Below are 137,459 nucleotides of genomic sequence, written 5' to 3' on the forward strand. Positions count from 1 at the left end.
AATTTACCTGAAAATTTGGGAATCATAATTACAAGACTTATATTCTTTTGGCAGCACATGACGCAGTGTATGAATCATAGAGTCCTAGAGAATTCGAGCAAGCTTGGAATTCAATGATTGAGCAATATGCACTGCGTGACAACGATTGGTCATATGGACTTTACAGAGAAAGAGGCTGATGGATCCCATGTTTCTTGAAAAATAGTTTTTGGGTAGGGATGTCAACAATGCAACGAAGTGAGAGTATGAATGCATTCTTCGATGGATATGTACACTCGAAAACCTCATTGAAGCAATTTGTTGAACAATATAAGCGGGCAATGAGATGTAAGGTAGAAAATGAGTTTTAGGCCGACGTTAGGTCATTTTCTCAGATGGGGCCCATGTGCATTGAAGTATCCCATAGAGAAACAATTTCAAGAAGTTTACACAATCACAAAATTCAAGGAGTTTTAAGAATAGTTTACTAGGAAGATGTATTATGCAATTGTGTTTACCGAAAAGGGACCACTAGGTACGACGTATGAGGTATAAGAAGATATCATATTTGACAATAGAGTAAAGGAAAAAAAATTATTCAGTTGTGTTTTGAGAAAGTGAAATGTGATATTGTTTGCAGTTGTTACATGTTCGAGTCTGAGGAAATAATTTACAGACATGCTGTGACAATATTGATTCAAAATGGTATCAGGTTAATTACTGAGAGGTATATCTTATGGCGATGGAGGAGAGATGTTAGTAAATCCTACATGAGAGTTAAAATCAATTATAATGGTTTGATTAGTATGCCTAGTCAGTTAAGATACAATAAACTGTGCAATAAGTTTAACAAGGTAGCCAACTTGGTAGCAAATGATGAAGAATGAACCCGAGCAACTATAGAGTGGATTCAATGTCAAATGAATGCATTGAGCATACCCAATGCAAAGCCAAGCTATGGCAGTAACATATATGCTGAACACAATGTACAAGAACAACTCCATGATTGTAGAAATAGAGTAACAACTTCTAGTGGGCAAATAATAGATCCGAGATATTTCCAGACAAAAGAAGCCCCTAAAAAGCTTCGTAAGAAGGATCCATTGAAAACAAGTACCCAGAAAGCGAATGTATGTTTTTTTATATTTTTTACTTACCTCAAATTAATTTTATGCTCAAATTCTCGATTGTAATGGTTGTTGCTTTCGTTTGATATTTATATGGGATCTCCAAAATTTAGCAAAGGCAAGACCTTGAGGCAAAATATTGATCAAGATGCTTAAGCATTCAATCAAGTTTTTCCACAAGATACACAATATCACACGTTTCCACCAATCTTTTACTCACAACAATTGATGGTAAATAATAGGATAAGATAAGATTAGATTAATAATATAACTTGAATATCTTCCAACATTGTGATCAAAGCTAGTTTTCAAAATTTTAAATTTGGAATTTTGAATATGAAAACATTCAAATGTGTGATAGAGATTGATAAGAGTTAAGGTTTGGTGAAGATAAAAAAATAGAAGCTTCATGGCATAAATGACAATGAAATTGGAGACAAAGAGAGAGAGAAAAACAAGATACTTAAAAAAATTTAACAATGATATATTAATGATGGGGTAATTGTAACGTGATAATAAAATTTAAAGATAATTTTTGTGTTTTCTCAAATGTTACAGATATCAGGGTACTTAGTGTATTTTTTCGTTTAAAATTTGTATACATTTTAATAGTTTCATTTGAAATTCTTACATTTAAAATTCAATTATTTGGATAAATATGATAAATGAAAATTTTTCAAAATCATTCATTCCAAATTTAAATTATGCTAACATTTCATATCGGTAAATATAATAAATATATGTCGTATATTTATATAAATAATTTACTAGATGTTTAGCACATAATATGCACACGTGAGTAACAACATCGAAAATTTTAAATGAAAATAGTGTCGCTTAGTCCGTATTAAGATGGACGATTTAGAAAGGAACAATACAAGATAGGAAAAAATATTACTCCTCTTAGGTAATATTTGTTAACCAAAATATATACTGAAAAATGTGAGATATGAAAAATATTTTGAATAAAAATATTTTCTATTGTATTTGTTAAATTTTTTAAAAAAATATCACATAATTTCTTATTTTAAATTTTTAAGATAAATTTATCTTTTCTTTTTTTAAATAATTTATTTTAAATTTTATAAACAAATTATCTTAAATCTTATTTTACTCATTTTAAATGAAGATTTCATAATAAAACAGAATAGGAAGAGAGGATACATGATGTATCCCCCTCATGCCTCCCTTTTTTGTCGCGTCGTAAGTAGCTTATGTTATGTTGTCTTACTACTGAGTGGTAAAAGCCTTGATTGGTGGTTGACCCTGAGCTTGCTAGTGCTCACGTGTCGCCCAATCCACCTCCCGCACACAGCCGCTTGTTGTTGTTCAGCCGTGATGGCTCAGCGATCGACGGGCGACGATTGAGTTTTCTAACTTCTATTTTTATTTTTTTTAGAGTATAATATATTTATATGTTGGTTTTATACTTTTATTTATGTATTATTATGTGTTTATTTCGTTATTTATGTTGTGTTTTATGAGTGATTATTAATTAGTGTGTATTTATTTGCATAAATCAAACAATAAATAAATTTTTATTAATAATTTGTAATTTTTTATTAACTGAATTGGTAATTTAGCATAAATCGTAAATTATTTGCAATAATCATTGTTTATTAATTGAATGCAAATTGTAATTAATTTGAATTTATTTGTTGTTTGAGTTTATTAATTGCATACATCTCAAAATATTTGCAACACATAATTTTTAATTAATTATTTTGCAATAATTTGGTTTTATTAATTGCATAGACCCACAATTATTTACAATAATTTTAAGTTATTAATTGTTTTCAAATTGTAATAATTTTGTAAAACTTGTTTATTAATTACTATAGATTTATTAATAATTAATTTGAATAGAAATGAATAAATTAATTTAATTGTACCTTTCCATGAAAGAATGTCTTAATGATTCTTTTATTTATAAGTATTTGGTGTTTTCAAGTTATATTCTTAATTATAAGTAGCTACGAATTTATTAATATTTTTATCTACAATGTAAGTATTAATTTTTCATGTACCATGATTATGTTAATAAATTTTAAATTATATAAATAATAATTATTTCTAATGAATTAGCTAGATGGTAGATCCTTAAAAAAAAAAAAGAAAAGGAGCAAATACATCTCCATATACCATTAATGGCGGCAAAAGCATGGAAGATATGTCAATAGAAGTTGAACCTCCTCACTCCACTCTATTTGAATCTCAACTTCCAACTCAAATTTCCTAGAACAAAGAAGAGATCAACAACAAATTAAAGGCTTGGAATTGTTTTACTAAATATGGAATTGAAGATGGACTATCAAGGCATTTTGTAAGTTTTACGAGGGCAATTATGCTACCAACACTAATAAAAATGACATCAAAATTTTGTTGTCACGCATATTAAGATGTCAAGCAAATCTAACCAATCAATAAGAACTCAAAATAACAAAAAATGAAGTTAAATTTTCAATCGATGAGAGATAAAGACTACGAGGGGAATATATCCTATCATGCTGGAAATTGATAGTCTCCGATAGATAGAAATTGCCCTCGATATACATTAATAAGTTTATTGGTCTTCTACTACCGATCAGTCTTTAGGAAATCATAAGTCTCCTAATCTCTTGATAATTGAGAGATCTTTTACGATCTCCCATCTAATCGATTTTTGAGAAATTGTGAGGATCTCTTAATTAGAAATTTAATTTTTAGGAGACTATTAGGGTTTCCTGAATTTCATTCCTCGGGAGACTGTTTCGGTCTCCCCGTGTTTGGTTTTCGATAAACCATTGTATTTTTCGCTTATTTTCAAGTTTTTTTTTTTTTTTTTTACATTTTTGCCCCATTAATTATTTTGGGTCTTTGGGTTTTTTTAGGCTTTTGCCTATGACATATTACATAGTATAAATTGTCAACCCTAATGTAATGAGTTGGTGGATGCAAAATGATAAAACTTAACAACAAAAACCATATATATAGAATAAAAGTATCTTATTTTCAAACAAAAGATATTCTTTTTATGAGAAAAAAAATCTTTTTTTAAATTGACGATGATTTGGGAGTCTTCAGAAGCTAATTGTTAACTAATACCTAGAAAAGATCAAGAACTAAAAGAGAGGTAGCTAGTCACCTTCTTTACTTGAGCCAAAAAGAACACCAAAACCGGCGACGAAATTAAGCATCAGACCACACATCCCATCCCAATGGCGCCCAGCTTCACACATAAAACAAACAACAATATTAATTTCATCGATATCTATCTCAAACGGATTAATTCACAGACAGCTTCAACATGATCAAGAAGAAGAAGAAGATCATTCTCATCATCCTCATCCTCGCTGCATCATTCACATTAATGCTGGTTTCAGCTGAAGCGAGGGTCCGTGTCAGCGTGATCAACAGGCTGGGAGACGGCAGGAAAATGCAGATACACTGCCGGTCGAGCGACGACGATCTGGGGCTCCAGAAAGTCGACGACGGCTGCGGTACCGCGTGGAGCTTCGCCGTCAACTTCTGGGGGACGACGCTATTCTACTGCGACGTGAAGTGGGAAGATCATCGGGGGTCGGAATCCGGCGGTGGCTGGAAGCACTTTGATGCCTATGATGCGCAGAAAGATTTCAGGAGGTGTAGCTCCGAGTGCAAATGGATGATCTCCAGCGATGGCTCTTTGTATGGCTTTGATCAGGAATGGGGGACTTGGGATCGGTACCCCTTCGCGGGATCAGATAATATTTAAACTCTATATTTCACGTAGCTAATCTCTTTCAAAGGACTTCATAATTTATGTTACCCTTGATGGGAAACAGTGAACTTTATATAATTTTAGCGAATTAATTTTTAATTTTATTTTTGAAATAAAATAATTACATAATTCAATTATATTAACATAAATTTCAAAATTTGCATTTTTATCTCACCAAGTAAAATTAAATTATATTAAGAATTGATTAGATGAATTAATTTTTAATTTATTTGGTATCATTTTTTCATTAGTCTCAAACATAGTATTAACTTAGGAATTAGGAATACTACCAATTAATACTCCCACCAAACAAAGACCATGTTGTTAAAATACATTTTAATTCTTCTTCTTAATTAAATAAATCAGTAGTTTTAAAAAAAAATATCAAACGAAACCCTAATGAAACGAGACTATGAGTGTGAGAGGAGTCTTGCTCTTCCACGTCAAACACGGCTGGTCAACTCAACGATTCGACTCAGCGCCGTATTCGGTTTTGTTGCGTCGGACCACATGTTTGGCCTCTTCGCTAAACAACGTTACAAATTTAAAACCCTCAAACGCAAACTCCTCTGCACCGCCATACCGAAATCGCACGGCAAGCATTGACACAGATTCTTGGGTTCTACTCGCACAGAGAGAGAAAGAGCATACGAGTATCCAAGCTCTCTAGGGTTTTTGGCCTTGTAGAATACCTAAAGATGGGGAAGAACGAGAAAACGGGGCTAGGAAGGGCCCTCGTGAAGCACCACAACCAGATGATCCAACAGTCCAAAGATAAGGGCCGCTTCTACAACAGCCAGCACAAGAAGGTCCTCGAATCCGTCACTGAAGTCAACGACATTGAAGCTGTTATCGAGCAGGCCGACGAGGCCGCCCGCCTCTTCTCTGCCGACAACCCTATCCCCAACCTCCTCGTTGACCCGTACGCTTGCTTTTATTAATTTTCTATGCATTGGTCCATTGTTTATGATCAATTGGATATAGCCTTAGTGCCTATGGTCAGTTTTATCTAGCCGGACGGTTGCGTTCTGAACAATTGAATATAACATTTCCTTACCTGCTCTCTGAAGAAGTTGAAACTTGGATGGAAAACGTTTCAATTATTTTTCTTTTCCATTTTGCATCTTTCGTTTTTCGATCGCAGTGTAACGTAAATACGGAGGATGTGCTTAAAATTTTCATGATGTTGGATTGGTACATAATCTGATTACGGGGCTTTATGTATTTACGGGAGTATTTAGAACAAAAATTGCTTGTGGTGCCATTAATGAAGTTAATGCCATCCTACTTTATCCCCATATTGACATTATAGTAAGTCGAAAATGTCTTTTTATATAATAAAGGTCGTAGAATCTGAGAGCATTGGTTTTAAAGGCTCTAAGTGCAAAGGCCTTGTAGAGCTTAAGTGCAAAGTGCAAGCGCATACTCAATAGAAATGAAGTGCAGACTTCAGAAAAAATAAAGAGGTATATAATAACTACAACTAAATTACTAAATAATAGTGTCAAGACAAAAATTCATGCTAAAATAAAACAGAACGGGTTATTTTAATTCATTTAAAATTATTTAGTTTAGATTAAGAAAGTCATCTTCATCATTGGAGTCAGTGTTCTAAAAGGCGGCCGCCTAGGTGGTAGAGAGGCGCTAGGCGGCCCTTGGCCGCCGCGAGTTCCTCCAAATCGGCCCCTTAGGCGCCGACCCAATTAATCGGGCTCGAGCGGCTCCTAGGTGGTTGATGCGACCAAGGTGGCGAGGCGTCGCCTTGGCCACCCAGACATGGTTTGGGCTCGAGACTTCTCGCCCGACTCTATCAGTGATGATCATCGCAATCGTCGCCGTTGCATCGGTCTGGGTCGCCCGACTCCGTTGTCACCGTTGCCGCCGCCATCGCTAGACAGGGACTGGAACAACCTTCGGATTTACCTGTGGTAACACAATGACGGTCCGATTGGCATTGGCGGGGGGCAACGATGTGATCGAAGGAGGCAAACAATCCGATTGGCAATGGCGGGGGGCAGCGATGTGCTTGGAGGAGGCAAGTTTGAGAGAGAGAGAGTGCTGTGAAATTTTTGGGTAGGGGGGTGAGAACGCGCTGAAATTTGAGGGGGTGGGGGAAAGAAAGAATATATTAAGAAAAAAATATTAAAAAATATTAAATTTTCTAGGCGATGCTTAGGCTGCGCCTAGGCGCTAGGCGACAGCTTGCCGCCGGACTAGCTCCTAACGCCTTTTAGAACACTGATTGGAGTCATAGCTCTCATCATCTTCCTCTTTAATGCCATCTATTTGACTTATTCAACCAAAACTAGCCGTGAACTAGAAGTTCAAGATGGTGTTCCTGTTGTTGCATTGCCTCCTTTGCTTCTAATATTAAATTTAGATTCTTCAATTTTAGCTATATTAGCAACAACACCCCATGCCAACAAACCATGACCAAATACTAAATCATTCTCTTCTAAAACACTCAAAGATATTTATATAATGGATGGGTGTGTTCTTGTGTATTAGGATATACAGCAACAACTCTTTTTTACTGTAAAACAGTAAAAGAAAGACAAAAAAAGTGAGCCCTGTGCTTAACAAAAAAGTGTTTTAAGTCATTTGTCTTAGATTAGTTAAAAGGCTCGGGAGGATATTTGTCAGGGATGTTTTCGGTATTTCATTAGTTAGTTTTCTGTCAGGTTGGTTAGTATTGTAATGGTTTTATTGGGTTGTTATCTTGTAATGTCCACCCCTTATGTATTATAAATAGGGGGTCGGGAGGGTCTCATTTGAGAGAATTGGTTTTTACTATCTTGAGTGAGAAAGAGGTCGAGAATGTGCTGTGTGTGAGAGAAAAGTAGATTGCTTTGTAATCTCAAGATTATGTATATTATGTGTGTGAATAGGACTGTGAAAGATCAGAAAGCAGTGCGTGTAATCGTCTGTTGTGATTTCAAGATAGTGGAGAAAGGCTAAAGGCAGTCTGGATGTAGGTTCTTCATTACAAGAACTAAACTAGGATAAAATCCCGGCTTCGTATGTGTGTGTTCATCTGTTTCTATTTGTTTCTATATTATGTTTTCTTCTTTAGTGTGTGGAGAGTTTCCTATTGTTCGTGAGGATTGAGGGTTTGATTGTGTGAGGCGGAAGACTGGGATTACAATATGGTTTCAAAGCAGGTGTCGTCACCTTTCAAGAAATCAAGAAACTTGTGAAAAGGGAATTGATAAGGGCAGTTCATCATGGCTTCTTCATAATCCATCTCAAGGCATGACATTGAGAAGTTTGATGGGCAAAACGACTTTGCCCTCTAGAAGATGAAGCTGAGTGCTCTCCTCGACAATCTTGGCCTTGAGGAGCTACTGGAAGGAGAATCGAAAATGCCCAAATCCTACACGGAAGAACGAAGGATATCCTCAAGAAGGCCAACAACATGTTGATTCTAAGCCTTGGTGTTAAGGTTTTAAGGGAGGTATCCAAAATGAAGTCTTTACATGACAAAGTCCCTTTCCAGCTGTCTCTACCTAAAGGCTAGGTTCTTTACTTTTAAAATGCATGATAATTAAAGACTTCAAGATCACATAGATGAGTTTAATAAACTCTGTTTAGATCTTGAAAACATAGATGTGAAGTACAATGATGAGGACGAGGCTTTAGTCTTGCTCCATTCTTTACCTTGGTCTTATGAGACTTTTGTTGATATCTTGAAACACGATAGAGACACCTTAACACTAGAGGATGTGATAAGTGCCCTAAACTCTTAAGGATTTAAGGACAAAGGTGGAGGGAAAATCCTCCACTAGGGATGTCTTGACTATAAGATCTAGAAGCCTTAAGAGAGACCCTAAAGGTAAGGGAAAATCTAGGTCAAAGTCTAGGACAAGAAAGAACCCTATAAAATGTTACCATTGTCATGAAGAAGGCCACATTAAGAGAAATTGCCCAAGAAAAAGAAGGATTTTCTTGATAAGGAGAATGCTGATAGGGGTGTAAATGTGTGTGAATTTGGTTATGACAGTTCTAATGCACTGATGGTTTCAGAAAGAGTCGAGTCTAATGATTGGGTTATAGACTTTGGCTGCTCTTACCACATGACCCCTAAGAAGCATTGGTTGCTTAATTATCAAGAAATAAATGGGGGTAAAGTCTTGCTAGGCAATGACCATGAGTGTAAAGTATTAGGGATTGGTGATGTAAGGTTGAAAATGCATGATGGATCATATAGAACCCTCTCTGCAGTGAGGCACATTCCAAAACTCAAGAGAAACCTAATTTCTCTTGGTGAGTTGGATAGGAATGGCCTTAAATTTAAGAGCGAGGGTGCAATATTGAAATTATCAAAGGGATCTCTGGTATGCATGAAGGCAAGTGCTGCAGAATGGCATATACCTTCTGCAAGCAACCACCTTGGGTGGTGAAGCTGTAGTGGCAAGCAACAATGTCCAAAAGCAGGCAAGGCTGTGGCATCTACGGATGTTATGCATAAGTGAGCAAGGGCTCAAGGAACTTGCCAAACAAGGTATTTTAGGGCATGGTCAAGTTATTGGACTAAGTAAATGTGAGTCTTGTATCTATGGCAAAGCTGCAAAAGTAAAGTTTAGCAAGACAACCATTCATTCATCTAAATCACCACTAGATTATATTCACTCAGATTTGTGGGGGTCAACTCAAACCCTATCCCATGGTGGCTGTTGGTATTTCCTATAAATCATTGATGACTACTCTAGAATGTTATGGGTTTATGTCTTAAAAACAGAGGATCATACCTTTAAGGCTTTTAGGATATGGAAAAAGATGGTAGAGAACTAAAAGGTCAGGTCTATCAAAACCATAAGAACTGATAATGGGCTTGAATTCTGCAATAGGGAGTTCAACCAAATGTGTAAGGATAGTGGGATTGTTAGACACTTGACTATCCCGGGTAACCCTAAACAAAATGGGTTGGCTGAAAGAATGAATAGGACCCTATTGAAAAGGGTAAGATGCATGCTTTTTCATTCCAATATGCCCAAGTCATTATGGGGAGAGGCAGTTTCAACAACAACCCATGCTATAAACAAGTCACCATCAGCTACTATTGATTTTCAAACTCCCTATGAAAGATGGATAGGGCATAAGCCAAGTCTAAGCCACCTTAGAGTATTTGGATGCTTAGCCTATGCTCATGTGAAGCAAGGCAAGCTAGAACCTAGGCCAAGAAATGCTTATTCATAGAATACCCCACTGGTGTAAAAGGCTACAAATTATGGAATCTTGAACCAGAAGGGATGAGAACAATAGTCACAAGAGATGTGACGTTTGATGAAGGTTCTACCATGAAAACAAGAAATAAGGAAACCCAACCAAACATAGGGAAAAATGCTAAGTCCATAGATGTGGAAATTAAAGGAGTAGTGTCTGAAAACACCCAAGAAATATTTAAAAATGATCAGGATCTAGATGATCAAGTCCAGGAAGAGAATCGAGATCAGGACTCAACTCAATATGAGGAGAGTGAAGAGGGTAGTGATGCAAACTCCAGCCTAGGAGATCAGCCAGATGCATCTAGGTACAGTGTGGCTAGGGACAGGTAGTAGAGGAGCCGAAGGCCTCCTTAGCAATATGGTTTCTAAGACCTAGTGGCATATGCCCTAATAAGTGCATCAGAAAGTGTAGGAGATGAACCCCTCACCTATGAAGAGGCAGTGGTCTCTAAAGAATCAGGAAAATGGATAGAAGCCATGAAGTCAGAAATTGCATCCTTAAGAAAAAACCAAACTTGGGATCTGGTTTATAAGCCAAGAGGACAACGTATAGTGGGCTGTAAATGGCTTTACAAAATAAAGGAAGGTGATGGAGATAACTCTAAACCTAGGTATAAGGCTAGGTTGGTTGCTAAGGGCTTTACCCAAGTTCAAGGAATAGATTTCAATGAAGTTTTCTCACCTGTTGTGGGGCATACCTCAATCAGAGTGTTGTTGGCCATCACTGCTCATTTAAACCTAAAATTGGAGCAAATGGATGTAACAACAACTTTCCTTCATGGAGACTTAGATGAGAGAATTCTAATGGATCAAGCTATAGGCTTTGAGTCTAGAGGAGAGGTGGAGAAAGTGTGTTTACTTAAGAAATCCCTTTATGGGCTTAAACAGTCTCCAAGACAATGGTATAGGAAATTTGATATTGCTATGTTGAAACAAGAGTATCTTAGAAGTTCTTATGACTGTTGTGTTTACTTTAAACATATCTCACATAACATCTCAATTTACTTGTTTCTCTATATGGATGGCATGCTCATAGCAAGTCAATTCGAGAAAGAGATTCAGCAACTAAAGCTGAGACTAAAATCTGAATTTGAGATGAAGGAACTAGGTGAAGTAAAGAAAATTCTAAGGATAGAAATCTCTAGAAGCAAACAACAAAGGAAAATTTGCCTATCTCAAAAATCCTATCTAGAAAAGCTGATATCTAGGTTTGGAATGGCAAATTCTAAGGTAGTGAATGTGCCATTTGCCTCTCATTTTAAGTTGTCCTTGGATCAATCTCTCAAGGATGAAAAGAGTATGAAGGAAATGGATAATATACCATTCTCGAGTGTTGTGGGAAGCTTAATGTATGGTATGGTGTGCACTCGGCTTGACTTAGCTCATGCTATAAGTGTTGTGAGACGGTTTATGGCAAACCCAAGTAAAACCCATTGGAATGCTATAAAATGGGTATTTAGGTATCTAAAGGGCTCATATAATACTGTTTTGTCTTATGGTGGAGTAAACATAGGAGAACCAGCTAGCATCATAGGATTCTCGAATGCAGACTATGTTGCCGATTTAGACAAGAAGAGATCCACAACCGAGTATGTATTTAAGTTGTGGAACTCAACAATCAATTGGAAATCAAGCCTCCAACATGTGGTGGCTTTATCTACAACCAAAGCTGAATACATAGCTGTATCGGAAGCTATAAAAGAAGCTATGTGGCTTAAGGGTCTAGTTAGCGAGCTCCTAGGGTCAGATGTGAAAGCCACTTTGATGTGTGATAGTCAAAGTGCCATACATTTGTCAAAGAACTAGGCTCACCATGAGAGGACTAAGCATATAGACGTTAGGCACCACTTCATTAGAGAAATAATTGAAAAACAAGATGTTATACTAACCAAAGTTTCAGGAAAAGAGAATGCGGTTGACATGTTTACTAAAGTTGTACCTATCACAAAGCTAAAGCATTGCATGAAGATAGTGCAGGTTATTCCAAATGCTGAGTAAAGAAGAGCATGGCAGTATGGGAGGGTGTAGGTAGAAGTCTTGAGGAAGTATAATCTAACTCAAATGGGTGGAGAATTTGTTAAATTATTTGTCTTAGATTAGTTAAAAGGCCCAGGAGGATATTTGTCAGGGATGTATTTGGTATTTCATTAGTTAGTTTTCTGTTAGGTTGGTTAGTATTGTAACGGTTTTATTGGGTTTTTATCTTGTCCTCCCCTTATGTATTATAAATAGGGGGTCGGGGGAGTCTCATTTGAGAGAATTGGTTTTTCCTATCTTGAGTGAGAAAAAGGTCGAGAATGTGCTGTGTGTGAGAGAAAAGTAGATTGCTTTGTAATCTCAAGATTCTATATAGCCTGTGTGTGTATAGGGCTGTGAGAGATTAGAGAGCAGTGCGTGTAATCGTCTGTTGTGATTCCAAGATAGTGGAGAAAGGCCAAAGGCAATCTGGACGTAGGTTCTTCATTAGAAGAACTGAACCAAGATAAAATCCCGGCTTTGTATATGTGTTCATCTGTTTCTATTTGTTTCTATATTCTGTTTTCTTCTTTAGTGTGTGGAGAGTTTCCTATTGTTCATGAGGATTGAGGGTTTGATTGTGTGAGGCAAAAGACTAGGATTACAGTGCGCTCTTAAGATGCGGTTTCTCTTTCATGTTTTGCTTGGACAAGAAAAAGTGCTAGAACTGTGCTAGCTTAAGCGCACTTTTAACAATATGGGTGATGATTCCTTGATAATTGAGTTTTGATTCTAGGGTTCTCAAATGATATAGAAGTTGTCAAGAGGGAGAGGAAGACTAAAGAGAACTTGGTAACTTTTAAGCATGGCATTGCATATAATGGCCTTACAGAGGATATTGGGTCATAGTAGAAATGAATAGAAGTCTAGAATTCATTTCTTGACCTCTCCTAGTGGGATTAAGGCATGTGTTTTCGTTTCCTTTGCTTTTTTGCTTGTGATGTAAAATGGATGGCTTGAACTCATGGTACGACTTATATCAACTTTATTTCTGGTCTTGCTTTCTGTTCACTCGGTCCTCTTTCTTTAATTCTTATCATATTTTCTGGGATTTCCAATTGGTAGTTGTTTCTTGTTTTGTATCTGCCTTTGTCAGTATGTTATCTTGCAAGTGTCACAGCAGAGTTTTGTGCTCCCTATATTATTTTTTTTTCTTCCTCAAGGTTTGCAATTTTTGTGTTTGTCATGGTTAGTTATGTGTTGTTGTCTTCTTTCTAGCCTTTTAAAAATTTAAAATCATCTATGCATGTGAGAATGTTTGGGCATGTGTCTCTGAATGGCATAGGGTGTGTGTGTATTCCCAATTGATGTCTATACCTTGATTGCAGAGACTCAAGCTCTAGCATCAGTCAAATGACACCTAAAGAAAGGAGAGATCAACAAAAGAAAGAGGAGGCATTGCATGCCAGCAGTCTTCGTGTTCCACGCAGGCATGTATTTTCTTGTCTACAGTAAAATTGCCTATATTTTTGTGTTCCACTTAGGCAAAAGTCTTGAGTTTTGTTACCTTCCTTCAGGCCACCATGGAACGCTAAAATGTCTGCGGAAGAGCTAGATGCAAATGAAAGACGAGCCTTTTTAGTTTGGCGTCGCAGCCTTGTGAGGTGTGTTTATGACATGGAACTATGTGATGTTTTATTTAGGCACATGAGCAAGCATTTTGATAATTGACACTTTTATATTGTACAAGAACATAGAAATGGTCTGGACTCTTCATCTTTGCAAGTACGTTTACATGCATACATATTGTGTGTGAAGGACAGAACAGTACTTATTATTTTGCATGTTACTGTTGAATTATCACTTTCACCTGAGTGTTTTTCTTCTTCTTCTTCTTCTTCTTCTCTACATCATGGAGAAGTTAGGATAATTTTACAAGGATATTAGCTGAAGCAAGATATGGAGAATGTGCAGACATCCAATATTAATTTGGACAAGTAAAACTGGTTCTTTTTTATTTTTTGTTGGGGGAAATTTATCAAGACTTATCTTTTAAAGTGGGAAACTCATCAAAATAGATGAACAAATGGAATTATTCATCCAAAGGATATTGAATTATTTAAACATTTTTCAACAATTAAGACGATTTTTGGGAGGTTTTTGTTGGTTCAATCATCACATCCACTTATTCATCATCTGGACCAATTTGTTATTCATCACCTGATGGAAAGAAATTGCATGGGTTGAGTTGTACTGTGCTAACAGATTGGGTCTTTTTTACTAGATTAATTGGTTTTACCCTGATAAAGAAATGCTTGTCCAACAACTAATTTCTGTTTGCAATTTCTTGTGCAGTTTTGTGTATTTCAGTAGCATTATACATGTTCTCCAAGTTCCAGTTATAGAAAATTGACCATAGTTCCTTTTCTTGTGGACCTGAACTGGGAGGAAGGGAGGGCTTTCTTCAAGTATTTATCAGAAAAAAGAAAGCGCCCTCTTCAGTTTTTGAGTTTTAACTCTACATGCCAATTGAAAACTTTACACTTTTTCTTTTATTTTCCCACCGTGTGATCCAATTCCAAACTATCATTTTGTACATGAGTATTGGTTCGAAATCCTTGTCCTATATTATTGGTTATTGTAATTTTTTATGTGCTTGTACTTAATATTCTGATGGTATTTTTCATGTAGACTTGAGGAGAATGAGAAGCTTGTTCTTACTCCATTTGAGAAGAACCTAGATATTTGGAGACAGCTTTGGCGGGTGCTTGAGCGCAGTGATCTGGTGAAGTACTGTTATCTCTTTGGTGAAGTTTCCTTTTATTCCAGCAAGTACTGTTATCTCTTTGGTGAAGTTTCCTTTTATTCCAGCTTTTTGCCCTTTTTCTGGCAGTCCAACAATGAATTGGAAAATGATAAACAAATTTGTCTGCTAGCTTGGGTGTGCTGTTTTTTGTTTCACTAAGTCTCAGCAATATGTGTATAATTGGGAAGAGAACTTGGATGTGGAACATTTCTAGATTTTTAGGAAAACTCTTATACTGAAAGAGGTTCTACAGGAGGTTTCATTTTGTTAAAGGGTAAATCATAGTATTATAACGAACAAGAAGTCATTGTTATCCCTTGAACATGTTTGGTACCATATGCTATAGTTGAGGTTGCCTTCCCTGTCCTTCCTGGAAAAATTATAATGCACAAATCAATTTCTTTTTCTTTGTGCCCATTTCCTGTGCTATTGAGTTAAAGTTTTAAAGGTTAATGCGTTTTATATTCTGTGATGTAATGGACCTTAAGTAAAAGCTGAACCTTTAATCTCTCCAGCTCGTGATGGTGGTTGATGCAAGGGACCCACTTTTCTATCGTTGCCCTGATCTTGAGGTAAAGAACTTTCTTTGTTTGGCTAACACTGCTTTCATGAAGATGTAACATGATTTATTTCTTATGTAATTTTTCCTTTAAAGAGCTGCATGATACAATGTGCTATTGTTTTATGATAGACCATATGAGGTTGTAACATTTACTTCTTTTGTTTCCTTCCTGGAAATACTTATGATCTATATGCTATCTAGAATATTGTGAATGCATTATTGTTGTTCCTACGCTGCACCTTGTAAACAAACTTAGCTTTTACAACTTTGATGTTCATGAATTTTGTCTCACCATATTGTTTTCTTCTTTAAACAAGTTGCAATAGACAAAATTTTGTTAACGCACTAAAATAAAGTAATACCTGTGTTGCAATTGTGTTAGTATTTGCAGCTCACCTAATGTGTTTCTTAACCATTGGATTTTTAAGTGGCTATGCTATGATGCCCCTTGCTTGCTAAAGTAAGAGCATTGGGCGCCAAAACTAAAAATTACACTTGGAGCTTGACACCTTTTTAAATTGAGCAGGAAATTGAGTTTACAATAGGTTCTTTTGACATTTTCTGTTCTCACTGATAGAATTGAAATGATATGGCACACACCAACAGGGGGGGTGAATTGGTATATTAAAAATAATTTTGAAAAACAGAGAAGTCGTCTGTTAAGACCACGAATTCGTTAAACCTCAAGACCTTGAAATGGCACGATGAGATATCAACCGTGTAAAGACAATCTCGTTTTGAAGAATAAAAATGAGATCTTATGAATAAACAAATTAAATAAGAATAAAAATGCCAACTGAGACAAACAAAAACAAAGAGCACATGAGACAAATATTTATAGTGGTTCGGCTTTCCAAGCGTAGTCCACTACCTTAGCTATCCACTAAGGATTTTGAAATAACTTCACTATCAACCCCCTACTCAATACGAGCAGGTCCTCTAGTCCTTGACTAGGAAATATACAACCCTCCCAATTTAATGGGCCCTCTAGCTTATGTTAGGAAAATTACAGAAATCGTGAAATTGAGAGTCTAAGAGTACAACTCTTAGTTATAAGCTCTCTCTCTAAATGAATAATCGAGGCTTAAAATGAATGGAACAGTGAGATATCAAAGCCTCAAAATTGAAAATACAGAGAGAAAAATTAAACGCTTGATGTAACAGTGAAAGCTCGGTAGTTGAATAAATACAATGTGTTCAGCAGCCATCAATGCATCTTCAACCACCTATTTATAGTTGATGAGGATAAGTTTAAATTTTGGATCGTTGTGGGTGGTTGAACGAGCATTAATTGTGCCAAAAACTAGCCGTTACAAGTTTCTGAGAAACAAACAGTCGACAGACAAAATAGGTTAATTGACTATATTTTCAAATAAAACAAGACATAGTCGACAGACAAGAAAACATAGTCGACTATTGTTCAACACAGACTACTGATAGTAGACAGATACATCCACATAGTCGACAGATTAAAAAATGCAAAGAAATTTTGTAACATCATGCACAAACATAGTCGACAGAACAAAAGTCATAGTCGACTATCATTGCATAATAGTCGACAGAAGCCATACATAATCGACAGAACATCAAGCATAGTCGACTGCACTAACACACATAGACGACTATCCATTTGAAAATTTGAAAACTTACATATCCTCATTTTGATTCTTTTGAAAGTAAGTTCAAAAACATTTATTTTGAATTTAAAACACACTCAACCATACTCAATCATTTCTCCTACATAGATTTACATAACCTTGCTTCAAGGAGATTTAAAGATTGATTTTCTCATTAATTCAAGAGCAACCTTATCCATATAGATTTAATTTACTCATTTAGAGAGATTGATTTTCAAATAGTCATTATCAAAACAATTTTATATTCCAAGAGTAAAATATCAATCTCCCCCTTTTTGATGATGACAAAACAAATATGAAAATCAATTCATTCATTTTATCTCCCCCTTTTTGTCAATATCAAAAAGATTAAAGACTCCCCCTTTTTGAAACACACTGAGGCTTCCCTTTAAACCAAGCAACACATAGAGATTATTCAACTATTGAAGCATGCAGTTAGATTTAAGCATGATGCATTAACAAGAGTAAAATGCCAAAACTTAAACACTCATTCATAAAGTGGTAATGTAGTTCAACAAAACACGTGATAAAAGCAACATTTAACATTGTCAAGATAAGCATACATATATCAAAAAGTAAAGTAGAATGTATGATGAGGGCGGCATCTAAACATCAGGAGAAATGTACGAGGGAGAAGACTGAGCTGATGAAGGAGAAGAAGCTGATGGTATAGATGGAGATGCAACAAGAGGAGGGAACTGAGAAGAGAGCATCTGAATAAGGTGTCCCATCTGAGATGAAAGCTCTGCTTGATGCCTATGGAGACTTTGTAAATCTGATCTGACTTCATCTCTAAACTCTGTTAAACTTGCTTCGACCCTTGATATATCCAATTTTAAATCTGCCATCCCTTGAACTACTAACTCATCGTGAGACTCAGGTTGTGATGAAGATGGTCCTTCTGATCTTCTCTTCTTCCTAGGATTTTCAAGTTTGTCAACCTTAACCCATTCACCATCCTTACATGCATAGCCAATCCTTATGGCTGTTTTATCATTAATATGCTGAGAAGAGCTAAGATAAACTTTCCTGGCACTTTCCATTTGACCTACTAAATTATCCAATAGTTCACTGATTGTCATACTATAGGGAAGTGACCTAGTCTTGGTTGAGAAGGAGTCAATCATCAAGTTGATCATCAGTAGACATAGATTTAGCCTTCTCTTAGCCTTAATGCATTGGAGTAGCCACAAATCAACTCTAGTAACAAGAGAAAAACTGTCACTCCTAAGGTAAATCATCTGAAAACAAATGAAATGAAGTATCCTAGTGTTCAAGTCCATACTTGTTGTGTCAGTGATTTTAGATGTAAGAGAGTCATCTCCTATGACTTCTTTACTAGCCTAAACATAATCCTCACCATCTAATGGAATTCCAAATCGATTATGGATCAGTGTCAAAGTAACTTCTATATGAGAATCCCCAATGTTAGTCTTAAACTTTTTATCCGATTTTCTCTTATGATAAGTATTATCTGCATTTGAATAAAAAGCCCTAACAACATCTTCATATATGCATCGATGAAGCGTTAGGAAATCCCACCAGGCAAAGTTCTTAAACGTTTGAATATAGGGAAAACCAATTGATTCTAGAAACATTAAGTCCAAATAACGACCTTCTAGGACTTCTCGAGACTCAAAGTGTATGGAGTACCTTTCTTGTTGACCCTTAGAATTGAAAAGTTGGATTTGAGGTCTTGGTTGAGACGGTGGACGACTTGAAGAGGCCGGTTCCTTTCCTTTTCCTTTTCCCTTGTCTGAATTCTTCGTTCGAGCCGTTGAGAATGATGAAACACGATGCAATCGAGAGAGAGAGAGAGAGAGCAAGAGAAGCCGCGGGATATGGCTGAGAAAGCGAGCAAAGGATAGAGTCAAGAGAGATCAAAGGAACAATTTGGATAGGTCGGCACTTAGAGAACACAAAAAAAATTTAGTGCTTGGATGAAATTGCAAACGAACTGAATGCAAGATGATAGAGAGAGAGAAGGGTTCGGTACACAAGGAGAGCAATCCGGCCACACAAGGAGAAGTTAGGGTTTTAAGAAAACTGATGGCCGCGCATTCTTTAAATAGACAGGACCCACATAGTCGACAGACTCAAGAGGCATAGTCGACAGACACTTCGTGGTAGCCGACAAATCTTAATTTTGAAAGAGTGCATAGTCGACTATGGTCGGACCCTTATCTTAGCACATTAGTCAACAACAGCATTATTGCTGTCGACTATGCTTAAAAGATTTAAATTTACAGAGATGTGCCCAACATCACTTATAAATTTTGGCCGAAATGCATTCTGTCAATAGATTATTTCAATTATTTGACAGATTTACAAGCTTGGCCTTACAATAGGAAAATCACAAAGAAAACACAAAAAAAATGTTTAATAAACCAGTGATAATATCTAGGCAAATAATATCCCACGGCTTCTCTTGCTCTCTCTTTCTCTCTCGATTGCATCGTGTTTCATCATTCTCAATGGCTCGAACGAAGAATTCAGACAAGGGCAAAGGAAAAGAAAAGGAACCGGCCTCTTCAAGCCGTCCACTGTCTCAACTAAGACCTCAAATTCAACTTTTCAATTTTGAGGGTTAACAAGAAAGGTATTCCATACACTTTGAGTCTCGAGAAGTCCTAGAAGGTCGTTATTTGGAATTAGCGTTTCTAGAATCCATTGATTTTCCCTATATTCAAATATTTAAGGACTTTAGCTGGTGGGATTTCCTAACGCTTCATCGATGCATATATGAAGATGTTGTTAGGGCTTTTTATTCAAATGCAAACAATACTTATTATAAGAGAAAGTCGGATAAAAAGTTTAAGACCAACATTGGGGATTCTCATATAGAAGTTACTTTGACACTGATCCGTAATTGATTTGGAATTCCATTAGATGGTGAGGATTATGCCTCTTGGACTCAAGATTATGTTCAGGCTAGTAAAGAAGTCATAGGAGATGACTCTCTTACATCTAAAATCACTGACACAACAAGTATGGATTTGAACACTATGATACTTCATCTCATTTGTTATTAGATGATTTACCCTAGGAGTGGCAGTTTTTCTCTTGTTAAAACGCTAAAATCACGTTTTGGTTGTTTTCAACCAAAACACTCTTTGAATCCAAAGTGCGGAAAATGCTCTCCATCCTCCCGAAGATTGGAATCTAGGTTCGACTCTTCATTCTCTCTTCTCTTCAAGGCTCGGTTGTTGACCGCGCCCTCCATCGCCATTGCCATCATCACCACGAGCTGTTGTCGTTCAACCGCTGAACGACCGAGCATCGCAACTAAGAACCCAAATCCGTCGAACTAGTGTCGTCGACCACCACCTGTCGCTCCCATTGCATCGCAATCGACAACCCAGATCCCCTTTGTCATCTGCCTCCAGCCACTACTGTCGTTAGAATCACGGCCTCACCCTTACTTTCGCTGGTTGTTTCTTCCTTATGTGATTTCTTCCTCCTACGGCTCCTCTTTTTCAGGTTTCAGATTTGGGGTTTGGTTTCAATTTTGGAATTAGGGTTTAATTCGATGGTTTATAAGCTTGATGTGGTTGTAATAATCTTGTGCCATAACAATGAAGGGGAATCAAAATATGCATGCAAGTTTTTTTGTTTTGTTTGGTTTGAATACTAAACTAAATATTGTAATATGACTTTTCTCCATTGATTTTCCTTCCCAATGACATTTCCAGGATTCTGTAATTTCAATGGTTTATAAGCACTTTGCAATTTCAATGCATTATATACATACGGTTAGATTATCAGTTATCTCTTGTATTATAGTTTAAAACCTTTGAATCAAATTTACAATTTACTAATAAATGTTTACAATTTACTTTGAATCAAAATGCATTGAATAAAACATCATAAAATAATTTCTCTTAAAATTCCAAAGTAAATGTCTTTTCTAGTTTTTTGTTTTGAGAAACAATTTTAAATGACAAAAAGAATGTGTTTTCCGCAATCTCAAAACAAATACTCAAAATACAAAATTAAAAATAAATTCAAAACTCAAAACTAAAATACGAAAAGAACATCAGAATCTAGATATGTTAAGTTTAGCATATTGAAAACCAAATATAAGTTTCATAAAAATGCATGTGCAAGTGATGTATGATAAAACTGGAAGATTAAGTCATACCAAGAAAATATCAATTCAAATATCTTGGATCAAACATCCAAAGAGACAGAGAGATTAATGAGAATGTTACCCATAGAATTAAGGCATGATGATTAAAATAAAAAAGTGCATCAGGAGTTTAATGTTATAAGATTTTCGTTAAACTAAAAAGAAAATTTTGTAAGACAACTATAAGACCAGCTTTATTATATAGCACAAAATGTTGGAAAGTAAAGCACAAATATGAGTGTAATGGAGATGAGGATGTTAAGATGGATGTGCAATTATAAAAGGAAAAAAAAAAATTAGAAATCATGTTATTTGTAATAGGGTTGAAGTGGCTCTCATGGAAGATCAAATGCGTGAAACACGGTTAAAGTGGTTTAGTCTTTTGGGAGAAGAAGACTAATAAGGGCCCTTGCAGGAGAGTGGGTGGAATGAAACAAGTATTTAACAAAAGAGGTAGAAGAAGAGTAAGAAAAACTTGGTAGGAAATCTTTAGGTACAACATGAATTATAAGGGTCTTACAGAAGATAAGACTATAAATAGAAATGACTGAAGAGTTAGAATTTATGTAGCTAGTCCCACATAGTGGAATTAAAGTTTACTATGTTGTTGACATGTTGTATTTGTTATTTGAATGTGTTAGAAACTACACAAGATACCTTGTCCATATTCTTGGACTTGATATGCTTGATTGATATTGATTTCTGTAGCTGTGTGATACATCTTCTAGAAGATTATGCTTGTTCTTGGTTGTATCCTAAAATGTATATATTTCCAAATCTAGATTAGGAAATTGCCTAATCTAGATTTGGAAGCTGCCTATTGTGATAGACTATCTTGCATATATATTCATTGGAACCCTTCTAGGGGGAATAAGATGGAATATCTTTTCAGCCATTTTTGACATGGTATCAGAGCCTTAGAACGTCGATCACTAGTCTTTGTGATTTTCGATTGTCGTGGCCTTCATCAATATTCAATCTTCTTACATAACTGTCAACATCCCACAACACCATGATGGATTCAGCTGATTCTAGTAGTACAACAGATGTCTCCTTTGTTGGAAGTAATGGTGTAATCTCCGGAGGAGAGCTACAAAATGTTCAAGCGGCCTATAAGTTGAATGGAAGGAATTACTTGAAGTGGTCTCAGTTGATTTGAACATTTTTGAAGGGTAAAGGAAAGCTAAGTCACCTACTTGGAACTGGGCTAAAGGGGAGTGATGCTATGTACGCAGCCTAGGTTGAAAAGGATTCTTTAGTCATGTCCTGGCTTTGGAACTCTATGATGCCAGAGATTAGTGACACAATCATGTTCCTAAAGATTGCCAAGGAGATTTGGGACGCTTAGAAGCTTACCTACGCCAAAGTGTATGATGCTGCCCATTTATGAGATCAGGACCAAAGTAACAGCCACCAAACAAGGCTCTCGATCCGTCACTGAGTATGCAAATCTATTGTAGATCCTATGGCAGGAGTTAGACTACTACCAATGCATTCAGATGAAATGCAGTGAAGATGCAGCTATACAAAAGAGGTTTGTTGAAAAAGAAAGAACTTATGACTCTCTTGCAGGCCTAAACATGGAGTTTGATGCAGTAAGAGTACAAATCCTCGGCAAGGAGGATCTGCCCTCTCTAAATGAGATGATCTCCATTCTGCGTGCAGAGGAAGGACGAAGAGGAGTAATGCTTGATGGTTCTCCTGCAGATAGTTTCGCCCTTGTAACCTTAAAAGATTCTAACTAGAGCAAGGGATCTAGAGAGGAAAAGAAAGTGTCAGATTCATACAAGATGACAAACAAAAACTCATTGTGATGCACCTACTACAAAAAACCTTGGCACACCATAGAGAAGTGCTGGAAACTCCTGGGTGGCTATCCAAGGGATGACAACCAAAGGGCCAAGGGCAAGTCTTTGTAGCCAATGGCCTTTAGCAAACTGAAAGGAAAGTTCCAGATTAGATAGATGCAATGGAACTTAACAAGGAAGAGATTGAAAAACTGAGGAGTTTGTGGGGATCTCTAGAAAAGAAAACTGAGATAGATACCTGCTTTCTAGCCCTAGCAAGTATCTCTTCTTCTTCTCTTACCTTTCATGCTTCAGATATATCTCATCCTAATACCTGGATTCTCGACTCTAGAGCCACATACCACATGACACGTTCCTCACATCAATTCACCTCTTATACACCATGTTCAAGTTCTAGGAAAATAACAATGGTTGATGGATCATTAACCACTGTGGCTAGCCAAGGGGATGTTTTTATAAACATCCATCTCACCCTCAAGAATGTTCTTCATGTTCCTAAACTCTTTATTGACGTTGTCTCTATTTAAAAACTCATCTCAAATGCTAATTGTCGTGTCATTTTCTATCCAATTTTTTGTGAATTTTAGGAATAGGACACGAAGAAGATGATTGGGTGTGCTAGGGAAAGGGTTGGACTCTACTACCTTAAAGAACCAAGTGAAGTAGGCTAATAAGAGAGTTTCCCCTATATCATTCCTTGCTCATTCCAATAAAGATAAGCTATGGCTTCATTACTTCCGTCTTGGTCATCCCTTTTTTATGGTCCTTAAAATGTTATTTCCTTATTCAAGGGTCTAGATGTTAGGGAATTCCACTGTGATGTGTGTGAATTTGCAAAACACAAGAGAGTATCATTTTCTCTTTTTGACAAAAGAAGTAGTTTTTCATTTACACTAATTCACAATGATGTATGGGGTCCTACTATTCCTAACATCTCAGGGGCACGTTGGTTCATTTCTTTTGTTGATGATTGCACTTGGGTAGTCTAGTTGTATTTACTAAAGGCTAAATCTGAAGATTGCACTTGGGTGGTATGAGGTCCTTCTACTATTCCATTTTCTCTTTCTAACACCTTAAGTGTTCGGTTGTCTCACTTTTGTTCATGTCCATACTCTTAATAAAGGCAAACTTGATCCTCGTGTCCTCAAGTGTGTGTTTGGGTATTCCTCCACTCAAAAAGGTTATAAGTGCTATCATCCTCCTACCAAGACATTTTTTATTTCAGCTGATGTTACATTTGTGGAGAATAAACCTTACTTTGCTCAGATTTATCCTTAGGGGGAGACTATAGTACCAGAGGATAGGGATAGGGATTTATTCCTCCTTGACCTACTCTCTTCCTCTCCCTCTCTCCCTTCCGCCACCTCAAAGGACTCATCAAGTATGATACAAGGGAAGCCTCAACTACTTACTTCTTGTCCACTGCAGGTCTACTCAAGGAGAAAAGCATCTTCCTCCACCTATCTAGGTTACAACATCTAATTCAAGTCCTGTTACTAATGTTTCTCCTCTTATTGACATTTCTCCAGGTATTTCTCCTACTAAACCTGAAACATCATCTATGATATATGATGCTGAACCTGATTTGAGTGAGCATGATCTACCTCCTAATTGTGATCTTGACCTTCTTATTGCCCTTAGAAAGAGAACAAGGACTTGTACCAAACATCCCCCACATTTATTCATGACCTATTCAAAATTGTCTCCTAGACATAAAGCCTTACTTACTAGCCCGAATACAATTCCTATTCCCAAAACCTTTTTTGAAGCAATAGGTAATGAGAATTTGAAGAATGCCATGGGAGGTAGAGATGGCAACTCTAGAAAAGAATCAAACCTGGGAATTGGTCAGTTTGCCTAGAGGGAAACATCTAATGGGATGTAAGTGAGTATGCATTGTACAGTACAGGTCAAATGGATCCTTGGATAGGTACAAAGCAAGATTGGTGGCTAATGGATATACACAGATTAATAGAGTAGACTATCTAGATACGTTTGCTCTAGTTGCAAAACTAAATACAGTAAGGGTGTTTTTGTCCTTAGTTGCTAATTTAGGCTAGCCATTGTAACAATTTGATGTAAAAAATGCTTTCCTGCATGGTGACCTAGAGGAAGAGATTTACATAGAGTTGCCACTGGGTTTTGGGCCAAAGACTAAGGAAAAAGTGGTATGTAGCTTAAAGAAGGCTTTGTATGGACTGAAATAGTCACCAAGAGCCTGGTTTGGCCGCTTTACCAAGGTTATGCTTGGTATGGGATACAAACAAAGTCAAAGAGATCATACTTTGTTTGTACATCACTTAGCTACAAGGGGAGTGACAACATTATTGGTATATGTGGATGATATAGAGGGCATGGAAACATTGAGAAAATGTCTAGTTTTGGAGTTTGAAATCAATGAGCTGGGCATTAAAGTATTTCTTGAGAATAGAAGTGGCTCATTCTAAGAAAGGGATTTTTATCTGACAATAGAAATACATACATGATCTACTAACAAAAATAGGAATGTTAGGAAGCAAGTTTGTTGACACCCCCAATTGAGCCCAATCACCGGTTAGGAGAGGGCTTAAAAGATAGTGTGGTAGACAAAGGATCCTATTAAAGATTAGTAGGGAGGTTCATTTATCTAACACACACTCGATCGGATATCGCTTATGCAGTAAGTGTGGTCAGTTAATTCATGCACAATTCAAATGGGACTCACCTAAAAACAGTATATAGGATTTTGCACTGTTACAATTGGGAGCACTAGTAGTCTATTAATTCACCCAAGAAGCCAACAAATATAACAATCTTTACATTCTCACTCACCGGCACAATCACACAACATAAATAGAAAGTAAAGAATTCTAAAGAATAGAGTTAGAACAATCGAACCACATGAGGAACACCAAGAATTTATCCTGATTCGAACTAATAGAATCACTCTTATATCTAGCAGTACTAAGAGCAATCCAATATGAATGAAATCAGATACAAGAGTTCTCACACTTCCTCTCTCACACGGTTCTCTCTTGAGATTACAAAGAACTTTTCTTGACACAAAGCCTTTCCTCTCAACACATAGCACTCTACTCATTTACAACAGAGAGCTTTCTGAAAAAATGAATGATACCCTAAGTGCTAACTCGAGCCCCCTATATATAGGCAATAGGATGGTTACATCAAGGGAATTAAAAAATATAACAATACCTAAAATACCCTTAAGTAACAGTTGCCGTTAAAAGCACTAAACAATCACTAACGGCCTACCGCAAGGGATCCAACTGGGATCTCTCTATCTCTTCCTTCTAGATCCTTAATACTCAATGCAAAACATCACAATCTACTTAAGGGGACCCCCGAAAAAAGTATCCTACTAAAAAAGGGAGAAACCATGTTTCTTGAAGCATATAGATATTTGTTGATTATCCAGGGTCCATGGTGGGTAGAAGGTTTACATCCGAATATTGCACATACTTAGGGGGGAATCTTGTGACTTGGAGAAGTAAGTAAAATGTTGTGACTCAATCAAGTGCTGAAGCAATCAATGGCCCTAGGGATTTGTGAATTATTGTGGCTTAAGATACTATTGGATGACCTCAAGATCAATTGGACAACCCCCTATGAGACTTTATTGTGACAATAAATTGGCTATAAGCATTGCCCACAATCCAATTCAACATGACCGAACAAGCATGTTGAAGTGGATAGACATCTTATTAAAGAGAAATTAGACAGTGGACTGATTTGCGTCCCATTTGTACCTTCAAGTGATCAATTGACAGATATTTTGACAAAAGGTCTACTGGGAGCTGTGTGTCAAAGACTACTAAGTAAGATTGGAATGTATGACATTCACTCACAATCTTGAGGGGGAGTGTTAAAAACTACACGAGATACCTTGTCCATATTCTTGGACTTGATATGCTTGATTGATATTGTTTTCTATAGCTGTGTGATACATCTTCTTGAAGATTATGTTTGTTTTTGGTTGTATCCTAAATTGTATATATTTCCAAATCTAGATTAGGAAACTGCCTAATCTAGATTTGGAAGCTGCCTATTGTGGTAGACTATCTTGTATATATATTCATTGGAATCCCTGAAACGGGGAATAAGATGGAATATCTTTTCAGCCATTTTTGACAGAATGTTCATGATGTATCCTTATATGTATTCAACCATTGTATACATGTTCCAATAAAAAGGGGTGTTCCCCAGTGCATGAGGCTTCTTGTTTTATACATATTTCAATACCTTATAAAAAATAATAATAACAAAATCTGATACACTAAGTTTGTGGGCCTCATTATCCTAATCAATATGACGTAGCACAAGGTTTCGTTTCTAGTGGATGATGCATCCATGGCATCTTGTTTGATCCATATGCATCTGTAGTCCAAAAATAAATAAAATTAAAAGGAGTTGTGTTGTCCACGTTACATATAATGTAATTCTCTTTTTCAATTTTGCCCTTAACTCTGATGATACCCCCACTTTAACTACTGCAATATTGAACACTAATAGATCATACCTCCACCACCAAGTAAAAAATGGCAAGATAAATCTCAGTTTTGAAAATAGGGACTGCCCTTAATAAGTAGTTTCATCCTTATTCGTTTTCCTATCGAGCCTGAGGACATGAGCAACTCTTTTGGTACTTTTCATGTTAGCACTATCAACTTCAAGTTTCTTAAAATCGCTTTCTATGTTCATCAAACTATCTTTGTTGCTTTTTTCATGCTAAATAAAAGAACCCAGTTGCTTCTTATAGTTTATGAAAGAAAAAGATCATGGCATCTGTGTATGCCTAAAGACAATGGGCAGAACCATTGTTTTATTTTTTGGACAGTGATGTTTCTTTCAATTGGGTGCATAGTGCATATGCTGAGGCGAATAAATTCCAATTTCTCCCCTGCTTACTTTTGGTGCACCGTGCACCCATTCGAAAGAAAAATTATTATCCTTATTTTTTATTGTAAAATTTATTTGTATTAATTTCTCATAACTGGCTAGTTTTCAAAAGTTTGAAGGTAAAAGTGTGGATGAGAAAACCCACACCAAGTAGTCAACCCCACCTAGTAGGTCTAAGGCTTACGTATATATTTGTATGTGTGTGAGTTGCTCTCTGAAAGGTAATTGAAATGTTGTTATTGTAACAAGAATAGCCTCATTTGGAAGGTTTTTCGTCTGAAGAAAATGGAATCCTGGCAATGAATGTTCCTATTTGATGACATTTATTGGCATTAGCTTTTAATAGCTTTTAATTGTCACATTTATGTTAATGGATTTGTAGACCTCCCACAAGTCCAATGGGTGCTTGTGTATATGAATTCTTAGTTTGTCTCCAAATTTTAACTTGTATGTCCACATTATTTCCTTGTTCCTTGGAATTCCAATATCTCCAATTATACTAGGATAAGGAATTACAAGGTCTGTTTTGCATGATTTTGTTCTGCTTCAGGAATATGCACGAGAAATTGATGAGCACAAAAGAACTTTACTTCTTATTAACAAAGCAGATCTTTTGCCATCTTCTATCAGGTTGCCTCTCAATCACAAAGTTGCTTCTGCTGCGACTTACTGAGAACATTTTTTTAATACTTAAAAGCATTCTTTCTTCACATTATTGCAGAGACAAGTGGGCAAAATATTTTCGCCTTCATGGGATTCTTTTTGTATTCTGGTCAGCTAGGGCTGCTTCTGCCGCTCTTGAAGGAAAAAAACATAGATTTCCATTGGAGATGCAGAATGACCTGCAAGAGTTTGATGATGCTCATACGAAGATATACAGCAGGGACGAGCTGTTGGCCCGTTTACAGTCTGAAGCAGAGGAGATAGCAATGACAAGGAGGAAATCATTCTCCAATCATGTTCATTCACCTGGTGAAAATGCCGCACCAAATACAGCATCTGGAAGTGTGATTGTGGGATTTGTGGGGTACCCTAATGTGGGGAAAAGCTCAACAATCAACGCTTTGGTTGCAGAGAAGCGTACAGGCGTCACCTCAACTCCAGGGAAGACAAAGCATTTTCAGACGTTGATAATATCTGATGAACTAACGCTTTGTGACTGTCCTGGATTAGTATTCCCATCCTTCACAAGCTCAAGATATGAGATGATTGCTTCTGGTGTTTTACCAATTGATCGAATGACTGAGCACAGGGAGGCTGTGCAGGTTGTGGCAAACCGAATTCCTAGGCATATATTTGAGAATGTTTATAAAATCACTCTTCAAAAACCCAAGCCATATGAACCACAATCTCGGCCCCCTTTGGCATCGGAATTATTGAGATCATATTGTGCCTCTCGTGGCTATGTTGCCTCCAGCGGACTGCCTGATGAAACAAGAGCCGCTCGGCAAATTTTGAAGGATTACATCGATGGCAAGTTGCCTCACTTTGAAATGCCTCCCGGAATGTCAAATGATGATAATACTGGATTGGAGGTTGCAGCCGTACCTAGCTCGTCCCACGCCCATGAATCAGATTCATCCGATACTGAAAACCCTACAGACAGTGAAGATGAGAGTGCACCTAATCTAGAGCATGTACTGAATGATTTGAATTCTTTTGATATGGCAAATGGACTAGCTTCCAGGAAGGATACTGTTAAGAAAAAACCTGCAAATGCTTCCCATAAACAGCATAAGAAGCCTCAGAAGAAAAAGGACCGCTCGTGGAGGGTCCGGAATGATGATGCTGACGGAATGCCAGTTGTGAAAGTCTTTCATAAACCAGTGAATACAGGTCCTTTGAAGGTTGGCTAGGTCCGTCCCACGTTGAGCACTATCTTCTCCAGATGGTTCCTTGGGTGGATCCTGCAAATTCTCTACTTGGCTGCTGCTGTTGTCTGGTTTGGCTATTGGTATGCCTGCATCTACCTCTCTACTTGTTTCGCAGTGAATGGATGCATTTATGTATTCTTTTCCCCTTCTTGTTGCCTAGGGGCTTAATGGCATAAACTTATCATGGTTCATAGTTTTGCATACAACTGATTTGTCGTATCTCACCTATACATGGAATCTGCTACACGTTCATGTGACAATAGCATGTGTAGCCTCCCTCGTTAATGTTGCATGCCCTTTTTATACCAAACATCTAGGAAACAACCTTTATGCGGATTATTTTGTCCCTAGTGCACCATGCTCTGCGAGTATCGGGAAGGGTTTTAAGACTTTGCCTCTAAAATTGATTGTAAATAGTCCTTGTCTTGGCTAGTTATGGTTGAAAATTGAGGCAATATGTTACTTTTGCTGGAGGGCTGACTGAAATTGTTTTATGCAAACAATCAATTGCTGCCATTTGTGATTTGTTTTTCTTTCTTTTCTTTTTCGGCCCGCGAAATGCTTGTTTCTTTCTTCTTCTATTTTAAATTTTATTCTATTTCGTTTTAACAGTCACTGTCTCAGATACACCGTTACTTGTTGAGGTCCAATTTGCCTGATATTTTGTTCTGCGAATTTATTTTGTTTCAAGAGTTTTGCTGCCTTTTTCCTCCACCCTGCTTTAGGCTTTAGAGGCATTGGCTCTTGGGGAGTCTCCCTGCAATGGTCACGGGTCTGGGCCTGAATCAGGACTCAGATTTGAAATGAAGGCATGAAAGATTGAAATGGAAATGGTTGCCTATTCGGCCTGGATTTGGGTCAAACATCGGTGTCCAAACAAGATTTGTTTGGCGGATCGGATATGTGGTTGGAGTCTGGATCCGATCCGGACTAACAGGGTGGTCGGTAGTGGGGTTGGATCCCGTGGGATTTAATGGATCGGATTTACGAGTTAAAATCTATTTGTTATTGACAAGCATGGTTAAAGGTGAAACAAGTACAACTCCAACTTCAGTTGTACCATTGAGCGTTGTCCATTCTTAGTACTTTAGGCAATTCAAAGTGAAAAACCAATTGGCTGCTCCATAAAGCAAGCGCGCGCACGCACACACACACATATATATATATATATCACAATTCTCTACGATCTATCTAAAATTGAGGAGTAAGTTTGTAAAATTTTTAAGAACTTAAGGAATTAAACAATAAAACACAGTGGTTTTTCAAAATAATGATTATAAAACTAAAAAAAAAAAATTGAAAATCAAAAAGCCTACCAAACTTGGCCACATACACGTAAATTTAAAAATATAATTATATGTAATTTATGAGAAAACAACAAATAACAACTAGTGGATGGTTGAACGACCTACAAAAATGTTATTGGTTGTAGTAGCAATTGGAGATAGCTTATGTTGCAATTATAAATATCAATGATGATGGTGCAGAGTTATAGCTATCGTGGCATGATAAGTGAAAACAACGGTGGTCTGACACTGATAGTGTGTCAACTAAAAAATTGAGAGAACAACCATTCGAATTGGGGAAAGAGGGATGAAATTTATTGATTTTGTGGGTTATAATAGTATTTTTCTCAATTAATTATCATGTTTTTTTATAATTTAAATGCCAATAAAATAAAAAAATATCCCCTCATAATGTTTTATATGACGTTTAACCTCTTTAATGTATCCAAATATATATTTTTAAAAAGCTAACCGAGTTCAAATGCGATCAAACCATGCTTTAAATGTAATTGCCAAAACACAATCTATCAATTCATTTTAAATCACTTGGGTTTATTTCCTTAATTAGGCCGGTTCTTTTTTATTGCTTTTAGATCATTTTTCGTTTTCAATTTTTCCAAACACTCAAAATGTGTTTACTTACCCATTTTCAAAAATACATATTCCAAAGCACACACACACAAAAAAAATGTATACACAAAACTTAAAACGTTGAAATTACATTTTCGTTGTTTTTAGCCAAAAACATCTTTGAATCGAAAATGTGGAAAACATCTCTAGTCTTTCTCTTTATTCTATTCGCTTATCTCTCTCTTATCTCTTCTCTTTCCTTCAAGGCTCGGTTGCCACAGCCATCCATACTTGCCATCGCCATCTCTGCCTCTCATCGTTCGACCGCCAAATGGCCAAGCATCACGCCCATCACCGCCAACTGTTGTCAACCACTCCCTATCGCCTCCCTTGCATCGCGATCGACAATCCCAGCCACTGTCGCCGTTCGAATTGCGGCTCGCCTCACCTTTGCCGGTCGTTTCTATCCCCTGGGATTTGATTTCTTCCTCTTGCAACTCCTCCTCTTTAGGTTTCAGATTTGGGGGTTTCAATTTTGGAATTAGAGTTTAATTTGACGATTTATAAACTTGGTGTGGTTGTAATAATTTTGTGTAATTACAATTACGGAGAATTAGAATATGTACGTAAGTTGTTTTGTTTGAATATGTACAATAGCAATGAATATGTTGGCTTTTCTGTATTGATTTTCTTTTTCGACAATATTTCTAATATTTTTTATTCTATCTATGATTAACTAATGTTCTGTTATTTTGTGATTTATAATTTCTTTTTTCAGTATTTCATGTTGTGGGTAATCTAAATCTCAAAATTAACCTCATATTTCAATTTGGAAGCAAAAATAAATTTATTAGATGAAACTAATAGTTGAGCGAAATCGAAAATTGCTTTAGAAGATACTTTGCAATTTTAATGCATTATATACGGTTAGGTTATCAGTTATCTCTTGTATTATAATTTAAACTCTTTGAATCAAAATTACAATTTACTTTGAATCCAATTTATTGAATAAAATATCATAAAGTAATTTTTTTAAAAAATTCAAAATAAACTCGTTTTTTAATTTTCTATTTTAAGAAATAATTTTTCAGAATAACAAAAATAACGTGTTTTTAATAATTTCAAAACAAACATTTAAAACATAAAAATAAAAATAAATTCAAAATTCAAAACTGAAAATTAAAATACGAAAAAAACATCACTTAATATCTGAGACAACTTGTACAAATAAGAAAATATCGTGATCATAAGTTTGAATTCTATAATAATGATAATCACAATAAGGAGACAATCATTTTGACAGTATTTGATCTATCTAAACATTAAAAATTTCATGATGAATAATATTAATTGAATTCACACCATTTATCATACTTTTAAAATAAAATTACTATGATAAAAAAGTTGATCACTATAACTCCGAAGGGAGAAAATATTTAATTTAATCACCTGGTATCATTATATTAAGGTAATGTGATTGTTCAAACGTATTTTAATATGCATAGATCGTAAATGCATGTTAGTGGATAAAAATTTAAGTAAATTAACAAAATAATAACATATTATCACATTAAATATGTTCTAGACGATAACCTACGAATCATCTTAAAATTTTATATAAAGTCTCGGAATATTTAAAATATGCATTTTAACTTTGTGCCATAATTTTGTTTAATAGAAAAATTAAATAATGTCATTTATACATATAAGATTTTTACATGGGCTTGAATAATTATTTTGTCAATTTCTCTCATTTCTCATCTTTCTTCCCTTTTCCATCTAGTAAGTGTCTCCTGTCGCCTTCCTCTCGTCATCGCCATCACCTCGCTATTGCATCATCACACAACCGACTCACTTCTTATCGTTGCATTGAGTTTTATTCGTGAGTTTCACTTGTAAATCCACCTGAAGCAAGAACTCCCCATCCAAAAATCAAAATTTTATCTCCCATTATTGTCGGTGACAAGAGAGAGAATACAGCAACAAGATGCGAGAAAGGAGGTAATGAGAGACGAAGAACGACAACGAGAGAGTCGTTGGCGAAGTGTCAATTGTTGAAATAAGACTGCGTTTGATAGTTAACTTTTTCCAATAAAAAGATAAAATTTTCACCCAATTTTCAACTTGTACATTGTTTGACAGACAATTTTTTTCATGGAATTCATTTTTTCACTAATGGTCACGTGAGGGGATTTTTCTTTAAATCGTGGAAACCAAATTCCTTGAGGGGAGGAGATGAAATTTTCTTGGCAATTGAAAACAACAACTTATTTGACTGTTTGGCATTTTTCTTGCTTTTCTTGACTGTTTGGTTCAAGAAAAACAATTTTAATTTTGTAGTTTTATTTATTTGATAAAATAATTTAATTAATTTAAAATACGTTATTATTTTAATTTTTTTTACAAGATTTAATATTTTTCAATACATTTTCATTATTGAATTTCATGAAAAATGTGTCATTTTCTTTGAAAAATAATGTCTATTAAACACGAAATGTTAGAAAAATGACCAAAATTTATGAAAAATATTACTAATCAAACACCAAAAAATAGAAAATAACATCATTTTTTAAGTAGAAAATTATATCAATCAAACAGTTTAAATTTTCAATTTCCAAGAATTCATTTTCCTTGTAATTCAATTCTCTGGAATTCATTTTTTTTCCACTCAAATTTTACCATTATAATCAAACGCACCCTAAAAGAAAATAGAGAGAAAAAAGATCAACAAAAAATTATAATATATTATAATATTTTAATATCAAAGTATCACAATTCAAACTCTCATGGCCAAATAGCATAACTCAGGAAAACTTGTTTATGAAAAATTCTAGAAAGCCCGATGGGCTTACCGACCGGGTTACCGAAAGGAAGCAAAAATACGATTTTACCCCCACGCCCTGCTACTTTCGTCTCCCCTGCAATGGCAACTGTCGTCGCCTTGCCGCTGCACCTCGCTTTGCTATGCCACCTCACCTCGTCTTCGTCGCCTCTCTGCCATCACCACCTCGCCTTGTTGACAGTTGTTGCATCAATAATCGGCGAGACGACGATGGCAGAGAGGTGACGAGACGATAGTGAGATGCGGCGACAGGCATGGCAGGTGAGACAAGAGCAATAGGGGCGGGGACAGTGGTCCGCTTTACAAATATACAAAGTGAACAAGGATAAAATTATCTTTTTATCTCCTTTCTGTGAGCTGTTCGGTAGGCCGTCGCCCGTAGACTCGTCCATTGTTTATTAACCGTTAAAAGTGACTTGATTGGGATAGTCCGCGTTCATTTTCCACGTGGCCAGAGATAACTGGCTGAAATCAGCTGACAAAGTATGGAATCGTAGGTAGCAGACGCTTGGTCTCAGTGGGTCCCACTGCCTCCTAGGCCACAAAACAAAATCCCTTTGCCTTCTGCCAATTATTAATAAATAAATCTCCAAATACAAAAAGCAAATAGAGAATGCTTGTTTGTTACCGAATAAGACAATTTGTTGTTTTATTAATATCAAATTAAATAATATAATTAATATCTCAATTTTATGCTTTCTGATTAAATAGCTCTTGTATTTTAAATTACCTTATAATAACCATTAAACCTTCAATCTTATTCCAATTTAATTCCTCTTAAAAATTAATAAAACTTTATCATATAAATAAAAAATAATAAAAAAAACAATTATTGCAACGACTCTTGCTTAATATTTTAAATATTTTGTACACATATATATATAATTTTATGATAGACCCCCCCCAATAAAATTTGATTTTTTTCCCTATAAATAACTCTAACCCAATGTTTTGGTAATTAAGGTGCCTATAATCCCAACAGTAACCAAAATGCATGGTTGTATTAATCATATTTTTAGGGTTTTCTTTCTCCTAGGAAGATAAGTTAAATTTTAACCCAAAGTAGAGGTATTACGTAATTGCATAGGCAGTCTACACTTGTGATGTGACAGTTACATAAGTTGTCTCTCTCGTCACTTAAGAATAAAATTAAAATGCAGTTAAGGGTGAGTTTAATTTTTTAAATATTTTAAGTCAGTTTTGCAAAATTAATCGGTAATATAGATTATTATTTAATTGAAAAAGGTAAGGTATAGAAAATATTTTAAATTATTATTATTTTTAAAATGTTTGTTAAATTTCTCTATCAGTGTTTTCTCCCTCTCTCTCTCTCTCTCTCTCTCTCTCTATATTAAACTAAACAGGTCCCAAACAGAGCCTTAATATGTCCCCGATTAAGAGTTAAAAGTGATTTCGGAATCCGCCGTTTGTGGTTCCCGTCGGACAATTGGAAGCGAGAGAGAGAGGAGCAGAAGTTGGGGGGCCCACCGACGGGAGGGAGAAAAATTTCCGCCAGAGAGAGAGAGGGAGAGAGATTTGGGGCTGGGTTGTGCATTCCGGCTTTGAGATTTTCTCCTCTAAATTCTATAATTCGAACCCTAATAAGCATTTTCCCCCGCAACCCCCATCATTTTCCCGGAAAATTCTCCCTGTTTGAAGGCTGTGCCACAACGTACGCCCTAGCGTTTCGCTTTTCCGAGGGATTTTGAGCTCGAAAGGGATTGGATTCGATATGTTCATCAGAGATGCGAATTGGTGATAATTGGAGCTCCGATCTCGACTGTAAGGTAGAATTTGGAGGGGTGAAGAGATGGATGTTGATTCGTCGATGGGGTCGGAGGCCGATCACGATTCCGCCGGCCCCAATCAGAACGGCCTGACTTCCGAACAGCACGAACAGCCTCCGGCAGCCGGCTCTGGATCTCCTCCGCAGACGCAGACGCAGCCGCAGCCGCAGTCGCCGCCGTCGTCTCAGCAACAGCAGCAGAGCCCCGTGGTCGGGCCCCGTACTGCGCCCACGTACTCGGTGGTGAATGCCATCTTAGAGAAGAAAGAGGACGGTCCGGGCCCTAGGTGCGGCCACACGTTGACGGCTGTCGCTGCTGTTGGAGAGGAAGGGACGCCGGGTTATATTGGGCCACGGCTGATTCTCTTCGGCGGTGCTACATCTCTAGAGGGCAATTCTGCCGCTTCAGGCACTCCGTCATCAGCTGGAAGTGCTGGAATAAGTATGTGGTTTAATTATCTTCACGGTTTTTTTTTTTTTTTTTAATTTCCGATTTTTGCATCTTTAAAAAAAAAAAAAAAATTTTGGCCTTCTTTTTGTGTATGATCCATATGTTTAAGCTCAAGTAGTTCAGGCGATTTTGTGGTTTTATTACATGCTTATTGTCTGGGATGCTATGGGAACTCCTGTATTGTTGACATTCTAGAATCTAGACCTATTGTGTGGTTGCTATTACATTATATATGTTTTGAAGTCCAACTGAATCAAGTGGCATTTAAATCTTTGTTCTGTTGAACCCTTGTAAGTGAGGCTGCATCGTGCGCTGGTTTTCTGCATGTCATGTGGAAGATGCTTGAAGTGAAGTTTTCTATTTTACTATCTGTATGGTCTAATCAACCCTAGTTTGTTGAGAAAGTTCTCCTTTAGTTGCACCTTTGATATTGTACAAAACATTCAGGTATTCCCACCAATTAAGGAACACTACCCACATTGATACAAGTACGCCCACATATTTTGGTTGGTAATTCCTGTAGTATTCTGCTAACCAAGATGAATGAATCTCTGTGAAAATGTGAATAGTACTATTGCTATTACATAAAAGAATCTGTGTGTAATTATAGAATGAAATTTTTATGCCTTAAACCTTTTCAATCCTAATAGCTGTTTTAATATCAGGGTTAGCAGGGGCCACTGCTGATGTACACTGTTATGATGTATTGACAAATAAATGGTCTAGGTAAGCCAAGTCTGGCAATCACCTACCAACTAGAAATAATTCTTCTTTTTTTAATCCTTTTCAAGTCTGCCTGCCTTTCTTTGGTTTACTTGTTATGCAGGATTACACCCTTGGGGGATCCCCCTACGCCTAGGGCAGCACATGTGGCCACTGCTGTTGGTACTATGGTGGTTATCCAGGTTGGAAGACAGATCAATATTTCGAAGTTTATCCTTTTTAGTCCTTTGGATGCTCTCTCTTTTTTCTTTGATTTAGTTAGTACATGGTAATTACTTTTGGGATCTTTCAATTGAACAGGGTGGAATTGATCCAGCTGGTTTGTCTGCTGAGGACCTTCATGTTCTTGATCTAACACAACAACGGCCACGATGGCATAGGTTTAGATTCCTAGAGCTTATGCATGCCAAACGCTATATGGAAAGACCTACATTACATGTTAACGTTGCCATGCTTTTGTGTGTGTTCAAGTATGTACTTTTGTAATAAACTAATTCAGCCAATGTCAACATCATTGTAGGGTTGTTGTGCAAGGTCCTGGACCAGGGCCACGTTATGGGCATGTTATGGCTCTTGTAGGGCAAAGGTACCTGATGGCAATTGGTGGAAATGATGGTGAGCCTCTGCATAGATGCTTCCTCTCATTTGCTTGAGTATCTTTCTCAATTTTGATCATCAAGCAATAATTTAATGCATGGTTTCAGGCAAGCGACCTTTGGCTGATGTGTGGGCACTTGACACAGCTGCCAAGCCATATGAATGGCGGAGATTGGAACCGGAAGGAGAAGGTCCACCTCCATGCATGTAATTTTCTACTTGCTCTGCATTATCTAATCTTATGCTTCCTCCCTTTTCCTTATCATTATGCTGTTTTAGTTGTGTCATTTCTTGTAGAAGTTTAACAATCATAGCTATGAATGTTTTTGTTGCTTGCCCCACACACGCACAAAAAGTACAAGTCAAAAGACTTTTGCACTTCACCTCTCTTGCATTGACAAACTTTAGCAGCCATTTACATGTATCCTTTTACAAATTGAGTCTTTATTCATTTGTCATCGTGCTTACACAATTAGTGGTCGTTCGCGAGCTCAAAATTGCCATGCCTTGATTACTTGGTCTGAAGATTCTTGATCATGTGGCCGTATTATTACTTATTAGTCATACTGTTGCATTATTTTGTTATTTGAAGTTGTAAGATACAATACCTATTGGCTTCTTGTTTGGAAAGCTATGTGTGCACTATTTGTGTGTGGTTGTCCATTATGTCAAATTGCTAGCTTCAGGAAATATTAGGCATGAAATCAATTATTTGGGAACCCTTTTCATTCTTTGCAAGATCTACAAGCTCATAAATACTATTCAAAATGTTTTTCATTCTTTGGATTATAGACTTAGGAAGTTCAAACTTTATTTTAGGTGTTGTCAGGATACTTGTTGGACATGTGAAATGACATGTCCTAATATTTTACAGTTTACTTTTGTGATGGACACGTTCAGAACATGCTAAAAACATGCATGAACATGAATTGGACATGCCATGGACATGATGGCACTTTCGCTATAGTTTTTATTACTTTTTTCCAGTAAGTATTTTTTTTTACTTTGTTTTGGGGATAAATTACAAATATAACACATTTTGGGAAGGTATAAAAACACACTGATCCTAGTTTGCCTCTAATATAATTGTTCTTTTATGTTTACGGATTTAGTGTTGCTTTTATGTTGGACTAACATTCTTTTTAGTAGTTTGTACATTATCATTATTATATATAAAGTGCCATGTTCATATTAGATTGGTGGGGTTATTTCAATATTTTCATTACTTTTTGGTTATTATATTTATGAACACTATAAATAAGATGAATAGTATTATTTTTTTCATTGTATCCATATCTCTATTTATTGTTACTTTTTTTCAAATAATCATATTTCATGTTCATTGGCCTATTCATTTCTGTACTTCTATCATATTGCTGTCTCGGTGCTTTTAATTTTATACCGATGTTGGGTCTTGCCTCCCCTTCTCAAGCAACTATCAAGGTTATTTTGTTTTGTCAAAACACCAAACTGGGGCAAATTGATTCACAAAAAACAGAAAGAAAAAGAAACTTTGCTCTTTGCTCTGCTCTCTCTCTCTCTCATGGTAAACTGAATTCATGTGTTTGCTTATTACAAGATATGGTTTTTATACTATTATCTTTTATTTTTTTGAGGATATTTTAAATCGAATGAGCTTAATTAAGGGAAAAAATGAGAAATAAGGCTACGTGACATATGATGTAGGCTAAAAATAGTAGAACTAAGGAGCTGTGAGGAAACTAGAAGGACTATTTCTTAGTAACAGCTCTGGGGCAGTTAGTCAATGTCTTTTTGTTTAGTCATGTTAGCACCAAATGCATATATGGAAACGGGCATCACCAGATTATATGACTTCTCACTTGAATGCGTTTTGTATTGTACAACTCTGATATTTGGGGAACAAATTGAATAAAGTACCTCCCTTTCTAATAACAAAAGTTTCTTATTGCATTGTGTTTCGACACCTACCCATATTGCTTAGTGGGATCTTTTCTTCTGGTTGAGAAGCCTGTCTTTTCATTTCTTGGTGCCATCCCTTAATTTGGCCATCATAAAATGGCGTGACATGGTGGTGGAAGATTGTGGTGGCCTATTCATGTCAGGTTTTCTAAGTTTTGCTTCTTCATTTGTTGTAATTTTGAAAGATTAGGGAAATTTTTCTTACAATGGAACACTCAATTTGATTTATTCATGCATTGACTGGTTTGATTGTGCAGTCTGCAGAGAACTTCACATAGATAATACTTGGTTCTCCTGTGCTGAGAGAATTTTGCCTAATTGCTCAAAAATGTATCAGGTGTCTATTTTGTGAATATAAATATGTATATTGAGTTCAGCGTAATCTGTGATGATTTTAAACTATTATTCAGTCTTGACTTCTTTTCTTGTGTGCCTGGAACCCACACACTGATCATCAAAATGTTATGCTTTTTGTTTTGGCTTTTCCTGTTAAGATGATTTCATGCTCTTAGTAGAAGTTTGCGTTCAAGTTACTATAGATTAAATTTATAGCATCGCTTCATTTTATGCAATAGGTCACTTGAGTATCCTCTGTTCTGGGGCTTTATTTTCTCTCAATTGATGTTACATTGACTGAGGATTTTTCAGTTAATTAATCAGTTTTTTTTTCTTCATTTTGATAGGTATGCAACTGCAAGTGCACGGTCAGATGGTCTTCTTCTGCTTTGTGGAGGGAGGGATGCTAGCAGTGCGGTAAGTAATTTGCTATTCCTTTCAGCTTTTGGTTTTAAACACTTCAGATTTTATTAGCTATATTCCTTTAAGCTCGTTGTCACTAATAAGTAGTTTACTTCTCTTCTAACCATTTGTGAACTTGTTTGAATTATCTTCTCTGCCTCTGTCTCTGTCTCTTTAAGTTGGCTGTTTGTTTAGGAGAGCAAGAGTTCTGGTTGTTGAAAAATCTAGCTTTTCCTGTTGTTTGTTCCTTGGTCCTTTGAGAGAAAAGAAGGTTTTTGTTAGTTTGTGAATACAGCTCTGCTCATTCAAAACATGGTTTTCCTGTCTTTTTGGTCCTTTGGGAGAAAAGAAACTTTTCTGTTTGTGGATGGTCAATTTGGCATTATTAAATAACTGCTTTGATATTCTCTCCTTATTGAACTTGTAGGAATCTTGGGAGAGAGTTGTAGTACAACTCTTGTCATAAGTGGTCATGCTCTTCTGATTTAATCAATCATTACACTGAATTAATGTGGGACACTTAGTTCTTGTGAGCTATGGAAACAAACAGTTTTTCCGTGTCATACCTCCATATTCTATCATTTTTTCTCCCCTTTTCATGGTCAAATCAGGTAAAATTTAAACAGTGTAACACACTCTATTTGGGTTGAAATGGGTTCTAATCCATTTACCTTGTGCCATGTCTTTTTCCATGGTTTAGACCAGGTGAGCTTTGATTAGGACGAATATGTAAAAATGGTCAACAACAACACCACCATTTACAAGCCTTAACACTAGATTATGTAATTTGTTTGTTGAAATTTAATTGAAATTCATCTAACGCGTTAATCATTGTGCATTAGCTAATTGGGTGATTTTTGTGGTAGACTCCGAGCTAAGATGGTGTTCCAGGTGTTGAATCTGTTGGGTTACAATTTGTTCCACATTGCATGATTATTAGTTTTTGGGATTTTTATTTTTCAGGGATGTGATTCTTGATTATTTTTTTCTTTCCTTCTTGGTTAAGTTTTATGATCTGCTTCTTAATTTCATCTTTTAATTGATTTTTGTAGCCACTAGCAAGTGCATATGGACTTGCAAAACACAGAGATGGACGATGGGAATGGGCAATTGCTCCTGGTGTTTCACCGTCTCCTAGATACCAACATGCAGCAGTGAGTGTTTTTTTTTTTTTTCTTCTTTTTGTTGAAAGTTCAAGTTCCCTTCTCCCCGTGAGTGGTGGGTTAATTAATTTCTTGTGTATCTGAAAGCCAATCACTGAAATGTAGTTTGTACCTCTAGGTTTTTGTTAATGCACGACTTCATGTTTCTGGAGGTGCTCTTGGTGGTGGGCGGATGGTGGAGGACTCATCCAGTGTTGCTGGTATTTCTCTCTCCTATTTCCTGCTCCTCAAGGAAATTCTTCAAATGTATGGAATTATTGGTGTATAGATGGTATGTTTAGACCATAGAACAATTTTCATACAAACAAGGCAGGATCCTCAAAAAGAAAAAAAAAAAAAAACTACTTGCCTGGGAAATTCAAATGGATAGATTGGGTAGACTGACTTTCCGATGCCACTTGTTTCTGAAGAGATAATCTTTTCTCATTATACCAAATGGCAGTTCTTCCTTTTACAGAGGATAACTTTGTGTGTGTTGGGGGGGAGAGCCTGGGAGCAAATGAATGACAGAGATGAAAGAGAAGCCTATCATTATATAGGAACATAAAAATCATCTAGAAAATGCGCTGAAAAGAAGCAGTAACATGGAATGTCCTTCCTCATCCACAAAAAGTCAAGAAGTGAAAGCAAGGATGATTCACTTCAAAAGAGCCGAAGAATGCTCAATGATCTCAAAAGCTTTGCTGTCACATTTATGCCAAAAAGACTGTTTCACATAGAATGGAGAAGCTTCCAAGCACATAGGTGTCCATGCCTTGGGCAACCTTCACACAAGAATGCATGATCCATCAGTGTATCTAGCCAGTGAAAATAGGACTTGACAAACATCTTGGGCCCAGGGTGATGAAGACAAGTGATCTGTGTCTAGCCAGTTGCCACGCTTCTTAGACATAAAACATCAATCTATACTGTTTGTCTTGACTACCTCAAGTCATCTGAGGGGATAATAGACCCTAGGAAAGTAGTCTTGATGGTAAAAGATCACCCTAGGAGGCGTTCTAATCTCCAATGATGTTCCAGGAGAAGCACTTTCCTTAATCACATGGGCCCCCTTAAATGACTGAATGGATAATGTTTCTACTATTGACAGGTGTTAAACCCATGATCCCCCAAACTGGTTAAGATTGAGAGATTGATTTCATGACAGCTTTTCATTTCCTACCCCTTAGGCCCATCCATTGAAGAAAATCACATCACAAAAAGAACTTGTTCCATGCACTAAAGGTTTCTCTCCATAAATATTGGAAGTTCTCCAATCTCCCTTTTGGTGCCAATACTTACCTACCACAGCCTTTTTTGATAAATAAGCCAATATGTCGAAAGCAAGGGCCAATCCTGCACAAAAGGAAGGACATGAAACTAGAGGTTTTGACTATCCTAAACAAGAAACATGACATCATCTATGAACTGGGCAAAGGAGGGTAGGCTAAAAGGAGACCTTTAACCTCAAAAAGATAGAGAAAAGAAGAGATACTAGATCCTTCAGAACAAAAATGGATCAGCCCCTTACCCACCAAAACCTTCTTCTGCAAACAAGCTTTGAATTAGGCACCCCTCTTGTACTGTTCAGAGCATCTGACACTTTCTCCTCTAAAAGAGGCCTCTTGGTCTCTATGGCCTACTCTCCACAAAGGTCAAACTTGGTATGCCCGAGTATTCTAGTGTCAAACAAGTAATCTACCAACATGTTTGTTCATCCTTTCAGCACTTTCTGTCTTATTAAAGAAATTGGTATCCTGTCTCTTTCGTTAATGCACATCCAGTCTATCCAAATAACTTTTTTCACCTCAAAAGCTTTCCCTGATTCTTCTGTCTACATTGTGAATATCTAGCAGTGTCTCTATCTTTTATTTTTTGTTTGTTTTCCTATCCAACACCTTAATATCATCAAAAAGCCTATCAATCTTCACACCCACGTTATCAAACACTTCCCTGGATCTGCTTCCTCAAGTCTTCTGTAAGAGCTTCAATTTTCTAGCATGGTGAGCGTCAGAAATCCACTCACCAGATACCACACCCGCCCACCAATAATCCTATATATGATTTAATATATCTAAATTGGTAAGGATCAGTTCTAAGGTCCCATACCCAATTATAGGAGTATGATCTGAAGCTTCATGAGGGAGGCCCAGACATTTGAAAAGTCCTCTTCCAAATACAAAAACATTATGGATTTGTTGATGCAATGAATGGAACAATTATCCCTAGCATAGATCCATGTTAAAGTGGCACCATTGAGTGGAAGATCCACCTAATCCTTTGTGAACAACTGAGTTAGAGAAGCCTCATGTAGTATCACTAAATCCTACACATCTTAACCTCTTTGGTGGGTACTTAATATCTAACACCAAGGGATCACCCAAGGGCCATACACCCCCAAGAAAGCCCACACCACCATTACAAAAGGGCAAGACAAAGAAAAAAGAATTATTGATGGCCACAGAATCCACATGACATTGCCACCCCTGGCTGTCTCAATATCACAGTTAGAAGCCCACTCCACCCAGCAGCAGCCCCACAAAACCCTCACCACTAATAGCAACTCAAATCTTTGTTTCCTGAAAACAAACCATGCCCCTCTTCCATTTTTCAGTACCTGCCTTAATTACACCCCTCTTGTCAGATAATTAAGATCTCTCACATCCCAAGACTACAACCTTAAGCTTCATGAGGATAGAGTTAGAACAATGCCCCACTAAACTCCAACCCTCGTGACTAAAAAGTGCCCCCTCTTGCAACTGACTGTCTTAGCAAATTTCTTCAACTCTCTTATCTTTCTTTTCCCCCTTTTTTGAAGTACCTAACGTTACCTTCTTCCTACCTCTCTCTTTAGATCTAGCTTGTGTCCTTTATATCTTAAGAAACAATGTCATTAGCCTCTCCGCCAAACAATATCAAATCTTCCTTGTGTCAATTTCTCTGAAAATTTTTATGTTTTGTATTTGTAGTTCTGGATACTGCAGCAGGAGTTTGGTGTGATACAAAGTCCGTTGTCACTAGTCCTAGGACAGGCAAATACAGTGCTGATGCTGCTGGTGGAGATGCAGCAGTTGAACTGACAAGGCGCTGTAGGCATGCTGCTGCTGCTGTTGGTGACCTCATATTTATCTATGGTGGTCTACGCGGTGGTAAGATGTAAATCATGGATTGGCATTCACTTGTCGCATTTTTGTATTTGCTTTGATACTTTAAGATGCAAGTATGTTATGGTCTGATGTTATTTGCAATATTTTTTAAAATTTGTTATATACCTGCAAAACTGCAATATGTGGATCTCTCCTGATTTGACTTGTTCCATCATAGTAGTTGTCTGCCCTCACATCCCATGCTTGTAGTCAAATTAATTGAGATTTTCAAAGTGCTTACATGTTGCGATTACTATGAAGATTATATTTTCTTCAATGTAAGGCAAGTGCTCAGTTCTGGAAAAGGATCTAGCATGTGCATGCTGAATGAGGTTCTAGGGGGTTGCTTTGATATGATTTGCCACCTTATATTCAGGTAATGGCATGACTGGTGGAAATGAATGTACTAGTAGAAATTAAGAGGACTAGTGAATTTAAAATGTCCAAAATCTTTGGTTCTTTGTTCCTCGGAATGGATTATGATATGGAACCAAGTTTGAAAAGACTTAAAAAATTAGTTATTCATTCACAATAAATATTGAAGTATTCCCCTAAAGGTAGAGATCTAGTGAAATTAAGGCTTCTTGTTTTTGTTATAGTAGTAATATTATTTCTTGACATCTAGAATTCATCTCACAATTATTGCTAGTGTTCCTTTAACCCCATCATGTATTCTTATCCTACTCATGTCTCAGTAAACTGTATTTAGTGTTAAGGAGAAAATATTATTTCCTATAGCAGATGATTAAACAAGAACAACATATCTAGCATTTATCCTATTATGTTGGGTCAGCTACATGAATTCTAGATTTTCATTTATTTCTATCCATTGTCATATCTTTTGTAAGTCCCATTATACTTAAAATCAAACTTAAGTGTCTCCTACCAAGTTTTTTTTGATCTTCCTCTACCTCTTTTGCTAACTACTAGCTGCATCCTATCAACTCTCCTTGCGGTAGCCTCTATTGGTCTTCTTCTCACATGATTAAACCATCTCTCCAGCATCCTATCTTAAGTAGGAGCCACTTTGACCTTATTTACAAATATCCACATATTTATTTTTATCTTTTCTTGTATGGCCACACATCCACCTTAGCATCCTCATATCAGTGTTACATTTATATTTTGCCCATGTTGATACTTCATTGCCCAACATTCCATGCCATACAACAAAGTTAGTCTGATAAAATTTTTCCTTGTAGCTTTGGGGGAATCTTACCATCACATAAAACACCAGATACACTGTTTTCATCTTAATCTTAAATTCTATGAGTAACATCCTCATTAATCTCTCCATCTTTTTGGATGATTGATCCATGATTTCTAAATTGGTATTTTCTTGGTATGATTTGATCTTAAAATTTTACCATAGCATCATCCACACTTATATTTTTTACTAAACTTACATTCCATATATTCAGTTTTCACCCTACTTAATTTAAATCCTTCAGATTCTAAAATGTTCCTCCAAAACTCAAGCTTAGTCTTCACGCTTTCTTTTGTCTCACCACCAACGCTCTGATCTGCAAATAGCATTTCCCATAGGAGATGATTAAACTTCTTATTTGATTCTGAAGCTGGTGTTTCTAGTCTAATATTTTTGTGTGGCAGGGGTGTTACTTGATGACCTCTTAGTTGCTGAAGATTTAGCTGCTGCTGAGACAACAACTGCAGCTTCACATGCTGCAGCAGCAGCAGCTGCATCTAATGTACAGTCAGGGAGGTTACCTGGAAGGTATGGATTTGTTGATGAAATGGCCAGGCAAACGATTCCTGAAGCAATTGCTGATGGTGCTGTTGTGTTGGGAAATCCAGTTGCCCCTCCTGTAAATGGTGATATGTATACTGACATTAGCAGTGAAAATGCGATGCTGCAGGGTTCTCGGTATTCTTGTGGCTGCATATATTCTTTGATTCAATTTTGATTAGCTTTTATCATTGTAGTTCTTTTGCTTCATAGTTAGTTATTAGGTGGTTATTAAAATCAGTGTCCGTCCTTGCAGGAGATTGAGTAAAGGTGTTGAGTACTTGGTTGAGGCTGCAGCAGCAGAAGCTGAGGCTATTACTGCTACCTTGGCTGCTGCCAAAGCACGCCAAGTTAATGGAGAAGTTGAATTGACGGAGAGGGATGGGGGGCCTGAGGCTACCCCCAGTGGGAAACAGATATCCACCTTAATTAAGCCAGATTCTGCTGCATCAAATAATTCAGCTCCTGCTGGTGTGCGATTACATCACAGAGCTGTCAGTATCAAAGATACCAAAATTGCTGTGTTGGATTTTGTTTTTCAAGTCAGTTTATATCCATATTCTTAATGCGTGACTCCTGTCAAGTCATCTCAGTGTATTTTTCTATGCATTTGCAGGTAGTTGTGGCTGCAGAAACTGGTGGAGCATTAGGTGGCATGGTCAGACAACTTTCAATTGATCAATTTGAGAATGAAGGACGGCGAGTCAGCTACGGGACACCAGAAAATGCAACTGCTGCAAGGAAACTTCTCGACCGGCAAATGTCTATCAACAGTGTGCCTAAAAAGGTAAAGATGATCATATTTTGTGTGTATGATAAAAATTATTTAAACTTATTTTACAGGATTGTGTGGATGCATGTCATCAATGACTTCACAATGGTCTTGATGGATAGAGTTGATATGAACTCAGCTGTTTCTCTTTTTATGCCTGCATAGGAGTCGTAGAATGTGCCTACAGGCACTGATGGACACAAGGTGGTTACGTTACAAAATTAGGGATGGCAACAGGCTAGGTGTGGGGTAGGTTTGTCTCAACTTTATCTTAACTGGGATGGGAAAATGCTCCCCTGTACCATACTTTATACCCATATCAGCCTCATCAGGTCTAGCCCCAAAATCCTGTACCAGTTTATTTTAGCAACTTGAGCCTATAATTACTTTATTTAAGTTAGACAGGTTCATGGTGGACAAGTTTAAGTTATATATCGACCTTAATAGGAGAAATTAGAATTACAGGAAATTTTAATTTTATATGGTTCATGTACTTTCTTCTTACTAAAAATATCATTAATAATTATGTAAAATATATAATGTTAGGTTAAAGAAAAAAAAATGGGTAAGATTTGAACCAAAGTCCATAAGGGTTTACCAACAATCTTATGATTGCCCTATACCTATGTAATGCACTCTCATACCCATCTTATAATCTTGTTTGGTTTAAAAATCCACATTCCCAGTTCAAAATGTTGTCCTATGCAAAATAGATTTTCCTTATGCAGTTCTGTGTTATTTATTTTTCTTTCTATTGTATTTCTTCCATTTTATCTTTATCCTGAAGCAGTTTCTGCATATACAGAGAAAAATTATGTACATCTGTGTCACAGCCCAGGGATAATCTTGTAATTGGGTGCATATGATTAGTGGGGGGAGTTATACGATTGTATCTAGAGGCTGTGTGTAGGGGATTAGAGCCAAGTGCACGTGGCCACTTGAGCTGTTCTAGAAACTGTAATAACCTCCTCTCCTATAAATAAGAGAATACCAATGAGGATGGGGATCATGTAAGGATTATTCCACTGATCTTTTCTCTCCTAATTCTCTCAATTCTCTCTCTCCCTCTCCCTCTCACACTCTATTCTTTCCCTCTCTTTTTCATATGTCTCTTTGCCGCTCATTCTCGGTTCTTCCCAATTACCGAAGAACCTACCTGTCAGATCGGAGATCTGAGAATCTGATCCTCAGTGGTGAGAGGATTGGCATTTGCTGGACTGCCTTGATCTTTTTCCTGTTCCCGTTTAACATTTTTTTACCTTTTTTTTTAGCATGTTTCAACATACTGATTGGGTGCTGATCTGCATTTTCTTGCTCTAGAATTCAACATGTAGTTGTCAAGGACCAAAATTTCATGAAGTAGTGTTGGTTTAGTCAGCTGGGAAAAGCAGACAGTTTAGAAACATGAGGGAGATGATAAGAAAAACTGTAAATGTATCAAAATATTTGGAAACATGAAATTATGCATATAACTTGAACTTATTTTAAGATCTACATCTATCTATAAGAAGGATAGAAGATAGAAGTACACAATTTAAAAGTAAATTGAGCATGCATTGAATTAATATAAAATAAATAGATTACTTTCATCGAGCACAAGTATATAAATTTTAGTTTCTATTTTGATAGGAAAATCACTTATTTGCTTTTCAGGTGATAGCTCATCTTCTTAAGCCTCGTGGTTGGAAGCCTCCTGTCCGCCGGCAATTCTTTTTGGATTGCAATGAAATAGCAGATCTTTGTGATAGTGTTGAGAGGATATTTTCAAGTGAGCCTAGTGTTCTAAAACTCCGGGCTCCTATCAAGATATTTGGTGATTTGCATGGGCAATTTGGGGATCTTATGCGACTTTTTGACGAGTATGGTTCCCCTTCAACTGCTGGGGACATAGCGTAAGTGTCTTAGTCATGCATTACCTTTCTATTGGTACCAAATAATAGTGTTGTTTGAATGTTGACTGTCATGTTTTAAGAAAGAGTGATCACTGGCTCTATGCTTCCTTTTGATGCATTGAAGGAAACATGAACCTCTTTAAATTATATTTGTGTTGGTGTTTGTATTGAGATTTTTAAAGTCCTGCCTTGGATTCTTGTTTGAATATGTTGTTCAAGTTATTTGGTCTTATAATCATTATGCTCATATCATGATCGGGTTTGGTTGATACGTAATGACATGGAAATCAAAAGCAACAACAACAATCACAACCCTTAATCCCACCAAGTGAGGTCTTGTAGACCTCCTACCATCTCTTTCAATGGTCCTATTCTAGGCCAATATATCCTATGTTATGTTTAAGGGTTTCCCACTAAGTTGCCTCCCCCCCCCCCCCCCCCCCCCTCTTTTCATTTCCTCTTCTGCTACAAATTTCTTAAGGGTTTTATTCACTTGCCTGACTTGTCTAGAGCTTATGCATTTGACCCGACAAGTTTTACACTGTTTGTTGGCTACCTAACAACCCCCCTACTTATTCAAGCTTGGGACAGACTGTGAACAGGAAGAACACCTTCAATGCTGGAAATGGTTTTTTTTTTAGGGGGGGGGGGGGGGGGAATTACTTTATCTACAGGTGGAGTTGACCTGGAAATCAAGAAAGGAAGATAAATTAGAAAGTTTAACATATGAACACATTGAATTAGAAAAAAGTTGAAGTCAAAACATAGTCTAGTATTTATATTGTCATTATTACCTACTTTTAGTATCTTCCCTAGTTGAAGTTAAATCACCAAATACAAGTGCTTTTGTTATCAAATTAATTTACCCAGCCTTGCCTTATGCTAGTCTAAGTGACATGAATCTTATAGAAGATAAAGTTGAATGATCAAAGTGCGTCCTTCTGGTCATTTTAAGAGATAGAGGTGAAGTCATCATTTTTGATCACTCACGTGGTCTAGCTAAGACCAACCTCTTTCTAAATGAACTAAACTTTGATGCCACATTCATCAAAGAGGTACAACTTTCTCTCTTAGTTGTGCACTCCTTTTGGTAAATAATTCCAGTTGTCCATTATTTTCAGTGAAATCTTTAGCTATTCTAATTATGGATTTTACTTTGTCGAACAGTGTTTGAAATGTGAACTGTGTCATGTCACTTATCTCAATTATGAAACTCTTAGGTTTTGTTAAACGTGGCCTGATTATCTTAACTCAATTTCATAGCTTCTTTTGTTATTTTATTTATCTTCTCCACATCTTTAACTAGTATTAGACGACCCTTGTAATGTATTTGTTTTGTTTAATTAAATGTTTATATATAATTATACAACAAGAAGAATGAAGAACATATTAAGCTTTAACCCTACTATGTGGGTTGGCTACATTAGTTCTAGCTTGCTAATCTTTTCAATCTATGGCCTTATCTTAGATAAGGCTTTTGTAACTCATATCCCACGTAAGAGTCTTCCACCAAAATTTTCTTGGTTTTTCTCTACCTCTTTTGTTAAGGACTTGTTCCATTGCATTCACTCTTCTCACAAGAGCTTTTATTAGTCCTCTTCTCATATGACCAAACCACTCTAATCATGTATCACACATTTTACCTTCAATAGGAGCCACCCACCACCACCTTATTGCTAATAACATCATTTCTAATTTATCTTTTCTTGTATGGCCTCATATTTATTGTAACATCTCAGCACCAAAACGTTCATTTTGCACATATTGGTGCTTTATTGCCCAGCATTTTGTGCCATACAATAGAAATGGTCCTACAATCATCTTATAAAAAATTTCTTTTAACTTAAATAAAATCTTAGTATCACATAAAATGCCATATGCATTTTTTTTCATTTTAACCATCGTATCCTAATTTTTGGGTAGCATCCTCATTTATCTTCTCATCTTTATGTATAATTATATTCTCTTTATTAAACATCTTTTTTGTTAACTGCTCTTGTTATCATCCATCACACTTGTTTAATCTAAATTGAATAAAAGTATTACATGCTTTCTTAGTTTCTTAACTGATTAACTTACTATGTCTCATCTAATGTTGATTCTTTTCATATGCATATTTTTGGTGAAAAAGGACAATTTTATGTAATCATACATTCTATTTGCTAAATTTACTTAAACCACTTAATTTTCCCGTCAAAAGTTCTACTTAGTAATTTGTAAAGCAAGAGGAAGAGTGTAAAAATATGACCCTTCCTCAACATTCGCAAAGTGAGGAGTCTCATTCACTGTGATGTGCTTTAACCTCACATAAGGGGGATTAGGAATTGATATGTTGTTGAATTTGAATGAATTAATTATTAATAATATAATACTTAATCACAATTTTTTTACCAAATTATTTACCATCAATTTGTATATAACAACTAAAGAGAACTAATTGAAAAAAAAAAAAGATTTAAAAGATAATCTGCTATATGATTTTCCAACAATGATAATAGCTTCCCTGAAATATAGATTGGTGTAAAATTCTACAATTAATCAAAGATTCTGAATATCAAATGATAATTGATGTTAATAACTTGTGTTGGGTTCATTTCATTTCATTGACAATAAATTTCAAAGTTTGCTTCTATGTTGATAATTTAGTGCTTTACATAGAGAACCATAGACAGTGACAATGAGGGAGGGGTAAGAAAAGCAAGTATAAAGAAAGATTATGAGTAATCCAAGATGCAGCCAGAGCAACAATTCCTCTTTGATTTGCTCATTTTAATATCTTATGTTATTTCTTTAATTAGATGAAGATTTCTGTTTATTCTAAATCTTTTCTTTCTTTTTAGAAGATTTGGTCTCTTTATATTAATGTCTACCAATGGAAATAGTCAGTAATATTTAGATCCATGGAATTATGAACAGGCAGAGAGAGTAAATCAATGAGAAGTACTTTGTTTTTGGAAGAAGGAAAATAAAAAGGAAAAAAAAAAAAAAACTCAATGTTGTGCCACAAGTTGCAACCAGAATTATCACGACGTCTTTTTATATGCACGTGGATTGGTGCTTCTTTGTATCTTACATTTGTGATATTTCAGTATGTTGTAATTTAGGACTGTCAATCAAAGATCAAACCCGAAGAGAATTCCACTCGAATTCTTGCACACTCACAGAACTTAGAAATCGATTAAGAAAACAGACAAAATAGAAATGGAAATACAGAAAGATAAAGCAAACCAACAAGAGCCGAGAATTATCCTGATTCAAAATGCCTTTGGCAAACCTACATCCAGCAGTCAACACCCACACATAGCAGCCTTTTATTAGGATGAAACCGATCAGTACATCAAGCCTCTAAACCCTCATCTATATCCCCGAGTACATACATACATTCTCCCAAGAATACACAAGACTAAACCCAGTCTTTCTCTTCTCAAGAATGAAAAACAACACTCGATCATAGACAATATTAGAAGCTCTCTCGGAATGATCTCCGACTGCCTCCCCTATCCCCTATCCTCTTATTTATAGAAAGGGCGGACATCCCAATATAACTAACTACTATTGGGATATTACAATTAGGCCCTCTAAATTACTAGGTAATTACACTTAGTATTTTAACCCTAATTGCTCTAATCTTCCAGCCGATGCACATCCAAGATTTTACTGATCTTCTACCGCATAGACTCTAGTTAAACTCAACACAGTATTTATCTTGTCATTTTATTTCTGCTACCTTACTGATGCTAATTTTGTATGAAATCAGATATATAGATTACCTCTTCTTAGGAGACTATGTTGATCGGGGCCAGCACAGCTTGGAAACCATTACTCTCCTGCTGGCTCTTAAGGTATGATAGCATTTTTGTTTGTGTATTCTCCAAAAAAATAACTTTTGAGCTCACAATATTTATTGAATCCCGATGGACTGTGTTTCTGCGTATTTTGATGAATGATACAGATAGAGCATCCCAACAATGTACATTTGATACGTGGGAACCATGAAGCTGCTGATATCAATGCCCTCTTTGGTTTCCGAATTGAGTGTATTGAGCGTATGGTAAGGATTATATTTATATTTAAGGTTTTTGTGCCCTTCTTTTACTAGTTATCAATTCCATGATATGCAAAACAGGGTGAGAGAGATGGAATCTGGGCATGGCATCGAATAAACAGATTGTTTAATTGGCTCCCTCTGGCAGCTCTTATTGAGAAAAAAATTATCTGTATGCATGGCGGCATTGGAAGGTCAATAAATCATGTGGAACAGATTGAGAGTCTTCAGCGCCCAATAACAATGGAAGCTGGCTCTATAGTTCTCATGGATTTGCTGTGGTCAGTGCATGCCTTTTTGCATATATATATGGATATATATATATATTTTAAGGTTCCAACTTGTTTGTCAGTTAATGATGATACATGAATTTCTTTCTCTAGGTCTGATCCAACAGAAAATGATAGTGTGGAAGGATTGCGACCAAATGCTAGAGGTCCTGGGTTGGTTACTTTCGGGGTGTGTTCTTTTTTCATTTTCCAATCTTAAATTCTGATATTCATCAGTTCTTTTCTTTAGCTTTGCATATTATGTTAAAAGCATTGTCATTTTTTTTTTCAAAATTTCCTCAGCTTGTTTGGATTTTTGACATAAGTACATTAGTACATTTGTAGTGAGGGCTTAGCATTAATTTTTGGATTAAGATACCAGTGGTTAGGTATCTGTGGCGTTGGAACAGCAGGTCCTGAAATGAAGAGACAATTACTTCAACATTTTTGAAGCTTTAGAATGTAAATTGAATTTGTTGGCATGATCCTTGAGTTTTTAGTTGCCGTGATGTTATTTTTCGTTCATATTTGTGTTAAGTTAATTGCATGTTATACTAAACTTAAATTCAACTCAATCTAGATTTGATCATGATGATGCTTTTGTGGATCTCCTCCCTTTACTTATACCTATTTGGACATGACATATTTGCAATAATTGCCAAAACATTTCCAAGTATGTCCTTTTTAGTTAACTTTTATGACTTTGAAACTTGAGTGAAAATGTTTCCATAGTTGAGATGCATAAAGCACACATTACTAGATTTTAAAAAAATGACTTGAGATCTAACTATAAAATAAAATATAATATGAATGTATGCCTTTAGATTTTTTTATTTTAAGGACTATAAAACACAAAACATCCTATTTGTTTATGAATAGAACTTTCTAGAAAAGATACTTAAACTTTTTGTTCATATTTCTTTTCTAGCTTGAAGAATGTGGAACTTTTTTTATTAGCTTCCGATATACTAATATATAGCATTCTTTCTTTCTATTTTTATGTTCGTATAGTTATGTTTTTTTTTGGCTTGATGGTATAGTTTCCTATCTTGTTAGACTTCATTTTCTTCACGATCAATGTTGATTATTAAGCTATGGAATTTTTTCTTAGTGTTATCTTCATTGTATTAGTGGATGAGACAAAAGTAAGCATAACTAAACTTGAGAAATGGACGAACACTCTAGAATCTAGAAAATCAGATATATGAAATCAAATATATATAAAATGTAAGTTTTGTAATAATATAAGTGTGGTCGATGTTATAGTGAAACTTGATGATGATGCCATCCCAAGAAAAGATTAGTTCAGATATGTTGGTCCAACATCTAAAAAGATAGATAGTCTAATGAAGGATGTTACCCAAAGAATTAACCATGATAATTAAAAAGAAAAATTATTCTATCATTTTATGTAATAGGAAGATTCCAATAACATTGAACGGGATATTTTAGAGGATGATTATAAAGCTAGTTTTGTTGTATAGCACAAAATATTAAGTAATAGAACACCAATATGTGCAAAATATGAGTACAATAGAGATGAGGATGATACAATCAATGTGTTGCTATTCAAGAAAAAATAAAATTAGAAATGAGATTATTTGTAATAAGGACGAAATAGCTCCTATTGAAGATAAGATGTGTGGGATAAGATTAAGGTTGTTTGGTCATATGATAAGAAGACCAATAGAGACTTTTGTGAGGAGAGTGGATGGAGTGGAACAAATCTAAGCAAAAGAGGCAGCAGAAGGCCAAGAAAAACTTGGTGGGGAGACTCTCATGTATAAGGGCTTTATAATAGGTTTGGTAAGAGATAAAAATGATTGGAGAGCTAGAATTCACATAATTGACCTAAGTGGGATTATGGCTTGATTTGTTGTTTTAGTGGTATCTTGCAAATTTGTACAATTATTAGAATTGAATATTTTAAATAAATAAAACATATATTGATGTTGTCTTTCCCTTTGGTATTTTTTGTTGGTCCTTGCAGTAATACAAGAGCAATCTTCAAGTTTAGGAATTTTGCATCCTTAAAATAGAGCCTTTCTATTTGCTCATTTTATGAGGTCTTATGTGATAAAGGTAGAATGAGTTAACCCTTGAAATTTTGGGAGGTTGAAAGGAGATGGTAGCCTTTTTTGTTTGAACAACCATATTTGGTTTTATTATTATCGGGCCCCTCTCCGCGGCCTGATCCCGCAACGCTTCTATGAGAAGCCACAAAGGACTAACTGATATGCTAGGTGATTTTTTTTTTTAATTCCAAGCCTTTACATATCCCTAGCATGATGTGGAAGCGTAGTTACATAATATATTCCTACATTCAAATGACTATTGTCAGCCTTGGAATCAGTAACCTGTCAACTTGTCATTCATATCTTTAGATACAAGCTCACTCATTAGATAGCAACAACATGCCACCTAAGAAACTTTGTATAAGCATTGTTATAAGTCAACCTGAAACCTACCTGTCCTTACAAAAGTAGCATTGAATAACATTTCTGCCCTGACCATCATACAAGCCACATATACACATTCAAGGTTAGGCATTCAAGATTCTATTTACAAGTGAGCTTGCAAAATAAAGCTTGATTTTCCATGACTCAGACAAAACAAACCTCCACAGATGCAAATTCCTATTCTTCTTTCACTTAGTGAGAAAATCATGCAATGGAAATACTCTCACTCAATTCCTGTGTCTAAATACTCATGATATGCTAACAGCTTAAATCACACAATTTTAAGTTATGTGATTTAGTTCTTTCCAATTAGTTCTTCAATTTCTCAGTAGCTTTGGAGATTATTCTACAACTCAAAGGCTGAGAATAACTTCTCTATTTCTTGTTCTTTTGGATGTTTTTATTTCTGACCTAGAAGTACAAACTATCCACCTTTAACAGAGAGCACAAAAACCTTGTTACTTCTCTGCATATGTATTTACACTACTCATCTAACTTCAATTTGAATTCAGATAGCATCATCACCAATTTTAAAGCTTACTGTACACACACATATATATATATTACTATACAAGCCATAAACCTCAATTCCTTTCCTTACCTCAAGCTGAGAATGAAGTTTTTCCAATCCCTTGGTTTGTACTCAATTCAAGACTCTGCCATCCTTTAAATCTGCCTCTTAGCAGCTATAATATTTCCTAACAAGATTTAGAAACTGATTCTTTCAATTAACTTAGTAAAAATAACCAAAACTCTACTATGCTACTCAGTTCCTTAAGAATTGAGATTAAGGCTTACCTTTGCACAGATTAATCGAGTGATTCCCCCCTCAGTTTTTCTCGTACCCTGTTCTTTTTTCTTCTCTTTATTTCGGTTCTAAACCCTTCTTGGAAAGAACATGAAAGGTTCTCTTTTTAGCTAATAACATGAAAATTTCCACTTTAGCTCCAAGTTCAAGACTCGTCCTTGGCCACAGAAATTTCCAAATTGGGTGAGTCATTTTCTAATTGCATATTCATCTGCCACCTAGCAATTTTATGGCCACTATTAGACAATAATTGACACCTGGACACCACACTTAAAATTCCAAGACACCTGGCTAAATATTGCTTGGAAAATCTCAAGGAATTTTCAAACGTAATTCAACCACTATTAGAATATTTTAATCAAAATCACTTAATTCTCAAATTCAACGAGCTCACCATGGCCAACCATCACCTTGTAATGTTTATCACTCTTTTACTCATTTTTCTTTTAACTAGTATGCATATATACTTACCTTCAACCATGTGTGTATATATATTCCTTTGTACTCATCAATTTATACTCCAATATTCTCATATTGGATAATTACTTTAATCCTCAAAATTAAAATTTTCATCTCATACCACTTGCCTTTGCAATACTTACTGAAAAAATACCTGTCCCTGACACTTTGTCAAAACCTTATCAAGTTACTTGTCAACAAAATCATTTTGACCCAAGGATTCCAAATCAGTGATTTTCTCAAAATTCCATCGTTTTGAGCATTTAAGTTACATTTGAAGTTTCACCTAAAAATCAATAACTTGAAAATACAACATTCATGTGCATGTTTCACAAGTTACACTTTCACTTCCAAGGTCTTGCAAATTACACTTCAGCCCCAAATTCTAATTTCCAATAATTCACAAAAACCTTCATTTTCTTTTCTTCTTTGATATTAACCCCTTAATATAAAGGTTCTTGGACAACCTCTAACTTCCTGGGCCCTCATATAACTAATTAACTATTTCTCACATTTCCCTTGTGCCACAAGCAGTTAATCAAAAGGGGATATATATTAAATTGCCAATGTACTTTTATAAGATGCTTCAAAGCGTGTACAAAAGTATGGGGTGTTACAATTGTTATCTCTTAACTTGTCATAGGAGTTAGCATGTACTTGTTGGTCAATGTTATCTGCGTATAAGAATTAAGGGATGGGGAACCCATTGGAAAATTTTCTTTTGCATTTTTACAATTGCTTGTGATATTTGGATTTTGTTCTTTTCCCTCTGAGATGGGATTGCCCATGTTGGAAGAAATTTGTGTTTGGAGGCCTATTCCTTTTTGCATCACATGGCATGTTTTTTGGGAGAGGAATTTGAGAGTTTTTGAGGTTACTTTGACCAGTGTATTTGTACCAACAAGATCATTCTTATTTACCCTTTTTTGGGGTTCAAAATTCAAGGTGTAACTCAACTTTCTTTGTTCAAATTTAGAATATTAGTCAATCTTGCCTTTGCAGGGAAGGAAGCTCAAGGGGTAAGGAACAAGTTTTCAATGAAACTAAAACTAAAAGAAAATGAAAATTTGTTCTTTACCTCTGATTTCTTGTCCCGCAAAATTAGTTCCTTACCTCCGTTTTGTTGTCTCCCTCCAAATCTAGGACCATATATTGGATTTGTTTGTAAACAAAAGGAAAGTATGAGGTGGAAGGAGAAATTATCACGTTGGTTGAGCAAAGGGCCAGACATGATTGTCATTGATTTTGAGGATGGGTAAAGGTGGCAATTATACAATTCACGGCTTAGTTTTATCATTATTTTCTTTTTGATGAAATTTCATTATCCATTTTAAGTGCTCCTAGTTCTTCAATAAATTACCATTCTCCATCTTGAGTAGTTGGCATAGTTGTTAATGGTACGTACAGGACAATACAAGGTATTGTTTTGGATATGTTGTTATAATAAATTAAGTGTAATAAAATTTCATATATAAAATGACATTAGTATATAAAATCATTACTATTGTCACAAACATCTTATGAAGAAATAACTTAATATATGTCTAAACAAACATACATATTATATAAAGCTAAAAATTATGCAATTGATAACTAAGAAACAGATTATAGAGCTAATGATAAAGAGTATATATAAATATGAAATAGAAAATAACTTGTATAAAAAAGAAGCACGAGAAAAAGAAAATCTAACTCTTACTCGCAAATTAAATTTTCCATCAATGTCTAAACTTAGCAATATTTACTCTTGGGCAAATTATGGAAACAATATTGAATTTTTAGGTTGGTTATAATTTTAGAATGAACTTTTAATTTTTGTAATTCACTTACCAAACTTGTTAAGTTTATTACAATCATAGAATATTGTTGGGAACCATTAGCTGATACTGTTAAGTGGTGACTTGGTGGATGAGTTGAGCAGAAAGAACGTGGACAGTGGCTCTTTCTTAAGTTTTGTTTCTTTTTTTTTTTTTTCTTTCTATTTTTTCCCCTGAAAATTGGAATTATGTTGCGAAAATGGCGTAGCAATTAAAAGCAACATTCCATCCACGCCAAGTTTTTTCTCTGTCCAACTCATCCTCCAAGTATCATTTAAGGGTGAAGGCTAACAGTTCCCATCAACGTTCTATAATGATAGCAAACTGACAAATTTGTTGATTGAATTGTCTAAGTTAAAAGTTTGTTCTAAAATTATAACAAACTTAAAAGTTAAGTGTAAACCTTCACTTGGACCAAAATATTGAACTTCATTATTATAGATGAGGTCAAGTCTTCAATTTCTTTGAGGTCCTGATTAGGAACCTTAATTAGACGTCATTTCAGGGGTAAGAGACTTAGATGTGAATCTTTGAGTGTTTTATTTGACTAGCTTCCAAGGAAAGTAAAAATCTTGTAGGACTGGTTTGATACTGGTCAGTGATCGTGTGTTGAAGAATTCCTCATGGAATTGGTTGTCATGAATGTAGTGAGATATTTAAAATTATTATTTTTTTCTTATGCTGACATTTTTTGTTTTTCTTCTGGGGAGACAGTTGTGTTAATTCCACTCAAAATTTCTACTGTTTTGCATGTTGCTGTTCTTTTTGATGTGGTTTTCTGGTGCAGCCTGATCGCGTGATGGAATTTTGCAACAACAATGATCTCCAATTGATTGTAAGAGCACATGAATGTGTTATGGATGGTTTTGAGCGTTTCGCCCAGGGGCATTTGATTACTTTGTTCTCAGCCACCAATTATTGTGGTATGTTGTTTAACCTCTTTACAAAACTCGCTTAGCATGCCTAGTGGCTTATAGCTTATTTAAACATTGTTTTGCCTGTTTCTGTAGGAACTGCTAATAATGCAGGTGCAATCTTAGTTTTGGGTAGGGATCTTGTAGTGGTTCCAAAACTCATTCACCCATTGCCGCCAGCAATTTCGTCTCCTGAAGGATCACCTGAACGGCACATAGAAGACACATGGATGCAGGTGCAACCAAATACTCAAAAATCACTCCTGATCTTTTCTGTTCTTCAGCCGCCTCGTGTTATTCTCTCTGCATATTATTGGGTAATTCATTTGTGGTATTGTTTTCTTATGATTAGGAGCTAAATGCAAATAGACCACCAACACCAACTCGAGGTCGTCCTCAAGTTGCCAGTGATCGGGGTTCCCTTGCTTGGATTTAGTTGATACTGATACCCCAGTTGTTAGTGATCTACCCATTCCGAGCTCATGCTATCACCTAGGATTTCCGTTGTTCTGTATAGAGCATGGCGCTGTGGAGAATTTGCAGAAGTTAGTGATGGGAAGTAGACTGTTTTTGATACTTGGTATTGACCATGTAACTGGTAGGCGTTCGGAAAATGACAAGACACAAGTATCAAAAACCAAGCTGCCAGAGCAGCCGCGGAGGATAGCTTTATTTGCTTTTAAAGCAGCAGTTCGGGGTTCTCCAAAAGTTACCGTTGTACATTGAGCCATAAGCAGATAGAAGTTAAAAAGGTCTTGGTTTTTCTCATCAGATGAGCGGCGACGGGTATTTTTATCGTTAGTTTGACATATTCTCATTGTTCGATTTAGGTTGTATTTATTTGTATTTTTTTTTTTTTCTTTGTTAGAGGACATGAGATGTTCCCGTATGTGATTGGTGAGATGTATAATCTTAAAATGTTGGGCATTCATGTATCATAGAGGCAATGCGCGTGTATCTTATGTTTAATGCTTTGTACAAGTAACTTGTGTGTAAAAGCAAGAAATATTTTGGTCTTGGAACACAAAAGATATGGGTGGGAGAGTTTCAATTTATTGCTTCCAATGCTTGTGTTCTTCGTGATTTTTTTGTTCCTCTTTTAAGTATTTAGCGATGGCAACGTTCTTTCCTCTTTCCAAAGACATACTATACAAGAAGTGATTGAAGCAGAATTCGGTTATTGCTTGATAAGAGGATGTGTTTATTTGACTCGGGAGTGCGTAGACAATTCAACTATTAGAGTAGTAGCAGTTTAGCAGAACAGGTAAACCATCGGCAATAGCCAATAGGAAGATACGGGCTGTAGAACATGAAGATCTACTTTGTCCTACATCTATTATGTTACTCTAAAGCGTTAAGATACCCTTTCGCAAGCTCAACTCATGAGAGCATTGGTAAAGTCTTTTAAGAAGAGAGAAAATTCAATCCGGTCGGCGTTTCTTTTCTAAGACGTTGGATTTAACGGAATTCCGGAATCCGATATACTGGTAAGGCCGTGATTTAAAATCACAAATTCACCAGACTCTAAAATATTAAAAGTAGGTAAAATATTCTTAATCTAATCTGGTCACCTAAAAGATTAACAACCTTTCGCGATGATTAGGTCAGTCACACACTCATCGTGATGTTTTAAGTTCCAGTTCTTCTCTTTTCTTCTTTTTTATTTAAGGTGGTAAAGCACGAATCTTTTATTTTATTTTATTTTGTCTGTCTCTACTGAACGTCGTTTATTTAAACTAATAATCAAATCAACCAATCAGGGAGGGTGGTTACAAGACAAAACACCTATCAGACTCCTCGTTATGAAGATCATAAATCTATTACAGGATTGCAAGTTATACACTAAAACAAAGGTCAAAGGTCAAATGTCAAAGGCCACCTTCAAATGGTCGAATACAAATTATACTCAACCTGAAACTTTCCTTTGTTTTTTCTACCAGCGTCCCAGTTTCAGTAATTTCTTCTTGTCAAGCCTGAAGAGGGAATTCCATGAAACCCCGAAACTTAAAATTTAACCTCGCTTCACAGGCCTCTGAACATAAGATTTGTTAGGATCTTCAGTCTTGAGCTTTGGCGGTCGGATCTCCCCTTTCTTTACCTGAGTGCAATTACAAAAGCAAATAATTTTTGGCATTGTTTCTGCTTGTGAGAGATTCTTTTATGAGCAATATGATGAGATTTATGAACAAGTTGGCTAACCTTCTTTCCGCCCTTCATAAAATCTCTCCAACTGGAAACCTAACGATGCCATAGAAAATAATCAGTAACCCATAAGATATAGAACTAATTTTTTTGTTAGATATTTTTAAGACAGTCATTAACAAAAGCATATCACTCCATTGTCCCAAACTAATAAATTCTTGCATCTTGCCCCTTATTGAGAACTTTTAGTGGTAATAAACTAATGCATCCTTGCTTCATACCCCTAATTCACAACCTGAACTAGAAAGAAATAAGAAAGTTGACTTCACAAAATTCAAGAGGATAAGTCAAAATTAAATTCTCAAATATGGCATTCAAAAGCAAAGACTGTTTTGTTTTGTGAGCCAAGAGAGGGATCAGACCAGCCATGGACCCACAAAACCCTCACACACCCGACACACCTAAGGCAACCCGTTCAATGTCAGAACTGATATCTGAACTTGATGAGACAGGTTCCACGGGCCAGGATACATAGGTCTAGACAACAATAATACAAAGAAAAAGTTGAAACAAAAGCTAAATTAAAATCAGGACAGATAATTAAATAGGGAGATAAACAATGTGTCTGTCGGTCAGAGAAAGAGGGGGGGGGGGGGGACTGAGAATTCAAGTTCAACCAGGTTTTGATTTAATGAGTTATAATTTATTTTATTATCATTATTTTGAAGTTGTTTAATTTAAGAATTTTGAATGCAAGAAACTTTGTGCAAATAGAGTTTTCTAAGTTATACGTATATATTTGTATTGAATGTTTAAGCACGTTTTCTTACATGTGAAATGTGAATATTTTTCGTGCATATGATCTATTATTAGACTAGTTCCCCATGTCGCATCCTTATCTTTTTAGAATTTCAGTATTGATGTATCCATGTGAAATATGACTATATTTCACGCAAGTATGATTTATTATTCGACCAGTTCTATTTGTCTTATGTCCCAATCTTTTTAAAATTACTGCATAATTGGGCCCATGTCTTATCAGATACTAAATTTTAGTAACTGTTGAAAGAGGCTGAATAAATTAAAGGATTTACCCAAGATACGGAATAATAAATATGGAATGTATAGATATTTTCTCTGTATTAGGTGGTTTCCAATCGTACAGATTTCCCTTTGTAACTAGTTTCCTTGGTAGGTTGATTGCTAGTTTCCTTATGTAGGTGTCAAGATTCACCTTAAATAGTGCTGTAAATTCATTCTGAAAATATAGAAAAATTATGAGAATTTCTTCAGTAACCATATGATGACTACTAAAATAAATATCAGAAACGAGTTCAGGAAAATAATAAGTAACTTTTTATTGAATAATGGAAACATTTCTTATTAACTGTAATTAGTACAATAAACTGCATATTTTTAATAACTGCCCAAGCACCACAAGGTATTTTAGGTGAAAGGGGTAAAAGCCAAAGAAACAAGGATGCCTAGGGAGAGGGGCAGGACAAGATTGCTTCAACATTCATGCCCGCCCTTGGTTTAAAGCCCTCCAATATAAATAGATAGTAATAAACTACTAACGAATTCTGTTCTGGATGAGGTAAACCCAATCAAACATCATCTTCATCTAAGATGAATTCAAACTTAAATATGTTTAAAGTAGTCTGCAGATGGGTCTCATCCTCTAGAGCCTCCTAAGAACTCTATCTGCAAGTCAACCTAATATCCTGGTATACCTATTTCAGTGACAGCCACCAAACCACATTCCAAGACTTCTAATTTATCTTATTCTGAGGCATTAGAACCTGGACAACCTTACCTGAGGGCAGAGCTTTATCCTATCCTCTGCACCTAGTCACATTGTTCATTTATATATGAATACTGGGGCATCGGCCAAATGCCAGTGTCACATCAGCACTCCCTAGGCCCAATTCTAGGAATCACATGACGTGCCCTGACTGTAATCTACTTTTGATCCCCTGCATGGCAAATGTGCACTGAACATTTGTGCATAGATGCAAATAACCATCAGATGTCTTGCATGTCTACTGACAAGTTAGCCCATCAGTGGTAATCAATACACGCTCTAAAAGGGCCAGGGGAGGCTTACCTTTACCCTTCTCTTAAAACTGGAAAGGCAAAGGAATCACCATCTGAATGATCTTTACAACAAAACTAGAAAAAGAAGTCCCTCTTTTTTCTGGATTGGAGGATTCCCTCCTTTTCCTGACAAAATTTTCATCTTTTTAGTAGCTCCATGGCTAAAAGTTATCATTATAACCCCATTACCAGAGGAATTCTCTTTCTCCTCTTCACAGAAAGAATAAGCAGGCAATAGCAACATTTCAATAAAAAGAAAAATGGTGATGAGCAATTTTCTCAATGAAAATAATGACTTGAGAGCTTCAACCAAGATATTTTCTGGCTTCTCAGAAGCTCCAGTATAACATTGTGGTAAGTAGAAAAAGAAAAGATTAGGTCCTCAGTCTAAGCCAGTTCTATTTGCCATTTTCCAAGTGAAAAGAGTGTGTTCTCTACAACTTTGTGGCTTATAAAACCTATAGCTCCAAGCTAAAGCATAAGGAACAATAAAATTGTCCTTAAGAACTTTGACAAACCATTAGATGCTTCAAGGATATTTTATGCCATTCATAGCATGCAAAATCCTTCTGTTTATCTATGGAACTTTCCATTAAACAACTTAGTAAATAGATAAGTTCTATTGTTGACCTACCAAGCATAAAACCTTCTCCCTTTAATATTTGGCTAATCACCTTTGGAATTTTTCTTGCTTATTTTTTAATTCTTTCTAACTTTATTTTTATAGTTACATGCTTGGTTTTAAATTTTGCCTTTATTTTTAAGGTCTATGCGAGTTCAAGTTGTACCAAGCCCATTGACCCAATCCCATTATACTTGGGCACCTATGAAGCATGGACACACCGGTGAGGGTGTTGTACCAGTCTCCGACATGCCCACATGGCATGTTTGACACTTTTTTATTATTTATGAAAGGGATACGCGAGGGGACATGCATGGGACACACGTGTCCCTCAACGAACACTTTGTATACGCATAGAATTAGGAACCAACCTTTAAGCATGAATCTTTGGGTTTCAACTGCATGATTCTTCAATTACCAAGCACTTCATGCTTCTATTCCTTTGATTGTTGACTGGATTGTGGAGGACAAGGGTTGAAGACGAGACTCTATGAGTGACTAGTGATGACAGGAATAAACGGTTTTTCGATTGAACTAACCTGTGGATTGAATTGTGGGTAACGTGACAACTAATGGCGTCAGTGGCGAGTGGCAACTATGACTAGGTCTTGTGAGCAATGTCGAGATGAAGCAGCTAGGGGTTTGAATGAGTTGTGTGCTGGGACTGTTGGGTTTTCCAAGCAACATCATTATTGTGACCCAATGACAAGTCCGCTGGACTTTTTCAAGGACAATTCAAGTCTTGACCTTTTGAATCCTTGTGGGTTGTTGTGATGAGTCTTTGACTCTTTGTGAATCTAGATACGTAGATTATAATATTTTGTATAGGTGTATTTTATTATGTTGGAGGCAGGAGTGTTTCTTCTTGGGACTTGATATATATTATATAATTTATTTAATCACGTTGGACTGCTGGAGTTGAGTTTTCTTGTTGCAAAATATGAAATTCTAATATTCTAGTTATATTGTTATTTATTTGGAATTTTGTATTATGAATTTTAAATTCTTATTTATGAGTTTTTTTTTATAGATGCATATTTATAAGTTCAGAATATAGTTTTGATACTTTATTGTGTCATTAGAATATAAATATTTAATTTATTAATTAATGTATTCAAACTGTGTTGTGTCCTACTTTTTTAAAAATGTTGTGTCCTGTGTTTGTGTCTGTGCTTCACAGTTGGGCACAACAAGAGAGGCTTTTATTATTGAGGCCACAGTTCAAGAAAACCCGTTCTGTTGTTGTCAAGAATGGATCTAAAAGAGAAGTCACATTTTTGTTGGATGAACCCGGCAAGGATGTTAATCAACAAGCATATCCAAGAAGGAAAGTAACAAATAAAATATATATGAACATAATTCAACACACTGGGAATTATGGAAGTCTTGGTTTGCTCAATTACAACCAGGGGCTTCATTGTGAGAACAACAGAAACAAACTCCCCAGGAAGGGGAAAAAAACCACTAAACAGAGTCTCTTATACGGGTGCCTGCTATGATTGTAAATTTTCTATTTAGAATATGATTTAAATATTATTCTGTTTTACTAGAATCATTTGTCAAAATGAATTAAGTACTATGTTAGGTATAGGAGAAAATAGGATATGAGAATAATTTAGACGTGACCTTTTACTCTTGACATTGAAGCCAGAAGGCGGCAACATCCAGACAAGCATGCATACAATAAAACACATGTACCCAAGTGCATGGAAGTTAGATTGTAATGCTGACAAACATCATAACTCAACGCCATATAGATGTAAATAAGTGGTAATATTAGAAGTGATTTTGTAAACAAACCCGTTGTTCTCTTGTTCCTTCCCACTGCTCCTCATGTTCACGTTTTCTTTTCCACATTTCCTTTGCTTCTTCCTCATCCTTCTTCAGTCTACCTTCCTCCTCTGATATCTACAAAACATGCAAATGGTATTGATAACAAAACTAAGATTGGTAAAACAGAAGTAGCTAAAAGAACAAGATGCAAGCTTTCAAGCACACCCTCATCCGCATTTTTCTCCGCCGCCACTCTTGTTCTGTCAAGATCTCCCGAACCTTCAATTTTAGTTGCTGCTGAAATTCGTCTGATCTCTCATAATCTTGCTCATACTTCCCCTGTGCCAAAGTTAAGTAGGGCATGGGAATCAGAAAATCAATTTGAAAGATAATCAAAAGCATTTGGATTCTGGAATATGAGCAACATAACAACAATACTACCAGCAAGCCTTAATCCCCCTAGGTGGATCAAGTAGATGGATTCTAGCTCCTAAATCATCTCCATCTAATAACCATATTTTTTAAATGGCTGAATACAAGCAACATACAATAAGAAGATGCAATAAGGAAATTTGGCACAGTATGACTCAAAATTAAATGTTACCCTAATTGAGAAAAAGGGTGCTAATGCTTTCACTAGAGGCATATTAACTTAAAACTTACCCCACATAGAAAGTTTGATGTTCAACTAAATTTGCAGAAATGCCAAAACTGTTATCTATAACACCATTCTGACCCAACAAAAGATAAGGAAAATGTGGGCAAACCCTTAGACCCCACCCTTTTTTTTTTTAAAAGGGGTGGTAGAAACTGGATGCCAAAAAAATGAAGAGAAGAAAAGAATAAGACAATACTACAAACTATGTCTAGACATTCTAGCTAGAGATCACCATATAAAACATTTATGGACAGCAGAATAGATAATCAAAAATATCAAATCTGTCTTCAAGTTTAAGCATGTTGAATGTGCGGAACTATGGAGACTGGTGAGTGAGATACTAATTCTAATAGAAGTTGTAACAAATAGGAGTACATGCATTTTGTTATATATATTTGACAAGTAAATGGAGCTCTGCATCCTTTTTGTTCAAATTGGGATTTAACATAAGAAGCTCCCAACTAGTTCAAGATGGAAATAAGACAAATACTGTGTTTCAGTGAAACGCTATGAACTGCCTTCAAAAGGAAGCTCATCTTTTTTTTTTTTTCTCTTTTTTCGGGGTTGAATAACTTAAGATGGTGCCTTAACATCAAAGGTTTGTATCATTAGCCATTGAGGATTAAAAAAAAAAAGAAGTAAAAGAGCGACAAGGAAGCAAGCAGGCTTTCCTTCTAGAAAAGCGTAACAAAAAGCAAATATCTAGTCAAAAACCAAGTAAACAAAAAGATGACTATTCAACCATACAGATTCATGCCAAAAAAAAAAACCTCATCAACTAATGACTTGATCTTAGAAGCAGTATCTTTCTTCAGCTCCTTCTTCCTCTTTGCTCTAAGTTCCTCTGCAAGTCAAATTTAAGCAAAAATTTTAGCCTCGCTAAGGATTGCTAATAACCAGAAGGAACAGAATTATGAGAAGACAATGCTAATTATTGGAAAAGAACTTGGAAAATATATAATATACCATTCCATTCTGCAATTTAAAATTTTAGTAAGCCATAATCTTAATTAAGTATTGAGGGAAAAAATCATTAAAAATTTAGGATGTGGAAAAAGTTAGTGCAGAAATAGGTAATGCACATATTAAAATTATTTCCTCGGAAATTGTACACATGAAATAAAGGAAAAACAGAGCAAAATATTGTCCAACAGGGAAGGAAAACATACAATAAACTCCCAGCAATTGGACCTAAACCAAAAGCAAGAATCAAGGAGCTACAACTGTTATTAAAAATTTATCTAGTAAGATCTAGCAGGAAAATAACGATATTGACATTTATACAGACCTTTTGCAGCCTTAACTTGGTTAAGGACATACTCCCGTTCCTGTTGATCATGCAATAGTTGTTGGGCTTTTGCTAATGCTGCTCAGAAGACAACAGACACCGTTACCAGAACACCATAGGTGAAACAAAATACAACCAAAGAAAAAAAAAATACCAAGCCTTAATCCCATAATCTGGGGTCAGCTACATGAGTTCTAGCTTGCCAATCATTTCTATCTGTGGCCTCATCTCCTGTGAGGGCCCTTATTACTCTAGTGGGAAAAAAATAATAGAAAAAATTCTAGGAAGCAACTAATAATAATTAAATCTACCATGTTGTGTTATAGACACCTCCTAGGTGAACTTTGGTAAGTTGATTAATACAAAAATTTTAGGACTAATTTCTTATGCAATCCAAATAGTAATCATATAACACTTAAAAATCATAAGATTAGTCAAATGGCTAGATTAATAACCTAGCAATTTGGATTCTCAATTTAGATATAGGAATCCAAAGGCTAACAATTACATTTTTTTTATATTTCTTAAAAGTGAGGTAGAGTTTTGGTAGCAATGGTAAGGTTGTTTGATTGTGATTAGGATTCACTGGTTCAAGTTGTTGAATAGTCTCTTTGCAAACCAAGGGTAAGAGTATGTACGAAAACAACCCTTGCAAAGCAGGGAGCCTTATGCACTATATACACCCTTTTTTATTTCTTAAGAGTCTCCTTAGGAGGCAAAAGGATCAAGTGAAAATATTTATACTGTACAGAATGCAGTTTTGGCATCGAAATATATAAAATCCATGATACTCCCAGAATAATGATATTAGATGACTAATTCAAAAGGTATTTAAGCAAACTGCTCTCATGTTCAGAAGTTTCTTAAATCCTAGTAGTGTGATGTGTGCATCCTAACCTTTTAGTACAAAGTTCTAAATTATGTAGTTACCCTTTATCTCACATAAATCTCCCCATTACAGTTCACAGAATAACTCTATCCTTAGCAATAACAAGAAGACCCTGGATGACCTCACCCAACGGCCTATGCCCACGCCAATTATCCAACCAAGACTTAGCTCCAGACCCCTCTCCAACCTCAACCGAAGTGTGACTAATAAAACTATCCCAAACATGAAAAATACCTCTCTAAACCCTGCGATTTGATACCCACAACCATATATATAAGCCACAAGAATTCCCCTCCACAGACCATCTGCATCTACAACAAATCTCCAAAGCCAGTTGCAAGGGCAGGCCTGTTAAAGAAAGCAAGCTTCCCAAAAGGGGGGGAGGTAGAGAGAGTAGAGGAAGAAAAAACCCATCAAACATCTTATGGAAAAGGATGAGGGGCTACTTGCCCTGTTCCAGCTCTGAAGACAACTATGGAAATTAGGACAAGCAGAGAAAAGATGTGGGAGGCATGAAAAAGCAAAGCACTAACTCAAACTCTGCTTTCAACATTGCATTTAACCTACAAATCTTTCAAGTTTCTAGGTTTGAACCCAAGAGAGAAGAAGGCTTGTCAAGGCTCTCTGATGCTCCATGTCATTCCCTAGAAGCTTCATCCAATTTGGCCCCTAAGAGTTCCTATTGAGATAAACTCATCCTGAGCTCATCCTTTGAGGAGTTGTATGAAACGCAGCTCCTTGGAGGATTACCATACAGTTCACATTCTTCTTGCATATAACATAACTCTTTGAACAGCCAGCCAAAACAGTCCTTGTCTTGCTCATTAGGGACCAACCCCACTAAAATAAAGGCCCCGTGCTCAGAAGAGGATGGGTCACTCGTATTATGACGCCTAGACCCTAAATCCCCAACCTAGTTATCTCTCCGCTGTTTAAGCCTTGCCATGATCCGAGTGAATGACCTAGAGCTCATAAAGGACAGAAAATTAAACCCAACGCCCTTTGACATTCTACCCATCCAATTGATGGGCTGTTGGGATCACACAGATGCATAGATCCTTGGGAAGAGAGCAGTCTTATCCCCATGTGCAAGCCTCCCACCCTTTGACAACCCTTCGAATTTCTCCAACTCCATTGAAGAGTTACATCCAAGCCTCATAGTCATTCCCCCTCTCTCCAATGACCATTGAGAAGCCTCCCATCTTCCTAAAAAATCCTTAAGCTCCTCCTTCAGCCCCCCCCCCTCCCTTGGGGAATCCTGTAATAATCTCCAACTCCGTTGAGAAAGCCCTTCCACTGTTTGAATACTTAGATCTACATGAGAGAGAGTTCTTATGACTCAAGAGCATACTCCCTTCCCCCCCCCCCCCCCCCCCAACCTAAAAAAGGGGTAAATTAAACATTTTGTTCTCTTCACCAGCTGTTAGTCTCATCAGAACACTTTTTTCTCCTTTGACCTTCAGTGTGCCTGCCAAAAGGGGGTTTTCGTCAAAGTTTCTTCAACAGCTTCCATTAAACCACCATACTTATCCCACCGACAGGAAGTTCTCACTAAATTGGTGAGAATCTGGTTGAGAAATTAGAAGGAAATGAGAATAATTTCAGAGGGAGAGGGAAATCCGAGAGAGTGAGAGAAGAGAGATTGAGTGGTAAATCATAAGTTTTTGATTAATTTCTTTTCTTCCTCTTACGATGAAGGCAATCAGTAATTATATATTGACTGTAGCTAGCTTTTAGCGCAAAAAGGGCCGCCACTTTTCAAAGTTATAGCTTTCAAAATATTGCAACTATCTAACTTCCTTCTAGAAGAATGACCTTTCATCTGCCAATTCCTTCTACCTAAGAATGTATCCCCCCTTAGTTAATAGGAACATGACAATTCACCCCCCCCCCCCCTAAAAATTTTCCTGTCCTCAAGAATTGTAGAGAAGTTGGGTTGCTTGAGGAAACTGTTGGGGCAGGTTTGGCAAGTATTCCCATGCATTGCTATCCAGGTGCAGGGTTAACCATCGACTCCTCTTCCTCTTCTACTACTTCTTCCCCTTCTACCCAAAGTAGTTGCTTTCTGCATTGATGCCTGGTAGTGTATTTGTCTCCATAATGGAAACACTGCCCCGCCTACCTCCTTTGTTCCATAGTCCTTCCTCCTTGTGCTTGAGCCAGATTATTAGTGGATGTTATTGTCAACCCCTTGTTTCCTTGCTAGAAGGCCCCTGAACTTGTCCTTTTTGCTTGCAGTCGTCGTTTCTTTATTATAGCCTCAACTGTCATTTCCTGTAACCTAGCATTTTTTGCTGCTTCCTTTATAGTTCTTCGCCTCAACATTTTGATCGTGGCCCTCAGTTCTATGCTCAAGCCGCTGATGAAGCATGCTTCAGTTAGATGAGGGTTAAGGTTCAGCATAAGTGATTTTAATTCCTTAAACTTTAACTGATACATCTGCATTGATTCTTCCTATTTTAACTTGTTAAATTCTTCAACAACATCAATCAAACCTCTGTCTCCGAATCTTTTGCATAGGTTTTCTGCAAATTCTGTCCATTGACAGCCATCCCTATCCCAAATCCAACTTAGAAACCAGGTGTCTCCTACATCATTAAGGTAAGCAAAGGCCAATGGGACCCTCTGTTGTTCCGAAATGTTGTACACACTAAACATTCTCTCGCACCTTCTCACCCACCACCTAGGTTTTTGTTCATCAAATATTAGGATTTCCATTTTAGGTAGGGGCATACACGACTGGAATTGGGCAGTCTGCACCCTTTGTCTTCTTCCTTCAAAAGTTTCCCTACTAGCTGGTTCTTCTTCAGTTTCAGAAGTCCCAGTAGGCCTGTGAACCACCCCACTTCCGGTTAATATTGGTTCTGATCTCTCCCTACGAGAGAATTTAGGAGAGAGACTTACCTGGTTTTGTCTTGCAAACATTAGCATGAACTGTTGCATTTGCTCCCGCATTTGGTTATTTTGTTCCCTCATCTAGATTTCAATATCGTTCTTCAACCTTTCAACTGCACTGTCCAGCTTCTTTTCCACCCTTGATTCTATGGCTCCCTCCATGGATTCTGCAGTTCTGCCATCGTTGCAGCCACCTACTGAAGTTGCAACTCCATTTGCTTAATTCTGGTGCCTTCTGTCATTGGAAGGGAAGATTCTTAAGAGATTGCTGGCCTAGGACTTGCTCTGATACCAAAATGTCAGATCATTGAATCTAATAGGAAGTTCTCATTGAATTGGTGGGAATCCAGTTAAGAAATTAGAAGGAAATGAGAAGAATTTCAGAGGGAAAAGGAAAACAGAAAGATAGGAGGGAAATCTGAGAGAGAGAGAGAGAAGAGAGATTGAGTGGTAAATCATAAGTTTTGATTAATTTCTTTTCTTCCTCTTACACTGAAGGCAATTAGTAATTATATAATGATTGTAGCTAGCTTTTGGTACCAAAAGGGCCACCACTTTTCAAAATTACAACTTTCAAAATATTGCAACTATCTAACTTCCTTCTAGAAGAATGACCTTGCATCTGCCCATTCCTTCTACCCGAGAATGTATCCCCCTTAGTTATTAGGAACATGGCAATGTTTAGCTATAATCGTTTTGATAGAATTTTCTCTCTTTTTTTGGGGGGGGTGGGGGGGTTAGGGAGTGTGTTTGGCTACAATCTAATGGGTGATAAGATCCCATTAACTTATTGAATTGAAGGCAAGATAGAGAGATAAGAAGTTTCATTCATGCCATAGACTTTGGCTCTGGTAATCACTTTCCATTTTGTGATCCATCAAAGGTTGCAACAAAGTAGCATCAGGAACCTCCATTCCAAACCCATCCAACCAACCCAAGAGGCAATTCTTTCTGAAGAAAGACTCAGCATCAGTGATAAAGTTAAAAAGTCTAAGTCGTCATTGAGTTTATATCCCTGTCACACCATAACTTGCCTTCCACAAATTTCGGTCATTCCCTATAGCCACCCAAGGACCTCCTTGACTTTAGAAGGTGGGAGATCTATGATAAACAATCAGCTAGGCACCCAAGGTATAAAAGAGAAAGGAACTGCTTTAAGCTGGCAAACCCTATACAAAAGAACTACGACCCAATAAGACTAACCAGGCACAAAGCCTATTTACTTATACACACATATAGATCACCCAAAAATAGGAGCAAAGACACAATAAAAACTGAACTCTCGCTTCTTATTCATAAAAAAGGGAAATGAGGATAGTTCCTTCAAAACAACCACAACCCACAGCATGCTCAATGTTGTCTAAAGCCCTATTATTAGATTACTTCCAAAATACACCACATTATGGAAAGGGAACAACTTAACAAATCTTGGGGAAGTGAGAAACCCCCTATTAATAGATAGCCATATAAAACAGGTTAATAAAAAGGTCGATGTCCTTGTTAGGTGCAAAAACTAATGGCCCTCCCCTTATCTAGATACTGGAATATAATAACAAAGAAAGCCATAGAAAGCTAACATGGAGTCAATCCATTTAAGTACTATGAAACAGTAACAATTCAATCTCCATTATTAGTGTAAAGCAATAGATATATATACATTTTTTTTTTTTTTTTTGGGGGGGGGGGGGAGACAATTATTTGTTTTCATATATTCATATAAAATATTTATTCATCAAAGATGTGTTTCTAACCCATCAGATGAAAATTATCTGGTTTCCTTGTCATGCTTGAGCCTCGTATACACATCGCATCTGTCATATCGCTAAGCTCTCTCTGCTCTCATCTTCCAAAATGAAATATTTACCTCATACACCCTAATTATTTGAAAATAATAAATTTCCTGAAATCTACATAAACTCTTACTATTTCCCCATATCCTTGTACCTAGCCACAAGGATCAACAGATGCTTTAAACTTCTCCTTCACTTCTTTCTTTATATATTTATAACTTAGAAAAATTTCTCAATTTATTTTCCTTTACCAAGATCTATAAAAAATATGTTCTGGTTTCATATGTTTTGAATATCTCCATCCAGAACAAAATATCCTTTAGTAAATGTGGTTCCTTCTTATTCAACAAGTGACTCCTTTGCTACTATTTAACACACCCTCCTATTAAGCCAAATGATGTTACAAAATCCTTGTCATGTTACAAATACTAAGAAGCATAAACCAACTGCCTCTAAAATGGTATTGTGTAACATTTCAATTTTCTCTCTATACAATAAGAATGCAGCATATGTATGCTTACCACCAAATGCCTCCTTAGCTTGTGGATGCTTGCACTTGTCAGGGTGAACCAGCAAAGATAACTACAGATGCACAATTAGGTATAAAATTTACATAAGAGGAGCAACTCAAAAATATCAAATTGTTGAATAAACGTCAACCCCAATTGAATAAGGATGGGAGAATTACCTTACGATATTGCCTTTTCACATCCTCTAGAGATGAATCAAATGACAAATTAAGATACTCAAATGGATTTAGCTTGAAGCACGAAAGTATCCTACAAAAGTGGGAGTTTCTTTCTTTAATGACAACAAGACAAGTATGCAATAAAGACAAAAACAGTGAACAGTCATAAGCAAAAGCATTTAAATCTTAATCTAAGAAAGACAAACACAGTGACACAACATGGACATATTGATACTGATGTGACAAGAGTATATGTTTCTATATCATTTTATATGTCACCTATCAAAATATACCAAAAAACTTTCTTGAATATCATATGCACTTATTTTATCAAAAGAAAAGAACTGAATAGCAAGATAACACTAATTAGACTAAAGAGAACATTCCACATTCTAATAGTTGCTAACTTAGTTAGAAACAATTGAATTCCAAATATAAATAAATATTTCTGTCTATCTTGAAAGTAAGGCTGTAAAAAGATCAATTTTCATATTCATTGACATAAAAGAATTAGGATGACCAAAAAGAAGTCAGTTCAATTGCATTCCAAACAGTAAGAAATCTTTTTGAATATCTTATAGCGAAGTAGTAAAAGAAAATCAATTTTCACATTCTTCATATCGGAAAAAAATTATGACCAAAAAGCCCAAATATCATTTTTAAAATGCTCTATTCTTTACCAAATAAGATATTTGTGCTCTAGAATGAGACTTAGAAAGTAAAAGTGATCGGATTTAGCAATATAAGTAACCTTTTGATGTTACTAGTAGATATAAAGTAATTTTCTTCAGCGCATGTTTCATCTGTGTCTAAGCACTAAGTGCTCAATAAATACCCCTGTGAATCCAAACAAGAAACATAAAAAAAGTAAAAAATAAAAAATAAATTCATTCTTGGACGTGTTTGAGTTTGACACTTGTTGGGACATGACCATCAAATTTGTGCCCATATATGTCCAACATGCAGCACATGACACTCTCTAGAGCATTTTCGGAAGACATGTCAGTGGAAAGAGTTCTAATCCTTAGATAAGTTGGGTGATTTCAGTAAACATTCCTAGATTATAATTATTAATCAGATATTATTTCCATTCCAAGGCTGATGTTGGCCCAGCATGTTTCGCATAGGATTTAGAATATGAATTGAAAGTTTTCAAGTACAGCCTCACTGGCTGCCGTTAGAGGCTCAGGCTCTTAAAGTCCTTTGTATGACTGGATACTTTCTTAGATATACAAAGTGCTCATTCGAAGAGAGGCTTTGCCATTATGCAAATTCAAAAAACCTCCACTTCAGCCAAAGGATTTAGCCTCTACTAATGATTAAATCAGAAATGATCAAAGGCAGTACTTGATGTATGAGTTTTGTGTTGTAGAAATTAGAAAGGCTTTAAAAGCCTTTGCTTGGAAAAGAGGCTTTATATGTTTGACAAAGCCTTCGCTAAGATTGGAAGGCATGAAAGGTCCGAGAAAATTTTCATTTGGCCACTGCTCCTCCAGCATGATATACATTGTGATAAGACATTAAATTGATAATTCTATTTAGAACTACTAATATCCTAGTGAAGGGATATTATACAACATTCCCTTCCATTTCCCAACAGCCTTTCCATCTTTAATTTGGTCTTATCTCACCTTTGCCAATCACAGGCTAAGATTAGGCTGCCAACCAAAGGTAATGTCATCTATTGGTATAATCAAGATGCTTAAGTAATCAAGCTTAGATCTCCTAATGTCCCACTGGTATCAACAAATTATGATTCATTTACTTACAACAGTTGCTTAAATATGGAAAAATTGGCCTAATTGTAGGTTGAAGGCCAGAGTACGGCTCTGAAAAATAGAACATGGATAAAGTAACTATGAATTAGGAAAACCTCAGAAATCAAATCGTTCACTACTCGTAGCACCGGTTCAGAGAAAAATATCAGAGAAACAGACAATAGGACGATAATTCAAGGAAAGAAAAGAAGATAAGAGAGAGAGAGAGAGAGAGAGAGAGAGAGAGAGAGATGGAGCAAAACCTAATGACTTCGTTGTCGCGCTCAACTTCGCTGACTTCGGCGAAGAAGTTCTTGAGAAGTAAATCTTCGTCGACGATGGAGCTGCTCTCGCCCATCGCTTCTCCCTCTCTCCGAGATTCTGATTCAGATTCACCGGAAACACAGCAAGGGAGGCCCCTTTCGTCGTCTTTATATGTATGCGATTATATCGTCTCCTTCGGGGTCGTTTGATTTCGATTGTGCTTTGTTTGGGAAATTTTGGGAGAGTAGAGGGGTAAAGAAGTAATGCAAAATACATCTATTTATAATAGTATAAAGTAAAATTTTATTTCCAACCATACTTTTTGCTTTGAAAAATTCTATTTGTAATCATATTTTTTACTCTTAGATTTTACTATTTATAATCACATTTATTATTTTTTGTAACCATTTTTATTTCAAACATACTCTTCAAACGCCATTTCTCAAAAAAGACATCTCACACGCATCAAATCTCCTCATCCTCCTTCTTCTTTTACTAGAATTATTTATTATTATTTGTTATATTATTATAATTATAATTTTTCAATGTGTATTATTATTATTTGTAATAATATTTTATTTTAGTATTAATTTGTTGTTGGATTTTATTTAATTTATAATAAAATGTCAAAAATTTAATATAAATAAAAATAAATATAATTTTATTACAATTTGTATTTAACTCAAAAAAATTAAAATTAAAGCAACATTAATTCAAGAAAAAATAAATATAATATTAATCCAAATATTTGGGCTACGATGGTTCGAAATAATTTATATACATTTGAAATAATTTATATATAAAATCATTATATATATGTATTTATATATATGTATATAATTATAATATATATGTATATAATATATTATATATATTTGCATTCTCCCGAACCCTGAGGTTCGAGAGAATGCAATTCTCCCGAATTCATAGTTTTAGGAAAAATGATTTTTCCGGAATTCATGGATTCAGGAGGATTGATTTTTTCTGAATCCATGAATTCGAGAGGATTGCTTACCGAACCTTGAGATTCGAGGTTCCCCGAACACCCCGAACCCCAGGATTCGGGGCATCCCCTAGCCCCCGAATCTCGAGGTTTGGGGGCATCCCCCAACCCTGAACCTTGAGGTTCGGGGGCATCTCCCAATCCCAAACCCTGAGGTTCAGGGCATCCCCTAGCCCCCGAACCCCAGGGTTCGGGGTGGGTTTCAAGGCGTATTTTTTATTTTTTAATTAATCTTATTTTTTTAATTCATCCCTCATCTATGTATATGTAAATTATGTGACTGAACTAATGATAGATGTTGTAAATTGTGTTATTTCTCGCCGAAATAGGAATACTCGTTATCTTTTTCGTCAAACTCTACGTAAATAATAATGGATAATAATCTTCCATCGTTGGATAATAATCTTCCATCGCTAGTAGTAACTGCTGATAGTACTGGTAATTGGTTATGACGAGGAGAACTTGGCTGAGCAATGTTTGATGTTGAATAATAGTGGTTGTGTAATGCTAAATGTTGAATAATAGTGGTTGTGCGATGTTCACTTTAGGTATGTTTTATTGTGTGTTCCATTTATATTTATTCACTCAATGAGCAAAATAATGGTGTTGTTACATGGTTATAACAATAAATTTGTAGATGAAAAATTACTGATGGATGTCTCACGTATAGCTTATCTGAGCGATGGATGACTCACTCAGGGGATGGATGACTCTCTCGGGGTGGAGCGACAGCGATAGATGACCTGCTAGAAAGAAAATCAGTTAGGGGCGCGGGTGAGAATCCTCGTGCAGACCTTCTGATGCTTAAGTCAGACCCTTGTAGAAATGAAATACTTGAAGACAAAAATATAAGTACAAGAGTGAGAGATTGTATACTGAATGAGAGGAAGAAACCTCATATTCCCTTATTTATAGCGATGAGAGGGGCATCCATGTGACGAGTAGCCAGTTTTGTTCGGCAAGAATCTTGAAAGGGCTTTGACCGAATCACGCGGGGGTAGTTTTGATCAAATCTCTTAGAGTTGTTGGCGCGAGAGTGCAGACATGTAGGCACTCGAGCGTGATCGTGCTACTTTGGATGACCCACTTGGGGGTGTGCGCGGGCACAGGCACAAAGGGTCGTGCGCGAGGTTGTGTGAGAGGGTGCACGAGGTTGCGCGTGCAAGGTTGCGCACGAGGTCGCGCGTGCAGGGTTGCACACGAGGGCGCACAAGGTCGTGCTTACAAAGTCACGTGCACGAACCTACTGTGGGTTGTTGAGTACGCTAAGGCGCGACACCTCGAGTGGCAGTTACTCAGGGGTAGGGCTTTGGCGGGGGTGCCCCCGCCAGTCAGTTGTGTGGTGCGCGACCATGCGCGAGGGGTTGTGCCTTGTCCGCACCCTCCAAGTGGCACTTGGGGGTGGACCTTCTGCCACCCCCGAGTGACCCCCACTCGGGGGTGGAAACCCCTTGAGTGGCCTCCCAGGCCATCCATGGCTAGCTTACCACGTGGCATTTCTTCATTTTCACTATTTTTTATTTAGTCCAATATTTTGTCAGGCATAACAAATGGTGAGTGTAGTACTAGATGGAAGGAATGTTTTGTGAGTTATATTCCAGTCTTTCTAGCATCGCAGGGATAGCTCAGTTGGGAGAGTGTCAGACTGAAGATTTGAAGGTCGCGTGTTCGATCCATATTCACCGCAATTTATGTCATTTTGTCATGACAAAAATAATTTACACACGAAGCATATTAAACTCTTATCTTGAAATACGTGTTGCTTGATGACTCGTTAGATGTACCATCGACACACCCAAAATTTCCTTAACAAAATATTTATATTCCAATATTTCATAACTTCTTGGTTCATGTAATAGGGATAGGGCCAGCTCAAGGGTTGGTGGTGTCGCAGGTGATAACTCACAAAATGCCTAAGGCACCACCAATTAATAGCATTCTAGAAAATAATAAAAAATATTAATTTTTTTATTTTTTGAAATGTAAAATCATTAATTAAATTTTTGTATTCTAATTTAGAAAGTAAGTAATTTTTAATTTATAATATAGTTAAATTACTTAATCTTTCTTGTGGTATAATTGAACATAAATAAGATTTTATTAATTTTAATTTAATATTTTATAAATTATCAATGCATTAAAAAAATATTTTTTTTTTATAAAATTTAGTCATAACAAGTGGTTGGCGGTTGCGGCAATTTTTACCTCTGAAGCAGTGAAGCTTTTGATTGATATTATTTTATAAAATTAAAAAAAATCCACCAAATAAAGGATACAATTGAGTGTCAGAACTTAGAAAAGGAAACAATGAAGTTTTGGGGAAATTTAGTGTGACACCCCGACCCTATTACTCAGTGTCGTAACCCAATGTTACATCAAGAAGTCCTATTCTAGAGGCAGCTATGTCTTAATAATAGGGGAATAAAATAATGTAGACGTCTTGGATGGGGTTCAGGTTTTACCGTTTCTAGCCATCAAGAACTCAAGATCTAAGACTCGTAAGAAACGGAAGAATACTCGAGTCTCGTATTTGACTTATACCCTATAGACAGGTTAATAAGTTACAAATTATATATATTTTATATCACATACACAAAGTGCCTATTATATATATATATATATATATAAGTCCAACCAACAAGCACAAACAACGTTTGACACAACTATTAAATGAAATAATTACAAGCCACTTGACTTGAACCCCCATCATAGACTGTCACTCTTATCATCTGATTTGCTATCAACACATACCGCATTTCCCTTATTGGACCCGAAGCCAGGCGTGGTTAGTGAGAATGAAGGAGTACGTCTTGAGATTTAGTAAATATAATATGAAATATAGTAAATTAATAAACATGACATCATAGATAAATATAAAGTGTTGAGTGCATGTAAGTTTATCCACCTCACCTATTTTAGGCTCTTGATGGTCTCTAGTGGTTCCTTCTAATACCTTATCTCGAGACTTCTATGGTCAGAAATCCACTATCACATGCCTAGGCACTTCCTTAACATTTTATACAAGTCATGATAAAAGTAATTTACACACGAAACATATAAACTCTTACCTTGAAATACGTGTTGCCTAATGCCTCGTTAGATGTACCATCGACACACCCAAAATTTCCTTAACAAAATATTTATAACGTAAGGTCAAAGAACTAAATCCACTAAATTGCTTTGCTGTCAAACTAACCAATTCATTAATTAACTAATTTCTTAAATTAATTAATTTAAACATAATTCACTAAATTAACTCATTTAAACAAACAATTTTCATGAAATTCACCTCTCTGCAAGCTGTCGAATCCCTTCCAAATCCTTTCTACCTTTGCTTCTACTTACATTCAACTAGTGTTAGACTCGTGCAATGCATGGGATGTGTAATCAAAATAGATTTATAAATTTAAACATAAAAAATTAAACTCATTATTTTAAATGACTAGCAAAGATAACTACAATTTTTTTTTCTTTTAATACCTAGCCTTTTATCAAAATTTAAGGTTACGTTTTTTTTATTTTTCAATTTTCACTTTTGATTTTTGAATTCATTTTCAATTTTCTATTTTGGTAGTTTATTTTTAAAAAATTAAAAATGCGTTTTCTTTATCATTTTTCAAAATAGAAAATTAGAAAACACGTCCTCTTTAAAATTTTGAAAATAATTTTTTAATAATATTTTATTCAATAAATTTGATTATTCAATAAATTAGAAATATTTAATGTTAATATATTATTAAAAAAATGTATACATTTTAAAGCTAATAAATTTTGTAATATTTTTTTTCATTACAATAATAAAATATAAATAAATAAATGTGTTTTGAGTTTAGAGTTTGTTTTAGAATAAAACACTCAAAATAACTTTTTGTTGTTTTTGAGTTTTCTTTACAATTTTTGTTTTGTTTTCAAAAACGTATTTTTAAAAACAGCAAAGAGAACGCATTTTCATTATTTTAAAAAATTGAAAACTAAAAATGACTTGAAAATAGTAAAGAGACCGCAACCTAAGTTTAATTAATTATCCGACATTTAATGTGCTAATAGGAGAATACCCTTAATTTAATGTACCGTTATTCAATGTGTTACAAAAAAATTAACACATTAATTTACCAACATTGTCTTTACCAACAATTTCTCCAATTATATCTTTAATAAAATTAAAAAAAATATCAGTTATAAGGACATAAATAATTGCATAATCAACTTTATACTTATCAAATAATTCTTTTTCATCAAGTTCAAGTATACTCAAAGTATTAGCAAATAATCTAAAAATAAAATTTTGTATAGGAAAACTTTCATCCATAGCATCTACAACGGTAGTGTTTGAAATTAAGTTTAGCTTATACATGTGATATCTTAAATCTTAATTAGCATTGGAAAACTATATATTAGTATTGAAAATGGAGGAAAAACAATTAATATTTTTGAGACTATAAAAGAAAATTAATGTACAATTACTGATTTATTTAACCATGCAAGTGTTTTCACGAGACTACTACCATGCAATGCATGGGTTTCTAGTAGGTTCATTAATGATAATTAAGATATATTACATTTTCAGGACTAATGCATGAGTTTTTCAGTAATAATATATTTATAAATTTATAAATAAATAAAATATAATAAATGATTTTATTTTAATAATTAATTAATCACTATATTTAATTTAACTAGTTGATCACCCATGCGATGCATGGATATCGTTAAAAAAAAAAAAATCGTTAAAGCAAAAGTTATATAATTTAGTAGTTACAATAAATAAAAATCACAATAAAGAAGTAAAAAATAAACAAAATAATCGTGTTACAATCATGAAAATACAATAAAAGGATTACAAATTTGAAAAGATTTCCTTATATACATTGAAGGATAGACGAACAATAAAAAGCACATAACTTTAATTTATCTCGAAACCATGTAAAAAATAAACCTAAATTAACATGTAATACAATAAGCAATGCGTAAAAAAATACAAAAATTACACGATAACAGGAAAAAATAATAAACGATAACTAACCTCTTTATTCTAAAATATGCATTTAAGGGTAGATATATTTTTTTTTAAATTTTCACATGTATTTGTCTCATATGTGCGTACCACACGAATCCTCAAGGCCTAATTTTTTCTAGTTGCATTCATATTACTCACTTGACAAAATAGTAGTACTATGTTACACCAGAAGAGCAAACTGGATAGAAAAATACGATTAAAATTTACTAAATAAAAGTAAAGAAGAAGAGAAAATTTAAGAAAAAGAATTGAGAAAGGAGAAGAGAGGAAATGGAAGTGTTGAACGTGAATGAAGAGGAAGAAAAGAGAGAGACATTTATTTTTTTTTATTATTTTTTCTTCCTTCAAATTCTCTTATTTCTCTCAATTTATCAAATCACATATCATTAAATTTTCATTTTTTCCCCACGCTCTGCCACACAATCCGAATCTTACTTAACATAATTTTTAAAACACAAATTTAATTTGTATTTAATTTTCCCAAGTCCAACATATAGCACATCTTTAGAGTAGACCAATGGGAAAAAGGAGAATTAAATAAATGACAATAATCAATTAAGTTGAAAAATAAAATTATGACATTTAAAATTATAAAAAATAAATTTAAATTAATTAAATTGTATATAAAATAAAGATAATTTAAATAATCAATTAATTATAGAAATAATAATAATCAAAATTTCAAAATTGATTATGACTTTATATATTTCTCCTAATAATTAATTACCACATTTAAGATAGGTCAAATTTTTAAAGAAGTAAAAAAAAAAAATTATAACATTTAAGTTATATTTAAAATTATAAGAAAATAAATTTAAATTAATTAAACTATATATAAAATAAAGATAATTTAAATAATCAATTAATTATAAATGATAATAATCAAATTTTCAAAATTGATTATCCATGACTTTACATGTTTCTCATGAACAATCAATTACCACATTTAAGACAGGTCAAATTTTAAGAAAGTAATAAAAAAATAAAGTTAAAAAAGTAAAATTATAATATTTAAATTATATATAAAATCATAATATTTAAAAATATAAAAAATAAATTTAAATTAATTAAACTATATATAAAATAAGAATAATTTAAATAATCAATTAATTATATAAATGATAATAATCAAAATTTCAAAATTGATTATCCATATATGACTTTACACATTTCTCCTGACAATCAATTGCCACATTTAAGACAGATCAAATTTTTAAGAACGCAACAAAAAAAATAAAGTTAAAAAATAAAATTATAATATTTAAGTTATATATAAAATTATAACATTTAAAATTATAAGAAAATAAATTTAAATTAATTAAACTACATAAAATAAAGATAATTTAAATAATTAATTAATTATATAAATGATAATAATCAAATTTTTAAAATTTATTATACATACATGACTTTACATATTTCTCCTAACAATCAATTACCACATTTAAGACATGTCACATTTTTAAGAAAACAAAAAAAAATAAAATTATAACATTTAAGCTATATATAAAATTATAACATTTAAAAATATAAAAAATAAATATAAAATAGTTAAACTTATATAAAATAAGAATAATTTAAATAATCAATTAATTATATAAATGATAATAATCAAATTTTCAAAACTGATTATCCATATATGACTTTACATATTTCTCCTGATAATTAATTACTACATTTAAGACAGATCAAATTTTTAAGAAAGCAACAAAAAAAATAAAGTTAAAAAATAAAATTATAATATTTAAGTTACATATAAAATTATAACATTTAAAATTATAAGAAAATAAATTTAAATTAATTAAACTACATAAAATAAAGATAATTTAAATAATTAATTAATTATATAAATGATAATAATCAAATTTTCAAAATTGATTATACATACACGACTTTACATATTTCTCCTAGCAATCAATTACCACATTTAAGACATGTCACATTTTTTAAGAAAATAACAAATAAAAAAAAAGTTAAAAAATAAAATTATAACATTTAAGTTATATATAAAATTATAACATTTAAAATTATAAAAAATAATTTTAAAATAATTAAACTATATATAAAATAAAGATAATTTAAATAATCAATTAATTATATAAATAATAATAATAAAAATTTTAAAATTGATTATTCATATATGACTTTACATATTCCCTCTAGCAATCAATTATTACATTTAAGACATGTCACATTTTTAAGAAAGTAATAAAAAAATAAAGTTAAAAAATAAAATTATAACATTTAAGTTATATATAAAATTATAACATTTAAAATTATAAAAAAATAAATTTAAATTAATTAAACTATATATAAAATAAAAATAAAATAAAAAATTTACTTGGCCGTCGATATTCGGCTGTATTACTTGATATCTTAAGATTTCTCCCGATTTAAAAAAGTCTCATTTTTTTGTAATTTATTTTAATTAAAATTTTATGTTAATATTTAAAAATTAATAATATAAATTAAATCTTGTCTCTTCATATACCAGCACGCTTACACATTCTCCAAATACTATTCAACCATAAAAAAACCATTTACGTATTTCAAGAACTACACGTTTTTTACAAATTTAGACTTAATTAATGATCTATAAAAATTTTATTTTGGGTAAATAAAAAAAATTAAAAATATAATAAAATATCAAAATAGTAACTGGAAATGGGCGGGAAAAATTTTGACGGTTGTTTTGTTATAATATATATATAGATGCAAGTTTTGGAGGGAACATAAATCACCATTGATTGTCACTTGGCAAGATACTTTGGCATATCATCATACTTTAATATATTAATTAGATAGGATTTTTAATTTACACTATTGAAATTTAATTTTTGCAATAATAACAAAACATTGAAAATATGAATTTTGATTTTTTTTATAGTATTGAAAATGTGATATCTTAAATATTAATTAGCATTGGAAAACCCATGCACTTGACTACCTTAAATAATTTTTCATAAATTTATTAAGATATCACATTTTGAAGACTATAATAATATAATAAATGATTTTCTTATAATTATTAAAATTAAATTAATAATTAATTAATCACTACCTTTGATTTGATGCAAGTTATAGAGGAAAAATAATTTACCATTGATGGTCACATGGTAAAATACTTATAATTTATTTATTTATTATATCATATTTATTTATAAATAAATATTATAAAATTTATAATTTATTCACTCAAAGACATTCATTATTTTTTATTTATTATATTATATTTATTTACAAAATTTATAAATATAAATTAAAACTCTTAAATGTGAGGAAGCATGACTTTTTCAATGCATGGGTTTTTTAATGATAACAAAACTTTGAAAATGTGAATTTTGATTTATTCTATAGTCTTGAAAATGTGATGTTTTAAATATTAATTAGTATTAAAAAACTTAAGTATTTAACTATCTTAAATAAATTTTTGATGCAATGGAATCTATTGTATTCAATAAATTAAATAATTTATTTTTTAATGCATTAGAATCTGCTGTATTCAATAAATTGAATGTAGGTAGAGTAATAGTTTTGAAAAAAAAAAAAAAAAACATATTAGCACAGTTTAACCGAAAACTAATTCATTGGGAGACTCGAACGTCTTTGGAGGCCTTCACGGTTGAAGTCCGTAAACTCATCTTTGAGAGACCTCTCCCAACATGCAAATACACATCCTTAAAATCGGAGCCTTTATATAAGAAATACCTCTTCTCATAATTTTTTTATTGTAAAATTTTAATTGCTTAAAGATGATATTTTTAATAAATAAATTTATTATTGTGCTCGAGAAGAATAACAAAAGTTTTCATTAAGTTTGATGATGAGAATAAAATAAAAATTTCTCAGAACGTTTTCAAATGAGCTCTAAATTGTTGGGCCTGATGGGTTGGCAACCCATGAGGACATAAATATCTTAACGTGGGAGGGATAAAATCACTGGAAGCCTGAATCTGGCCCATTGACGTGGTTTTATATCCGTACGGAAGTCCTGTTAATTTTAATTTTTTTTGTATTTTTCTCAGAAATATGTTTAATATTAGAAATTAAATCGATTATTTATATTAAATATAAAAGGTCAAATTTATTTAATTATCTTTCTAATTTAATTTCCCGACAGTAACACATTTGTTTAAAGTTGGTATTCTTAATCGCCGAGGTCTTCTATCATTAAAAAGGTGGGCCGATGTATTAGATAAAAATGATCACACGTACTGTTACACATATATGTAATCCCTAGAACGAAATTATTATAATATTAAAAAGGCAATGATTTGGTAAATAGGTCACACATTTATAAAGTTTTATTTTTATAATAAAAAAATGAGGGCAGAGGGCAGACAATGGAAAATGCAAGAAAGAGGAGAGAAAGGGAAAGCAGTGGATCACTATGCACTTTGGGGGAGCAGAAGTAGGATTTTGGTGGATTTCTTTGGTAGTCGATCGCCCACCTAAGAAAGTGCCTTGGCAATTGCATTCATAGCTTTTGTCACTGTGATATCTTTAAATTATTTTTTATGGGTCAAATGCAAAGAGTGAAGCAGTCAAAATGATGAATTATAATGAAAAGTGTTATTAGTTTTATATATTAGGCATAAACCTCAACGGAGGTGAGAGAGAGCAGAAGAGAAGAGAGATCAAGGATGGATCGTGATGTCCCCAAAATGAACATCATCTGGACCAGACCGGACCGGACCGGACAAGACATGACCCTCGCAGGAAGAAGCCACGATGGCTAGGAGTTGCAGGAATTGAGGAAAAGAAGGAAGGGGCTATGGACTGGACGCCCGTATAATGCAGAGACACCTGGACGGTGTCGGTGCCAAGATTTCGTTTAGTTCTGCTAAGCTAAACTACTAAAAAGTGACACACGCGTGGCACACACCCACAGGCCTACAAATTTGTGTAAACACTGTCCAATTAAAATTAGAAAAATATTATTCGCACTCCATAGACTATACCATGAAATACATAATAATATAGTTAAAATATCAAAAATATTTTTAATCTAAGGTGATAAAGTAAGACGGTGAGGTAACGTGAAACGGTGAAACGTATGATTAAAATATCCCAAAATCCAAGACAATGAGACGACATGAGATGCAGTGAGATAAGGTGTAAGAGTTATTTTTGTCATTTATAATATATTAGGTAGCACATAAAATACCTATAACATGATCCTTAAAATTAAGATACACCTTCGTTCTGCATGCATAAATCGAGTGATCGGACAAATGATAGATTGATGTTAATCTAGTGAATCGTAAATTCGATTCTTGTGCTGCATAGTGAGAAACCCTAACACCTACTATTTATTTTCTTTAATGTAATTAAAAACACAAATATTAAAAACTGTGCAAGAATGATCATCCCAAATTACCCGTCATTCCATTTCATTATTTGGGCAAATTTATTTTCACGTGATTAAAAATAATAATTTTATATATTAAAAATTGGGAAACACATGAGAAGAAGATCAATATCATCATCGATCAAATCATCATTATTTATTAATTTAGGTCGTGGTAATTTATAATAATAATAATAATAATAATAATAATATAGTTAGTAATACTGGATGGTGGAAAATGGATCGTCAAGAGGTGGCAATGCAGGGAGGCTCCCAAATGAGAAGGGATCTCCTCTGCTCCTTGCAGCTCTTCAATAATGGGATCAAGAAATCTGCTTTGTTTCCTCTCAGCACCAGCGTTTGATCATAAGGCTTCTTGTTTGAGTTGTTTCTTAGGGGCAAGACATTTTGGGCGATTAATGGGTTGATCAAGGCGGGCTTGGTCCGCCAGAAGTAGTTGTATTCATTGAAGGAGGAGGCTACCGCCGCCGTGGCCGGTGGCGGATGCGTCAGCCGCGGAAGTGACTGCGACAGCTTCGTTGCCTCCTCCTCGTCCACCAGCGTCCACGTCGGATTCCGATATTCCATCCCCATAAGCTTCTTCATCGCCATGGCCGACCTGTGAAAGTTAATCGTAGATCCACGCGGCATCTCCGGCGCTTGTTCCATCACGAATCCGATTTCTTTCTCTTCTTCAAAATTTTCACCCCCGTTTCCTTCTTCTTCCTCTGTTTGAAATACTTCCTGCTCCTCTTCCTCTAATTCCATTTCATCGTCAAGTACATCTCCGTCTTGATCGTCAACCATTTCTTCCGGAGCACCGGCGGCGAATGTGAGGAGAAGGCGGCCGTCTTGGCGGTGCGCGCGGAAGCAGTTCAGGGAAGGAACGGACACCACTTCCAAGACTAACCGGCCATTGTCGCGACGAGATTGCATGTGAAGGGACGGCCCGCCGGAACGAGCCAGTGACGGAATCGGCGGCGGGAACGATCTAGCCGTGGCCATTTTCTTACTGTTAGCGTAGCTATAATTGACAACTCGCAGCTCCTCTTCATCAAAGCTTCTCGATTGGGGCTGAATATCTTTCTCTTCTTGATCGGGCTCCCCGGATTCAGAACCGGCGTAGGAGGAGAACCCGTCCGATCCTGTCTCCGACCCGAGACTCTCGGTGCAAATCAGGAGGCTCGTCTCACTCAAAGAGTTCGCCGATCTCTTCACAAGCGGATGGATATACGGCGGTGGAAGCTTGGATTCGTCTTCCCCGGCCTTCTGCGACAGTAGTATGGAGGTCCACGAGCCGAATTGCGCCGGCCTTTCCTGTTCCTCTTCTTCATCTTCTTCCTCAGATGAAGACGAATCTTCAACCAGGGCGCCGAGTTCTTTTGCCGACGCCGTCTTCTTCAAGGGAGAGAGCCATTTCTTGGACGACATGTCGGCGGAGAGAGCTCGCCTCAAGGAGGCGGCGGCTCTGATGGGCGGGCAATCGGAAGCGAGAATTGAGCCTATGCCCTGCTTCTCGATGGCCTTGGCTGCTTCTTCGATGGCCTTTAATGGCGAATTGGACAGGGGAAGGCTCTTGCCGGTGGTGCCTGACATGTTCAACGTCGACCGGCCGGCGGTTGTGCGAGAATTAGACCAGCAAGAGCAAAAGGATTTCGCTGCAGAAAGTGTGTAAATTGACATTAATTAGAAGCCGCGTTTAGGAAATTGACGCCTCGTAATTAAATCTCATAATTAAACCTCAAGTGCCAAAGCCTTTCAACTTTGAGTTTCAGCAGAGCAGAGACATGCATGCAAATATATATATATATATGTATGGATGATTACCTCAGGCAAACAACAGCGACCGACAGGGGTTTGATAAGAGACCACTGGGTGCACGGTTGCTGCTGGCGAAGGGGAGAAGCGAGAGAGGGCGACGGGTTGAGTTAAAGGCTGTGTTTTGGGTTGGATCGATCGGCCGATGGCAAAGACAGGGTGGGGAGTGTTGGGGTATTTGTAGGAGCCAAAAAGCCCATTGAATCGTCTGTGGGACCCCCCCTTGCCCCCCTCGGCCACCATGAAATTAAAATTACCCTTCCAATTTTGATTTCTAAATTCAAATTGAAAATGTCAAATTATTATTTTTTGGATGTGTTATAATTATGAGTTGTTGTAAGGATGTGGCTTTAACATTGTTGATTTTGATTTGGACTGGAGGTCCATATGAAGTGTAATTTGCAAAAATTTGTCTTAAAAAAAAGTCATCTTTAAACAGAGGAGCAACCCACCCTTTTATTAAATTATAACTCTCTGTTGAGTTACATTGATAGATTATGATTTACATGCAAATAGGAGTTCATGATACATCTCCATGACAGCTTGGTCGTTTAGTATAGGAAAAGTTTTTAAATTTTTAAAATTATTAATCTATATTTTTATATTTAGTATAATTTAAAATAAAATTTTAAAAAATAACATTCTTAGCATTTATTTTTAATTAATTTTCTCATAAAAACATTTTTATAGAGGAGTTGGAAATCTTAAATTTTCATAGATTAGGAAAAGTTTTTAACAAATAAAAAGACTAAAATATCATTTACCCTCTTATAATTCCATCGCCATTTCACAATTATATTCGTCATACCCCTTGACCTCTTATAACTCAATACCCCTTACTCTATTATAGTATAATATTTTATATATTAGAAGGAATTTATCATTTTTAAATAAAAAATCAATTAAGGATAATTTTAAAAAAATAACATAGATTCTGAGAAATTTTACATTTAAACCAAATATAGGAATATGAGATTTTCAAGAAAAAATATTTAACATTCATGAGAATATTTAAAATTAATCAAACATAGAATTACATAAATTTTAAAAATAAAAAATTCTCAAAAGCATTCTCAAGAATCATAAATTTTAAAAATCTAAAGTTGCGTTCTTTTTAGTATTTTCAAGTCATTTTTAGTTTTTAATTTTTTAAAATAATGAAAACGCGTTCTCTTTACTGTTTTTAAAAATATATTTTTGAAAACAAAAATTTTTTTATAAAGAAAACTCAAAACAACAAAAAATTGTTTTGAGTATTTTCATTCAAAACAAACTTTAAACTCAAAACATATTTATTTATTTATTCATATTTTATTATTATAATAGAAAAATATTATAAAATTCATTAATTTTAAAATGTATATATATTTTTAATAATATATTAACATTAAATATTTCTAATTTATTGAATAAAATATTATTAAAAATAATTTTCAAAATTTCAAAAAGAACGCGTTTTCTAATTTTCTATTTTAAGAAATAGTTTTTTAAAATGACAAAGAGAACGCGTTTTCAATTTTCTAAAAACAAACTATCAAAATAGAAAATTGAAAATGATTTCAAAATTCAAAATTAAAAATTAAAAAATAAAGAGAACGCAGTCTAAAACTTTCTTCTGTGCCAAACCTCCCGTTAAGGTCAAATTATGTGACTTTTTTTATATATCTTTAAATTAAAGTAAACAATATGGCATTATCAAATCAAAACTTTAACCACATCATTTAATTAATACTTTATTTTATAATGTATAATATATACTTCTATGATTGAATGGCTAACGTAAGAATTTACCCACTTGTAATTAAAAGCATATAGATTTAAGTTGCGAAAAATAAAAACCAACGGCTTTAAAGCAAGCATATAGTTGAGAAGAGAATAGGCTCGAAAACAAAAAAAAATTATTATTATATTTTAATTTTATTTATTACGCTCATTGAATTTTTATTTTTATTATAATTTAACTCTTTTTTTTTTAATTTTGTCAACTTTTATTAACAAAAACTAACAAAATATATAGTAATATAAATCCCAAAATTACTTAATTGTGATAATTATATTAATTTCAGTATTAAGTGATTTTTGGGTTTATGAATCCCTATAAAAAAATAATATTGTATAAAGATTTCGTATAACATTAATGTCATATATAAATATAATTTTGCTTTAAATATTTAGGTTGAAGCAATGTTTTCCATTTAAAGCAAGAACAAGAGAATTAAAGAAGAGAAGCAATATATTTATTATATTATATTATAAACTAATAGTACAAAATTGGGTAGATTTAACATATAACTTTAAAAATATAATTATTTATTTATTAAAATTTGAATTATTATTACTTGTTCACTAAATTTTGTTCAACGTCAACTATATCTATCACCCATTATATCTTGTAAATGAAAAATGTTCACGTGGCTAACAGAATTTGAAAAAAATTAACAAACATTCATTAAACTTTATAGATATAACTACTTACTCACTGAACTTTGGATTGTTACTATTTGCACACCGAACTTTGTTTAATATCAACTATCCATCATCCGTTACATCATCGTTTGATCTTGCAAACGGAAAATGCCCACATGACTAACAGGATCTGAAATGGCCCAATCAAATCCTTATTTTTGGCACTTAGCAGTACCCTCTCTCTTCCATTCCTTTGCTCTAGCAATGGCGTGGTTGGCACGCGAGAGGGTCGGCGGCAACCGCCGTTGCTAGAGTTGAGTTAGCTGAAAATGAGGATTTGATTAGGCCATTTCGAATTTCATTAACCACGTTGACATTTTTCGTTTGTAAGATAAGACGGTGATGTAATGGAGGATGAATGGTTGACGTCGAGCAAAGTTCAGTAAGCAGTAAGTAGTAATAATCCAAAGTTCAGTAATTAAATAGTTACATTTTTAAAGTTCAGTGAGTGTTTGTTAATTTGTTTTGAATTCAATAAGTCACGTGAGCATTTTTTATTTACAAGATATAACAGATGATAGACGTTTGACGTTAAATAAAATTTAATAAATAGATACTAATAATTTAGAATTTTATAAATAAATAGTAACATTTTTAAAGTGAAGCTAGTGCAGGTGATGGGCGTATGAACCATGAGTTGCACATAATATATTATATTATTACATTATTATTATAGATCTGCAATTTTGAGCAAACTTTGATGGATATTTTATTTTTATGATGTAATTAACATAAAATAATTGTTTTATAAAAAGGTTTCTCTCAATTTGCTAAGACACACGCATGCCTCAAGCCCCACAGGCGTTAGGTTGGATTCTTCTGTTGTCCCGTAGCCGCTAGCTGGCTAGCTAGTTGCCTTCAATGGAGGAAGGGTGGGTTTCCCTCAAAAAGAAAGGCAATAGGTATATTTTATTTTGAAGAGTAATATAATATTATTAATCATTGTTCTTAACATTATCTTAATGAATTACAGTACATTTATTACAAATTAATAAAATTATTTAAAAATTAAAATAATATATAATAAATATGTCTTATTTGTTACGTAATCACTATCATCGCATTACCGTATAAAAATATATATGAATTTGGGGTTGGGGTGGTGGGTATTGGAAAGTGAAAATTTTGGCAATTAGGTAGAGAAGAGAGGTGGGGGGGGCTGTAAATTAAGCTAGCGGGGTGTGACGATATGTATAGAATGAATGAAAATTGGCTTAGGAAGAAAGCAAAGGAATCACTTTGAGAGGCCAACATGATTGGGCGGGCGGCAAAAAGCGCATCCATCATCAAAGAATCATCACCCCCACTACTCTTTACTTACTACTACTCCCTGCTGCTTCCTCCCCTCTCCTATTCATATACGTGTACATATATATATATATATATTTAAAAAATATCACAAAAGACGTGGAAACAACGGAACAAGTCACATCTCTCCATGCATGCACCATTAAGTATAATAATACATTATTGGGACAGGAACAAGACAAGAGCCCTTGGCTGCTTTTATGTCTGAAATGGCTGCCATTGCGTCCTCCACTGGATGTCAAAAGTTTGTGATGTTGATCAGTTCAGAGCGCCCAGAACTTCTGTGCCGTGGTATTTGATATGAAGTGGCCATAGTTGTTATGTTGTCTATGTCTGGGCTAATATAAAATTTGTTTGATGCGAATAAAATTAAAAGAGGTGTGGGTCTCATCCTTACATCTGTCCTTATATCTTCGTATCGGGCAATATGCACGAACAAGATATTATTGTCCTAAATATAAATGTTTGCTTAATTATTTAATGAATGATGTTTTGTATTATAAAAAGAAATGTATTATACAATATACTATTTAATTTATACAAAATTCTCCCTGGCAATATCGGTGCATCTAAATACCATTATAATGTTCCTCAAACGCTGGGATGCGAGGAGACATGGCGGGTTGGTTTTAGGTTTTGTTGCTGAGCCCTGAGCGAGGAAGGAAAGGAAAGGAAAGGCAAAGGCAAAGGCAAAGGCAAGGGCAAAACATCAGTCATCAGGTTGAGCCTGTTGTCTGCCTATATGGCCAGCTATAAGCCTCATGCACCACCACTTGCGATCTTCTATTTCATGCCTTGCCAACAAGCTAACTTTTTTATTTGTCTCTACTTGCCCTAACCCTATTTTAATTAATATCTAGAGACAAAAAATAATACTTGATGCGACTTAGTTGCACGTCCAATTTATTAATTATTGAAGTGTCGCACATATTTTTTGATTTCTCATCATACTTAACAATCACTACACATGTAACATCAAGTCATCTGACTAAAGACCACAACTTTAAGAAATTAAAATAAAATATTTTCAGAGTGACATAAGTTATATTTATGCATAAATTATTGGTCTATACAAGACATCATCAAGAATTAAAAAAAATAAAAATTAAAGAGTTTGTTACGAGTGTAATTAGAAAAATTTTGACCACAATATTATTCAATTTTATAAATTTAATAATCAATTTTAACTAATACTTTAGTATTTGGGTCGTAGTCCAACTTAATTAAAGAATGTGACTAACCAACTATATATAAGTAATCAAATGTTAGGAATGACCACTCTCAGTGCCTCACTCTTTACCTGTCCCGTGTGATTCAAGTTTAAAGTGACTTAATTAATTCTTTAAAGAATCTCTATATGATAGTGTTGTAATATGGTAAAGCTTTGTAAACGATGCCGTTTTTGATAATTAAGGGGGAGGAGGGCCATTTGACAACTACTCGATGTTTGCTCCAAAACGATGACATTTTGGAGCCAATGAGCTTGGAGGGCCAAACGACAATCTCCCTTGTCGTTTCACGACTCGTTGATTCCTCCCGTACTATTTTGTCGCTTATGCTATTGCTCTATAGGCTGTCGATCCCTTTCCAAGATCATATCTCCATCGTTGCTTCTGCCTATTTATTCCCTTCGATTCCTCGAGATTTGTGCAAGGAAAGGAAAGGAAATAAAAGAAAATCGAGAGGTTGTGTCGAGTTATTTATTTTAGGGTTTTCTCTCTCGTTTGTACATATTCCTCATTTTTGTTTCTAGTTTTCATAAGCTATCTTCTGATTTGTATGTAATTTTTAGATAAGTTTTGTAAAAAAATCAGTGTGTGTATAATGAGGATTATTATTTGTACAGTAAAGATGTAAGTCATCTTTTTCGACTATTATAATGAACTTTTTTCACTGGAGTTCAATGTGGACCGAATCCAAATTTAAAGGGTGAATTACGGTAAATCTTGCTGTATTCGTTTCTTTTGTTTTCTCTTCTACTTTAAGTTTATGTTTATCTTTTTTTTATTTTTCAAATAGTCATTTTAGATTTTGTTTGGTTCTTAGTATTAGAGGTGATCGAGCCTTTATCCGATCTAACAGGTAGATTAAACAAAGAGATGATAGGGAACATATAAAATATTTTTTTAAAAATTAACGTAAAATTAAATTAAACAAACATATAAAATATTTTTTAAAATTAATCATAAATAAAAAATGAAAAAGAGAGAAAAGTATAGCTTAGAGTAAATCTCATCCATTGACCTGAGAATGCTATTTTAAATGCGTGGTGGAGTTTTACGGGGTGCCAGTCTGCCAGATATATATAGTTTTAAACTTAAAAGTTAAAAGCAGTCATCCAAATGTTCGTTTTGTATTATATCCATATTTATAGCTACTAGCTAGATAGGTCAGCCGACTCGAATTAGGTGAGTTGGCTCCAAAGGCTCCATAGAAATTAAAACTTACAGCTCAAGTATTAAACAAACAACACTGAGATAAAGGAATGCTAGCTCAATCCCTGCCACTTAAACTTTAGAATAATCAGAGGACTTATTACCTGTAATGGATTGATTCGCGTTGACTCACCCCCCGAATATCAAATTAATGATCATCATCAACCTTTCCAGAAAGTTAATGCCGATGCCGACTTACTCCGCATTGTGTTCAACATTAACACTTATAATAATATGATGATTAAAAAATTGTTTTGAGTTCTTCGGATTCTAATATTGGAGTTTAATATAATTTTTAGTAATTATTAATATTAAATATTTCTTTTTAAGTTAATTATAAGTTATCACGTCACCAAGCAATGTCTGGGAAAATTAGTGAGTTCCCAAATATATAGTTTAGTTGGGTTATTTAATAAATTTGAACATTTAATATTTTATAAATTGAATAAAAATTTGGGTTTGAGAACCCACGCTGAGTTCTCATCGTGTTCCACTGTCACGTATCACATCATTGACTCTGAATTTTCCAAGCAAAGATCCAATACGGTTGGGATCATTACGTATTCATGTTGCATATAGAATTCACTGTTATATATATAAATGGCATGCAAATTAATATTAACTGACGACCTCAGGACCTTGAGAACCTAGCTATATATCACTGTTCATTATTCATTTAAGAAGAACTAATTAAGCATGAAAATGGCGCCAGATGAACTTGTTTTGCTTGATAAGTATACATTAGTGAGATTGCAACAAACAAATAATTAATATGATGAGCAATTAGATATATATTGGGAATTTTCAAGAGTTGGCCATATAATTAAAAAAATTCGATTCAAATTAACTTCTTTGAAACTTAGTTTATACGTGTTTTTATAATTTAGATTTTAAAAGGTTTATGATCACCATCTCTTTAAGAAAAATGATTAATTTACTTCTCTTAAAGACTTGCTAAGTGGCTTCTTGTCGATCCTTACCCAATACATGTAGTTTAAATTATAAAATAAAAAAATACATGTAGTTTAATTGTAGGCCATTATGCGATCAATCAATTTATTCAATATACCGAAGATTTTCATCAATTAATTAAAGAAGAAGAAGAAAAGGGGAAAAAGGAAGAAAGAAAAGAGAGACAAGGCGTTATGGATGGAAAGAGAGCATAAGGTTCTGTCCACCAGCTATGGCTAGCTTTGGTATGCTGCAGATTCCCACTTTTAGAGGGTAGAATCTAAGTGAGTGTAGCGAGCTAGCTATTTAAAAAGTTTGATGGGTTTATGGGTTTATATATTTATTACCATAAAAGGCAGTTCTTCACTCGGAAGCTCACAAATCATAAGCATGTCCTGGTTGTGTTCCATTGCGAAAGCACTAGTGCTTGGCCTTGGGGACCGACTGTGACATATATATACAGATAGATACCAAAATGTTTAGTTATTAAGTGGGTATTTTTTTCTAAAATTTTTCATATATATTTAAAAGCTCGAGTTACTGCAGTAGGTCAATATATATGTGTGTGGGTGTGTCTTTGGACTGGGTAAGCTGTCCTTTTCATGCTTGGCTTCATTTGCACCCTATATTAATATTCTAATGCCTACAACTCGATCGAATCTCTTCACTGTATAGCTCTCCTTTAACTATCGTCAGCAAGTTCTAGTTCTATTTTTATTCTTCTATAATAAAAAATTATGTCTTTATGTAGAAATTGTATTAAAATGTTGCCTTTTAAATATCTTTTCCAGTAATGCGTGAATACGAACAAGCTAGCTAGCTTGCATCATTTTATGCAAGTGTTTTATGCAAAATTTTTGTTTGTTCGTTGCCATCCTTTAGAAAAAGTAATAAGACCAATTAAACAAACCTAATTAATGAACGAGGACATGAATTAATAGTTATTTTATGTTGATTTTTGGTGCTCAATAATTATTTTAACTCCCATTCTACTTAAAGTATGTGTCTTAATTAGTTGTTTAATTGTCATGTGGTCCATAATTAAGTAGGTGATGTTAGATAAATAGTGTATTGACCCTTGTGGACACAAAAGTTAGCATGTTGTGTGTCATCATCTACTTATAAATAGTAATAATACGATTTGTCAATTGTAGATTTTCTTAAGTTGAGAATCCAAAAAGTAAAGAACCCACAACGAGCATACATCATAACACAACGACCATGCCAAACAGAAAGCAAACCGACCAAAGGCTCAAACGAAAAAACAAAATATATATCAAACCCACACTACGCCTAAAAGTAAACGATCTGTAAATTAAATTGGCGCTTCCATTGCCATAGTCATCTTCTTCAGCGCATGCATGAGCATGACCACCCGAGCCTCATTCAATTAATTCAAACAATCACAAGCACAAAACTACCGGGAAAAGCACATAACCGAACCATCCATGATGTTTCCCTTTGCTCATTCATCTGAACTCTAAATTAATTAGAAGACGAACTAAGGTCTTGGGGACCTGCAGAGGCTAAGGCCTAAGATCCCATATACATGCATGGACAAGTCGAAGTCGACGACTTGGATCCCATGGGTGAGAACGCCTAGCTAGGGAGAGGTCATGGCTAGCCATTAGGAGTATTCTAATAGATAAGCCCTGCATTGGTGGAAGAAGTATTCTAATAGATAGGAGAACGACGATCGAGAACATATACACGAAGCGGACATGGAAATGAGAGAGCTTGCAAGGAAAAGTTGAGCGAATCAGTAGGAACCTAATCACTCAATGGGGAAATAATCGATTGGCCAAAGCGATGGGAGAAAGCACTGATGGAGGGAAAACACCATCGATCGTGTAGAACCCTAGGGAGAGAAGCTAACGGCCGGGCTTTACTGGCTACGCCAAATCTCAAAATATTTAGCGGCTGTTAAGAACTTTCATTTCATTTTATGCTGTCATTTTTATTCCAGTCAATTCTGTTCCATTTTTGTTAAGGAAAATGAAAGCTAAATCGTTGTTTAATTTTGCTACAAGCCATCAAAAAATAAAAATAAAAATAAATAGTATTTGATTTTTTGAATCTATGTTCAATATTAAATTCATGTTCTGGGTAAAAAAAAAAAAAAAATTAATAGTAGACCTCTAATCATTCAAATATACTCAAATTTAATCACTGAAAAACACGTAAATCTAGTCACCAAAGCTGCTTGTGGTGAACAAACTTGTGGGCTAGCCAGGGCAGAGCTAGGATTTTAATTAAGTGGGAACGAACTTAAATACAAAAAATATAATTTCAAAAATACGACAATAATAATAATATTAAAATGTAAAACCCTTTTACAATGATTTCTTAAGATTTTTCATACTTTGATAACGCTGTATATTAACCTTATTATCAATTTTATTAAATACATCATTTTCAATATATACAACTAAGCTATCATTCATTAATTGATTTCCAATTCTATTACGCAATCGATTATTCATAATATTTATTGAAGAAAATATTCTTTCAACTATTGCATTTATAACCAGAAGAAAGAAAATTAGGTAGGAATTGGAAAAGAAAGTAAGAAATGGGATAAATTTGAAAATAAAATGGATTACAACTTAGGAGTCAGTGGATTTAGGTCATTTAGCCTAAATTTAGCCTATGTAGACTAAGTTTTAATACAATAAGTTTGAAAGTTAGACTTGAGTTAAAAATAATATAAAAACTATTTTTTTTTTTAATCCGGCCAATTTTCCCCATTGCGCCTCACTTGGCTTCACCATTGGGGCTAGCCGTGGCCAGCACCGAACCTGCAATAGAAAGCTGGAATTAGGGTTGGCCTTGGCCAAGGTTGTCTAGGCAGCCGCCTAGGCCCCTTTCAGATCCAACAAATTTTAATTTTTTTTGGGAGTAATTTTAGGGAGACTCAATTTAATTATAATCCAAGCATTAAGCAACCTTAACAGGCCTACCCACAAATGAATAAAGATGCATGTTCGTCTTCATCTTCATTTGAGAGTACTATTACCAAGAAGGTTTTGATTTCTTGAATTTCAGCTCTTCAAAATTTTCTAAAATTGTTGTACACTAGATATTTATAGTCTCGTCTCTACATATCTCTTCTCTTGCATGTTGATAGACATAGATACATTGATTTGTTTCTACAGTTATTCTTTCAATCTTCTTTTTTCTTTTCTTTTCTTGATTATATTTTCTTGCCTCCTTTTGGGTTGATTTAAGAAAATTTTAATCTTGTGTTCTGATCTTGATATGAATATGTTTGAATGTTCTTCAAGTTTGTGTGTGAATCAATGAATGTTATGTACATGTTATATGTGTGTATACATATTTCTTGAATTTTGGATTTGATTTAGTGAGAGTTTGTTTAGAGAAGTGATTTTTGTGAAAATTTGAATCAATTGCATGTTAAAGAAGGCAATACATCGAATGTGATTATGATACATAAAAAGTTAAGTTTCATTTGTTTTGGTTAATGTACTCAAATTCAGCTTTGCATATTTTTGATTATTCTCTGATTACATTTGTGCAATAACAACATGTTTATGGGACAAAATTAACATCTATACTTTTTTTCGGTTTCTATATATTTTAATTTCTTCCATTTTTCACGGTTGTGTTCATCTGTTAATTTGTTTTATAAATTTTAATTCAAATATCAAATCTAGGCATGTTTTATTGTTCCTCAATTATATTTAAATTTAATATTATATTATTCATCAAATCTAACCATATTATATTATTCCTCAAATCTAACCAGATTCTTATTTTGTAGGCCTCCTCAGTTGCTCGGTGGTTTGTTTCAAAATTACAACATTTTTGAAACAAACCCTTAGTTTATCTACTTACATAATTACATATATACATGAGTGTGTGATTGCCTTCGATTAATTTAAGAATGCCATATATGTTTTTCTCCTACATTTTCAAATGAAATCATATATATACAGCCACAATCATTTTGGTTAATACGTAAACTAAATTTGAGAATAATATTGTAACTATATATCAACACTTATCTTCAATATTTAATTAAGTTTTGTTTAAAAGAAATAAAAACTAAACTAATTATAAAACCACCAAATATGGTATTTATTTAGAATTTTTTATTTTTTATACTTGCATGTAAATATCACGAGCCACGTCAATAGTAAAATATAAGGAAAACCCACCACATGGGACTAATTTTCATCAAACTTTCCACTAATTAATTCAAGTTTTGGGTCATTAAATTAAATAAATCTTTTTAGTCTCATAACCCCTATCTTTTTGTGTGTGTGTGTGTGTGTGTTTTTTTAATATAAATTACACTTAATTCTTATGATTTAAGTCATTGTACAAAAACTTTTTTATGATTTAAAAATATTTCTACAAGTCTCTATGGGTCAATTTTTTTGTGTGTGGCATGGATACCCCTTTTGTCACAAACTATATGCTAGATAAGTCTTAATTAAATTAAAGTATATTAATGAAAAACTAATTAAGTTAAATTAAAAATAAATTAATAAAAATAAAAATAAAAAGCACAAAATAAAGCTAACTAAATCAGATATTGCTTGGGAACCCAATGAATTCTCAAACTGATCATGTGATATGTTAAATTTTAATTGGCTTATTAACTGTAAATATGAAATGTAATCAATCAAATACTAATATTTAAGTAAATTTGAGGAATATTCCAATAAATCTTCCAAACTTTATCTAGCGAAACCCTCGGTTGGAATGTGCTGCTAAGCAACATCAACCTTCTGTTGTCTGCTTCTTCTTCTTCTCCTCCTTTCTCTCTCTGTCTCACTCACTCATGGGTTTTCCACAGTGTGAAAATTAACGAGGTGGGATTCGGGTACAATTTAATATTTTTTTATCTTATCGAGATAAATTAAAGTTTTTGATTAGACTTTAGGTGAACAGAAATCGATCACAGCAAGGTGCCAGGAAAAGGGTGGGAAAGAATAGGGAGAGAGATATTCGACGACGGCAACAAGGGGCTGCTTTTGGTTTTGGAGGAGGCATTTGACGCAATCTCCTGCGATTGTTACGCTACATGCCCCCATCGGAATGATCTGCGGCAAAAGAACAAAAAAAGAGGATGCACCGTGCATGTCGCCAATGAGGATGTGCCAAGTGGCTCCCGCCATGCAGGCACGTCATCATCATCATCATTGCCTTCAGCCAGGGGCCTTGTACATCCTCGTCCATTCAATCGAAGAATTAGTCCAAACCCTTTATAGGCTTTAGCCCCACTCGTGATGGTGAGACCAGCGGCGGCTAAGGCTTCGCCTTTCTATCATGCATCTGATGAATTAGCCACCATTTCTGTATTGGAAGCCAGCCTAGCAGAATCCCCATAAAATAATTTAAGCTGGTATTTTTTTTTATATATAATATTAGAGAGGCGGTCTTATTATATATTATACTAACAATTAAAAAACAATAAATTATAAATAAAAATTTATTATGTCACACTTACCGTTAATTTGTTTTCAATTGAGTAGTTAGAATTTTAGATAAATCCAAGTGTTGATGTGATGTAATGGTAAAGTTGTTTACCAATGATTTTTTTTATTTAAATGTTATTAATCTATTATGGGGTGGACCAGTTTGTGCTGGGTACAGAACCGTGCTTGATAGGGTAGGGGGCCCTACAGGCTACAGCCTATGAGTCAACCTGCTGGCCCCTTAAATTTTAGGTGGACCAGTTTCCTAAAGTTTTTGTTTAAAAATAAATATATTGCTTATAATTTTGCGCATACATTATTTTTATTCCTTTAAATTTCAAAGCAATAATGGGCCACTCGGGACGACCCGTAATCGTATGTGTCGTGGCTGCTTGCTCGGCCTAGCTAGCTCCTAGTATGACCCATATGTTGAACCCATTTATATACAATGAAATCCACTACAATTAGCAATAAAGAAAAATATATAATCTATAATTTATATATTAAAAATAAGAAAAAACCATAGTTCACTATTATAAAGTTGTCACAGCTACATCATTCTAGGGGTTCTTCCATCCCCTTAGTTGTGGGGCTTGTTCCCAGAAACAAAAAAAAAAAAACACATTAAAATGACTAAAAGTAAAAACAAAGCACATAATAAAAAGCTATCTTCATATACTAATTAAACTTTTTATTTTGTAACGATCAAGAGGTGTGGTTAATCTTATAAGTAATAATATTCTTATTTTACAGATAATTTTTACAACTTGAACTAAAGACTTCTGGACCATTATAAAGATACCTCATATTTGCTATGTACGTACCAAAACTCACGCGCACATTATGACCACATAATTTTTAATATTTTGTTTTGAGATTTTTAGTAAGAGTATCATTTATTTAGAATAATTAATGGTATATTCTTAGGGTCCTTTGGCATGTTCCATGCATTGGTCACACGTGTCTTTTTTTTATGTGATTCTAAGTTTTATTCAAGGCCTTTTCATGGTTTTGTCACATAATCCTGTCGGGAATTTCTAAAAAATTACATGAGATTATTCTCTTCGATGGAATATATATATATGTATGTATGTTTGTTTGTTTTAGGTCTTATCCTCTAGTACTGTATATTTTGCCATCCAGAAAATAGATTCCCTCTTGTCCCCACACAAACTCAACGACTAATTAATCTCTCGTTCCTTGCCTAATTTTAATTGATTCTCCTAAAAGCACTAAGCTTTACATGTGTGAATGGAGTTCAAGGAACATATTAATTAGTTACAATGTTGAATCTTTATTAATTATTTACATTTCCAACATTTTTTAAATAAAAAGAACTTTTTTTTTTTTGGGGGGGGGGGGGGGGGGAATAAATTGCTAAAAGAGAGGACATTAAACTTTTAATTTTGGACTGAATTTTTAATTTTACATATAATAACATCCAATTATAGTTTTGTTTTAATTTTGAACTTCTATTAACAAAAAGGATGGATTCTTCTATTATAATTTTGATGTTTCATTTAATCCTCCATTTTCTACCTCCATTAATATTATTATCCCCTACTTTGTACTTTCTCTCTAGCTTCTCTCTTTGAAACCATACATGTATATCCATTGAAACTTGCCTTGTAGATTTGGGCCTTACCCTAAATCCTCCCCTTGAAAACTTACCCTAAAAACCCCTCTTTGTGCCTTTCCATAACCTCATTTGGTTGACCCAAAATCTTTGTTTCTGTTTGAGGTGTGAACCCCAAAGACTTCCCTACCCCCAATCCCTAAATCATGCATGCCTTCACTCTACGCCATTTCTGACCCCACTCTCGTTTCCCCTTTTCTGTCTAGCTCTTGTTACTCCTCCATTCCCCCTTTTGTGCGCCCATAGCCAACCTACCTCTTGTCTCTTTAAGGAAGACAATATATGGTCCTCATTAGGTGAGCAAAACTATTGGTCTTCTTTTTATTTTTATTTGTAAAATATTAAGAAGATGGCAACTTTGTCACTGTGTGGCTTTACAAAAGAGGAATCCAAGAGATTCTAACCAAAGGATTCGAGTATATATGAAAAATATGCAATAATGAAAAATAAAGACAAATTTTAAGTAATTGAGACAACAGAAACAACAATTGGAGTCAAATCAACCCAAGTATATATGCTTATCATGATAAAGCAATCCTCTAATTGCAAAACAAATGATCCCGACATCCAAGACATTGGCAAAGTTGTTCCAATAGGAACAATCCGACTTTTTCTTTTCACTAACCCTAGTGCCCATTGGCGAACCAATCCAACCAATGTGGATCGAAGTCCATAAGGGCCTACAATGGGGTTGTAAGAGACCATGTAAGGTGGTTGCATTCTTTAAGAGAGGCTAATGCTACAAAGATAGCATTCAAGTTTCTTTGGGTCGTTGGGAAGGGATAGGAATGGAAGAGTGGGGCGTTACCTACTAAAGTAGAATACCCATCAGGTACATTCGATTCACCTATTGAAACTCTAGATCTAGTGTATCTGCATGTTGGCCTAGTTTGGGATGATAAGAGCAGTAATAAAAACAAAGGTTGATTCCCCTGATCCCATAGAGTGGCTAGGTAAAGGTGATATATAATGAAAAACGAAACAAACACAATACCAATTGGACATGAACCAACCAGAACCTAAACCAATTAGCAATGGACTTCATCCAATTGACCATGAACCAAGACCAACTTCCTTTTTTTTTTTTTCTGTCTGTAAATAAGAATTTTATAGAACAAAAGAACCCAGCGCAATTGCGACTAAGAACACAACAGGGGAATACCCTAAGCAGAGAATAGAGCAACAACACCAACTAATCGAAGGAAAAAAGGACTGAACACACCGCCACAAACATACGCGGCAAGAGAAAAGCCACAAAAGAGAGACACTGTGAAAATAAAAGAACCATAGACATATGAACCATCAAAGCAATTGAAGACCTACAAAGCAATTGAAAACCTACAACGAGACCTCCCAGTGAAAAAAAATCAAGAACTTCATTGCTATCATTTTTATAATTAACCATTATCTTGATAAAGGGAGGGCTACAAGGGAAGTTTGATAGGGGTGACCAAGGAGCAAAAAAATGTGTAAATGGTTTAAGAAAAGGGAGACAACCAAGAGAGGAGAGGTGGCGTAACAGTTTGACAGATGCAATGACATCACTAACAAAATAGGGGTGGAAATATAGAAGCAGGAGTGAGAAGGGGTTGGAGAAGCAAGAATATTGATAATTAAAATGGTTCTGAGACCGATAGGAAATGAGTGGTGGTGGAAAGGAGGAGATGGCATCAGGTGGCGATTGGATATCTGAAAGGAAAGAAAGCGACGAGCCAATAAGGGAGAGTCGATCAATGAGAGAGGAAGAAGATTGATTTGCACCGGCCTTGGGAGACCTTGGAGAGGAAGAGAGGGAGGTGACTAGTGACCTACCCTAGGGTTTCTAAAAGAGAATCTCTCACTTCATGGCTTGGGATGGGATTGTATTTTGATAACATGGGTATCCCATGGGTGCTTCATGGGACAGGACTTCGAAATAAGTCTTTGGGTCTTTGCTTTTACACACACTAGTCTAGACAATTACAAAGTTAAAAATGTCCTTTCATACTGAATGAATTCAACAATAGATTTTGATGCTTCTCGTGGACATGGGGACATATTGACCCAACTGGGATAGGTTTTCTCTTTCCTTCCACCCTTGTCCAAACTTAGTAGTCCACAGTCTTCTTAGTTATATGACTATTTTTGTAGTCGTGTGACTTCTTACTAGGGGTGCAGTAACCTTCAATGGTCATTTTGATCTCACTATTAAGATTTCTAAACCTAACTTACACAGCTTCCCTAGATCGACTAATATTTAAGAGTCCATGCACAGTTTCAAGGAGAAGATAATTTCTAGTTGGATCTTTGTTGGCCCAATTTTGGTGCTCCGCTGTTAGCGTTTTCTTAGGAAATGAGTTGTGGTGGAAAGAAGGAGATGGCATGAGGTGGCGATTGGATATCTGAAAGGAAAGAAAGCGACGATATCAATGAGAGAGGAAGAAGATTGACTTGCAACGGAGGTGCAACCTACCTTGGGAGACCTTGGAGAGGAAGAGAGGGAGGTGACTAGTGACCTACCCTAGGGTTTCTAAAAGAGAATCTCTCACTTTATGGCTTGGGATGGGATTGTATTTTGATAACATGGGTATCCCATGGGTGCTTCATGGGACAGGACTTCGAAATAAGTCTTTGGGTCTTTGCTTTTACACACACGCTAATCTAGACAACTACAAAGTTAAAAATGTGCTTAATTTCATACTGAATGAATCCAAGAATGGATTTTGATGCTTCTCTTGGACTCGGGAACATATTGACCCAACTGGGATAGGTTTAGTCTTTCCTTCCACCCTTGTCCCAACTTAGTAGTCTACGGTCTTCTTAGTTATATGACTATTTTTGTAGTCTTGTGACTTCTTACTAGGCGTGCAGTAACCTTCAATGGTCATTTTGATCTCACTATTAAGATTTCTAAACCTAACTTACACAGCTTCCCTAGATGGACTAAAAGTCCATGCACAGTTTCAAGGAGAAGATCATTTCTAGTTGGATCATTGTTGGCCCATTTTTGGTACTGCTCCGCTGTTAGCGTTTACTTACAAGAGCATGTTAAATGAATCTAATTGGGTATATGAAAGTGAAGTTTGACTTTTTATTATATGTTGGATTATGTGTTGAAGTATTGTTGGACAATGTAGCTCAATAACAAAGGAAGATTTTTTTTTTATGTACATAAGAATAAATAAAACAAGAACAAAAGACTATAAACTAAGGGTAGGGCAAACCGCAACTACCAAAGCAAAACAAGGGCTAAGGCAGAACAACCATCACTGTTTGGGCCAAGAACATGTTTGGGCCAAGAACATGTTAAATGAATCTAATTGGGTATATGAAAGTGAAGTTTAACTTTTTACTATATGTTGGATTATGTGTTGAAGTATTGTTGGACAATGTAGCTCAATAACAAAGGAATTTTTTTTTTTATGTAAATAAGAATAAATAAAAGAAAAACAAAAAGGCTATAAGCTAAGGGTAGGGCAAACCCCAACTACCAAAGCAAAACAAGGGCTAAGGCAGAACAACCATCACCGTTTGGGTCAAGAACATGTTAAATGAATCTAATTGGGTATATGAAAGTGAAGTTTGACTTTTTATTATATGTTGGATTATGTGTTGAAGTATTGTTGGACAATGTAGCTCAATAACAAAGGAAGATTTTTTTTTTTTATGTAAATAAGAATAAATAAAACAAGAATAAAAGACTATAAACTAAGGGTAGGGCAAACCGCAACTACCAAAGCAAAACAAGGGCTAAGGCAGAACAACCATCACTGTTTGGGCCAAGAACATGTTAAATGAATCTAATTGGGTATATGAAAGTGAAGTTTGACTTTTTACTATATGTTGGATTATGTGTTGAAGTATTGTTGGACAATGTAGCTCAATAACAAAGGAATTTTTTTTTATGTAAATAAGAATAAATAAACAAAAACAAAAAGGCTATAAGCTAAGGGTAGGGCAAACCCCAACTACCAAAGCAAAACAAGGGCTAAGGCAGAACAACCATCACCGTTTGGGTCAAGAACATGTTAAATGAATCTAATTGGGTATATGAAAGTGAAGTTTGACTTTTTATTATATGTTGGATTATATGTTGAAGTATTGTTGGACAATGTAGCTCAATAACAAAGGAAGATTTTTTTTTTTTTATGTAAATAAGAATAAATAAAACAAGAACAAAAGACTATAAACTAAAAGTAGGGCAAATCGCAACTACCAAAGCAAAACAAGGGCTAAGGCAGAACAACCATCACTGTTTGGGCCAAGAACATGTTAAATGAATCTAATTGGGTATATGAAAGTGAAGTTTGACTTTTTACTATATGTTGGATTATGTGTTGAAGTATTGTTGGACAATGTAGCTCAATAACAAAGTAATTTTTTTTTTTATGTAAATAAGAATAAATAAAACAAAAACAAAAAGCTATAAGCTAAGGGTAAGGCAAACCCCAACTACCAAAGCAAAACAAGGGCTAAGGCAGAACAACTATCACCGTTTGGGCCAAGAACATGTTAAATGAATCTAATTAGGTATATGAAAGGAAGTTTGACTTTTTACTATATGTTGGATTATGTATTGAAGTATTGTTGGACAATGTAGCTCAATAACAAAGGAAGATTTTTTTTTTTTTTTTTTTATGTAAATAAGAATAAATAAAACAAGAACAAAAAGACCATAAGCTAAGGGTAGGGCAAACCCCAACTACCGAAGCAAAGTAAGGGCTAAGGCAGAACAACCATCACCATTTGGGTCAAGACAAAATAACAACAAAAAAAGAATAAAAAAAGACAAAAGATATATACATCAATGACCAGAAAATACAAAATTAGCATCAAGACACAAAAGTAAAAACTAATATGAGACTCGAGAAATACAATAACCAGCATCCAGAAGCAAACAAGCGAGCGCTCAATAATAAAGGAAGATTTTGGTTACAATTATTCTCTTCCTTTTGTTATTGAAACCTAATTAGTTCTAAGATTTAGAATCTATAATGTCGTTGATTAGATTTTTTTTTTTTTATATTTTTACTTAGTAATCTTCAAATTAGTCGATTTCACCTAATTAACAACAATACAATAATAAATCATATTTCCTAATTAAGTACTCACATAAAAATACAATATTCTAATTCAACCACGGTTCAATCTTAATTTAGAGAGAGAGGGAGAGAGAATGTGGGGTCGACAAGGGGTCCTACAGACAAGGCAAAAGTTGTTGGAATGGTGTAGCTTAGCTAGGTAGGGCACGCAATTGGAGATTATGTTTGATCTTGTGCCCAAAATTAAAAATATTTTACAAGTAATAATGGTCGTTGCCAATAGGACTAGTCCACGGTCCCCTTTCCTTAGTTTCCTCTTTTACTAATAAGATTTGTTGACCAGTGTCCCAAGCTAGATTAGAGTCCTAAACAACAGATCTATCACTTTTTTTTTTGTTTTTTTCATTTGTTTGGCCCATTTTTATTTAGAAAAATAATATTAATGTCGAAGGAGACGTGCCCATTTGTGCGATTATATATAATGCGTGTGCAACTCGTATATTGATATATATATAATTACTGTATAATTAAATTTAAATAGTAACAAGACACGTACGATATAATTAACTGTAACTTGTGTATAGTATTAAATAATTAAATACATGTGAACAATTATTTTGTATATTGATAAAAATACCAATTCTGTCTTAGGCCGACCTTCATCACGTAAGGGGGCAATTGCCGCCCTCAAGTTTGCAAAGATTGCATTTATTTATGCCTTAGCATTTGAAATTCCTTTTCAAATATCCCCCTCTCAACTTTGCAAACATAATTACATATAGACTATAATATTTGAATTTTGTTTTTTGAAAATTGTCCCCCCTAAATATATGATATATGAGTCATCAATTTGTAAAAAAAAAAAAAAAAGAGTGATTAAAACCTTTAATGAATAATTAATCATCTTTGAATTATACATATATTTTCAAGTTAAAATTTTTGATTTAATAGATGAATTTGTTAAACAGAAAACAATGTTAGATCAATAGTCCTGCTTTTTAAAGTTTGATAGTTAGATAATAATATTATAATCTCTTGAGATAGTGTAAATAATTCACTACACATATTCGAAAATTTAAGATATTGTGAGGTTTGTAGATTCAAATCTATTTTCGTGCGAGATTGCATAATCGTCTATGTTTATTTAAGAGATTAAGACCCTTGTGATTTGATTTCTGATGAACCTGTACGTTCACTTGAGTTGTAGAAAAGGTGAATTATGGGTTTTAGATAGGGTGAGATAGGTGCGGGCCGAACGTTGTTTATGATCAAAAGACACCTCGAGTTTTTCATGTTACCAAAAAAAAAAAAAAAAAAAAAAATTCTTGTTACTTACCAAAAAAGAAAATCATATGATAAAAAAAAAGGTTTTCAAAAAATAATATTGCATGTGCTAAAATAAACTTAAAAGATCTTCCTGGTGATGGTTTATTAATTAAAATTTTAGATTATTATCAGAATAAAAAATAATTTATTGTATAATATATGTCTAAAAAGACTTTATCAAATATCAATCTTGTCATTATCGTATTTATCTGAAAACAACCTTGTTATTATATTTTGTCAAAGAAAAATGTTTTAAAAATTTATTAAAACTATTCATTACTTAATTTCATAAGTTTAGTAATTTCTTAGAATATAATATAAGAAAAAATTACTTAATTAAAAATATAAAATGCTATGATTACTATAACAAAAAATAAATTACCCCTAATTGTTGGTTCTATCATTAGGGTTGTAATCGAACTGAGCTTCGCGAGTCTTAAAGCCCAGCTTGAACTCGACTAGTTAGAAAGCTTGGCAAGGGCTTGGAATTGTAGGTGTAGGCGAAGAATGGGTTGGTGTTGTTACAGGAGTCTGGTTGGAGAGAAGATGAATGGCTAGCAATTGCCTTCAAGAGAGAAAGCGGACAGTCGCAAACATAGAGATGGCACACCATTTGATTAGAGAAGATAGATAACAAGTGTCGGTTGCAAGTCGCAACTAGTGAAGAGGAAGAGAAGCCATTGAGTGTCGTCCTTGCCCAAAGCCAAAAAGAGAAGAAGATGAATAGAACAAACGTAAACAGATGGTCTTTCTATTGGAGAAGAAGAGGAAGGAACATGCGGGGAAGGAAGGGAAGGGGAGAGGAAAGGAAAGGAACAAAACATGCAAAAGAAAGAATGGGTTTCTTGCCCCCACGACATAGGTCGAGTGGTCGGACAAATGATATGTCAGGTTCGTATTGGTGGGTTGTGAGTTCAATCCTCGCTCTACGTAGTGAGACAAAGGTTCACACTTGTAATTTACTTTCTCTGTCAAAATCGAAGGCACGAGTAGTGAGGGTCGCGCAAGGGTGATCATCCCAAAAATGAGTTTCTTGGAAAGATCGCCCCCCTAAATCAATCAAATCTAATAATAAATATATATGATATAATGATGATATGTATATGTATTTATATTTAAATAATATTTTTATAAAATATATATCTAATATATACATATATTATTTAACTATAAAATAATATATTTATAAAATTATGAATAAATTTATTAATGTATTTATAAACGAACTAATCACGAACTTCTAATCGGGTCTGGTTGCAAGCCTCTAGTCAAGCCAACTTGCGAGCTAACGATACGAATTTTACTGAATTCAAACTCGGCTCATTTACAAATCAAGATTTAAAATTAGGCTCAAACTCAACTCCTTTACCTTAACGAAAAAACTTGAATGACCTTTTTATCGAGCCAAACACCGAGCTGTTCGTGAGCAACTCGGTCCATTTGCAACGTTATACACCACTGCATCATGTAATATGTATGAAAACAAATTAACATGAAGATAGAATAACAGTAATTAACAGTGTTGCATGATAATATTGGGCCTAACTAACAAAATGCACGGCCCAACAAACTGGATTGGCCCATAAGGTCAATAACATTGAAATTAAACTCTATGTGCTAACGCTCTTCATAGGAGGCCTCATGTATCGGTTGTTTTGTACGTTCAGTCGTTACAAAGACAAGATATATGTGTATGAATGAATCATATATATGAAGGTGAGACCAACTCAGGCGCGACACACTCCTAATTAAGAACACACAAGCAGCATAATTAAAGCTTAAATCTACAACTAGTTGTGTTATAATTTGGAGAGCTCATGCATGCTAGAACAAGTTCTAGACCGATGAATGGAGTCCTTAATTGGCAACAACTAAAACTTCCTTTCTAACTTTGATGGAGTCCTTAATTGGCAACAATTCCATAATGATAGACCAAAAAATTAAGTAATTTGGTGCAAAAATGAGGCTAGTCGAAAGAAAAGTTCCCATCAATAGGGCATCAAAAGCATGGCCTAAAAAGCTAGAGGAGGGTGGTATTTAATTAAGCTAAATGGCGGAACAAAGGAATTCTCTACTCCTAATTAATAAACCCTAGAGAGGAAGATTATTATATTCTAGAGAGTGATAAATTATATCCTTTGAACCCATAGCCAACCGTGACAATCATGCACTGCCCTTTTTGGGATATGTACTGAGAACTCCTAGTCATAGTCTAATAGCACCCAGAGTCATAAGTTACATGCTTTGAATGCCATTAGACTGCAGCCATGGGTTCTTAGTACGTACAAATGAAGAGGGTATATAGTTAGCTACAGATTATTATCAATAACATTAAATTAAAAAGAAATGCCATTGGACTCTGCAGTATCTTATTGTGCACGCCATAGTTGTTTGAATTACAACAATCGATATGTGGGTTGCAGGTTCTTAATTCTTTCTAGGTGGGACTGTTAGCTAGACAAATTCATTAAGCATATGAAGGCTAGGCTAGAAAAGAGATAAAAAGTGTTTCGTGTGGGCCTTTTGATCCACTAAGTGAGGTCCTTTTCCTCCACCTCAGTCATTTGTTTGTTGTCCACATATTTTGCTTAGTCAAACGGTTACTTATGTTATCATGAGCTATGGATCACATAAAATTAATGCAATATTATCGTCTTTAAATATTTAAAACTATACATATATAATATTTCCCGTCATGGATTATATATGATCCACGATTATTATCACCCTACTTTACACTTGGTCAATGGGGGTGGCTGCTTGCAGGAAAAAGTCTCTTATATTGTTGGATATCATTGTTAGCCGCCGGCCCTTCAGTTTATGCTTGGTCATGATGAGTAAAATTTAACAAGTTTCTGGATTTTGTTATTATTATTATTACTCTATACTTGGCATCCATGGTTATTAATTAGCTGCGGTTATAGCTTTATATTTTTGTTAGATCTCTGGGTTCGCAATTCCAAAAATCTATATATAGTTGGAAACCTAATATTTGAATATTTAAATGATTGAATCCTATGAATTTAATAAAATACCGAATATAGACGAAAGATGATATATCTGTATTCAATATTGATTAAGATTTTGTATGATTTAATTTGACATTGAATGACGCTCATGAACACGAGTCCCATATCTAAATTGATTTTGAACAATAAGATCTCTCCCACTACTTCTTAGATAGGCAACTGTTCGAAGGGACAAACATATAACACGTAAAAACCTCTAATCCAAAATTATTATTTAAAGTATTTTTTTATGTAAATAAGAATAAATAAAACAAGAATAACGCCAAAAGGGCTACAAATCAAAGTTAGGGCGAACCTCGAACCACCAAAGCAAAGCAAGGGTTAAGGCACAACAACCATTACCTTTTAGGCCAAGAAAAAATAACAATAAAAGAAGAAGAAAAATACTGAAGATATATATATCAGTGACTAGAAAAACAAAATCGATCAGCATCCAGAAACTAAAGCTGAAACCAACATAAGGCTCGAGGAATACAATAACCATCCTCTAGAAGCAAACAAGCGATTGCTCAATGGGGAGAAACAATTTGGTCTCTCAGAAGCTGCCAGACATGACGAAGAACATGACTTTGAAGAGCCAATTTGAAATGGATAGTCATCAAACGAGCCCACATAGTGAATTGAATCTGGTGAGCCAACTGGCCGGGGAACGAATTTTTCCTGATCTTGAAAACACCTGTTGTTACGCTCTTTCCAGATGAAATACATCAAGCATGAAGCACCAACCTATTTGCCACTTGGCAGGGGCTCTTGTCACTCCATCTCGCAGTTGCCCACCACACACCAATATTCCATTTATGCCAAGGCCAGCTAAATTTCTTCAATCATCGAAAGAAAGACAGCACCTCATGGGAATATGGGCACTCAAAAAATAGGTGACTATGTCTTTCTGCATCCACCCTGCAAATAAAGCATCCATTCGGAAAAGACAAAAATATGTTAACACGATCTAGAGTAGATAAACTCTCCCAAATCGCTAACCAAAGAATGAACGAATGGGCAGGAATACCCACAAACGACCAAACTAACCGATACCAAGGCACCTAAGGACGTTGACCCTAAAGGTCCTAGAAAATAGCTCTAACCGAAAAAACCTCGTTCGAGGCTGGAAGCCAATAAGGCTCATCACAATGCTCAAGAGACGAGGGATGATAGAAAGGTGATTCCGAATAAGGTGAAAAGATGGAGAAGAAGTCTCCGGCCAAATCCAAGAACCATACTCAACAAAATTTGAGACTTTAGCCATTATAGAAATACCTAATTGTCAAGGCAACTGGCGATAGAAGCGATCAATGAGCACCCCCAAAGGGTGCCACTGATCATGCCAAATGAACATGTTTCAACCATTCCCAACCTTCCACAAAAAATGGGATCTTAAAGCCCCTTTAACAAGAGCAGTTTTCGCTAGTACATGGAACTCTAAGAAGCTAAAAGCACGCTTCCTTTACCCTAAAGTAGTGGAGAAGAGATCTAGATATAAATAAAATATTTATTTAATAATCCTCCCATTACGGGTTAATTAAATAATGACCTATACTCTTCCTTGAGTCACACCTAAATTTGAAAAAAATCAATACGCGTGCATATCCCATTAACAATTAATTAGACTACTATCAATAACGATAATGTCATACACATCTCTTAGAAAACAATGGACCATATTATCGGCCTGTTTTTAACAAAATAATATCATTAACAATTAATAGTAGTCCACACAAAATATTTCCAACACCAATAACTAATGTTACTCAATTCAATATAGTTTTATCTAGAAAAAAAGAAAAAAAAGGAGCTAGAAAGAAGACAAGCATGATATATAAGGTGAGCCAGCTAAAAGGAAAATGAGTTTTTCACAAGTATTGCACCCAAAGCGGGGACATTACTATTACTATTTGCAACCCAGTGGCAATTGGAATATATATATAATAATTCTGATATCAATCCGCATATATGAAAACATTGATTTAAAGAAGATAATACAATTGGTACATATTCTGAAATTAAAGTTAATCTTGAAAACACTCTATCCTCAAATCTTAATTAGTGCTAAAGTCATCTTCCCAAATAAATCAATTAACTTCTTATCCAAGAAAAACCTAGGAGCTTCATGCAGAAGTGAGAAAGGCCATTACCAGACCAAAAAAATGATCCAACTTACCATACAGCCTGCAAGCCAGGGTCACAGTTCATCTGAAATATATTTATATATATATATATATATACATATATCGACGTTATTTATAATATCCAAACATTAACTTTACCTTCCCAACCATTCATCATGAATCATGACAAGCAAAAGGGAAAACATTTTAACAGATACAAATACTTGCTTCTCCAATTTATATCTAGAGTCTTTCTTAAGGTGTATTTAAATATTTTTATTAATCAATATTTAATACATCGTCTTATAAATTAATTATTGAAAAGTCGTAAAGAAAGATACCAACATATATATCTATATGTCCATAAACGCGAACAGTCTGAGAGACATTATGGAGAACCTGATCGTCCATCGACCACCCGTTCTTCATCTGCATACCATTGCCATGTAATAACGTTAGATAATATTGGATCAAATTAATGAATGTGCCTTTCAAATTAAACACGCACATCTCTATCAATTCAATGTTAATTCAGCATTGATCCCCTAGATATTGGAGTTTCCATAAAGATTCAAATAAATTAGAACAGAGATTTGTTGTTGGGGCTAGAAAAACAATATTAAATTGGAAGTGGAATGCATACAAATGTTAACTGTTCCTCAAATTGCTGTCCCACGACTCACATTCATATGGAATTATATTTTGCATATATATACGAATTTCTACACATGATATATATAAATGAGTTGCATCTATTAGAAACGCATAATTAATTAATTAAAACCTAGCAAAAAAGAAAAAAAAAGGCGCATAATTAGAATAGACATTGGCTGCAACCTTGTACCATGATCTGAGGAGCTAAAGGATTAATTAATGTGCCCCATAAGGATGCTAAATCTTAAAGGGGATCTTTCAAATTTTAAAAATTTAAACTTGTGATTAGAGTTTTACTGACCTAATTATTACAATTTTTTTTTTTTGGGTTTTGGTTATAAATTATAATTAAATTAATGTACAACTTGGTGGTGGAGTAGGGGGTATTTCTCCATGTTAGCTATACTAGTTGTGAAATCAAATCTCTCTCAATGTATGAGCCCATTGACCCATGGTCAACTAATTTCTTGATATATCTTTCTCAAGTGATCAGCCAAGAATGATTATGAAGAACTACATATACATGTTAATTAACGAGAAACAAACTGACTTCACATGCAAAATAAATTTCGAAAAAAGATTCAAACTGGTTACCTAGGGTCTTTAGTTAAGAGATAGACAGCAATACAAGGAGAGTTGTTCCAAACATTGGAGTGCATTCTAAGCACCTCTCTTGCTTTGTTCTTCAAGAACTTTGCACAGTCAGCTTGAAGCACCATGCAGAGCTTTGACACTGCCCCAACCCTCAACATCTCCATCAGAACCTCCTGAGTTGCACAGTATCTGGCAACCAATGTCAGTATCTGAATCGCCCGTTCGTCTGTCGCCGGAGAAACCCTCAAGATCCTTTTCGACACCATAGCCACGCTGCCGGCATGCTTCAGAAGCTGAGCTCTACCATCGGCGCAAGAACACAAGCGAGCTAAAAGGCAGAAAATTAGTTCAGTAACCCTCTTTTCGGGCTTACTGAGTTCAAGTTCGATGAGCTCGAAAACTGCCCCGGCCTCGACAATCTTCCCCCGGTTTCTTCCCCATGGACAAACCTCTATTAGTACATGCAAGGCAGCTTTCGTAGCTTGCTGGCACGCTTTAACATCTGTCAGAACCTTGACAATTTGGTTGAAGAATTGGGGCTTTAATCGCTCAAGCAGACTTGAACTTGCAACTTCAAGGATCAGTTTGAGCACTAGAATCGCGTGTGTTTTCACTGCAATCTGGTTGCTGAATCGTAGAACCCACAACAAAGACTCGATGAGATCGAAGTTTTCTTTCACCAGTTGCTTCGATTCCATGTTAGGTTTCCAAACAAGGTGGAGAATTTTCAGGGCTTCCTCGATCCCATTGGTCTCTTTCTCCATGAAAAATCGTGTAATGTTAGAAACCATAGCCTTGACAACGCCAGCTTCAGCCATGCAAACCCTATTCTTTTCAAAATTCCGATCATCTTCTGCAATCTCTTCCAGTTTCTTCAGAGCTTCCATATGCAGTTTGGGAACGTCGAGGTTTCGGATGAGTTTGTAAACAAGGGACTTTGTGAGAGGCGGTTTCGGGGTCGGAATCCTGTCCACCCCATTTTTAGCATTGGCAACGCACCAAGCCTGGATGAGCCGGCGAAGAGTGTGGTTGGGCGTCAAGTCGGAGTCTCTGGGCAGAGGCTGCTTGGTGACCGGACATGTCGGGAACCTGGCCGTCAACAGCCAGTGCTCGATGCTTTCCCGGTCGTACGTGATGCCGGAAACCGCCGTGACAGGGTCTTTCATGATCTGGAGGGAGATCGGGCAGAGGTAGTATTGAGGTATCTCGACTTCATCCATGCCTCTCTGTAGGCTAAGAAGGATTGAAACTTCACCAATATAATATTTGCAAGTTTAGTTGCAGCTATATATGATTCAAGAAAGAAAAGGGAGATGGAGAGCTCTAGAAAGAGAGAAGAGGAGGACTTTGTAATTAAGACGGCAGGCATGGTAAGAGATAGCGGCTTGTTTTATTCATGGTTTGAATTGAAAACAAGCAGGAAACTGTTGCCGCTGTACGTATTTCTTGAAAAGGTATTGTTGTGCTATTATTGCTTTATTTTTTTAATACAAAAAAGTTGTAACGGCACTATTTTATGGTGAAAAGATCATAACAACTCTCACTCTCACATTACTTAATAATATTTTGATCGGATTTTATACCCAATTTTGCAAAAGTACAGAATATACTTTTTTTAGTTCTTTTGAGGTTTGGCCAATCACATATAAATTCAAACTTTATATACAATTTTTATACGTACCTAACACGTGGCTTATCCACAGACTTAGTTTTGGTAATTTAACTTACAAAAAGAGTGGTTATTACGTCATTTTACATTTTCAATGGTTCTGTAATAAATATATGTGCGTGCGTGTGTTTAATTATTTGGTGGTTTTACTGGTCATATACAGTTTAGTTTGGGGTGATGCCTTGGGTGGTCAACGGCGGTGCGGAGCTAATAATATAAAGCACGTTGGTCTGACTTTGATTGGGGGCGCCCCATTTGCAATTGGGTGGCACTTTTGACCACGTCCTCATCTAATGGACCAACCCCTCAGCCCGCCCGCCCGCCCGCCGAATTTTCCGCTTTGGAATTGGAATTCTTCCAACTCTGTAATAAAATTGTTTGCGTTTATTATGAATTATTACGACATATTAGGCCGAATTCGTTGGCCGAGATGCCCCCTGCCCCAGAATATATTCCATCCATATATATTAACTCAACCAAAAGTAAGCTTATTATATATAGATTTATTATATTTTCCGTTACTTATCCCAAATGAATCACCAATATTTGTAACCAATCGCGCGGTGGTCATAGCCAAGCTGGTTTGGATGCATCCCTAAAGTGTGGGCATCACAGGATGCGCGCATGGAGCGGACGGCGCTGACGAATCAAAGCCGCGCGCATAAGAATTTTCACAGGATATGATCATGTCGATGTCGCTTCACTAATCACTGGATGCAATGCACCGCAGCTAGCTACCATCTTTACGTGAATGCTTTGACCTGTCCTTCTCTCTACAGTTTCGGCAGCTCATCGTGCATGCCAAATTTTGACTTTGAATGAGGCTTAAACCCAAACCTGAATTTGTCCACTCAGCTTGTGTGAAAGACTTTGAATGAACATCCTTGTTCAAATGATGGTTGTTATATCCAAACCTGAATCTGTCCACTAAGCTTTGTGTGAAAGACTTTTGAATGATCATTCTTGTTCAAATGATGGTTATATATATATATATGCTGACACCAATGATAATGCTTGCTACTTGCCTTGCCACCACTTGTTGGGAATTGTATTTAATTTTATTGTTAAAATTATTCAACGAGGGTCACGATAGGTTTTATATATTTTAAAAATTAATTATATTAAGAAGACTTAAATTTGTGACTTCAATTATTTAGATCGGTTCTAGAAAGTCATGTAAGAGGGAATGAAGAAATAGAGTATGAACGAAAATATAAAAAAATAAAAAATAAAAAATGAAAGGAGAGAGATTTTTGAAAAACTACGCTAATTAAGGGTTGAATTAATTCTTTAAATAATTTTATCACTAAACAAAGATTTATTTTATTAAAACTTTACCTAAGACAATTAAAAAGTAACAACACTAAAATGACACTCAATAAATTTTTATTTAAATTTTTTCATTCATTTTTTTTTTTGTTAATTAAACATCCATATTGTTCTCGGGTGCATACTTACATTCTAAATTAATGTAATTAAATTTCTTTGTCAATTGATGTTGACAAGATGCCAACAAGTTTTGAGAGTTAAGCATTCGGCATCTTGACCCAAAAAAATTTGGTGCGGATCTATTTTGACAGAAATATATATAGTTATTGTTTAAATAAATGAAGTTGGTTGGTGGAGTAATCGTCAATTAATTCTATAGCTTGTTGCAAGTAGTCAATTATATGCCCGCAGCTAGTTTTTAATTAGCCCTAGCTAGTTTCTAGGACGGCTTCCAAGTTCAAAAGGTTGGACCAAAGTCCTACTTTTGGCTCGATGGTAAACGCTTTGGTCCGGGGGCTTAACAAATATCAGAATAGGTTATGGGTTCGAGCTAGCGCGAATGCAATTCTGGAGAGGAAATTGTTGGGTTTAATATTGACAGTCCTAGTTAATCCTAATAAGTTTGTAACCATTAGAAAATTGACTTAGTAATTGGTCTCTAAGTTTGAACTTGGTGATGGCACCACTTGTTGCGCTTATAGAATAAAAGTTGCACCACATCTAATAATTTAAACTTTTGACTTGATAATAAGCGTTTGAATCCTGAGTTCAACACAAAAACATAGAATTCATCGAGTTCTATGACATTAATTAGATGATTATAACAATATAATTCCTTGTTAAGTTTTTATCTCCTCCCAACAAGAAACTCTCTAGGAATCAAATTTAATACTTTGTGTAGAATGGGGTATTGTGCAATTAAGTATCAATGAGTAGAATGCAAATACAACTTAACAGGTTCAGGATCTTACCATAAATATTGGTTATATACAAAAAGATAAAATTAGGATTGGGATATTAATTGGTAACAAAACTCAAGTTGGTTTTGAGTTTTGACATATAAAAAGAAGATTAATAAATGAAATTTAGAGGCGACGAGAAGATAAGCCAAATCAATTTGTAATATAAGAGATAGGAGAGTCATTGACTTGTATTATTCCAATCATTTCTTATTATTCCAATCATCTCTCTAAGATTTAAGGTAGTTTTTAAACTTTTTTTCGATCTCTTCTTTATTTATTTATTTTTGCTCAACATTAAACTTGCTTTATCTCCAAGTCAAATTTGTTTCCTCAAACTCTATGTCACAAAAATTTGTGATTAAATCTTCTTATCTTCTACTAATATTTTGATAATACTAACCAATTGGTGCTTTCTAGTTGAACTAAAAGTTAAATATCTACGTTTTCTAGAGAAATTATGATAGATGAATGAAAACCCAATTGATGTTTTCCAAAAATGCATACCTTAACTATCATATTTTTTTTTTCCCATTTTTTCATATTGTAATACCTAATATTTTTAAATCAATTTGAAGAAATAAAAATTAAACAGGGCCCACAAAATTATTTTCCTATTAATTGAGGGGATTATAGTAAATCTAGAAAGGGCTTTAGTGATATATTTTAAAAATTTTGGAGAAATAGTGCCATTTCTAGATTGAAAATTTAGGGGGGGGGGGGGGTTGTATGTGAAGTTTTATGTAACAAGGGGCATTGGTGTGATATTTGAAAGTTTGAGGGCTGGAGATAATGATTAAAAAGAAATAAACAAAAACTAAATAGGGTCAAAGTGGAATTTTAAAAAAAATCTGGAAACTCCGTACGCCCTGAGGTGGCTAGCCTAGGGCACAAGGAATGGCTGAGGGACGACCAGAGGTGATGTTTTGGGCGGTGGAAGGGCAATGAGTCTTGCTTATAAATGATTGATCTGTCATCTGGGCACAAATCGATTGGGCAAAAGGGCTAAACTAAGATAGTAAGGGAGTGATTGAGTTATAGAAGGAGAAAGGAAAAGGTATGAACAGAGGATGGAACAAAGTTGAAAGAGAACTGGAAAAGAAGAAACAGTAACAAAAGAAAGCCGGGGGGTAAAAACCAGAAAAAAATAAAGGAAAAGTTTAGAGAGATGATTTTCAAAGCACTCATGAGTCATGAGAAATGTAGGGATTCAGAAACACTTGGGGCACGTTGGCGTATTGTTTCTAGAAATCGTGGAATTATTAGACTTCTATAGTTGACGATTAAGTTGAATGGTTTTCTTCAGACCAATTTTAATGTTATTTTGGGCATAATCTATTGTTCCAAAAGTATATCATATTGCAATTATCATCACTATTAAATTTTGTTGATGCATTAAAAAATAATTGTTTATTACATATGGCATGCAAGGTTGTCGTGGTCTTGAGTTTGTGGCTTGGTGTTTGAAGAGCAATATATTATTAATTTATTATGCATGATTGGAGTACCCATCCCAATCCAAGAGTTTAGAGTCCTATAAAATGACAAATAATTGGAGCGCACAACCCCTTTTTTAAGTCATAAAATGATGAGTCAAAAATATGAAGTCCCAAAAAATATACTTTCTCAAACATGAAAATGATTTTAATCCTCCATTAAGTGGTCTTAACACATGTATCAGGATATCTAAATATGTTAGATGACCCTAGCAATGATAAAGGTACGAAAATTTAAGGCATGTTCTCTTTATTATTTTTAGGTTATTTTTATTTTTTAATTTTCTAAAGTAGTAAAAATGCCTTTATTTTATTATTTTCAAAAATGTATTTTAAAAAATAAAAAAATATATTATTTTGATTATTTTCAACTAAAATAAAACCAAAAGTTGAAAATAAGGAAAACAAATGATGAATTGGAGGCTAAGGTTTTCTCTTCTCCAAACCTCTGCCATCGCCACCACTGCTTCATCACTCCTGTTCTCCTCCACTAGTCATTGTCATTGCCATTGCCAGCCACAAACGCCGTTGCTGGTGGTCGAGCTCGCGGCAGTTGCCATTGGCAACCATGGTTGTCGTCCATCGCCATCGTTGCCACTACCGCCATCGTTGCCATTACCGCCATTGACTTCATCGACCTCCACTTGCAACTGTCGTTGTCGTCGTCTACCTTGTCGTCGCTGTTGCCACAAAACAAAGAAGAAAAAGAATGGCCAAACACCAAGAAACTGTTGAGTTACATAGATCTTATCATATGCGCAGCGGAAATTAAAATTTAATTTGGAGGTATCCCGTTTTTCAGAAATTATGGTTTAATAAAACGAAGGCATAAACGAAAAATACCTCTTTGATGAAATCTTATTTCACCGTTAGATTTCCCGCCGTATAATCCTCCAAGTGTAGGATGCCGAGTCGGTCCACCCGAAATCACTTCTATTCAAGAATATCAAAGAGAGAAGATAAGTAGAAGAAATTTTTCACAAAAATTTCTAACTTACCTCTTGGATTCAAGAACACTTCTCCAAAATTCTCTCTACATTCAAGTGAATCAAGAAGACACTTATGAGAGAAAATAAGAGTTTGGAGCTATTTATAGTTCCAATTAAAAACTATTCTTCATTAAATGGGTTGAGCTTCTCAAGCCCATTCCATTTAATGCAATTGGACCAAGCCCAATCCAATGGAATTTATTTGAATCCAATAGTGCCATTGGGCCAAGCCTAATGTACTAGCAAAAGGCCCAACCCAATCTATGATTAAATAATTACATTCATAATATAATTATTTAATTATTCTTATTTATCCAATAAATAAATGCACTATAATTAGTAATTATAAAATTACTAATTTATTTATTATCTCTTTGAAAGTAATTTCTTTTTGGGTGGGACTTTCTGGGTCCACAAATAAATTGGCAACAAGAATAATCAACAATTAATTCTCGTAAATCATGAGTGACATCTAGCAATATATCATGATTACCCAATTTATTGTGAAGCGGGTATTGTGAACCTTTTACTACGTTACCATACAATACGGTCCTTCTATCATCCTATATCCCGACAAGATATGAGATCATGGTCAGTAGGTCGAATCTCTTAATCTTGTCATATGACCAAATCCAAAATCAATCTTGACAAATTATGACACAACCCGTATGGAACAAATTCCATCGTCATATTACCTCGGCCAAGGATTTATCGTCAAGTGATTACTGGATCGCATAGGATATCTTCCTCATAAATCTCGAGGTGATAGATTCCATGTCTAATGCACACATACCTCATGTATCACTGAATCAGGCACATAGATACGTATGATTATCCTTGATTAGAACAACCATATGATATCGTTGATATCCTAATCCACCAATACACAGATATCCATGTCATCTCAGGTCTAAGGACTAGTTGTAAAATCGCAGCTAACTTTAAATCATTGACCCGTGAGAAATAACCCATGTGATTTAATGTTAACAGTCCCGTTCAGTGAACTCGTTCTTGTAACGAGCACCCACTTATCTTCCTTCTATAGCTCATACAGAATGGCACGAGACTCACCAACCTTATCTTTCAGTATCTCATACTGAAACAAGGAGGAAGACAATGTGCTGGCCTTTACGAGTTGCTATCATCCATGATAGGAATTCTATGGCCAGGAACATGTTTATAGTATAACAAATTGTGGATTATCCGTAACTCGTATTCTTAACACTTAAGAATGGTATCCACTTCTTATTATACTAATGGATATATGTTTTATAATTTAAACCATATTGCAATTTAAATAAAAACATAAACTTGCCATTTAAATAATATTTAAAGAATTACAAGATCGAGTCCCTTTGTGTCACTGGAACTGGTCTTTAGGGCTCATATCTAACAGAAACGACCTAAAAAATGATTGGGGTTGCATAGCAATCAGAAACGACAAGTGAGCAATCGACGATAAGGCGAGGCCGTGGCTGTTGAAGCTTTCGCGTGAGACCTTCGCCACTGGTAATCATGGCTTCCAGTTGCATTGTTTAGAATATATATGTATATATTATGTCTATGTATGTATGTGTATATATAAAAAAAGAGACGGAGGAGTAGGGGTGTGTCAAGGTTTGGTTAGACTGAACTAACCGAACCAAACCGACCGGTTCGGTTAAATAAGTCTCGGTCATCGGTTTGGTTAATCGAATGGCGATTCGGTTAGTTCTTCGGTTAGAAACATGCGGTTCGGTTAGGCTATTCGGTTAGTTTTAATAGGATCGATTTGATGGTCGATTAACCGTTTAGTCCAAACCGCCCAATGCTCAAACGATGTCGTTTTGTGTATCATAAACGACGTCGTTTTGTGAGATTATCGGTTAATCGTGCGTGAGGGGCAGAAAGAAGGCATTCTAGAGCCTTCTTTAGATTTCTATCAACGCGAGAGAGAGAGAGAGAGAGAGAGAGAGAGAGAGGAAGGCGATCGAAACCTTAATCCCCCACCAAAACCCTATCGTTGCCGTCACTTTCTACCATCGTCGTCGGTTGCTTTCGACTTCCTTCGTCACCACCATCGTCTAATCGGTCAGTTTTTCTATCTTTATCTCTGTCTCTTTCTCTGTCATCGACTAATTGCGTCTTTGTCTCTGTCTCTTTCTCTCTCAAGCGATCTCTTTCTCCCCTTTCCTCTCTCTCTCTCTTAGTTGCTCTATGCCTATATCTCTATATTTATTTGTTATTTTGTTTTGCAGATATTAGTGGCGTCCGTCCATGGTCCACCGCCATTCTTAAAGTAATTTAGTAGGCCGTTCGTCGTCCACTCCTAAAGGTTAAAGGTAACTTAGGTTTGTTCTTTGTTGATTGGTTAAAGGTAACTTACCTTAGTTTGTTCTGTTCTCTTTTGTTCGTCCACTAATATGAAATTGTTCTGTTGAGTCAATGACTCAATAGAATATTCGATTACTTTTTAAGCTCAAACTATATTGACTTGTCACTGAAACTAACATATGAACATCAACTGGCATCTTGTGTTATTTGTGTCCAGCCATGACAAGAAGTATATATCTTATACTTGTACATGGAGTTAATCAGTTACTGATAATAATTATTTTGCATTTGTACAAGATAAATGATGATCATATAAATTAACTTCTTAAATATTAATTATTTATGTGATATATCTACTCTCGTATTTAGAGGAATAAAATTTAAGTGACAGAATTTTTATCTCCACATCAATTGGCTCTAACTATAAACACCCTCACAAATTTGATATAAAATAAAATCATCGCTCTCTTTCTAGGACTTTATAGTGTTTACACCATGAATGTTGGTTGACTATTCTAGTAAAAGTTACTTACTAAAGCTCGTAGTGCAAGCATGAATCCAAAATATCAAAATATTTTTTTTTTGTGATACTTTATCTTGCTATAATTATCTTATTTTGATTAAGTTTGTTTACAAGACACCCATTAAACTCTTCTCATGATGGGATTTGAACAACTGTTATTTGAATTTCTATGATCAGATTTAAAAAAAAAAAAATAAAAGTAAGCTCAATCCAACAACCTATCAATAGACAATCTGTCAACAGATTATACAGATTGTCAAATTAAAGAAAATGCCTTCATCGAGCTCAAATTAAACCAAGAGGAAAGAAAAAAAAAAAAAAAACAAAAGCAAAAAACAATCTATCAACAGATTGCATAAAACACAAATCAAATGAAAAATACTAGAATATATTTAAACTCACTCTTTAAATATTGACATATTAATTACAAATTTACAATTGTGTTATTTTTAGATGGTAAGAGAAAAAGACACCAGTCACACAACAAACATCTCTAGTATGGATGATAGTTCAAGACCTACACCAATAGTACCAAGTCAAGGTAGCCAATCTCAAGCTAATAGAGGTGCAACATCACTACGAAAGGCAAAGAAAAAAACAATAAGAGCTAGGTCAGATGTGTGAGATCATTTTACAAAGTTTACAAATTCAGAGGGTCAGATTAAAGGGAGATGCAACTATTGTTCTAGGGAGTTCCATTGTGATCCCCAAAAAAATGGGACTACAGCTCTAAGGAATCATATGGGAACATGTAAAAAACACCCTCATGCTTTGGAAACCCACCAAATGCAATTAAACTTGCAACCAACTTCAACGGGGGTTGAGAGAGAGGGGGAAAGCATGGGATTGGTGAATTGGAGATTTGATCAAGTACTTGCTAGAAAGGCTTTAGCTCGCATGGTGATGGTGGATGAGATGCCTTTCAAATTTGTTGAGCATGAGGGGCTTAGGCACTTCATTAATGTGATTTGTCCAAAATTTCGTATTCCTTCACGTTGGACAATTTCTCGAGATTGTTTTGAATTATTCAATGAAAAGAGGTTAAAATTGATGAATGAGTTAAAAAATTCATGTTAAAGAGTTTGCTTAACCACTGACACATGGATCTCCACTGAAAAGATTAATTATATGTGCTTGACGGCACACTATATTGACAACAATTGGATATTGAAGAAAAAAATTATAATTTTTTGTCCAATATATAGTCACAAGGGTGATGCCATTGCTATGGCAATTGAGAAGTGTCCAAAGGGTTGGAAACTTGATAGAGTTTTGAGTTTGACAGTAGATAATGCTAGTTCAAATGATGTTGCTGTGGGTAACTTCAGGAAAAAAATGACAAAATGGGATGCTAGCATTATGAGTGGCCATTATTTGCATATCAGGTATGTGGCTTATATAATAAATCTGGTTGTGCAACATGGGTTGAAAAAGCTAGATGAATCAATAACAAGAGTTAGGGATGCAATTAGATATATTAAACAATCTCCAGCAAGACTAAGAAAATTCAAAGAATGTGTGGAAGTAGAAAAAATAGAATCTAAGGGCTTATTTTCATTGAATGTTGCAACTAGATGGAACTCTACATACTTGATGTTAGAGACTGCTCAAAAGTTTGAGAGAGCTTTTGAGAGATTTGATGAGGAAGAGCCATGTTTTATGCTTGATCTTGGTACAAGTAGTTGGAATAATAACCTGTAACAAGTTATTACTATTGATGGGAGACCTAAGCCAGAGGATTGGACAAGGGTCAGAATGTTTGTTAGAGTGTTGCAACAGTTTTATGAGCTTATTTTGCGGATTTTGGGTACTTCATATGTCACCTCCAACACTTTTTTTCATGATATTAGTACCGTTCACTGTCTCTTACATGAGTGGCATGAGGGTGACGATCTTGAGTTGAGTGAGATGGCTGAAAAAATGAAAGGAAAGTTTGATAAATATTAGGGGGATCCGGAAAAAATAAATCACTTGCTTTACATTGCTGTAGTACTTGATCCTACGCACAAGTTAGAGTTCATGGAGTATGCACTTCAAGAGATGTATCCAGGTGAGAAAGGGGTTGCTGTAGTTTTGTCCTTAAAAAATGCCGTATATACTTTGTATGAAGAATATAAGAAAAAATTGATACCTCAAGGTGAAACAGGAGAGCAGTCTCAAGTGTCTACACCTATTTTGGAGAATGTTGAGAAGGAAAAATCTGGCATATCAAATTTACTTAGTTCTCGTTTCAAAAAGTATAAGTGTGTCGGTGGTAGTGGGTCTACAACTGTGCCTTCAGAATGAGATAAGTATTTCAATGAAGTGTGTGAGGAGGAAATTGATGACTTTGACATTTTGAATTGGTGGAAAGTTAATTCTCATTGATTTCCTATTCTATTTTCTATGGCTCGGGATGTGTTGGCAATTCCAGTTTCTACTGTTGCGTCTGAGTTTGCCTTTAACACAGGAGGTCGAGTACTTGATCCATTTAGGAGTTCTCTTTCTTCTAAAGTGGTTGAAAGCTTGATTTGTACTCAAGATTGGATTCGATCATCTACCACCCCAATGAGTGTTGAAGAAGATTTGGATCATGTTGAACAACTTGAAGAAGATAAACTAATTATTACTCTTTTTTTTTTTTTTACTTTTAGTTCAATACTTATACTTATTATTTTTAAATTATTTAATTAATTTTGTGTATTGTTTTAGAATTAGCAAAGGTTACCGTTGACAGCCCCGCACTTATGGAAATTTAGATTTTAAATACTTATGCTCATGCATTTGTAAGGAAGAGAATTTGTGCCTCTCAATATTTCAATTTCAATATATGCTTTGATGTGTTTAATGCATTAGTTAATATTTATTTATTGCATTATTTTACAGATTTAGAATGAAGCATATACGGCATTTTAGTGCATTTGACTTCTCCAATATGATCATCAGTGTACTGTAAACTAGAGTGGACAATTTTGAGTAAGGTGGATTGTGGACATTTGATCCTTTTTTATTTGGTTTCCTACCCAATTCTATTAGTTTAGAGTAACTTTGGGCCTTTCCATTATGCTTAATTTATTTGTGGTATTTATGTATTTATTTATTTTTTGCCTTCAAACTTCCAGTGTAGCAGTTTCCATATTGATGACTTCTATGTATTTCTCTTCTGTAATGGCTTGATGGACCCATTAACTACAGATTTAAGAAATATGAATGCTTTAGCAAAGGTATGCATTTCATTTTAGGTTTGTACTTGCTATATATTATTAGAGTAATGGTTAAATGTCAATGGACTGTGTTTTGCAGGTAATGAGGCAGAGACGAATTGATAGAGGGGCCCTGACTCTTGCGTGGCTGAAGTGAAATTTCAAATTGACACTGAAACTCATGACCCTCTTAATATTGGTATGTAGACTTTTTGAATGAAGCAACTTGGAATTATATACATAGCTTCACACTAGCAGACATATAATTCATTTGATACAAATGGATATATTATGAGTTATTGTTCTAGTTTGTTGATTGATAATGCTTTAGTGGATATTCATGTGTTTGGAACTTTGATGGTATGGTATGGGTTTGTGTTTGCTATAGTTTTCTGTTTTTGTTGCCCGAAATTCATAGAATATTTGGTAGGATTTTCTGATCCTATGGGTATTAATTAAAGTCTGATTTTGAGTGATATATGGTCATTTGTGCGTTGTAGATTTTTTAATGTGCTTTGCAGATTTTATGTTTTGTTCCATTGAAAATCTGGGGATTTTTTTGCTTTCTTTCATGCTTTCTTTCCCACTTAAAATGTTAGGAATCCATTGTCAGGGTATCTGCTTTGCCAACTTCGGTAGATTTTCAAATGTTTGGTTAGACCGAACAAACCGACCGAATCGACTTGTTCGGTTCGGTTATATACCGATCGGTTACCGGGTCGATTAGAATTTTAGGAAAAACTTCGGTTATTAAGTCAGTTCAGTTAGCCTATTTATAGTTCGGTTATATCAGTTACTGGTTAGTTCGGTTATATTGAGTTGTTGGTCGGTTCGGTTCGGTTATAGCGACCGGTTCGGTTAATGAATTTTGGGCGGTTTAGTTCGGTTATAACCGATTGCACACCCCTACGAAAGAGATTCAAACAACCATATATACATATACAGAGAGAAAAAGAGGAAGAGAGAAAGACTCATGTTGTAGAAGAATTTGTGGCATAGAGCAATCGAAGTTATGGATTAATAATAACGATTTGCATATGTGAATATGAATCTACGATGGCTCTAAATAACAAGAATCTAGGCAAATAATCAAATTCATTAAAAAAAAATCATAAAATAATTTTTTCTCAAAATTACAAAGTAAACGACTTTTTCAAATTTTGTTTTGAGAAATAATTTTTTAAAATGACAAAAATTTAAGAACGCATTTTTAAAAATATCAAAACATACACTCAAAACACAAAATTAAAAATAAATTCAAAACTTAAAACTCAAAATTGAAACACGAAGTGTCACTAACACTTTTCATAGTGTTATGATGTAATTTGAAGTGTTCATATATATTCCATTTGAAGTTACTTATATGAATGAAATGAGGTATTATGTTTTGGAGTTTTAATATATAATTCATTAATGTTACAATCTTGATTACGTTCCATATTAAATTTTAATTTATCATAGTTGGTCCCTTAAGGTATATGGCCACTCAAAAGGGGGGTGAATTGAGTGTTTAAATTTTTTCTCCCTTTTAATAAATATTATTAATTAATTATTTTATCTAAGAATATATATAAATTATTTTCTTTTAATTAAATTCTTGTTATTTAATTTTAAACAAATTAAGATTTTTATAACTATGTATATGTAAGTTTGAGATTAATAAATTCCAAGCCACAAGATATAGCAAGAATAAATAAATAAGGTACAAGACAATTTATAGTAGTTCGGTATCTCCACACACACCTACTCTACTTTCCTAAGGTCTCAACCATCCTTGGAGTTCTACTAATTTCACCAAGATTTTCACACTAACTCATCTTGAAAACTAGATATACTCTTAAATTACAATGAGTTCTAGGAAAACCACTAACACCAAGGTTTTCACCCTAACTTACCTTGAAAACTAGATTCACCTAAATTTTAATGGTTCTAAAAAACCCATACAATCCACAATAGTAATTTAAATGTTATAAATAATTTATCCACACTTGGACACAAATAAGCAATTAAGGACAAATTATACAAGGCAATAATATTTAAATAAATAAATAAGCGGTGATCTCAGTTTGAATGGAGAATATTAGATTTAGCTTTGCGATTTCTTTTTCTTCTCTTGCCTTGTGACTCTTCGGTACTTGAACAATAAATCTTTGAGAGTTTTGGAATGCTTGAAAATTAGATTGAAAGCTTTGGACGTGCAATATGTGTAATGGATACTCAAAAAATGAGTTTGGGGGTATTTATAAGCATTTTAGCCACTAAAGAAATGATTAATATGAGATTTGAAATTCAAAAAATGTTTAGGTTTTCTTAAACAATAAAAAAACATGTCTCACTTTTAATTCAAAATAAATTTACTTTTTACTTGAGAAATTAAGATTTGAAAATTCAAATATATGCTTTTGAGACATAAATGATTAAAACAAGAAACATGTCTAAGAACAATCTCCTTTAATTCAAAATAAATTTACTTTTGCATGAGTAAGAGAAAATATGTTTAAAATTAATTCTCTTTAATTTAAAATAAATTTACTTTTTGTATGAAAAAGAGAAAACATGTCTAAAAGTAATTATCCTTTAATTCAAAATAAATATACTTTTTGTATAAGTAATAAAAATATTTATCAATAAATTAAAATTCAAACATAAACTTTTAAGACATAAATGATCAAAAGAAGAAAACATGTTTAAAGACAATCCATCTTTAATTCAAAATAAATTTACTTTTTGTTTCCACTTTTAATTCAAAATATTTTTTTTATATAAGAAAAAAATACATTTATATCATAAAAATATTTTTATTAATCATTAAAATTTAATTAATATGAGTAAGTTGGCTCAACAATCATCTTAATCTATTTTAATATTATGATTTAATGAGGAAATTATATTATAAGGGGTAAAAGGAAAATTATAAAACTTTGGAATCTAAGAATAATTTTTGAATTCTTTCAAACTCTCAGGTTCATAACATACCTAAAAACGATGAGTGAGGGTCACTGACACTTTTCATCCTTACCTTCCTTATTTTTTCCTAATGCTCTTTTTTCTCTTTTGTTTCTCTCGTTTCTCAATTACTTTTCCCTTCCCTCACCATTGTTTATTTTCTTACCTACACATGTTCTAATCAATTTCATTCTTGACTCCTATTAGATTTATTTTGGTCCTTGTAAAAAGCTTTTTATACCCTAACTTAGGTGTATCAAGGTCCCATGGATCCTCGAAGGTTGAGTTACCTATGGGACTTTGGACAACAAATCTAAGTGTTAGGTCTTTTTTATCCACATTTGGGAGAAAAATAAAAATACTAAGCCCTTTGCCTTGCCTTAGTCATTACGACGACGAAAGATGATTTGGTATGATACACTGATTTTTGTTTGGGTTGTTAGACAAACGATTGAACCATGGTATCTATCTAGTCCTTTTGTTATTGATTTTCTATTTTGTTTCCTTTTTTTGTTAGGTTTAAGTTGTTATCTCTCTTGGTTAGAATTATTATTATTTTTATTATGCCCTATCTCTTGTTTTTTTAGGATTTTAAAACTAATTTAGTTGTCCTTTTTGTCATGCAAAAGTTAATGCTACTCCTAGATTTTTCAAAAGTTATGCACTTGGTGCTTTACTTTTAGAGAGCATTTGATAAGAGAGAAGTTTTTAAATTTTTAAGATTCATAATTCTTGAGAATTCTTAAAAGTATTTGATTTTCAGGATTTATACAATTCTATGTTTGGTTAGATTTAAATATTCTCAGAAATGTTGAGTATTCTTTTTTGGGAATCTTACATTCCTATATTTGGTTTAAATACAACATTCTTGAAAATTCATGTTCTTTTTTAAAATTACCCTTATTTGATTTTTTGTTTAAAAATCATAAATTTCTTCTACTATATAAAATATTAGGACTCACAATATCTCTAGAAAGTAAAAAAAAATGTCATTTTTTATACATTATATATATATATGCGTGTGTGTATATATATATAATATATATGTTTGTATGAATATCCACTTTAATATATATAAAATATTTTATAATAAATATATTATAATATATATATATTTATATTTAATATATAACATATATAATATGTTTGTATGGGGTTATAAAAGGGTAAGGGGTGTTTTAGTTTTTTTCTTTGTTAAAAATATTTTCAAGTCCATGAAAAATTTGGATTTTCAACCCCCATAGAAATCTTTTTGTTGGAAAGTTGCTCAAAAATCATTCTCGAGAATCTTATTTCCTAGAATTCTTTTTATAAAAAAGTTATACCAAACATAGGAATATAGATTTCTAACCTAACATTTCCAAAAATTTTAAAATTTCTTCAATACCAAATGTCCCCTTAGAATTTTACTAAAATTTTGTTAGAACAGTAGGTGTTATGGCACACACCAAGAGGGGGGTGAATTGGATATTTTAAAAATCTTGATAGAAATTGAAAACTTTTTGACTTAATTGAGGTTTTAGTGATTTAAAACATAGAACATATAAAATGACAAATGTAAAGCAAGAAGAATAAATAAGACAAAGGATTTATAGTGGTTCGGCTTAAACCAAGCCTAATCCACTACCTTAGCTCTCACTAAGGATTTTAAAACAATTCACTAAAACCTCATATTTACACAAGTAGGCCCTCTAGCTACACAAGCTAGGAAATACAACCTCCTACTTAAACCAAGTAGGCCCTCTAGCTACACAAGCTAGGAAAAACAAGAAGTATACAATTGGAGAGAATCTAAGAGATGAATCTCTTAGTTACAATGTCTCTCAAAAATGATATAAAGCTTGAAATGAATAATTACAAGTGAAGATCAAAGCCTTGAAGAGAGAAAATTAAAGCACAGTCAATATAAATACAAATGTGTATATGATGTAAGCTCAAATAATTTTCTTTCCATCCATTAGCCTTCTCTTGATCATCCATGACTTGTATTTATAGGCTTCCCAAAAGATTGAAGAGAAATGTAGCCGTTTGTGACCGTTGGAGTTGAAAAACTAGCCGTTGGAAGCTTTCTGTAAAAGATATAGTCGACAGAAGAAAATGCATAGTTGACTATTTTTACAAATAAAACAGAACATAGTCGACAGACAAAAACGCATAGTCGACTATCTTATAACACAAAAATCCCATAGTCGACAGATCCTTTTACATAGTCGACTATTGTAAAAATGTGAAGAAATTTTTGAATTCTAAGAACAAAAATAGTCGACAGATGAAAAGCCATAGTCGACTATCCTTACATGATAGTCGACAGACTGAAAAATAGTCGACAGATGAAAACAGCATAGTCGACTATCCTTAAATATAGTCGACTATCCTTAACAGCATAGTCGACTATTCTCAGGCATAGTCAACAGAATGAAACACATAGTCGACTATCCTTTTTATAAAAACTGAAACGATAAATGATAACATGAAAAAGAATATTTTGAATCATAAAATTCTTTAACATTGAAATCTCATAACTTTATTTCATCATCAAAATACAATTATTTTTCATCATCAAAATTATATCAAATGTAAAACATCAAATTTTACCCAAAGGAAAACAATTTTTTTTTTCTTGACCACCTATGGATAAGGTGACAAATATATATAGCCTTTGTTGGGGGCATAGTACCACAAATATTGTCACGAGGCCAAAGAGTAATTAATGTATAAATACAACTATATACATGCATGCATATTAGCCTAACTCCAATCAAAATATAATGCTCAAAGTAAAAAAAAAAAATACAAAAAATATGTATATCTCCTAATTTTTACAAAACTACCACACTAATTTTAAAATACAAAAAATATGTATATCTCCTAATTTTTACAAAACTACCACGCTAATTTTATTCTTACTCCTAAATATTGGGGTCATTTTTATAAAAACTATAAATAAATTTTAAATACTGTATAAAATTTAGTGTATATTCTGATTCCCAACAAGCATTCACTCTGGGGTAGGGTATTTGACCCAACACCACCCTCATGTATTCGAAAAATACATTTTTTTAGTTACTTAATAAATGAATTTAAGTATTAGTTTTGAGTTGTAATTAGAATTAACATTTTGTAACATACGATGGTGTAACATTAATTTATCAAATGTGATTGACTTCAGGGTTGGGTTTATGCTTGAACAATTAGGGTGTGTTTGATTGCATTTTTTAGAATTTTTGGTTAGAAAACAAAAATCACCCAACACTCTTAAAAAATGAATTCTATGAAAAAAAAGCTTTAAATACTTATACCATATATTTTTTTTCATAAAAAAGTTAAAAGTGTTTGATTATTTTTATAAAAAATATTGTAATAATTACACATTTTCTATGATAAATGTGTCTAATCAAACACACTCTTAGAGTCCGTACCAGAGCACTAGTAATTATCATATGGTTTTTAAGCATTATTACAAGTTTGGGTTTGTTATATTTTTTCTTATGTGTCTTTTTTTTTATTTTTTTCATTCTCGTCTTGAAATTTGTTATAAACCAAACTGAGTATAATTAATACTTAATAGATTCTTATTACTCATATTACTCAATGAGAATAAGATAAAAGAAGTGAGTATATTATTTTGATGGGTGTTATTTGTTAATAGTTTTTATTTTTTATTTTTTTTAGTTTTGATGATAAGAAATTTATAATTACTATCTTTCAATTACAATTACTATGTACCTTCGAAATTGACCTAATAAACATTTAAAACATGATGACTATGAGTTCTATATTTTTAAAACGATGAGGCTCAATAGTACAATTTTTTTTTTTTTTTTTAACACATGCAACCTAAAACTAAAAATTGGAGAAAAAGAGGTTGTTGAAAGAACACAATTCAAGCACGTGATTTTTTCTTATAATTCCATGGCAGCCCTAAGTATTGGACTTCAAAAAGAGATAATTAATTGGATGGCCTCCATGACATGACATGACGGGTTTTGAGTATTAAAATTCCAACTTTTATGACTTCAACTAAAGGGTTTGTCCACCCACCCATTGACTAGGAATAACGAATATATATTATTAAATACATCTAGGAAACAGATGTTTTTTTTATATTTATTTATCTTGTTCTTGTGGAAGGAAAATGATATTGTCAATGGCAACATATTAAGGGTTGGATTTCCTATGATTTGGCCATTTGTACCAAATATTGAGAGTAAATTGTAACAAATTATGTTAATTAAATTAAACCTACTTTCACTTTTGTTTATTTTGAAGACTTTAAAAATTAAATTGTAATGTGACAAATGAATTTTTAGATTTTGTGATCCCTAAGTCTCTGACTTGAGGTTCAAAATGGTCATATGTACTGGCTTTAGCTTAAGGGATGACATAACATTAATAGTTTGTTTGGTATGTGCCCTTTGTTTGGTTTTTATTATTAGAAATTCATAAAAAAAATTTGGGTTTGTCGTAGCATTTAGAAAAAAAAAAAAATTAACTTATGAAAGAGGCCAAAAGCCCATTAATTAATAAGCAACTTCTGAAATTATTGCATTAAACACTCTATAAACTTTTTATAAGAAAATCTTTAAAAAAATCCATAAATTTAAACTTAAATTCTACCCTAAAACTATGCTTCATATATAGCACGTTGATCTCGTTTGAGTGACATTTGGAAATACTTTTTGTTATTGCCCACATCAGTTAACGATGACAAAGAGCACAATATATATATATATATATATATTTGTATGTGGGACAGGGCATTATAATTTAATATGACATGTGACAAACCATGGACAAATTCAATAATTTAATATGTGACAACATAATTGAGAAGGCTTTCATAATGCAACACGGGCACAAATTCAAACTACAATGGGTCAATTTAATTATATTTATTTATGGATAATATGTTGGATCCTTAATCTAATATGGGCTCATATGTGAATAATTA

At 34.5% G+C, this 137,459-nt stretch overlaps 6 protein-coding genes across 9 annotated transcripts; 3 read left to right on the forward strand and 3 right to left on the reverse strand.

The window, feature by feature from the left end:
* Positions 1-4,392: 4,392 nt before the first annotated feature.
* Positions 4,393-4,839, forward strand: LOC127811442 (self-incompatibility protein S1-like). Its single transcript, XM_052351366.1, has one exon. It carries the CDS (start codon positions 4,393-4,395, stop codon positions 4,837-4,839), a length of 447 nt encoding a protein of 148 aa, XP_052207326.1.
* A 531-nt stretch (positions 4,840-5,370) lies between these two features.
* Positions 5,371-30,271, forward strand: LOC127809550 (GTPase LSG1-2). The gene is made up of 7 exons (XM_052348420.1): positions 5,371-5,767; positions 13,415-13,516; positions 13,604-13,690; positions 14,718-14,811; positions 15,348-15,404; positions 28,415-28,494; positions 28,586-30,271. Exons 1-7 carry the CDS (start codon positions 5,544-5,546, stop codon positions 29,718-29,720), a joined length of 1,779 nt encoding a protein of 592 aa, XP_052204380.1. The 5' UTR covers positions 5,371-5,543; the 3' UTR covers positions 29,721-30,271.
* A 5,562-nt stretch (positions 30,272-35,833) lies between these two features.
* On the forward strand, positions 35,834-61,195 carry LOC127800071 (serine/threonine-protein phosphatase BSL3-like). Of its 3 annotated transcripts, none has more exons than XM_052334498.1 (21): positions 35,834-36,664; positions 37,339-37,399; positions 37,500-37,578; positions 37,697-37,776; positions 37,917-38,011; positions 38,101-38,200; positions 40,618-40,687; positions 41,725-41,826; positions 41,954-42,035; positions 44,784-44,963; positions 46,572-46,695; positions 46,964-47,249; positions 47,324-47,494; positions 49,133-49,371; positions 53,129-53,213; positions 53,324-53,422; positions 53,498-53,697; positions 53,800-53,875; positions 60,016-60,151; positions 60,239-60,378; positions 60,495-61,195. In XM_052334498.1, the coding sequence occupies exons 1-21, from the start codon at positions 36,247-36,249 to the stop codon at positions 60,576-60,578; spliced, it is 2,907 nt and encodes a 968-aa protein (XP_052190458.1). In that variant the 5' UTR covers positions 35,834-36,246; the 3' UTR covers positions 60,579-61,195. The 3 variants fall into 3 exon arrangements, with proteins under 3 accessions (XP_052190458.1, XP_052190441.1, XP_052190450.1); XM_052334481.1 differs by having other exon boundaries at positions 35,835-36,664; positions 46,572-46,845; XM_052334490.1 differs by having other exon boundaries at positions 35,837-36,664; positions 46,572-46,845; positions 46,964-47,201.
* A 716-nt stretch (positions 61,196-61,911) lies between these two features.
* LOC127800117 (J domain-containing protein spf31) lies at positions 61,912-77,244 on the reverse strand. Its single transcript, XM_052334558.1, has 9 exons — positions 77,005-77,244; positions 74,985-75,075; positions 74,818-74,878; positions 68,723-68,800; positions 68,205-68,278; positions 67,002-67,115; positions 66,804-66,911; positions 62,342-62,380; positions 61,912-62,240 (listed from the first exon to the last, which is right to left on the reverse strand). Exons 1-9 carry the CDS (start codon positions 77,097-77,099, stop codon positions 62,154-62,156), a joined length of 747 nt encoding a protein of 248 aa, XP_052190518.1. The 5' UTR covers positions 77,100-77,244; the 3' UTR covers positions 61,912-62,153.
* An 11,103-nt stretch (positions 77,245-88,347) lies between these two features.
* On the reverse strand, positions 88,348-90,338 carry LOC127800086 (protein FAF-like, chloroplastic). Its single transcript, XM_052334510.1, has 2 exons — positions 90,203-90,338; positions 88,348-90,033 (listed from the first exon to the last, which is right to left on the reverse strand). The coding sequence occupies exon 2, from the start codon at positions 89,969-89,971 to the stop codon at positions 88,622-88,624; it is 1,350 nt and encodes a 449-aa protein (XP_052190470.1). The 5' UTR covers positions 89,972-90,033; positions 90,203-90,338; the 3' UTR covers positions 88,348-88,621.
* Positions 90,339-114,087: 23,749 nt separating this feature from the next.
* LOC127800095 (E3 ubiquitin-protein ligase PUB24-like) lies at positions 114,088-118,506 on the reverse strand. 2 transcript variants are annotated; one of them, XR_008022720.1, is made up of 3 exons: positions 117,163-118,506; positions 116,260-116,343; positions 114,095-114,709 (listed from the first exon to the last, which is right to left on the reverse strand). XR_008022720.1 is itself a non-coding variant. In XM_052334522.1 (2 exons), exons 1-2 carry the CDS (start codon positions 118,380-118,382, stop codon positions 116,340-116,342), a joined length of 1,224 nt encoding a protein of 407 aa, XP_052190482.1. In that variant the 5' UTR covers positions 118,383-118,506; the 3' UTR covers positions 114,088-116,339. The 2 variants fall into 2 exon arrangements, 1 of the variants encoding a protein (XP_052190482.1); XM_052334522.1 differs by having other exon boundaries at positions 114,088-116,343.
* Positions 118,507-137,459: the final 18,953 nt, after the last annotated feature.

The sequence above is a fragment of the Diospyros lotus genome, chromosome 1 (genome assembly GCF_014633365.1).
Source record: "Diospyros lotus cultivar Yz01 chromosome 1, ASM1463336v1, whole genome shotgun sequence".
Taxonomy (NCBI): Eukaryota; Viridiplantae; Streptophyta; class Magnoliopsida; order Ericales; family Ebenaceae; genus Diospyros; species Diospyros lotus.

Bases quoted from the DNA above. Each gene is read 5' to 3' on its own strand.
- LOC127811442 (XM_052351366.1), top strand. From the start codon at position 4,393: ATGATCAAGAAGAAGAAGAAGATCATTCTCATCATCCTCATCCTCGCT.
- LOC127809550 (XM_052348420.1), top strand. From the start codon at position 5,544: ATGGGGAAGAACGAGAAAACGGGGCTAGGAAGGGCCCTCGTGAAGCAC. The intron at 14,812-15,347 runs GTGAAGTACTGT...TAATCTCTCCAG, and splicing joins TGCTTGAGCGCAGTGATCTG to CTCGTGATGGTGGTTGATGC. The intron at 28,495-28,585 runs GTTGCCTCTCAA...ACATTATTGCAG, and splicing joins CTTTTGCCATCTTCTATCAG to AGACAAGTGGGCAAAATATT.
- LOC127800071 (XM_052334481.1), top strand. From the start codon at position 36,247: ATGGATGTTGATTCGTCGATGGGGTCGGAGGCCGATCACGATTCCGCC. The intron at 44,964-46,571 runs GTAAGATGTAAA...TTTGTGTGGCAG, and splicing joins CTATGGTGGTCTACGCGGTG to GGGTGTTACTTGATGACCTC. The intron at 60,379-60,494 runs GTGCAACCAAAT...TCTTATGATTAG, and splicing joins TAGAAGACACATGGATGCAG to GAGCTAAATGCAAATAGACC.
- LOC127800117 (XM_052334558.1), bottom strand. From the start codon at position 77,099: ATGGGCGAGAGCAGCTCCATCGTCGACGAAGATTTACTTCTCAAGAAC. The intron at 74,879-74,984 runs GTAATTCTCCCA...GTGCATCTGTAG, and splicing joins TGAAAAGGCAATATCGTAAG to TTATCTTTGCTGGTTCACCC. The intron at 62,381-66,803 runs GTTTGTTTACAA...TGGCATCGTTAG, and splicing joins AAGGAACAAGAGAACAACGG to GTTTCCAGTTGGAGAGATTT.
- LOC127800086 (XM_052334510.1), bottom strand. From the start codon at position 89,971: ATGTCAGGCACCACCGGCAAGAGCCTTCCCCTGTCCAATTCGCCATTA.
- LOC127800095 (XM_052334522.1), bottom strand. From the start codon at position 118,382: ATGGATGAAGTCGAGATACCTCAATACTACCTCTGCCCGATCTCCCTC.